Source organism: Lonchura striata, chromosome 4 (genome assembly GCF_046129695.1).
Source record: "Lonchura striata isolate bLonStr1 chromosome 4, bLonStr1.mat, whole genome shotgun sequence".
Lineage (NCBI taxonomy): Eukaryota > Metazoa > Chordata > Aves > Passeriformes > Estrildidae > Lonchura > Lonchura striata.
In genome coordinates this window covers 18,358,769-18,502,947 of record NC_134606.1, presented here as the reverse complement: position 1 = coordinate 18,502,947, position 144,179 = coordinate 18,358,769, and the positions used below count along the sequence as shown (strand labels likewise).

Below are 144,179 nucleotides of genomic sequence, written 5' to 3'. Positions count from 1 at the left end.
TAAGATCATTAATTACTACAAACAGTTTTCAACTTACTTTAGAAGGAATATGCAGGCCCTGTGCCAGAGCAGGCAATCACAATCTCAGCACTTTGGTGCTATCTTTTGAGGATGAGAACTCTACATCTCTAACAGCTAATGATTATACATCTAGAAACAGAGCCTGAACTTTGGTCTCCAGTGCTGTTAATCCGCTGCATTTCTCAATCAAGCTGTTCACTAATATATTTTTAAATTAAAGAAAAATAAATTGCTTGAGATAAAAAATGGTGGGCAGTGTGCATGATTTTCATTCAATAGTATTTTCTTTAAAATAGTCTATAATGTCTTCCAGAACAAAATACATCAATAAACATGCTTAGTGTCCTTGTCATTCTTAAAAACAATCCTCAGGAAAAGGAGATAGTTACCAGTGTTGATTGTCTTCTTGATAACACTTGCCACTTGTCCTTTAAGCACAGAGTTTAATAGCTTAACGATCATGATTAAACAGGAGCAGAGAACAAGCAGGGACAAAGCCAGAAGGATGAGCCCGATGGCAAGATCCGGCAGATCTGAGTTTACAAAGATGTGTTTGCCTGAAAAAGAAAGGGAAAATGAATTAGCCTACCCTAATTTTTGCCTGTGATCCTAAGACCAGCTCTGGTTTTCATTTGCCCCCCTAAGGAAATTGGACCAAAGCAAGCACAACTTGAGGGGTTGATGCGAAGAAGGAAAATGCCACCTTCCCTCTTCCACAAAAGCCATGTCTGAGGGAGGCAGGAGAGGTGCTTCTACAGACATGTTATAAAATCCACAGTGGGCACCCCTATGGGGCAGGCAGGAACTAGGCAATCATGTGCAAGAGAGAGAAGTACAAAGGCAGGAGAACATTTTGGGGTGCTCCAAGCTGCTTGGTGGGTCAGCTTTTCCCAGAGGTGGCTGCATGCCTGATAAGGGCTGTTGAAAGTCCTGCAGGGCATGCATAGGGATGGGATATCCTAGCAAGCATTACACAAAGTAACCGTAGCTCCAAGCCATCGGAACATCGAGGGTGACATGATACTGAGGACCTCAGCTGCTGGTATCAGGCAGCATGGAAAGAGATCCACCTGCAGCCAGATACCACCATGCTGCTGTAACTCCAGCTGTGCAGCTACAGCAGAGCACAGGCTCCTGAGGAGCACCTGCAGCAGTGCCATGTGTCTGTACACAGGCAAGGGCTTCTGGATACACCTCAGAAGTGGTCTGTTAGCACCATTGGAAAGCTATAGACTTTGGTAGAAAATCAGCAGAGGAGTAGTTCTTCTACTTACATTTACTGATATAGTCTGTTTCCGTTATATTCTTGAGGGTCCATGTCACATTTCCCTCAGTCCAGCAAAAGTCAGGAGATGTGCAGTTTTCGGAAGGTGGAATTGTGACATTCTGCAGTGTCTAAAGATTGCCAGACAAAGAAGATAGTTCAGTCATCTACAATCCTTTATTAAGAGCTCATGTAGAATTTCCAAATTTTACAACAACCAAGATTCATCAGCTAAAAAGTCAGAAATTGTAAGCTGGCATCATATTAATGACATGGTAATATCTGGCATTCTTAAAATAAAGGATTATGCTGTTACCCAACTCAATCAGTACAACATGTAAAGATTAAAATAGCCCCAAAATCTTCTACATTGTAATAACCAAAGCACCAATCCACTAATAGCTAAGGAAATTAACTACTGATGACAGTTTTTGTGGAGTGAGGTTCATGTTTGGGTGCAGCTGTAGGACAGTGGCATTCCTTTTCCAGCCAGTGCCACAGCTTCCTTGATGAAAGAAAAACCTCTTTCCTGTCATCTCAGTGCAGTTCATGGTCTGACAAGTACTGCATTGTAACATTCTGACTGAGTCAGAATGTTACAATGCTAGTGCAGCCTCTCTTGCTGGATGGGCACAAAGTGCTTGAGCTGATTTTCTGTGCCTCAGTTTCCATGTCCCTAGAAACAGAAGTGCTGCTACTACTTTAGTTTTCAAAGTTCAAATGCTGTCTAAGAGCTTATTACAAGCACTATGATTAGCATTACTAAATTACTGAGTTTCTGTGTATACCACAATAAACATTCCTTATAAGCCCTCCTAGGCCAAACATACTGCATTCTGACACCAGGTCCATAAGTCATTATGCAGACTAAGGAAGAGTTTGCTGACTGAGTTGTACTTCCACACAAGAGCAGCTAACAGCCAAATGGACTCTGAACCATGCTCCTGAACACGAGGTATCTTTCCAAAGTGTTTGAGTGTGAGTGATTTTCTTTTGCAGAAATGGGGAAAGGGTTGTTTTGTTTTGTTTTTTTTTTGCTGAGTACTGCTTACTAACACCTGCATTTGTACCTCTCTCTAGATGATGCAGGTGGGCAAAACTGGGAGTGGATCTAGTGCCCCACATCTCCAGGGAGCACGTGGGCTCCAGGCATTCCATCCTGTAAACCTTTACAACACAACAGTCTTGTTTAAACATAGGGGGTCTTCATGTATTTATCCTTGCCATGAGTCTGTTTAATAATTTTGCTAGAAATCAGTTTAACCTAGTTGGAATGCACGTAATTTAAATTATTTTTCCTTTTTCCCCACCAAGTCGAAGTCAAAATTCTGAGGGTTTCACAAGTTTTTGTAATTTGACTGTAAGCTTGAGCAGCAGGTACACAGCCAAAATACAGGCAACACAGAAAATGTGTGTGTCTAGAAATAACCATTTCCCTCAGGCTGCGCTTTCTGTGCAGTTTCTTGTCTCGTGTAGGGCTCGGGGCTCTCCAGCTGAGGTTCGGCTGTGCCAGCTGGGGCTCACAGCCGGGCTCACAGCCGGGCTCGGCTCACAGCCGGGCTCACAGCCGGGGCTCACAGCCGGGCTCACAGCCGGGCTCGGCTCACAGCCGGGGCTCACAGCCGGGCATACAGCCGGGCACACAGCCGGGCTCACAGCCGGGCTCACAGCCGGGGCTCACAGCCGGGCTCACAGCCGGGCACACAGCCGGGCTCACAGCCGGGGCTCACAGCCGGGCTCACAGCCGGGCTCACAGCCGGGGCTCACAGCCGGGGCTCACAGTCGGGCACACAGCCGGGCTCACAGCCGGGCTCACAGCCGGGCTCACAGCCGGGCACACAGCCGGGGCACACAGCCGGGGCACACAGCCGGGCACACAGCCGGGGCACACAGCCGGGCTCACAGCCGGGCTCGGCTCACAGCCGGGCTCACAGCCGGGCACACAGCCGGGCACACAGCCGGGGCACACAGCCGGGGCACACAGCCGGGGCTCACAGCCGGGCACACAGCCGGGGCACACAGCCGGGGCTCACAGCCGGGCTCACAGCCCGGCTCGGCTCACAGCCGGGCACACAGCCGGGCTCACAGCCGGGCTCACAGCCGGGCTCACAGCCGGGCACACAGCCGGGCTCACAGCCGGGCACACAGCCGGGGCTCACAGCCGGGCTCACAGCCGGGGCTCACAGCCGGGGCTCACAGCCGGGGCTCACAGTCGGGCACACAGCCGGGCTCGGCTCACAGCCGGGCTCACAGCCGGGCTCACAGCCGGGCACACAGCCGGGGCACACAGCCGGGGCACACAGCCGGGCACACAGCCGGGGCACACAGCCGGGGCTCACAGCCGGGCACACAGCTGGGGCACACAGCCGGGCTCACAGCCGGGCACACAGCCGGGCTCACAGCCGGGCACACAGCCGGGGCTCACAGCCGGGGCTCACAGCCGGGCACACAGCCGGGGCTCACAGCCGGGCACACAGCCGGGGCTCACAGCCGGGGCTCACAGCCGGGCACACAGCCAGGGCACACAGCCGGGGCTCACAGCCGGGCTCACAGCCCGGCTCGGCTCACAGCCGGGCACACAGCCGGGCTCACAGCCGGGCTCACAGCCGGGCACACAGCCGGGCATACAGCCGGGCTCACAGCCGGGCTCACAGCCGGGCTCACAGCCCGGCTCGGCTCACAGCCGGGCTCACAGCCGGGCACACAGCCGGGGCACACAGCCCGGCTCGGCTCACAGCCGGGCATACAGCCGGGGCTCACAGCCGGGCTGGGCTCACAGCCGGGCTCACAGCCGGGGCTCACAGCCGGGCACACAGCCGGGCTCACAGCCGGGGCTCACAGCCGGGCACACAGCCGGGGCTCACAGCCGGGCACACAGCCGGGGCTCACAGCCGGGCTCACAGCCGGGGCTCACAGCCGGGCTCACAGCCCGGCTCGGCTCACAGCCGGGCACACAGCCGGGCTCACAGCCGGGCTCACAGCCGGGGCACACAGCCGGGGCTCACAGCCGGGCACACAGCCGGGCACACAGCCGGGCTCACAGCCGGGCACACAGCCCGGCTCGGCTCACAGCCTGCGGGCAACCCGAGCAGGGCTCAGGAGAGCAGCTGTGCTCCCGCACCATCTCCAGAGGTAGCGTTTCTCTGGCCAGCCAGACTGTCATTCAATAGGAGCTGAGCACTTCATTTCAACCTCCACCACCTCGCCTTAAGTATCTTCTGCCTCAGGACTTTAGGAATTACTTTTCTGTACATGCCAACAGGTAGAACACTCTAATTAGAGAATCAAAGGATATTTAATGCTGTAATTGCTAGTTAGCTGAACAATGCAAACCGAACACTCAGCTCCATCGCTTACCAAAATACTCATTGGTGTTGGTCTGGGTAAAGGATTCCTCCAAGCTGCAGGGCTGCTTGGGTGAAGAGGAACAGGACACAGCCCTACAGAGGCTTTCTCCAAGGGCAGTTTTCCAAGAAAGCTGCAAATAGCCAGCTGCCACCAGATCACCCCAACAGGTAAAGCTAAAGCTGATTAGATCAGTAGATAAACAGTGGTTGGATCTCTGGCCTATGTTGCAGACTTTTTCCACTTTCAGGGAGTTGGTAGGACTATCAGAGTTTAAAAGCATTTGGGTTTGAAAGGAGTAAAACACTTGGTGCCAATCCACCAGTTCTGATAGGCAAGAGGGCCTGCACAATACTTAAAGCAGCCAGGTCAAGGCCACCACTGGTGACCATACTTGGTTTAAGAGGAGCAAATACTGCATTAATTTTTTTCATTCTTTTTCTGCTGATAAAAACCCCACCCTCATTAAAAAATCTAATTTCGCAATCCTATGATAAGGACTGTCAGCCACAGATCAGTAATATATTTCCTGAGGTACCTGACAATTAATTTAACATGATACTCACCACATTTGTTTCAGTGACACACCAGATCTTTACCAGGCTTTTGTTTTTTGCTGATTCATCATTAGTGGCAATTGCATTTATTACTGATTTATCAAGCTTAAAAAGAAGAATAAAAAGAATTTAAAAAATGCTTTATTTCCAGCTTGTATCACAGCTCTACTCAAATAACTGCCTTCAGAAGCTCAATCATATAAAATCTGCATGACTCTAATGCTGGAACTCCTGCCCAGCAGGTAGGAAGGGGGTTACTCCCAGAAAAAAAGGTACAACTTGAACAAATGCTTTGTCTCATTCTCCCCACATCATCCACTGCCTCATCTCACCCTTTCTGTTTAATCAGCTGCTCTGACACAATTCCCTGACTGTATTTACTGTCACTTCAGGAGCTGTGTGCATCCCCCTGGCTTCTAGATGCACATGACTATGTCCCATCATTTCAGTGTCATCATCAGGTCCTATGCTGATCCTCTGGCTGGGGTAGGTTATCTCAGCTAGTGCTATCTGCCAGTGTCCAGGCAACAGGCTGCCTTCCCATCCATCCCACATGGCTGTATTTGTCCTCACCTGCCTTCCCCGTCCTCCTAGCTAGGTCTGCCATTGATATGGTGAAATGTGGGGGAAATAGAAACTGGAAACATAGAGCTGGGGCTTTATGAAATGTGAATAAAGAGAAGAATTCATCTGCTAGTGAACTTTGCTCCAAGGACACAAAGATAGGAGTGGGAAGCCTTCTCATACTCAGAACATTTTGATTAGTTGTGACTGAACCAGGTAAGCAGCTTCCTTGAAGTGAGAAAGAGCTTACCTCAATGATGAGCTTTGTAAAGGGGTCTGTGATAACTTTTAGTAGCTCTGGAGCATCCTCACCACTTTCAAGATGAAAGGATTCAACTATAACATTGGTGAGATGGTAGAGATAGCCAGTAATGACTTCAATGGGTAACAATGCAAACACAGCTAGCCAGTTAAAGAAATCATGGATTGTTGCCCCAGCAAAGGCCCTGCAAGAAAAAATTAAAAAACAGAGCTGCTTTTAATTAAACAAAATGTGTATAACATCAATTAGATATGAAATCATAAAAGTAGAGATGAAGGGCATTTCAAGGTGGGAATCATTTAATTTCTGGGGTCAAATGCAATAGCTACTTTGTTATAGAGTGCTAGGTTGGCTCCACACTGTTGACAAATTAAAGAGCCAGACAGGTGAGTAAAACAAGAAAAACTAGAAAAGACAAAAGTGATACTTAACATGAGGCTGCCAAGAGTATTTTTTTTTAAGAAAGAAGTGGCTGTACAGCCTGTATTTGTTTTGCCTCCCACCTGTTTTTAGTACATTTTTAATCCTCAACCAGTCATTGCCTGTGGGACCTGTTCTCCCTGACTCCTGGGGCAAGAGGGCTCTGCAGGTCTCCCACATGTTTCTGCAAACTGCTGGTGTGTAGCTCCCTTCCGTCTTCTCCTCCAAAGCCTGAGGAGCCACAGCTCTTCCCTCAGAGGCTTTGGCCAAGAGTGTTTCAATATGCCCAGTGCACCATAAATGACACAAAGGTACCAAAGTCTCGGATCACTCCCAAGTTTACTGCCCATCTCCAGGAAGCCTCCAAGTGCTCCATGAGCTCTCTCAGTGTCTATGTCACGTCTCAGTCTAAAAGTTGTCTCTGTATGTATCTGACAGCCAGAACAATTAATTTCTCTACAGTTACCAGCTTTGGCTTTGTGCAGATTTAAGAAGTCTTCAACATTGAAATCTCTTTTAAGAAAACCAGGCCAAACTTATGTAATATTAATTTCTTGTACAGCCCACCCATAACCAGCACATAGTAACAGGTAGATGGTGCAGTGGGAGCGCTTGAAAATTTATCCTTGTGCAAGATTGTTAAAAATGGTGAATTATTACAATCCCAAAAACTTTTAAAGGAATGTGATATGTTTTTCTTCAAACATATAAAGCCATACATGTAGGCAGCATTATACCTTTGCCATGCTTGTGACTTTCCTACCTAGAAAGGTTGAATGGCTGTGGTAGGGAGTATAGAAGAAGATCTACAAAAATGAAAGAAACAATTTTCCAGATCTAGAAGTTAAGTACAATACCTTCTAAATTCATTCCTGTCCCCAGCTTGCATAAGTGCCACAATTGTGTTTGTAACTGAGGTGCCAATGTTTGCTCCCATGATGATAGGAATAGCTGCTCTAACAGTCAGCACTAGAAAACAGGAAAGGAAACACTGAATGAAAAAGTCAGATTATCAGCAAGCTCTATGCTTCAATGAAAATTTCTATTACTCTCAGTGAAACCCTGAATTCCCTTGATGTCAGTGTGATGAGGTGCTCCAATACAAACAGGTTGGCTTTAGTCAAGACCCCTGGGAACATGGCACACCCATAGTCCCATGATCCCCACTATGGCCCATGGTTAACCATTTTCATCAAATGTTAGAGGGCCAGATTAAAGTCTTTTCTTTCCCAGGTATTTGCCTACTTACTGCAGAATTTTGAAATGATGTTACAAAACTGTTAGGCAGTTAGAGAAACAATGAATTTCAGTAACTGCCTAACATGAGGAAATTATGCAGATAATTCCAAAATTAAGTCATTTGGTGCCAAGGCTTCCAATGATTTTCATTGCAGTTGTGATTTTATTATTATTACTAGTACTACTACTACTATTGCTACTACTAATATTAATACTGTTATGATTCCTTTTTAAAATTTGATTTTATATCAGGGAAATGGCTGTGGAAAATTTTCCTAGTCTCTATTCTTTTACCCAAAGCTTCTACAATTTGAACACAAGTGGAAATGTTTTCACCTGAGACAAGGTTTATGAGGGATCTCTAGGAAGATGCTGTAAGCAGACTTACATGTGGAGGATACCATGCTGACTATAATGGATGAAGAAGTGCTGGAACTCTGGACCATGACAGTCACCAGAACTCCAATCACCAGTCCCGCAACAGGATTTGAGAGCACTGAATCATCTTTAAATATGTCCCCTGCTGCTTTACCTATAAAACAACCATATTCTCAGAATCAGGGAAGTACAAGGTAAAGTCCATAGAAATTATCAGAGTGCTTAAGTCAGCCATTTAATTGATACATATATAACCATATTTGCTATCCCAAAAAAGTACAATGTAGCCCAGGGATCCAGATTCATATCCTGGACTCTCATCTTCTCAGTTTTTAAAAAATATTTTCTATTCTCTCATTTCAGTGACTATAAACCCTGCTGAACTCTCCAGAGAAGCATATAATGCCACAGCCATCAGCAGTAGGACAAAAAACCACACATATCTTGATTTAAATATTATTACTTGGTATTTTTGGATACTGAATTAAGGGAAATGTTTTTAATAATTCTATTAAAATGCTATTAATTCTGTTTCTGTACCTTTCTCTGTTTGCAAAATACTTCCACAGAAGTGCACATGTTTCTCTGAAAACCACTCCTGAGTCCATCACCTGAACTCAACATTTCAAGGTAAATGTTAAAAATACATTTCAATAGTTTTCATCTTTTAAGGATTTGGGGGACATTTCAGTGTTAGATGCTTTGGTCAAGAGCACAATTTTTGTATTTCACCGTGTTGAAATGTCTTTTACAAGGGACAGATTAATGCACTGCTGTATTTTTTTTAAACTGTCACTAAATTAATGGGAAGCTACTGGGAAATTGGGGCCAATAGCCCCTACATCAACAGCTCTTTGGAATTTGAGACAAAAAGACCCTTTCAAACAAAGGTCAGTGTTCAGTCAGAGCTACTTCTTTCTGAATCTATGTCTCATCATATACAAAGAATGTTCTTGAAGAGTGGTAGTTGTAATTAAGTGTCTCAGTCAAAATTTACTGCCTTATTAATTTATTCTTGATATTTTAGATGTTTTACCTCCTACCAGTTGAAAAGCAGAGCTCAGTACATCCAGAGAACACACGAACATGTAGAGTAATCCAAGTAGCATAATGAACTTCCCTATCCCATAGAGTACACGAATGATTTTTCCTTTTCTATCCAGTTCTGCAAAACAAATATATTATGTATAAAAGAATAATTTCAATTTTGTTCTGGAATCCTCTAGTGCACAAGCAGAGACAGTGGAGACAAAGATGGTGACATGGCTCCAGTGTATGATTAAACCTAAAAGAATGTCCTTAATCACATTTTAACTGCAGCAGCAGGTATTTTGTTTACCTACTTTTACCACAAAAAAAGCCTTTTGGTATGTGCCAAAAGCTTTATGAAATCTGACATTGACCCTTGGTTTTATAGTCATCCTACTGAGTAAAAAAAGACCAGCAGCTGCCTGGATATAAAACTGTATTAGTGCTGGACTGTTTTACATATATCTTCTTGTGTTTTAAGGAGGGTAAGAAACATAATTTCAGGATTTTTCTTAGCTGACTGAATATAATACACCCATTAACTCTTGAAGAATATGAGACAAGTGATAGGAAAACAATGTAGGTAACTTATTTACAGAGAAATGGCTACCTGACCACTTGACCCCAGTGTCCTGCAGTTCTGGCAAAGCCCATGGGTCTTCTTCTTCTGGCCTTGTCTCATCTATCAAAGCTACTGTGGAAAATGCAGGTTGAATTTCCCCTTTATTTCCAAGTGAGGCCACGTTGCCTGATGAAATAGAACATTTAAAATTTTGTTTCATTACTTTCCATCTTCTCCAAGGATCCCCAAATCCTATATATATTTTTATAACTCAGAATGAGCACATTACCTTTGTGATTTTCTCCTTCTTTCCCAGCCATGTTCTGGTTTTGCTTGGAAGAGTCCCCAATATAGTTATTGGTTTCAGGCTTTTCTACCTCTGGCCAGGGAGCCATGATCTGTGACTAACAAAGTAGTGTTGATTGAAATATAAGTGCAGTCAAAATATTCACCTTACAAGACTGTATGTGAGAAATATGATAAGGATAAAGAGCAAAGGAGATGAAAATTAAATATAAGCAATTTTCCCTTGAACACAAATTTTTACTAAACTTCATGAGTTATTCCTCTATTTGGAAAATTGATTTCTCAATTATTTTTTAAATCACAGTTTATTTATTTGTGCACATAATTAAAAAATTATTTCTGTCTCACATCTCTATTTTCATACACTTTTAACTGTCATGAAAGCAAAGATTCCTTTGATTTCCAAAAGGTAGGCATTTCTTGTCTTTAATTAATTTTAATTCCTTTCAACATGAAGTCAGAGATTTTTTTACTTTCTTCCACCTTCTGGATTTAAGCAACTGCCTGGTAATTCAATACACAGACCTTTATCTGGTAATTCAATATACAGAAAAGTTTTAGTAAAAAATTCTTCCCTAAATAACTGCTTAGTTTGGGTCATGACTGTTAAACACAATGCCTTGTCGCCTTTATCGGTTAATTCCCATGGAAACATGAAGAGGAGAATCCTGGACAAGGTGGAAGAAGAGCCCAGGGTTTGGAGCTTGCTGAGTGCCCAGAGAGGAGGGCAGTTAGAGAGCAGTGGCCATTTGCAGGTCTGTAACTCACAGCTGATGCTGCAAATGAAGCTGAGCTGGTAGCAGCAAGGACCAGCTCACCCATCTCACACAGGCTCTCTCTCTTCCTTCCTGACCCCTTTCTGGGCACATTTGATGTGCACTGTTTTATTAATGAATGATAACTTAAAAGGTAAGACATCACATGTCCAAATCCTGCCAGCATGGGCACAAGCACGCATGACAGACCCAGTTCAGGCACAAGAAGAAGCCAAGCCTGGAAGAGTCTTCCCTATTTACTTCACCAATATTGGAAGCCAGAGGGAGAGACATGAAAGGGGAGGGAAATGACTATGTACCACAATGCTTCTGCCTTTACAGACTTGATGACATCAGCCAACATATCCAAAAACTCCGTGGAAAGGATGGGAGAAGTGAACCCTGTCCAGGAAAGCCTCACCGTCAGGTCTGTCTCTTCCACCCTCTCTGCCACACAAGTCAGTCAGAGCTGCAGTCAGAGCTGCCCCATGACCAGCACATCTGGCACCCACATGGCTGAAACACTGATCAGAAAATTTGCCTCCAATGCTCCTCATACACAGAGCCCCTGTGCCCAGCCTCCAAAAGTCAGAGCTGGTTTCATGCTCCCGTAAACAAGGTTCACCGGCAGCTAGCAGTCACTCTAAGGGAGTATAATTAGTCATTCATTTAATCATAATCCTTTATGTAGCTGATGGTGAAAACGTTTTGTCTCTGCCCACATCAGTAAGCCACACATCCTCCTCCTGCTGCTGGGAAGGAAAAGTCACAGACAAAATCACTTGTGTCTTACTGCAACACAGGTGAGTATTGTTTTCTGGCACTCCACAAAGGAAAGAGTATCTCCTCTTCCACATTACCAGGAAAAGTTATTCTACAGTTCCATTAGCAAAAACAACACGCTTCACATTCTTTATCTGTGATGTAAGACCCAGAGCAGCTCCCAAGATACACAAAGATCATCAAACAGATGAAAGAAAGTCATTCTTGCTTGTTTCAACAAGGATTCCCATTTGCTTGGAGCAAATTCTTGCATTTCCATCCATGCCAAAACAACCTCCAGCCCCACCCAGGCAAAAACACCTCCATCTTGTTAAACAAGTTTCATTTATATATGTTCAGCATTTAAAGAGGTATTAAAAAAATAACTGCTCTGCACAAGAGAGTCTTAAGTGAAATGTAATCATGAAAATATATTGGAAAGTCAGATGTGAAGCTGCAACTTATTCCAACCATGGAGACACTGAATATGCTGAACACCACCGTCCTGAGAGATGCCATCAGCACTACAGCTCTTCTGTTACACTTAGTATGGAAATGAAGGATTCAGCCTGCATTATTACTGTATGGAAACTGAGCTGATGCATTCAGTGGAGAAACTGGAGCTTGAAAACTTCAGCAGACAAACAGCCTCTTCGTCTCCTAAATAAAGTCTCTCCAAACAAGAATTCAGCAGAGCATTTTTCCATAATAAGCATCTCCCATATTGCTGAGGTGCTCAGGATCCCACAGGTACGTCATGTATTATTATTGTTTTTGCTTTATGTGATGAAACATAATAGAATGAGAGTTAATCATCCCTGTAGAGGAAGTCTTTTATAGGTATGTATTTAAAGTCATTCATATGAGCCCTCGCCAACCTCTGATTTGAGAAGATAGACTTGAATACTGGAGACCTTTACAGCATTTGCCTTGAGCATTTGAGTTTGCAGAGACATTACTGTGAGTGGTATCAATGACTGATGCTAGCAGAACCACCTATACCCTTGAAGTCCTCCCACAGTTGTCAGCTTTCTCAGATCCCAGCTCTTGTTAAGAGAAACAGCTGAGAAGATAGTGGAGAGACACCTGATACTCTCTGCTGGAGTCCTAGCCACAGCTACTTACTGTTAATTAATCACTGTGCTACAAAGATAATCTACATTCTATAGTTTTCCCTTTAAAGAATTTTTCCTTGTCCCAGACACAGACATTAACACCTTGAGAAAATACTCAGAAGACAATCTGTGTGCTGTGGAGGAGCAGAGCAGCAGCGTGGCAAAGTGACTTCATCGCTCCCTGGCTGCTCACACTTGCCTTTGGAAGGGCTGACGTCAGGTGTGGTAGAAAAGACCAACATTGCTGACACAAGATGTCAGTGACAATGAAAACCCTAATAGTGGTTTACTTTTGAGCACAAAGACAACTACATGCAAAGGAACATATTAGAGAACAGGCCAATGACAACGCACACTGCAACAACCTGCTGTGCTCAGCTGGATGCACCGGTCCAGGTCCAAAGGCAGGAGAGCCACAATTGCTGGATGAGGTGCTGGAGCGATGAGCTCTGCCCACCCCCGTGCCAGCCCAGGTGTCTCAGTGCCGTGCATCTGGCTCCTGCCTTGGCTGGCAGGCCACCAGGCAGGGTGCCTGCACCCAGGCTGAAGTCATGGAGCTCACGTCAGGACACGCATTGGTGCTTTGGATATCCACCTGTTGGGAGCAGTACTGAAACGGGAGCTAATTTCCTCCTCAGAGTGGCAGGTCACAATATGCTATGCATATTGCAAAGGTCTGAAAACCAATGCCTGTGCAAGATGTAATCCAGTCTGTTTCAGTGAACCTCGTGGCAAATCCTCTCACACCATCGTGTGTGCCTCTTTCATTGTGAGTATAATCTTTCCTTGCCTTTGGAAAATGCTAACCATTTGTGACATCCTTTCTAACTTCAAAAGAAACTGAACCCTCCCCCTCCTAAGAGGAAGATAGATGGAAAAAATCAATTGCATTCGAATTCTGAAAATGTGAGAGAGAAAAACTCAGAGCCGAAGTGGGCTCCTGTTGTTTTTATGTCCATATTCTCTCACTACAGCATTTCAAAGAGTTAAAGTCTCTGGGGAATTATCTGAGCAACACTAGGTGTCATGCAGTTGCCCTATATTGCATTCCTCAGTGACTCACTGGGCTGTAACAGCTTTGCCTCTGTTGCAGAGCTGCACTCTCTGTGCTTTGCAGTCCTAAATCAGAAACAGCTGTCAACCTATTTGTTTTGAACTACCACCTGTGTGCACCCGGCCGGTATTGTTCCTACCTCTCCACCCATGACAGCTCACCAAAAGGCCACGGTGTGCCTGACAGGAGAACTGCAGAGCAGCAAGCCTTAAAGAAATCTCACTCCTGGGGAACAGACCCAGTCAAAGCAAGACAAAGTAAAAAGTACTGAGGAAAAGAGCAATATTTTCAAAACTAACTTATAATAACTACAACCACCAACATGCACCTACATGCACCTACAGCTCCATATCAGATTTTAGGTTCAGCCAGGCTTTCCCCGTTCTTTCTCCCTCTCAATCCATTCTTCTGTCTCAGCTTTTCTACAAAACTACATCACTTCCTTATCATTCACCACAGCACTAAAGTTTCTATCTTAAAAAAGGATTTATTAGCTAATCTGATATCCAAATATATTACTTAGTAAATATGAATATTTATCACACATACTTCATAGGAATAAATACCAACCTATGTATCAGGTCTTCTTACACAAAATTTGAAGAAATATTGTCTTTTTCCTCTCAAAATTTACAACTTGCAACATAGAAGCACACTATGTAGAGACAGGAAAAGAAAGCTTCTCAGCCAGCACAAATTCATTCAGTAGCTTTACATGAGCTGATAGTTTTGCCCCAGAACCAGTTCCATGGCAGCCACAAAGCCCCAGGTGCAACAGAAGCAGTAACAACTTAAATAAACACCAGCAATGATTCAGCCTTGCTAGGAGCAAGTCTTGTCTTTGCTCTGGCACCAGCCGCTTCCTTGGGGCTTTTCTTTGAATAAGTCAGCAGGCTTAGCCGGGATGTAAACTTTCAACTCATGCAGTAGTAAAGGCAAAAAGAGATATGCAAAAGCTACAAAAACAGAGCACTGTGCTCAGTTTTATTCCTATGGATCTCTAAGACTCATTGCTCACAAGCCTGAATCTAACACATAGCAAAACTAAAAATATACACAAAACAAACTAGTAAAGAGAACTTTTATCTATGTATGTGCAGAGAGAGAACAAATCCCAAAGATTAATTTTTGAATTGACAGCCAAGCAAAGCACTGGAGACTGCCCCCAAAGAGCCAGAGCCAGGAAATACCAGCAAACTACTTGAAATGCCTAGTAGGTATTCAAATAAAACAATTACTTTTTCAGAATAAAATGCCAAGAAAATTAATAACCCTACCAACAACAAAATAGTACAGATCTACCCCATCCCATAGACAAAATACATAGTAAAGAATAAAGAGAGGATAAAAAAATTATATTAAAAAGACTTACTGATCTAATAGAAGAGCTGATAATAAAAGTTACTGAGAAACCAGTTGATTTCTGCCTACTGCCACATTAGTTGAGCAAACTACATCAGACTCTAATGTATTCCTTTTACCTCCGTGTATCAAACCAAATTAGCATAAGAAAATGTTTCCATTGAGAACAGCCTGACACGGCCATCGTGAGGCACACAGGCTTTACAGAAGATCTATGCTAACACATGAACTGACTGTATTTCCTTCCAATGTTTCATTAATCATATCCTAGACATTTTCCATTATCCAATACCACTGATTACTATGACTTAAAATCTCACTTCTTTTCAAGTAATAGTTCAAAAAATACTTTCTTTTACTATAGGCAGTTTTTTTCAGGGGGGGGGGTGGTTTTTTGACAGCTGATATTTTATTTCTTTATCATATTTAATAAGAATAAATCTAGATAACTGCAGGGGAAAAAAGTAAAGTTTATTTTCAGAACTATGTTTTTTATAACTTCCTTAAAATATAGATGCAGTTAAAGGAAAACAAGGTGAAAATGTTAAGAAGAGGATGACATTTCACATGCCGCTCCAGTACCCCGCATTACCCTTCTCTTGCCATTTCTTGAACTGCAAAAGCAGAGCTTTAGATTTGCTAGCTAAAAAGGTTCAAAAGGGAAGAAAAGAAAACTCAGACTTAGTTGCTTTTACTTACCACGACTTAATTCCGAGACAATAGAGTGAACGGACCAACTGGGCAGCCACTGAAACCTGCAATATATATAGACAGGTGTTGAGCAAAGTTTGCTTTCATCACTGCACACTAACATTCCTATTTTACAGTCCAGAGGCACTGCCTACCTGCAACTTAATGATCACAATAAAACTTTTTTTTGCAGGAGTGGGCAGCAACCAACACTGATAAAACTATGGGTTATTTCACACTTATCACATTTTTTAAAATGTCCCATCAGCATTTAAGTACAAGTTACAAATGTGTTCATGGGAGTGCTGGAGAACTAATTGTTCCAGCCTGAAAAATTGCAGTCCACCTGATCATTCAGTAATCTTTTTTCCAATAATAATTTTCCAAAAATATTTTGCGGTCTCTAAAGTCTGTCAAAAGAGTGTGAAGGAGATGTAGTACTGTTATTTGTCTGTCCAGGTGCCTATTAATCTGCCTAAGAACCAAAGTGAAGGAGAATCAGATAAAAAACGGTGTAAGTAGGAAACACGTAAGAACTCCTTAGTACAGAGGATGGAGTTTCATTCTTATCAGTGCTCAATGTTTACAATTAAGGCAAGCTCATTAGCATTTTGGCTGTGGCCCTACTTCCAAAGTAGATTTAAAGGTGTAAGGACACCTTTGATAATTGCATTAGAACGCTAGAAATGAAGACAAATAGATGATAAAGAGATATGTTATTCAATGAAACAGTGTGGTACTATAGATTAGACAAAGCAGCCACCAGCATTGCTGTCTGTTCTAGTCCTGATCTTAACAGGGCTAAGGGATGGGGGGGCTGCACTAGGCACTGCAGCTTTATTATCTTTGATTTTTTTCTGTTTCAGTGGGCAACTTACACGGAGAAAATAAGCCATAAACCAGCCATCTAACCAGCAGATCTGCTTTGTCTGCTTGTATGCACATATCTCCCAGCAGCTTAGTGACTTAGTAACTCAGCAAAGTAAAACTCTTTCTTTTTGCACCTCTCAGTCCCCTGGAGATGCCCAGCCTTTGGAGTGGTGAGTCACAACTTCCCCTTCTCCTGAGTTGGCGTCAGAAATGTTTAATAAGCAGTAGCCATGAGAGCCTCTGCAGCCCCGTGTGCAGCATCACATCCTGGCAGCAGAACCACCAAGCACCTCCCCTGCCTGCAAGTGGCTCTGCTGGTGTCGACCCCACTGCCCACACTGTACTGGGCAGGGCTGATGGTCTAGCCCAAGGATGGAAGCACCAGCCCTGCCTCACCCTCCCCACTTGCAGTTTGCACAGAGATGGAAAGAATGAAAAGGAAACCAATTTCTCTTCTGTGTGAAGTGGAGAACTGTCCAAAAGTGGAAAGAAATAATGGGGAAAAGACCCAAAGTCATCCTTGGTGGTTCACAGGCTCGGTTTTCTTAACGGAAGTGTACTTTATATCTTAAAGTAATACATTTTAAGTCATGCCCAACATGCAGGAAATCAGGTGAATCTTTTAATGGGGAATACTTGTATTTCTTTCAGTTATGGCTTATTCTCTTCTGAGTCACTGCTTGTGAAACCCAGCTCTTCTGAGTGGGAAGTTATGAGGTATGCACATTTCAAGTACCCAAGTACCCTGCCATGGCTCACCCAGAACATGGTGGTGTCCTCTGCAGTGTTTTTATTCCAACATTGCTAGTTCAATTTGCTAAACACAATCCTAAGTGCTGACCAAGTTAACATTTTAGAAAAAGAAAGTTCTATATCAGACCTATTGTACTAAAAAAAACTTAAGGAAAGAAAAATCAGTCATTTACACAAAGGCAGACTATCTACAGTTTGTCTTTGGAAGTCCAGGGTGAATCTTCTGCAGAGTTATTCTGAAAGAGCCTTCATAAGAAGCTTGTCACAAGGGATGAAGGTGGGTGTCTTTTGTTCCAGAAGCCTTCCCTTCATTCAAAATCAGAGGAGAAGAAACTGGTGTTCTTCCCGGAACACCAGGGCAGTCAGAGAGATAATTCAGAGTGCTTGTCTGGCGCACACTCAAAAAATGCTGCTGCTGCTTGGGAAGTATAAGGCAATGCTCTATCTTTCCACTTTAGAGTTTATTTTGAAACAACTGACTTAATTAAAAAATATATATGGGATAGGAAACAATAAATAAAGAAAGCAAGCAAATTTCAAGGGTCCTGGTTTCCTCTAGCAAAGGTGCTGGATTACTCTTCAGCTATTTGGAATAATACCTCTGAAAGTCTAGCATTTAGCAGGAAGTGCAAACACCAAAAATGTCTTAAACACAGAATAAGAAAAAATTCCTAGCATGTGCAAATTCTGTGAGAGGTGAACTCTGTCCAGTCACTGTTATATGTTGCAAGAAGTTATGACACAGAAATGAAACATGTCTACATAATGTCTGTGCTACAAGCTCCTTTACAGATCTCCCCCACAAAAGGGGTACCTGCCGTGCAAGTGTCAACCACAACCATCTGTAACAGCAAGCCCTAGTACAGTAAACCAGTGACTAGTGCACCTAAGTCACAACTAAAACAAAAATAATTAAAAAGAAGTAATAGGAAGTAAAAGAAATGGCCATTTATCCTGCGAAGGTCAGTGCAGTCCAGGATACATATTCACTAACAGTAGTACTGACATGATGAGGTTTGCTCTTATAGTAGAGTCAGCTTCAAAAGACAGCAAGCATGAGCATGGCTCTCAGCTAACGCCAGCAGAAAAACTCTCTCTCTGTCTCTTACATTTTAATTTAATTTTTACTATTCCACAAATCCAAAGAATTCACACCTAAACAATGTACATTCAAAAGGGTGGGAATCTAGAAAACAGCTACATGGCTCTTTACTGAAGAGAACAGGTATTGTTTCCATCATTTGGAAACAAAAGTGTCTATTTTCTCTTGTTCAGAAACCTTGACCAAATCTAGTTGTCTATATTTGGGAACAACATGAGTGTAAATCTCTCTTTCAGATATGTAAAACACAAAGCCCTGATCATTAAAGAGAGAGGCCAGTGATGATTTCAATAGAAATTATAGCCAGGAGAGTTATTTGGTACAGACTTATACCCATTCAGCTGAAAAACATTTTCCTTCTTTGTGCAGTTACCTAGAAAAATCTAAGTGCTGGCTTTATCTATTGTCTGAAAGTATTTTTCCTATAAACATTTTAGCAGTGAAGCTTATTAATGAAAAGACCCAGCCAGATGTGTGTCTTTTGAATATGAACTTCCATAGTGGTACCCAGCTGGGTATTTATTTGCAAACAATACTTGCAGCAGACTTTGACCCTGACAATATATAGGATGCTTTGATTTTGTAACATAGGGTAAGTGCTACAACTCTGCTGTTCACTAATTAATTTACTTTCCATTAAAAAGTGTAAATTTGTCTTTGAAGGAAATTTTTGGCTTTTAGCTACCCTTCACTCTTCTGCCTATTACTGAAATACATACTCAGAACTTTTTTTCCCAATATTTCTGCTATAGTTGGGAATAGTAAAGAATAACTTCTAAGTCGACTTCGACAGGAATAAGAAAACCCCTAATTTAATGTATACAGAAACTGGATTCTATCATAGGGTTCTCTATTACAATACTGTGCATTTCATCTAAGATGGATGATAATGCAAAAAAAAATTAATGAAGTTACAGTAGTTAACATACTTCCAGAGCTGAGTAATGAATAAAGTCATAAAGAGACAGCATTCAGCAGAACCAATGCCAGGAATGGAAGGGGGAAATAAAATCTGAACCAAAGGAGTCACAAAGAGAAAAACTACAGGAAGGGCTTTCAGACATATAAAGGAAAATAAATGTTTCAACACAGAAGAGAGTTTTATGAAGCAATTATATGGCAAACAATTTTAGACAGATAGAAGTGTTTGAAAGGAAAAAGGAAATCTCTTTTGGTCTTATGACAACTGAACAGTTCCTTCAGTATAGAATGAGTTTATTCTCATTACCACCATGTCTCAAATTTTTTTGTCAGTACAAATGCATCCTTGGACATGAGTTAAGGAAGTTATTTTGTTCACATTTTCCATGATAGCTATGTTTTCCATTAAAGTAGCTTATTACAGTTGTTTTTATTGTTCCTGAAGTATCTTATTTTAACATCCTATTTAGTTGATGTTTTGCTACAAGATGCACAGTTCTCAATAATTACTGATGTGTAAGGGACTCCTCATCTGGAGCCTGCAGTCTGGGCACTAGGGGTGAGGATTCCAGCTCAGGGGCAGTTCTGCTTAGCACAGAAGCCCACAGCCTCTGACCCTCTCCCAGGGGAGGCATGGCCAGAGGCAACAAGGCACAGGCTAAAGTAGGGCATGTGAAAAAATAGTACCAGCAGTAGCCTGCATTTGATTTCAACAAGAATGCTAAAAATTTGGATCATGTAATTTGCTTTGACCACTAAATCCCAGATAAATTTTTAAACTTTGCTTACCATAGCTGTTTTAAACTTTCACTTCTTGTCTGGAGTGTATAACTAAAAGGTTTAACTAAAGGTTAAGATGATTCATTAAAAAATAATCTCCAAAACAAAGATCTGGTGATGCTTTGGCATCAGAAATTTTTAATCACAAAAGAAACCCAATATTATTCCCCTCCTGTTAACCTTTCCTTGCACTTTTTATAGTCTCTCCCCTAACCTTGCCCTGACACCACACTCCTCTTTCCCCACTCCTGTTCACTCTCTCAACCAATCTTACATTCCACACCTCTGGTTGCTTCCCAGTTTGGACACACATGAATGCAAGTAGCACCTTCCCAACAAATGAGTGGCAGGGAAGAGGAAAAGATGTGAAAGGAAGTGTGAGAGCTCTTAAATAAATAATAATATTCACACTCTTAGGCAAGCCTTAATTTACAGATTCAAGTGCTTTGGGAAAGTAAGCGATGTTGGCTCCTTTTATTATGCACAAACAGTTTAAATATATGTTTAATTTTAAGAAATCCATTGTTTTCTTCCTACATGATTTGTTAATTCTTGGCTGACACTGGACACAGTGTTGCTGGTAGCAGGACAAGAAAGTATAATTACTGTCAGCCAGCTGATCATGATTGCAGAGACAGAGGCTTCACCTCACCTTTCCCACCTGGGCACTGCTTCTGCGCCTGCGCTGTGCAGCCTGCTGGCCTCCAATGCTGCCTACGGAGCAGCTGCTCAGGTTCCACTCCCATGATCATTTATCTTCTCCCCAAATTAATTCCGCCAAAAAGGCAGATTTGAGGGTGACTTAAAATTAGGATTTTGGACAAAACCAATAGTCTCTCAAGAACACACTACTCATTCAAAGGCCATATGCACTAATTGTGTACAAAAATGTATATTCCAAATAAAGTATAAAACACCTCAAACTCCAGGTGAAAAATTACAAATTATTTCATCAATGACACTGTTCTGTACTTATTGTTGCAAAATGCTTGACAATATCCCCTTTCTGAGCCTTTGTTCATGAAGCAGCTTTTGGATAACTCTAGGTGACTTACCTAAAGGTGATCTGATGCCATGAGGTCAGGGAATAAATCTCTTTTCTTTGAAATTAGTTGCCATACAACTGATTGTCCAAGTCACTAATTCTGTACAGGTCATTAACTAGATCTGCAAAATTACCAGCAAAATCAAACCATCTGGTATTTAATAAATATCAAACTGTAACTTTCCTTAATGTATAGTTTATAAGCAATTACCTGTGATTATCATCTAACACAAAAGGTCTTTGAATGTATCTGGAGAGGGGCAACAAAGATGGTGAAAGCTGGAAGGAATGTCCTGTGAGGAGTTGCTGAGGGCTCTGGGTTTGTCTATGTAGGAGAAAATGAAGCTAAGGGGTGACTTTATTGCTCTCTGTAGCTTTTTGAGGAGGGGAAGTAAAGAGAGAGAGAGAGAGAGCTGATCCCTTCTCCTCCCTTCTGCAGGGTTAGGACTCAAGGGAATGGTGCAAAACTGCACCAGAAAAGGTCTAGACTGGACATTAGGAGGCATTTCTTTAGCAAAAGGGAGGTGAAACCCCAGATCAGACTTTCTAAAGAGGTGGTCAATGCCCATCATTTAAGAGGCATGTGGACAATGCCATAAACAACATGTTTTAACATTTGGTCAGCCCTGAATTGGTCAGGGAGTTGGACTAGATGATCGTTGTAGGTCTCTTCCAACTGAGTCTATTCTATTCTATTCTATTCTATTCCTGCCAGAATAATCAGGAAAGGAATCAAAGTCAAGTAATGAGTGAGGACAGCCCTTTCTGTGTGAGAACTGCAGTCATTTTCTTACTGCATTAGGCAAACTAGTCTTGCTGCATAGTTGAGAGATCCTGCAATTAGGAGTGTGCCAAACATCAGAAAAATTGTCTCCTTCTTTCACAGCAACATCTCCCAGTGATGCCTGTGCCTAAACTGTTTAAATCCAGTCCTGCTGTCAGCCATTGAAACTGTGGACTCTTTTGGAGGATTTTGTTCTTGAAAACATTACATTGTACATGGTGCAAGAACCATTCCCACTGTCCTTGCAGTATAAAATGGATATAAGTCCTCAGCCTTAAGTCACACATGAAGAAATGCAAGGATTTTTTCCTTTAAATACTATCCCCAGGACTTTCTATAGACTTCAGTTGCCCATCCTCAAGATACATGCAATGAGTGACTTCACTAGAATAAGAAGACATAGGTTCTTATAAACTTTTGAAAGATTAAATCTCCTATTCACACACAATTATAGTTCCTATTGACTCAGAAGTGTAAATGTGTGTGTGTAAGCCATTATATTGACCAAGGCATGCAGACAGTAGCTGCTTTTTAATTGTTTAGAGTTGATACACAAATATTTTTAGCTTTACACAAATATTTTTAGCTTTATAAGGGGTAATTAAGGGAGTAACAAGACCAATACTTGCTTTTACAAAGGAAGGCTGTAATAGACACTGGGCAATCCTGAGAAAGAACCCAAGACAGAAAGCATTTCCTCTTGTGCAGGGTTTTTGCTGTTTGCTTCCCTTGAAGGACAGAAAGTGATGTGCTTTTTATAGCAGTTGTCTCTCTTTATATGAAAAATCATAGAATCATAGAATGGCTTGAGTTGGAAGGGACCTTAAAGACTGCCTAGTTCCCACCTCTCTGCCATGGGAAGGACACATTTCATTAGACCAGGTTTCTCAAAGCCCTGTCCAACCTGACCTTGAACACCTCCAGGGATGAGGCATCCACAGCTTCTCTGGGCAACCTGTTCCAGTGCCTCACCACTCTCATGGGGAAGAATTTCTTCCTAACATCTAATGTAGACCTGCCCTGTTTCAGTTTGAAACCATTGCCCCTTGTCCTATCACTCTCTGCTTATGAAAAATCCCTTTCCTTCCTTTTTATAAGGCCTGGAATCTATAACAGCTTTTCCTACTGAGTACACAAAGCAGAACTCAAAGGTATTAAGTAAATATCCGAACCTTTGGGCTCAGTGATGGCAGAAAAATGCCAGCAAAAACTCACAACGAAACATTCTCTGTCCTGTTCTTAAGCTGAATTAATGAAAGAGGAATTTGAACATTTCTTGAAAATAGAGAGTGATACTTCAAGGATACCTGAACACATCATTAACCATCTTTCCTAAAGGAAAAATACCTCCGCTGTGGCTGGTTGTTCAAGTGCAAAGAGGAAATACTACAGCAAAGACTGTCTTCTTTCTTTAAAGAGTGGATCATGTTAACTTTAAAAAGCATCATAAACAACTCTGCTCAGGAAAATATAATTTTATCTCTCTAAAAAATTATTTGATAAACCACTGGCTATACAGCTTGGCTGTTCTTTAAAACCTCTTCAAACTTAGGCCTAAATATTATTCTCATTGATAAGCTGGGATTTTCTGGCATAATATGACCAAATTAAGCTCTTGCTTTTAGGTCTTGCAAAGTATCTCTATCAGTTAGCAAAAACACAGTCTTAATAATAATTTAAAGCATTTTTCATTGAAGTTTGTGCATTTTCAATAAATATTATACTATTGCAAAACTATAACTTCCATTACTTTCAAATTAAGTGTTTCTTTGTTTAAGTAACAAGCATAAAATAGTTCAGTGAGAAGACAAGAATTGCTTCTTAATAGTAGTTGGAAGAAATTTTTTTTAAACCTGAAGGTAACAAGTGTCATTTTGCATATATTAAGATTTAAAGAGGTGATTTTGTTACAGCTGATGTGTAATTCAAGACTTTCAGAGTTGTAAAACTGTAACTTTATGCTAATTTATATAAATTATGTATAGCCCATTTACAATACGTTATGTGCTGTCCTTGATCCTCACACCATGCTTGGATTGGTCTGCTATTTTTTAATCAGCTCTGTCTCCACAGGTCTTGTAAACTGTTACTGGTTCCAGGAAATAAGAATTGACCTACCAGCCTTCACCCCTGTCAGTCACAGCAAGGGCTGGCACATGTCATATGCCACAGACCACATTCTTTTATTATTAGGTGAGTTTGGTTCTTTATTTGAAAAATACTGTTGAATAAAATAAAAAAGGCTGAAGTATAGAACTAGTGATATTCAGAGATAGTCAAAGCAGACATTTCAGAATAATTATTATGTATGACCTTTCCACAGTCTGAAGCCCTTGATCAGCTGTAATTGTTCCATGCTTGCGGCTGTTCTTTTCACTGAAACAGCAGCAGGAATAACAACCAGGATCCTTTTTCAGCCCAGGTGCATTAAGGGCAACAGGGAACACCATGCATGGAATGAAAGCCTGTCCAAGGCACCCACTGTGAACCTCAGTCTGCCCAGAAAAGCAGTGATGGGTTTGCAGATGGGACAGAGCTGCCCACCTGCTCTCAGGGACAAGGACATGGCCATGCTCCCTCAAGGATGATAAACTCCCACTCCAGCAGCTACACAGCAGGGTCCTGGCAGCAGCTGAGCATCAGTTTCTAGATGTGATGCCATGGGAAACACTTGGCTGTTTCTCAGGAGTGAATAAATAGTGTCACAAAATACAAGCCCTGGAAAATTGGAAAATGGGAACACAGCAAACTGCCAAGGTTTCTGGTAGGGTTGACAGCATGATTGCACACACCAGACAAGAGCACAAGGCTCGATCCAACTCCCCTTTTAGACACAGAAGCAGTCCCCGTAAGTGTTGTTTCCAGCTGCAGTGTGTCTGTCACATGCATAATACATCATGCATTTGCCTGCAAAGCTGAAAGTGCTCTTCTATAGCTGGATATTACAGAGATTAAGACAGCAAACCATCACAACAAAGGGTAGCATGAAGAAGGAGAAATAGCTTGTACAATCCATGTATTTGTAATATCAAGTATGCTATTGTTTGCCTTTTACTGACTTACTGATATTTCCTCTGGAAAGTCACTGACTCTTTTTCTTAGTCCCATCATTTCTGAAAACTGTCATATTTACTATGTGGCCGATTCTACTACTGGTCTTGCATTTTGAAAGTTAAAGCAGACCACAAAATGGCATTAATGCAAAGCCAGCATGATATGTTCAGGAGGTATATAGAATAGTTTCCAGCACACTTTGTGTAATCTCTAAACAAAATACTTAAGGCTAATTATGCCTGAGAACAGTAAAATAATACCTGATTTTTGCATAGTGCATTTCACATTAAAGGGAATCAATCTGTTAAAGATGTAAGATGCATGTTAAGATACAAGACTAAGATAGTTATAAATGGTTAAGAGCAATTTCTGGTGAAGGACAAGATAATGCAGCCTGAGACAGGTGCCATACCCAGATACTGGCACACCTCTGCAATCTTTGCTTTAAAGTTTTCTGTTTCAGGTGAGCCTGAGCTTAAGATTGCTCTTTGAAAGTGAAGACAGGGAGACACCCATTTGAACAACCATTTCTGAGAATTTCCTGTCCTTGAAATACTTTCTTAAAAGGAGTGGTTCAGTGGCAGCTTTATCCAAACAGTAAGCAGAGGAACACTGGAGTGGCCAGTTTGAGATGACTGGCAAACTTCCTGCTGAATTATTCAAAACGTGCCACCTTTTAGTCATGCAACAGCATCATATCATCTCCACTAGTGGAGCAGCTTCCTCTGCCTCCCAGTGGCCCCTTGGTCTCCAGGTCAGGCTGCCTGCAGCACCCCAGCTCCTGCTGCCATGATTTGAAACAATATTTGGGTTTACATAAGCTTCAAGGTAATGGTGGAAACCTTCCTGTTCTAGCCACAGTCCTTGCTGGGATGCTTTCCTTGGAGCTGGACCCCTCAGAGCACCTTCAGTGCAGAGAACTCCACCATCAAACCCCTTCCTCCTCCTTCTGCCCATGCCTAATCCCCTCCCAGGGCAGCCTGAGTACAGCAGCCACAGCTCCCTGGCACTGCCAGGAGAAGGGAATTCACTGTGGGTAGGAGCAGCCATGGGACTCACAGTGCTCCCAGTGCAGGGGTGGCTGCTGCTCCAAAGCATGCAGGAGCAGCCCAGCACATCACTGCTGCTCACTCCATGCAGCTGTCCCAGCACAATGTGCCAGCACCCGCCAAGGGACACCATCCCTGGGGAACAAAGTGGGGTTCACAGCCTGGGGATATGGAGGAGCTGGCAGGGCCAGGGAATGATGCAGCAGGGACATTGCCTGCACATCTGACAGTGAGCTGTGCTCTGCAAGGACACACGTGCAAACTGCTCTGCAGGGACAGGCATGCAGAGGGATGGAGGGGAAGGAGGCTGAGGAGCCCTCTGCTCTTAGTGTAGGAGTTGGTCCTCACCCCCAGCCACCAGCAAACCCAGCTCTGCTGTGATATGCTGCCACACAGAAACATGCACCAGCTCTAATGAACAGGGTGAGATGTGCAGCTCTCATCCTCCTTAAAGAGATTACAACTTGCCAGTAAGAATGAAAGTTCACAGGCCTGGAGGTCCAGGGTGTAACTTGCACACGTTTGGTCTAGTCCACAGATCATGGTGATACAGTAAATTCTTCACAGATAAGAAAATGCACAGGGTTTTTTGTGGGCTTTGGTTTGCAGGAATTGCAAGATGTGTTTTGCGAGATAACTTCTATCTTATCTTTATTTTTTCTGTTCTAAAGCAGAACAGTCTGGATACTAAAGCCATTTCTGCCACAATATTAACCCCATCAGGTAGAACAAGCTTCACTAAAAGAATTTTAGCCTTGGCTTTGGATTCAAGGAGTTAAAATGTGGCTTTAGAGCTACACAGAGTTTCTAGCACTGGAAGATGTCTCCTTCCACACTACAGAAGGCAGATAGCCAAATATAGCTGGATAAACTACTCTCCCAGATACTCTCCCTACTACTTTCCTTCTAAACTGCTCTCCTTTCTCTGGCTAAACCAAACAATGGTTGACTGCTAATGCTCTTGCTCATTTTGTATGTATACATGACTGATTTCTAGTATTGCAGTCCTCATGTAGGTTTTTGGTATAATACTCAGAACCAATACCTAATACATACAAGTGATTGATAGATGTCCGCACCAGCATCACACTTCTCACACTAGTACTTCTCCTGGTTTAGGTCTTACTCTTTTTTTGAGGATATATTCAATTTCACAGGAACACAGATAAGGAATTCAGCAGAACTAGACAACAGATGTTTTTATTCAAAACATCAATTGGTTAACACATCCCACCTGCACCCAACTTTCTGTTTTGTCGGCCTCCGTATGTTCATAATTCTTGTCTCAATTTTTTTCTGAGGCCTTGTACACTACAACATACCTGCATTGTTTTGATCACCATTTTCTCCCTTCTTTCACAGATAACATGCTACACTTGCTATTTCCAGTCTTCTTATCTCCCTCCTGGGCTGGCAGCCATTTAAGCCATCTGACCCACATTCCCTCTGACCTTTATTACAGAATTTCTTCTCCCAGATGACCAGCCTCCCCAGTGCACTATAGCCATTTTGGGTATGGTCTATATATTCCCACACTCCTGGCCCTAATTGCTTTCCTGTGTTTTCCCCCTGGAAGAAAAATATTTTTTTCTTTTTCCCCTCAAAGATGCACCATTAACCTGGTATCATCAGGACACAGATACCCACATCCCTGCATTTCTTTTAGTGGTAAAGAAATGAAGGGACCATTTGAGGCATGTTTAACAAATCCAATTACCCAAAGCACATAATGGAGAGGATCTTCTCTGCCTAGGGGTACAAGCAAAGACAAACTATCTGCTATTTAAAGACAAAATACACACCTATCATTTTCACAGAGAGAAAAGTATTGTATGGAGGATTTGCTCTTTTAGGCTCATGAGCCTTTTGAGGTTCTAGGCTTTTGAACATAGTAATATTTCATAAAAAAGCCCATTCATCCATTCTTAAGTTCCCTTTAAGTAGGTCTCAAAGGTAAGAACTGCCTTACAGAGCATGTAATCACCTCAGCTGTCATTATATCACACAGTTGCATAAAAGAACACACTGTATTTGGGATTTCATGTCCAGCATGGAACTCACCATCATTCACCCAATGCAATTGCATAAAAAAAGTGTTTCCTGAGAAAAATGCCTGAGAAATAAAATGGGGCTCTCTTCTAGTCATTACAGTAAATAATACTTTCCTACCTGAGAGCAGAGAAATTTTACTGAAGTGTGTCACACAGAGCAGCTGGCGGAGCCTTCACCTGGTGCAGCCTTCACCTCGTGCCAAGTCACACAGTCACACCTCTGGAAGGTGCACGCTCAGGACACTGCTCACAGCCAAAGTCACAGCAATCAAAGCCAGCTCGGGATGGCTGCTAAACCTGCAGCCACAGGTCTTCTACACCCACCCTGAAATGAAAAGGCCAGGGCAGAGGCCTTTCCTCCTCCAAGGAGGAAGAAACCACTCCACAGACCTTGAATATAAGAATAAAAGGTGAAAAAGCTTATAGGAAAGTCCTCTTACCTTTTGTGGAAACTTGGTCAGGCTTGCCAGTACAATTTGATCATTGTCCCATACAGAAATCACTGGGTAGAAAAAGCAGTGTGTCAGCTCTCAGAAATTCAGAGAAGGAAACAACTCTATATCCCTCTACCTTTAAGCCCTGTCAATTGCCTTTAGGTTTTTAACATTTGATTCAAAACATCTTGTGTAATTTATTACTTATCTTTTGTAGAAGTCCAGCACAGTAAGCATGGACTTATATTCAGCAATAGTGTTCATAAGGATAATCAGGAAACTGGAATGGAAATTAAGTACATCATGATCATCACAGCTTAATGGAAAAACATAATAATTCAGTGTCTTATTGGCCGTGTATTCAGGGATTTGTCATTTGAGCACTTGAAGAGAAATGAGAGCAGATCACTCAAGCTGCCTTTCTGAATTATTCTGTAAAACTCAAGGAGTCAGGAAAGGAGGTTAGAGGTGGAGGTAGGTGTTTGGGACCTTCAACTTATTAGAGAATGCTGATTCATCAAAACTTTTTGTGATTCATATGTTTTATAGCAATAAAACTTCAGAAGGAAAGGTTCTTGGATAGAAAATTGCTGTGTTGTTCAAAAAAGAGGCAAGATTTGTGGGATGTGAGCCCAGAAAGTTCTGGGTAACTCCCAGTAAGGCTTCATTGTGCATCCTCTTCTAACCATGGCTGTCCATGCAAGCACCTATGGACAGGGTGGCTGGAAGAGCAACTACTGGGGTCAAGAGCTACTTGAGATAATTTTCACTTGAAAATGTTAGGAGCTGATAACCCAAGCAAATGTGCAACAGAAATTACTTTGGAGCAGAGACAGCCATCTGTCAGGGCCTGCAGATGCCCCTCATTTAGCTAACCCAGTTGCCCTTCATACAATGAGAAGTGACCAAAAATTTCAATAGTAATCAGCATATAGAATTTTTATGTTTCACACCAAATACCAATTGCCTGGTCAGTAAGACTACAAAATAAATATAATAAACTATAAATATATTGTTTATTGACCCTGTGGTCAGAAAATGGTTGCCTATATCAGATGTGTATCATTCTTTGAGGATACTGAGGACCCCTGTGTAGAATTCTGCATCCTAATAATAGCAGTTCACAGCAAATATTTTCATTTTTGTTTTTTAACCCAAGCATTTATAGGGAAACAAAATAAAGGTCATAATAAATGAAAGTTTAAAAGTTAGAAGTTCAAAGAAGGCAAGGAAGAAAGGAAAAAAAATATGGGTATAGCAAATAATTACAGTACCATTTGAAGAATGTTAAATGCAAAGCTTGCTGTGCTTTTAAATAGCCTAAAATAAACAGATGTACAAAGCCATTTCCAATGTTGATAATTTCCTTAAACATGTCTCTTCTACTGACTCATAGGAGTAATTTGAGGACAACACTTTTAAGAGATGCTCCTGAGGAAACACCTCCCTTATGCTGTTGCTTGCCATATATTTCAGATATAAAAGTAAAGCCACATGACAATTACTTCTTTGAGCATTAGTTTACATTAAAATCCCCTTTTCTCTAGACTACTGCTGTTACATTTTTATGATTCAGGTGTTTAAACTTGATTAGATCTAGCAGTGACTGCTTTCAACAATATCAAGCCAGCAATATCTTTTTGCCAAGAAAAGGCAAAAAGTACTTATAACTGTGATGAGTATTATTGAACAACTCAAAGATCTATAGGATTTAATGGCATCATTAAAATCTGGTATTTCTAGCAAGAATAGCAAGAAAGTACATTGCGTTTCTAGTGCTGATCTTAACTTTCCCTCTTTAGAAAAATGCAGCTTCTCTGTAAAACCTTTGTTTTTAGTTTCTAGTCCTTCATAATCAACAGAGAGAGACCGGCTTTTCCAGAAGGTGTTCAGAAGGTAGCAACATACCACAGTACTCCTACAAAAACAGCTTTTTTTTTTCCCTCTGCTAATTGAAGAGGCAGCTTACAAAAGTGCTTATTTGAATTCTTTCCCTAAACTCATTTTCTGAACTTAACCAGTACCCTGTGACCCCTGCTGACAGATGGGTTATGTCAGGACAAGAGCTCTGGTATCTTGAGCTCCCAGAAGGCAGTGATAGGTATCTTTCCTGTCCACTGGGCTAGGCTAAGGACTCAATGATTTTAGACATGGCAGTGGTGAGCCTTCTTGGCAAGACAGGGCTTCCTGAGCAAAGGCAGTGGGGTAAGACCAGAACACAGGAAAAGAAAAGCACTATGAATATTAGGAGATGATCCCTCAAAAAGAAGAAAAGTGAGGGGGGAGAGGGTGGAAATACCATGCTTTTAGTAAGGATGAGAGCTAGACCACAATCTGAACTCAGTTCCTACAAATGACCTTCACAGAGGTCTGAGATATATTTACATATTCAGTGGAATCAATATTCAGGTTTTTTAATCTACTGCCAAACCAGCTCCAGAACTGAAACAGTGCAACAGCATCTCCCAAGAATTGCTGCAGAGAGGACATTCTAATTAGTCTGGACATAATCCCATCCTACAGCAGCAGTGCTCTCCAGCTGCCCCTGCACTGTGGCCACATTAGGGCACACTGATTTCTCTTGGTGACTTCAGCCAGGCTGATGCAGAGTGCTTGGCAAACATTGGCAGTTTTCAGCAGGGTGAAGAAGTATTGGGTGTTGACTTCTCATTTACACAGTTCATGAAATAAATGTTGTGGGATATTTAAGTAGTCTAAATTCTCAGGAACTCTCATCTGTGTCTGACTGTTGATTGTTCACACTACAGAAACCTTAACTTTGCCTCTGGTGACAAATAGCATGCAAGGAATGGGGAGATTACAAGACAGCTTCCCATGACTGCAAGAAAAAAAAACAAGGGTGCATTAGATGTTACTTTTCAAAATAATGTTTCTTTCCCTTTTAATCAGGGAATTACAGTTCTATACAGTTAAGATACAAACCCAAGCCAAAACTAACCAAAATCTTCTCAGCTCAAGGAAGTGAGAGGAAGACTAGATTTAAAAGGAAGACACCCTAAAATATGAGTTTCTGTTCTAACTCCACCATGTTCATCTTTCTACAGTAGTGGAACTTTTTAGGTTAAAAAAATAAAAAGGCAGAACAGGCTCCTGATCAATGTTAAGGGTAGTCCAGTTTCTAGGCTGAATTTTCTGTAGTTCATTTCTGGTATTTCTAAAAGAATCTGAAAGAGGTTGCATCAGCTTTTAAGGAGATGTACCTGTTGTTGTGGATCTATGTGTATGTTGCAAAATTCTTTTATGTTGATTTTAACTACTCTCAAAATTCACCTTGCCTTCTAAAGCAGTTTTCTTTATTCCAGAAATAGCATTGGGGCTTTAAATAGATACTTTTACCAACTGCTGAACAGCAGGATGTCTCAGGCTCCTCGCTTGCTGACTTTGGTCTCCATGAACTGCTGGAACAGAGCACAGACACCTCTGAGGGAGGAGAAATTCAGAGTGGTTGGTGATGCCACCACGCCGGTGCTAAGCAGTGCCTGAACTACCAGGTCATACGTGATGGGGTGCAGCATTTCTGTGCTACAGCTGCCTTGATTTTGGCTCCAAACACACAGCTCTGTGTAAAGGCACTGGTTATGAACAGATGAGCTTGAGTTGGCACTACTGAAGCCTCTGCTGGGCCATCACTCAGTGTCTGGTGCAGGCCCATCCTCTGTGACTTAGAAGCCCAAATTCCACAGACATCTAATGAGGCTGTTTCTGACATTACTAAGGGCTTAATTTTACTATGACAAACACTCATCTTCTGCCCAGAACAGACAAGTTACAGGCACACATGAGGAACCACAAGAGCACATGCTTCAGGGTACTTTTTCAGTGTCCCTTATTCTCTTAGCTGTTCATGTGGTTGATCACCAACAGTCATCATGCCTCTGAATATAATTAAAATACATAATAAAGCAGCATAATAACAATAACATACATATACAATAATATGAAAAAGTTCCATTAAAAAATATAGCAATTAAAATAAAAATAAAAGCTAGCTTTGTAAGAGAATAGGCAGGGGTGGGATTGCAGGCTGTGAGAGACAGATCTCCAGCACAGGCAGCAGGGCTCCAGAGTTACACCTGGCAGCTGTGCAATTTCCAGAGCAACAGGGGATGCTCATAATTAGCTGACAAGAGGCTTAACCTCTGAGGCATTGATGGTGTTAAATACTGTAATGTGGGCTCCATACACTTGTACTTCAGCACAAAACTCCTGCAGAACCATCTCTCTCCTTTTCTGTGTCTCTGTGCTCTGCTATTCACTTGTTAAGATTTTCACCAAACACAGGTACTAAATTTTCACCATCACTAATTCATGCCTGGAAGGCTTTGCTAAGAGCAACTTGTTTTGTTCTTGTGTTTTGTCCTCTGTGCTAATAACCTCATACCAACAAAACAGATTGAGCTCAAATGCAGCTCCAGCAGAAGAGTGATGTTAATGGACTCCCCCCCATTTCACACAATGGGAAAAAACATGAAAAGGGAGTGCCAGAATACAATTTTTCACATCAGCTCTACTTCTACTTTGCAGTATCTGAATGACCAAATGCCTGCAGCTGAGATGGCACTGAACTACAGATAAAGACAAAAGCTGAGAACCCTCAGGTTTTTCTGGCCTCTGAAAATGTCAGATTCTGCAGACTAAGCCTTGAACGTCTAACCTTGCTTCATTCCTGAGAAGACAGCTTTATGATCTCATTAAAAGAATTGTTTTGTTTGGAAAGCTTGTTAGCCTTCCAGATAGAGTCAGCTTAGCTGAAACCCTATCTATCAAAGTTTTATTTGATTTCAAAAAAGATAGATATAAATAAATGATGCAAATAAAAAGGCTAAGCAAACACCAGCCAAATAAGAAGACTCAAGGTTCTCAGAAACTCTCTTTGTTTTCTTTGGCTTTAAAGTCATGATTGTTCATTACTATTTTTAGCACCAGCCACATATTTCTCTGAATATTAAAGAAACTGGCAGCATCACATTCCTACAGGGAAAGGAAAGTCATACAATACAGCACCTCAGCCTAGTTCCTAGTATGGAAACAGTGAGTCCCAGTAAATGAATAATACCCCCTGTGAAGTTTGCAGGTACTGTGCCTTGACCAGACATGTTCAGGTACAAGCTGGCATAGAATTGGCCCCAGGTATCTTGATTCCTGGGCCGTTGATCAAAAGGAATAGTTTTTGGTCAGCAGCACCGGCTCCCCACCCACTGATTTCTCAAGGAAGAGCTGGAGCTTCCTGTTGGGAAGGATCCCATCTGGGTCGCCAGTCTGTAGGGAATGCTGCGCTCCAGGATGGCTTTGATGAATGGAGACGAGAGATCTCTGAAGGCTGCTCCTGGGATATCAGGTTTATTAGGGATGGAGAAAGGTCCTGCCTCGAGCTGCCAGATGCAGCACGTGGCGAGGCTTGAGGGGATGGGGGAGGGGAGAGACAAGGGGTAGAGAGGATGGTCTAGGAGAGGGTGGGAGTTCTAAGACGGGGGAGGATCCAAGAGAGTGTCTGGCCCCTCAGAGACCCCTTATCAGGGGGCTTCAAGGTGGGCTGGCACAAGGCTCGGGCCAATGGGGTCACAGGCACTTGATGTTTCAGGGGAGGGTTACAGGTGTGGGATGAGCCATACATTTTGGGGGTTGAGATGGAACAGTCCATTTGACTTTTGGACTTATCTGTAGCTAAGGGTATTGTCCAGCCAGTAGGGGGGATTGTTTTCATCCTGGCTGTACTATTGTGAATCTTCTGCCAGGCAATTATATTTATCCATCCTTCCCAACATTGCCCAGCTCTCCCTACAGCTTCCTCCTTCATTAAAAGGAAATTTTAAGAGAGACAGCTCTGGATAAAACAGCCTTTGCAAGAAACAACTTTGAGAACAACAACAAAGAGCAGGTTTTAAATCTGTATAATACCCAACACTGCAGGTATTTGCAATTCTGGCCAATTAAGCACTACATGCTCAGGATGTCTAAATTATAGGTCTTATTTTGGAAAATTGAGACAGTTGAGGGAGTACAAACCAGCAAGCATTGGTTTGCATAGCAGACATTGCAGGAAAGAGGGTTATAATGTCACCAGAGATGCACTGAAACACTGCATATTCTTACCAGAAAGAGCAAATCAAAGAAATAATGCAATCCCTTTGCCTAACCATGAATTTCTGTACCACAGCAACCAATCACCTTTTTTTTTTGTTTGTTTTTGTATTTGCTTTTTAAACCTTTGTTCTTTCCAGAAAGTGTTTACAGACATAAATCAAAAGGGTGCTCAGTCATAAGGAGAGCCAGGTTGTGCACAGGTTCCCCAGAGGACACAAAGGGTGTGAAAGGTGCCCCTGCCCCACGTAGGAGAGGGCTGGGGCTGGAGCCCGTGGGTGCTGCAGTCCTGCACCCCCAGCACAGCCAGCAGCAGGCACCCAGCCTGCCCTGCACAGCACCTGCCAAGCCCCTCCAGAAACTGCAGGGGGAGAGAGCAAAAAGCCCCACCTCATGCAGCAGAGCAGCCATCCACATTAATCCATGGGATGGATGAGCAGGCAAAGGAGTTGTAAGGGTGGTCCCACACCAGTGGCAGTGCTGCAGCCCCAGGTCTGTGAAAGGTTGGCTACTCCAGAAACAGGATTTCTCAAACTTGTTTCTGCTATGTCTACACGTACTAAACAAAAGGTATTGGGCCACACCCTATCTCATGCTAGGTGACATTCAGATGTAATGCAACATCTAATTTCATGAAACCTGTCTTGCCAAAGTTTGCAATGACCTCAGCCAAGGTGCTGCATTCCCACCTTCCTTTGACACAGGCACCCGCTCTTCGGCTGAGTTATGTTGCCTTCAATTCCCTTCCCTGCTGGCTTTCTGCTTTTTCTTTAACTCTCCTACAGTTCTCATAAAAGGTGCTTGCTTTTTCAAGTCCTCTGCAACTCCCCTCCGCTTTCTTTTAGCATCCTACATATCTTTGTCCTTGACTTCTTTATTTTCAATAATTTCTCCCAGAATCCCAAGTGCAAACGATTTATAGCTACAATGTTCATGGCACTGAAGCGTTAGAGGTAGAGAAAGTCTTACATTTGTTTTTTTTTTTTTAAGTTAGACTCATTTACAAAATAATGATAGTATCTTGCATTAGAGCATCTCTCCTGTTTTGACAACTGGTTTTGTATATGACTTCCCTAAAATTTTATATACAGTGTAAAAAAAATCAACCAAGCCAGAGCTACTGCTGAGCTGAATTAATTTGTGTTCATAAAATATGCACTTCAATTTCCTAGAATTGAAGAATATCTGAAGCTGGGAGAGATCATAAGGATCATTGAGTCCAGCTTCAAAAAGCTGGGGAACAAAACATGATCTGGTAGCATATTATTTAAGAAATTATATGGTATATTACAAAGACTTACAAGTAAACAAGAAGCAGCATCACTTTTACACATGCAGCCTTAACATGGCTGTACTTTGTCTTATGAAGTTTTTATGTTTTCGCATAATTCCTTGAGAAGCACATCCACATGTTACCTACAGAGATAGCTGCCAAGTGCCCTGCTCTGGGCATTATGAGCATGGAAATAAGGAGCTACACCCATCGTGAGACAACTTTTGGCCCTTCTGAAACAAGTGTCAAAATCTCTACTGACAACTCCAGCTGGCCTTTTGTCATCATGTTTAAACCGACTGGAGCCTATTTTTGAAGCTTGATACCCTTTGTACAGTCTGCACTAGATGGGAGTATTTCTGTGCTTACAGTAACCACAAGCACTTTCAAAAAGAGCAGAACAACACAACAGCTCTTAAAAACACCAACAATAAAAAGCAGTAATTGATTTTACACATAAAGTCATCTGAGCTGGCTTTATCTCAGCACTGCTCTTAGACTTTGTGCTCCATCATTGCGAAGTCTGCATCAGCCCAAAGTGGCAGGAGCAGCAGCAGGTGGAAACAGCACAGGAGAGAGGAATGGGGAAGCCTGGTCTCCTGTATCTGTGATGGCCTCAGTGACACTGCCCACCAGCAGGAGTGCCATCTCACCCAAACAAATGTCTGGAGACACAAGAGACTGGGAGAGGAAACAGATCCAGAGTCTGGCATGAATTAATTATCTAAGAATGAGGAGTCACAGTCATAGCTCGTCATCAGGGATGGTTAGATAAGGAGATTAGGGTTTAGAAATTAATGAATTGTCTAGAATGACAAAGGAGGGAGAAAAACCTGAAGAGGAGTATTGGTAAGGTTGGTAAAGAGTGTGAGACAGAGGCAGAAAACAGGAAAACTTTGAATGGAAGGGTAGACTGGGGTAAGAAATTACAATTGAGAGGGAGGGAATGATTGGGGGAAAAGGCATTTTTTTCACAGTTGCTATCCAGACTGCAAAAGGTACCAGCTAAACAAACAAAATGGTAAAAGGATCTTGGGGCACTGATAGGAAACAGAACAAGGACACCTGTAGAGGCCCAGAAAGGAGAGTGGTATGTGAGGAACAGAGAGATTTACTGGTAGGAATCTCAAAGAGCTTGGGTCGTGATTTCCATAGTGAGCTCAGGGTGACATCTGGGCTTGCCTCAAGAGGACTGGTAAAAAATTCCTAAAGAGAGCAGAGGAGATGGCAAATCCATCAGGTGCACAAGGGACAAGGCTAAGTCCAGCTCAGATTGTAGAGCTGGAGAGAGAACAGCCTGGGGAGAGGGAGGAAGTGAAGCAATAATTGAGCCTGTTCTACCAAGTACACAATTTTCTTCATCCCCTGGGATACAATCCAGCACTCAGGACCCTTTACCCATGTCCAAACTACAGTGCTACTTTCTATTTCGAAGCAGCACACTTGCTTTGAAGGGGAGTGCCTGCAGGACTGAGAGTTACTATCACATTATTAACCAGCTCCTAGCCCAGAAGAAGCTACAGTCTGTTATAAGAAAGTTGTGTCTTTTGTACATCCCTTTCTGATCTTTGAGTTCCAGCAGTGGGTTTTAATCCAAGTGCAATGCTGCTTATTATACCAACACTCAATATAGGAAAGAACACAGAGTTTGAGAAACTGTAAACAAGGAACATCAATATTATCTAATGATTCACCTAACCTGGTTTAGGAAGCTGTAAAACTCATTAAGTATATTTCAGCAGTCGGTTGGCCATGACAGATAATTCCAGACAGCTGACTTCTACAAGGAAACTTTTTCACATGATTTCAAGCTTAGAAAAATACTGAATTACAGAAAAGTATAATTAATCAAATCTGATTACTAACTGCATTCCAATCACTCCTGTTTGTGCTTGAGAGGGTAAGTATTACATAGAATTATTTAATTTGCAGAAAAAAAAAACCCCAACATTTCATTTGCATTTAGGAAAGAAAAAATAGTAATTTTTAAGACTACAAAATTATAATTTGAGGACCCAGTTTTCCTATTATTCTTAGGATGCATAACTTCTATCTGCTAAGTAAATAGAAGCAATGCTCACAACAAAACAATTTAGTTTTTTTAATGTGAATAAGCATTTTTTAACTACAGATATGCTTACATACACATATGTAAGTATTCTTTGCATGTATGTCCAGACTGTTATATTTCAGGAAAGACAAAACCAAACTGTATGTCCAGATTGTTATATTTCAGGAAAGACAAAACCAAACTAAATAGCAGCCATAAAAAAATTATTTCCTCACTAAGCTGTACTGATATGCTGTTGCCAAAGCCAGATGAGGATCATGCAGTCCCCTCAAAGAAGAGTTGCTTTTGCCTCCCTTACCTGAGAGTTCTCAGACAGAGCCCATTAGCTGGAGCTGGGAACACAAGTTTTACAGCACCAATGTGTCAGCCAGGTGTGGGTCAAGTTCTGAAATTTTGTAAGGCAAGTTGGAGGAGAAGAGAAGATTGGGTCCTATCTTCTCCCTCCATCAATTTTACAGCATTAGAATTGCAATTTCCATTTAGTACCACTTTCTCAGTAAAGATTCTTGGCAATTATTTCTATGTCAGCTTTGGAGTTCCCTTACTGTGTTTGAAGTTAGCATCTTAAAAATAAGATGAAGTTGTTAGTTTTGCTTTGGGAGCAGGAAGAAACTCCTTGTCTCTCTCTGCCTTATGACTGTCAAATGGGGCTTACACCTTACTGTCATATTGAATCATCTGAAAACTGAACCCTGACCTCATATACAGATATTATTAGACTTCGCTTCTGAGGTCTTCATTTAATAGCAATAGTTCTGATATCCTAGGCTTATGCCTTCATCCTACATAATTTGTTCATTTCACAATACTTACAGCTTCAAAATATTAGTAAAATTATCTGTGATCTTTTTCCCATGTTTAACCATCTTTCCGTGATGAAGTTTTTGAGCGTTTATTTGTGGTAGGTAGGAGCTTGCCATCATCCCTCCTATACACTTGTAGCTCCTTCCCCTACTCTAGTATCAGAGCTAACATCACATCAGGTGTATGAAGCCCACCATGAAAGACTGGCACAGGGCTCCAGACTAAGTTTTGTGCTTGGGCTCTCTGTTTAACTGTTGCTAAAATAGTCTATTACAGAATATAGGGAACCAAAGCCGTGACTTTGTATTTTGGGTCTGCTCTATATTTAACAGCACTTCTTTTCAAAATGCACTGGCACTTGCACACAGGTAGATTGCAATCCAAAATCAGACTTGAATAACATTGTTAGTTTCAATCATGAATTCAACATTGGATCAACAGTGGTTAGCAGCTCTGGAAAATATCCTCCTGGAATAAATAATTCGTAAAGCTTGTGATGTTTGGGGCTCCATATACAAAAATACAAGATTACTTTTATCAGTCACAGGAGGGCCTGATAGTTTACACTCACTGTACAAAACAGGTGGAAGGGATGCAAGTGCTTCAGCAACTGGCCTACCAAAGATTTTGGTTTTCTCTCTATAGAATTAACTAATTTTGGACTAGTCACCATCAGAGGTAACATTATTTTCATGCACATGCTGTGTTTCTGCTCACACTGCTACATTTTACTTTACATCTGCATTTCAGGGATGTTGTAGAACTCAAGAACTTAAATATTAGCAGCTATATATTCTGAGGAAGCATCAAGAACTGAGGATGCATTAGGAACTGAGGATGCATTATGCATCTTACTCTCTTCAGCCTCCTTTGGAGAATGATTGTCCTCCACCTCTTCCTCTGGGACCACTTAAATAAGATGAATCAACTCATAACTTGACACACCTAATTATTACATGCTGGTAATATTCAAGGATGTTGCCAGATAAAGAAGAGGGTGTAGCCTTCATTCAAATATGCTTTCCTGATCTCAAATCAAAGGCCTTCCTTTAATTAGTCATCTAATTAATTTAGGTCCAAATGAGACTTCAGAGGAAAAACCAAATCCAGATGAGACCTCATAAATGTGCAATTAGAAGTTGTTCACTAATCTTATAATTATTAGCTATTTTCAAAGCAAGACTTATAACAAGGCTGAGATCCCCTATTGTTTATATCAAGAAAGAAAGAAAAAGATTCTCTAATTGTCTTAGTTTGAAATTAATTTATAATGAACTTAACTAAATTAATAAACACAGTAACCTAAAGGGTTTAGAAAGCAATTAAGAGATATTTTTAAATTATTTAAAACAGCCAAAGTTATTACAGTTATGGGTAGTCAAATTCTTTGCTTTGAAACAGTTCTAGAAACTGTCCTGTATTTCCTGGTTTCCTGATTTTTGAAAGGCTGCTCATATTTTTAATTTAGAAACTTCTAACAGAGGGAATCATTAATCATAATACTTCAGCAGAGATTTGTATTGCATGGGTTTCAGTATTAAGTTCAATATTCAGCTGCATTCTGGTACCAAGTGATATGTGTTTAACTAATATTTAGGTTTTTATGCAAAATTCTCCTTCTCTTTGATCCAAACTCTCTTTCAGTGCACACTGCCCACTAAATCTTGGCAGAAAGGATGGCAGAATGAGTACAGCACTATTTTCTCAATCTTTCTTTTTTGGAGGCAGCAAAGAGATGCAGCTGAGGGGTGCTTTTTTCTTCCAGCTACAGCAACAAAAGGTGAATGAGATGAGAAGAAAGCATGAGCTGTAGCATAGTAGGATTTCTGCAACAGGAAAACTGGCTTGTTTCTCTTCCTTTGCACCTGTTAGTGCTGATCTCCAAGGCAGCACTGCTTACACAGACTATAGAAATACAGCAAAGACTGAAAGAAAGATTGGCCTTCATGCCATGGCTTAGAAGGTAAATCCCTTTGCAAGTGAAAGAAAGGAAAGAAGTATGGTCTGTGTTCCCATCTCTGCTCTCATTTCTGGACCCCCACAGTCCACCATCTGGGCTAGCACACAGCACACTACTTCAAGTTCTTTCAGGCTTCTTCTGAAAAGCACCATGAGATAGAAACACAAATTTAGGAAACCTGATGCTAATGAAGCATTCACAACAATTCTGCTATTTCACCTGAATCCTTATAGCAGTAAACTCATTCTCCCCTCTTGATCCAGGTAATTCAGACAAGCCCCACTCTCAGTTAGAGTTACTATTTTGTGGAGTGACAGGTTATAATGTTCTCAGGTCATTAGACAGAAGCAGGTCACTAACCTTTTTCAAAGCAAAAGCTAAATGGGTTAAAAGAGAGAAGCAATATTTTGGGGCTTTTCAACCAACCTGTTGCTGCAACAAACTTTCAAAGACTGAAGAAGCACCTCTGCTTCATAATGCAAATCTGGGGTTTTTTCCAGCTAAATCTGTTGATCTGATAAAATATAATGATCTCTTCCTATAAATACTGCCTTTTGGACCACTAATATATCAAAACTATCTTCCACAACAAATTAACAAGTTTATACTAAGAAATCATTTTAGGTTGAACTCTGAGGGAGCATTAAACCTGTATTTCTGTAGTGCCAATAATATGCCATGCCATTTCAGACTGCACAAAGACAGTACAAACTTTAACAGGCCAGATTAAGTTCTTAGTGAGAAAAGTACATTTCCCCAGAGCACTTTGAGGGTGAACCCTAAATGGTCAAAGCAGGGGGCAAGATTCCTGACACTGGCTGACCTGCACAGCCCTGTATTACCCAGGGCGATGATAGGACAATAAAGAAAGTGTAACGGAGGCCTCCAGCGGGTCATTAAGCAGAAGATATTGGCATTTGAAGTGTGCACCTGATATAAAGAAAAAACATTACTTGAAGGCTCCAGGAATAAGTGTTTACTTAAGACAAACAGGAATTCAATAGCAGCTTTTACAGTTGGAGAACAATGAAACCTGTAAATATTTTCCACTCAATTTAAAAACAAATCCACTTAATCTGCGTTCTCATTTTCTGTATTTGCTCTCTGTTCTCACTATTGAAAACAATTTAAATAGGTGGAATATTCTTAGAAACTGATTTTGAAGCAATTACTATGAAGAGATCATATGTAGAGTAGGATATACGCAAACTGAAAGAAGGCTGAACAGGCATAATGTAAACAAACAGGGTAAAAGAAAAAGAAGGAAAAGCCATTCTGTGTAGTCAAAATGTATAAGTAATAAGACTAATGGGTAAAGCTGCCTTCTTAAAGGTCCATATTCACTTCAGTAACATCCTCCACCAGCTTCTAGTCTCCCCAGAAAGTACAGAAAACCCACAGAGAATTTCTGAAATCAGACTTCACAACATAATTCCTCTTCTCCCCACCTCTCCTGTTAAAAAATACATAGTGGATCTCTGGCTTCATCTTAAACAACTTAGTTACTCAAAGAGAAAAATGCTTCTGTCTTTCTTCTCCAGTTGGGCTCTATCACTCTTAACCATCTCAGATCTAACCACTCCTAGCTGGGTCTAATGGCTGGCGGACCAGTCAAGAAGGCATGGTAATAGTCCTGCAGTGACACATCACAAATATGGAAATGGGAAAGCATAGGTTTAATCAGAAATCTTAAGTCATAGATATTGTTTTAATCTGAAACAGAAAAAACACAAAGGAAAAAGAACAGCATCAAAAACCTTCCACAATTTCAGTCCCCTGGTACAGAGTTAAAGTTTGGCTTTGAGAAAGCAGTGACTAGGCCAGCCACCTGGACCTTTAAAATAAATACAATGCTTTATGTACCAAAATGTGCAAATTTTCCAGCAGTCAGGAAGTAGTCACCAAACTTCTGAGGCTTTCTGCCCACACACACCCTTTTTTCCCCCTTTAGGTACTTTGTCGATTTCTGCTTGTTTTCCAGACCTGAGGTAGCTGCTGCCCCAATGGGACTATCAAGTATCTAAGCACCCTTGACAAATGGCCACGCTGCATTTACAGGCCAACCTTACAGTGTGTGCACAGCCACTGCAAGCAAGTTGAGGGCTAGCAAATCTTTTATCCAGAATCAGTAAACATAAACATCAAGCCTCTCACCAATCTGCTGTGAGGATGCATAAGGTCCATAGTTCAGATTTGCCCATAACAGCAGCATACTCCAGATGCTTCAGTCCCATTCTCAGGAAATTTTCCGTGACTGAAGCCCAGGTTTTCTCAGAGGTACCTTCCTGGTGTGCAGAACCTCTCACAGTCACATGAACCATCCAGTTATTCCTGGATGTTTTTTTTTCTGCACATATTCCCACTGAATATAATTATTAATCACAATTATATTTAAAAGGAAGGTTCAGGTTGCTTTTTCACAAAAAAAACTTTTACTTGATAGAAAGATAGGAAGACATGGCACTAAATGAGTTGCTGTGAGCTGAGGCAGGGCGTGGATTTAGAGCACACAGCCAGCATTTCACAGAAGCTGCCTTTGAAGGTGCCCTCCTCACATGGTGCTGTGGTACTCTCAGTGCAGGGGGCTGCTGCACGTCCTGTGGGAAGGCACTCAGCAGCTTATTTTTATAAATCCAAACAACTTCCACCACTGTGCCATATCTTGTTTGTGGGTCCATGTTGTTTCCATCCATCCAAACTTTTAAAGGAACTTAGGCCCCTAGTTTAACTGATAGCCATTTAATAGATTGACACAAGGCCAGATTATGTCAAGTCACTGCTTATATCACAAGGATGACTGTCTAGATTTTCTTTTTTAATTAAGTGATACAGTACAGGACTTTTAAAGCACAGCTCCATCTGTCTATGTGAAACTTTCGAGCTATGCTAAGAACAGATAGCCTTATTAGCATGTAGAAATAGTATTAGGCAGGTACTGGAGTAACCAACAAGGTGTGTTTTATTTTAATTCACTTTTCAGACAGATAAAAAACTTCAGGTACATTTTTTTAAAAAAGGCATTACATACTTGGCACTGCATTAGTGATACCAGCATTTGCCTACAACAGTTTGAAAATAAGCCTTTCATTATGTCCAGACATGATTTACAGATAAAGTCCTTCAAATAGGAACCCTGTGCTAATTTTAAGACAAATAATTTCTTATGCCCATATCTGATTTACAGTTAGTTTTGTTCAAATAAAAATGTATGACGCAGATTTCCATTTGCATTCTCCCAGGTACTTCTATTTTTAGATGCAGGTCAGCTTTATACTCATTTAATGTGCCTACAGCTCCAGTACAGCAAATGATGCACCTTAGCAAGTTTATCTAACATTCTTTTAGATTAAAAAAACCTGCAAAATTGCTGATACAATTGTATCAACATTGATAAGAACAGCAAAGTGTTTGGACCGCCTACTTGATGGAAATCTGCTAAAAGAAATTACTAGGGTTTTTTTTCTTTTCTTTCTTTTTTTTTTTTTTTTCCTTTAATTTTAATTTTTTTAATGTGGAAAAAAAGACCAGAAAACAGAAGTAGGTCTCTGGCTACACTCCATACTGGAACAACATTGCTCTGACACAAAATGTCTTCTTGCATCTCTCAAGCTGGGGCTGCTCCAGAAGTCTTCACTGGCTTGCACTGCCAAGGCACAAGATCTCATCTCATCAGCTTCACCCAACATTGTCTCCACCTGTCTCTCCCATTTCCTCTCACACTCACCTCCCAATCTCCACACTCTGCCCAAATTACTGATGACTGGCCCTTCTGGATCTTTTATCCACTCCCAAATGTGAACTTTCTTACATCCCACCCACGCTAAGAGAAACAACCTCTTAGTCAAGTATTTCCCCTTCATCAAGGGCACTCAGAAAACGTCTGCTCTGAAAAACACTTCACTGTTAAAAATTATGGGAATATCTAGAAAACAGAAAGTGGTAGGTTATTTTGTGTCTGATCCTTTGTCTGACACATGTTTGGTTACATACAGACAATACAGATAAATACTTTGTTAGCTAAAGGAAAAGCAAAAACTATTTCAGTACATTCTTTTCCCCAAGTAACAAGACTGGGGTTTGTTTTTCAACAGAAGTGAAAACTTAGTACATATTTGATACATACACGTTTCTTTTTTCTTCCCTTCCCTATCAAAATATCAAGTCAAACAGAAATTCCTTGATCAGAAAAACAGGGTTTTTTCTATTTATCTTGTCTTTGTGATGGTCTGTAGTTTATACTTAATGAAAAAATGAGAACTTCAAATTAATGGATACATAATGAGAGAAATGTGCATTTACTACTCCTCTTGAAACTAAAAAAACTTATAATCCAAAGTTTGGAAACCCAGACAAAAAAGACTTAATTTACTCATTCCAGGCTCCATAAGGCCTCTGCAGCACAAGTGATGATCATGCAACTCAAATGTGTGTTTCAGGAATCTGTAACATTCCTTGCCGCAAGCTTCTGGGAAAGAATCAACCTTTTCTGGTAAGAAGTTCTTCTTCTATTAGCTAAATGATTCTGAGTTATTTGAAACTATAAATATTTGTCCAAATGTTTACATGACTGAGAAATTTTAGGTAAATTCCATCCAAACAATGAAGCAACTTCCAGCAATGTGTAACAAAAATAGTGCCTCCCTTACATTTTTACTTCAGTAAATGTCTAAAAGTGATCCCATAATCAGGAATCACAAGGAGAAATGAAAGACACTGGGAGGATGGCAACATTTGGAACAAAAACTCTTTTACTGTAATGTAGATAACATACGTGTAGGAAGATAGACTGTACCCAATTCCATTTCTCAGGGATGTTCTCACTTATCTATTCTTCTCAAAGCTTCCAAATTATTTCTTGCTTCAGAAAAACAAAACTATTTTTAGAGAACTTCTGAACACTGGAAAAATATTTTAAAATAATATTTGGAAAGCCTACTAGAATGAAAATGCCTTTTTGTCCCCCACTGCTTAGTCTGTCACTATCAAATATTTCCCATTTTATTGAAAACACTTCCATAAACTGAGAAAACATGATCCTGTAAATTATTACACCTAAAGTAAACCACAATTCTGATCTAATAGGATGTTCTTTGAAAATAAAAATGCAGTTTTGGTCACATAAACAACCAGCTCTTTCAAAATCATCTATTGTAAACTGCAAGGATTTAAAATTAAACATCAGATTAAGAGCTTTGTCAGTGATACAATTATATAAATATAGCCTTACTATTACATGGGTTAAAACTGGAGAACATGAATATGTAGTATGCAGGAAAAAAACAGAACTGAGTTTTGCCTGTAGCCAAAAGTTTAAGCTAACTAAGGAACCTATTACATTAAAAAAATACTGTATAGTTAGTTTTGTCATGATGTTTTCTCAATTTTCTAAAGCATTAGTGAACAAAGTTGAAAGAAGAGTGTTACCCATGCAGCTTACAAACCATCTGCATGAGTTTGTCACAAGTCACAGCCTGAAATTTTTGCTGGCTACCTACAAGTAATATATTCCCTCACATCTCAAAAGAGACCTCTGGCTACCATGAAGCTACAGCACCTTGAATCAGCCCCACATTTCCATGGGCTTTTAAATATAGGAGTCTGAGAATTTGAATGAAAAACAAACAAACAAAAAAAAAATCACAGTCCATCATGTAGCACATTAACAATTGTGATGTGTGGTACTTGGAAATATGACTAAGTTCTTTACTGTGAGGGTTGTGAGGCACTGGCACAGATTGCCCAGAAAAGCTGTAGATGCCCCATCCCTGGCAGAGTTCAAGGCCAGGTTGAATGGAGCTCTGAGCAGCCCGGTCTAGTGGAAGGTGTCCTTGCTTATGATTAGATGATCTTTAAGGTCCCTTCCAACCTAAACTGTCCTGTGATGCTATGACTGCTGTAAATAACTATGAAGTTTGACATAGGACTAAATAATATTAAGATCTATACAGTGGAAGCAGTCTCCAAAGATTTGATAGACAACAGCAATCCAGCACTCTGACTTCAGAAACCAGTAAAGGATTTACACCCCGGCTGTTTTCCTATGAGCAAGTTCCCAGGATGTTAGAGAAGGCAAATTCCCACCTCATATTAAAGGCTGGTTTGAGAAGCAGACTTTCACTGTAGAAAATCTGCTATATTACATCAGCACTTGGAAGAATAAAAGGCAAGGAGGGTAATGCGTGGCAGGAGCCATGTCCTGCCAGTTGTTTCTCATCCTGCAAAACTTACAATCATACTTTTTGACCTTATCCTGTTGCAGAGTGATGGGATTTTCCAATGTTGTTGAAGTGCTACACAAGGCTAGTAACTCAAAGAGATTGGTAAGAGAAAACACTCATTAAAGATAAGAGCTTCAGGAAACCACTTCAACAGGTATCACTTCCCAGTGCTGACATCTTAGTGACAGGATACTGCGTTGAAGCTTTACTGCCTAGTCTGGCACCTTCTTGAGACTCTAAATTGAGCAATTGCTTATTACTACTTTTAGAGAAAAGGAAACAGGTTTTGGTGAGCAAAGATACCTGGAGCAGCTTATGCTGGATAGAAAGTGATATAAGCAATACTGACTTTACAACAAATCAGCTAAATAACAGTAAGAAAATTCATTCCAGAAGAGATGGCAACAAAAAAAAAGAAGGAAATAATGAAGGGCTTGGAAAAATAATGTAGTTGCCAAACCAAAGTGAGGAGTTTTCAGTGAGGACCCAGGGAAAAATGCTATCCCCTTAAAACACCAGTTGTGTTCTGCATAGCACCTAGAAGTCTCTTGTTCCCTCAGTCCAGTCATACTAGATTTATGAGATCACAGCATTTTGCTGTGAAATTCCCCCCCTTAAAATATCTTTTAAGGGTTGTTAAAGCTATCAGCTCCCTTATAGTAAATTTGAAAATGAAGCCACAAAACTACCTGATAAAACACGTATGTTATAAATCGATAAAACTAGATCACAAATAAAACTATAATGGCCAATAAAAAGTCACTTGGATTTAAAATAAGAAACCAAACCAGTAAACAACAAATTACACACTAAAAATACCCCTCCCAGTCTTCTCCCTTCCAACCTTCACAGAAAAGCTCCATAAAATTAAGTTGCTCTGGTCTAGTGGGGATGTGTCCTTGCCCATGGCAGGGGGCTGGAACTAGATGATCTTTGAGGTCCAACCACTCCATGAGTCTGTCATTCTGTACTGCAAGAATCCTAAGATATTCAAAACAACATGACATCAAAATGTAAGAAAAAATATTTTCTTGACTGGTATCTTGCTGAACACCCATCAAGTGCTGATTTTGCAGAAGCCAAGCAGATTTGGTCTGCATTTACATACTTTTCTTGGAGTCCTTTGGAAGGGAAGCAAGAAAAAACCTTAAATGTTTCTCTGATGTGAACTCAATAGCTTGTTTCAAAATATTGTCACTTTAATACAAACTTTGGTTACCTCTCCAAGCCACAAATTGTGCACAGAGTCCACTCCAATCTCATGTTGTTGAAGGATCCCACTGAGAGAGAATTGGGAACACTGGAGACAGATTTCTGCTAAAAGTATTAGCAGATGTGAAGAGGTGGGCTACTTTTTTCACTAAGTCACCTGCAGCTTTTCACTTGAACAAAATACTACACTCAGAAATAGTCTGAGGATATAGGAGTTCCCTTGTGAGTTCAGCCTGTCACCAGCACAGCTTTGGAGCTGCAGGGCAGAGCACAGCTCCTCACCCCCAGACACAGCAAAGTCCCACCCATGAACCAGAACAGATGAACAGGAGAAACATTGAAGGATGCTGTTCAATTAAAACAGACGTCACCTTGCCCAACTTAAATATGACTTGGCAAGCCAGCAATGTCACTTGCAGCCAGATCTGTTTGCACTCAGAACCATTCTTCCCTTCTGCAATACTCCCTGTATATACTTTGCACAGCAGAAAGGGGAGGCAGCCACAACAAACTGAATTAGTGCCACTGGTGTTTTTCTGAAAGTGGCTCACCAAAGAATGGACAATCGCAGTCTAGGTAAAGATTCAGCTCAGACTACAAACTCAACACAGCAACAGCTGTCCTGCATGTACTGTTGCCATGAGTACACACACTAGCACATCTGAGAGACCATTATGGGAAAAAAAGTAATGCAATCTCTAATGCAAGCTGAGAAACTGAAAGTTTGGGTCTATTACAAGACCTTGAATCTAAAAGTCTCTAGTTGTGACATAGGAAAAGAAAAACATAGTCAACAAACACTGAGGGTAAATGGAAAGTGTAAATTTTACTTACTTTTTCTGGGACACCCTCTCCTCCCTGCACATATAATTAGCAGGGATACACTTGCTTTGAAGCTCTGCACTGGTTCTCTTTTAGGCAACTGAATTCCAACATGGCTATGAGATTTTGGCAAAGTTTCACTTTAAGAGACAGTCTTTCCAATTACAAGTTCCTGCTGGATTTGTTCTGCAAAGTATGTAATTGGCACTTGTGCTGGTACACTTAATTTCAACAAATTGTAAACATTTTCCTTTATTTTACCACTCGTCTTTGAGGGCAAAGACATGCATATTTCTCCTGTCAATGCTATGAAATGAATCAGATGAGCAGGTTTACTGACATCTTCCAAGCTGCTTTTACTAGTAGCTCAGTATTAAGCTGGGGGGAAGGAAAGGAGGAAAGCAGTCTCCCATCCTGAGGGAACTCCTTCAACCAGGACTTTAGAACCAAAGGCTAACCCCAATTGGTTTTGCTGGGTTAAGGGCAGGGTGGCACAGGACTTTGGCTAGAGCTGAGATTGTGCCAATCAAATGTCAATATCTCAACCATGACAGATAAGGCTGCTCCTTCATTCAGTACTGAGCAATCAAGGTTCAGGTCAAGGAAATACCAGTAATCTAAAAAGATAAAATACACTGGAGAGACAGGAAAGTGGGGACAGAATGTACTCTTCATTCTCTTCTGGCTGCAATTTCTGTCACGATTTCTTTCTGGTTTGCAATTTCAAGCCAAACCCACTCTCAGTGGGCTTGCTCTTAATCAAGTCATCAGACCCCTCAATTTATATTAAGCATAAAAATCCTTAATAGAGACCACAGATAAATCAGCATGACCCTAAAGCCTGGACTGGTATTTTAAAGTCTTCCAGAATCATAGAATCATCGAATGGTCTGGGTTGGAAAGGACTTTAAGGATCATCTAGCTCCGACACAAGGCCAAGTTTAAGCTGAGTGGGCTCTGTTGCAACAGCAATTTTTTAATAAGGGTCACCTGCTCTACACAGAAAATCACGGCACTTTTGGATGGGCATTTCTGCCCCTCCTGTCCTGCAGCTTCACTGTGCCTTGAAACATGACCACCTGTTGGATGAGAATGATGAACAGCAAGCGGCTTTCAAGGAGGTTGCTAGGAAATGGAAAAACTTTATCTCTTTCAAAATCGAAAGCTTGTTTTACCAGGGTCTCCCCCAAAGAGAACAAAACCTTCAGAAGTCCACTTAAAAAAAATAACATAAATATGGCATATTTCAAAATAGGAGCATAAGTTTAGTATTCAAATTTTGCAATGCCAAATAGCAATTTCAAAAGATTTATTTTTAAAGCACAGAATGGAAACTTAGTCCTCTTCCCAAATACAAGGTACACTCACTGCTTTGAAGGAAGATCATGCATTAAGCAGCGTTGTTCATTCAAAGAGCTGAGTTTTAAGTCAGTTAAGAATGACAGCTAGTAGGGAAGAAAATATTTTAGATTTCTAAATGCTTTTTCTAGTTTCTGCTGCTTAGCACTACATCATGCCTACAGATATATATAAATTGCAAGTAACATGATTATGCTGAGGGTTATGCACAACCTCCAATGCTAAATCAGAATTTAAAAATCCACTCTCTGCTGAAATTTTTCATTACAAAAAATTCCAGATTGAGAAGACAGGCATTCAGGAACAAATTCACAGAAACTAGGCAGGCTGAGACATGCAAACATTCAACAAATCATGCACTGCACACACACATTGCACTAAGGACTAAAGAACTGCATAGATTGAAATGCTAGGCTACCAAGGACAGATGTTATCCAAAGAGCTTTTAAAACTATGCATTTCATTAACAGTTGCTAAATTTTGTTGTGTAACTAGCCCTACACTGATTTGCATTATTATGGTGTGGTTCTACAGGAAACTTTCATATCCATTGCTGGAACACAAAGTCTGAGAAGCAAAGAATTAGGCCCCAAGTTTTGTTGGTTTTATATACGACTTTATTTTATCTTTATAACAGTATTCAGGACTGAACAGACTAGCTACAAAAACTTCAGCTGGTATTTCTTTTCCTCTTCACCTATTAAAAATGGTGAAGATGGCAAATAGAAAAGCTTTCAAGGCATTAGCTGGTACCAAACCATGTGCCAGACAGAAAAGAGTCAATGAAGGTACTCTAGAACACAATCTCAACTGGGACGCAATACAGAATTCCAACTTGATTCAGCTGCTTGAGGAGGCATGGGATCCATCACCTCAGCAGACTGAAGTCAGATTACTTTTTAACTAGTTAGATGACCTTTCAAATGTATTACTGCACATCACTCCCAGTCCCAGGGACTGTGCTGATAACATCCCTGCTTACTGTAGCAGCCTGGATGAGTTTGAACTTGCTTTTAGTATTTTCTGCTCATTTTTCAGTACACAATTTCTTTGTGCCATTAAAAACGTATTAGGGTCCTGTCCCTTTACTATTACCAAAGCCTATTTCAAGGATCCAGACTTGTCTCATGCTCTTCAGTTTCATCAGGCAGTTCTTCAGCAGATGCATCACACACATCGTCCTGGCCATCTGCAGGCTGATTTGGCTCATCAGGTTCCCCAGCTGCAATCTGAGTTGTTTCTTCTTCCTCTTCTTCCTCAACTTCCCCATCATCCTCTACATCCATCTCAAACACCCTGATGTGGCGGAGGTTTGAACTTAGCTGTATAGACAGTAAGAAGTCCCTGTTAATGACCAAATAAGTAAAAACACCAACAGCATTTTAATTGTCAGCCAATAGCTTTGAAAATAACCTTCATCTTGGAAATGGGCGTTTCAACTTTTTTATTGCTCTACAGGCTGAGAAGTAAAGCAAGCAGATTGATTACCTTCAATCAGAAGTTTTTCCATCCTGTGCTATTAGACAGGTATGACTGTATTTTGACACACTAACAGCAGATTATGAGAAAATAATTTGTTTAAAAAAAAAAGCTAACTTTTAGGTTACCACTTCAGACAGCACACTTCCTTTAACAGACAAGCTTTTTCAGAGATACTGCACTTACCACACAAGAAACTTTTCTAACGCCATTTACAGAAACATACTGAGCTTTCATGTTCTCCAGCACTCTCCACTGACTCTCCAAGAAGACAGTACGTGTGGGTATCTCACCGCTTCGCTCATCCAGCCTGCACACAGCAAGAAAAAAATCACAAAGCTGGTTCACAAGAAACAACTGCAGTTCTAAGAAAAAGCCTCCAATCTCACCATATGCAACAAGAAAATAAGCCTATGAAACCATCATAATGCTGCTATGATACTCTAGAGGAGGAGTTTCAACTGTAGAGACACAGCACATTCCAACCGAGTTAAAAACATTAGAGCAGGTGAGAAGGGACTTGCAAAGTCTGATCTTCCCACCAGAAACACCTATAGCAGGATGTGGGTGGCTTTTTTCAAACCTCTCCTCTGAACAGAGCAGTTTCCAAACACAGTCCTGGAGTACCCCCACTAACACAGAAGTTTGGCCTCCATGACCTTTCAAAGATGCATCACTACCCCACTCACAGGGATTGTATGAAGAAGACACTCCCTACCTATTACAGCAGCTAAGATTAGTTTGAATTTACTCTTAATATTTTCTGTTCATTCTTCAATGCACAATATCTTTGCGGCATAAAAAGTTAATTTACAGTTCAGTGTGGCTCTTTATCTTGAAATAAAAATGCATTACAAGCAAACCACTAGAGAAGAATGAGAGAAAAGTAAAAGGAAGGAACATACAGCAACTAAAGAATTGGATTCACTGATTGAACTACATTGGTCTTTGCGTGTGTGTTCATTTTCACCTAATGCTCTCCTCTACCAATGCTGATGGAAGCAGCAGTACCAGTTCTGATGTTTTAAGGTTAAGCTGACAATATTTGTAAGGGTGGCTACCAGGGAAAGATCAAGAAATACCTGTGTATTCTTATTACCAGGCAGAGGTATATGAGCACATATGCTGAAAACATCCTACACTGAAGTATTCTGACTAGCAAAGTTAGCACCTTCTAACGAAGATTTCTGATTCTACAAGATGTCTTCAACTGATCCTTCCATTTCACGGCAGACAAGTACAGAAGTAGTATTAGTATCAAAAAACCCAAAACCAACCCGCCAAAAACCACAAAACAAACTATTTAAGAAGCTTCCATCTCTCCCATCCTACTCTCCTGGCAGAAAAAGTTTGTTTTTAAAATATTTATACATGCGCAAAGCACGAGTAACCGTACGCAATTACAATATTTGCTTAATTTGCTTTTCAGTTCTACATTCTCAGATTTGCTCAAGGTTTTTCAATACCTTTCCACAGAATCCAAAATGAATTTCCTGTCTTGGTCCTCATCCACATATACTGAAGATAAAGGCAGCTGGGCCAAGACCCTCTCCTTCCCCTCTTGTTGCACACTCTCTTTCAGAACTACAGTTACAGTTTCATCATCGTAGAAGTGAGCATCCAAACAACTGTAGCATCTAAAGGAAAATAATTTAGAAAGCATCAAGTACCAGAAAATAATGCAGAACTATAATATTTTAAAGTTGACCAGCACTCATGTTTAAAAGTATTCAGTACTTAACAATGAGTTTCATAGTAAATAATAATAAAATAATAAAAGAGGTCAGTTGTGCAGCTATGACTGAACGATAGCTATAATCTGGCAGACTCCTGCATCATGCAGGAAAAATTATTATGAAGGGGAAAAAAAAGCAACTCACAAAAAGCCCTTATTAGCAACTTTCACATTTCAGATGAATAAATAATACCTAAGAAAATTTAGAAATTCAGCTGAAGGTACTAAGGGCAAATCATATCTGGCTTCTGTACATGAAAAGGATGAGTTTAGTCTATCATATAAGATGGCCACATTCAGGCATACCAAGTCTTATCTTACTTAAAGAACATCACAGAGGTAAACAATACCTGTTTCCAGCTAGATTTGTTTCTTGCACATGTGTTAAATCTTCAGTTTTCAACTGCAAAATTAAAATTTACTTGACCTTGAGATGAAGTGCAAAGTAAGATTTTTCTTCATGCACCTGTACTATTTCTTACATCCAGATTCACCCAGGTGAGTTAATTTCAAAGGTAACAATGCAAGAAAACCAGTAGGAAATATGATTTTTAATTCAGCAATCTGCAAAAAAATCATATATACTGACCTGGTGTCTGAACTCTCATTTATACTGTTGTTCAAGAAGTTCCCAAACTCTACTGCAAGAATCCCATTACTGACAGACCTAGAACAACAGAGTTAATTGTCTCAGTGACAAAAGCCTTTCTCTTCACTGAGAATCAAAAATCTCTAACGGCAACTGTGGTACAAGATGGTGAAAAAGCCTACGCTTAGCACGATACATGGCTACATGCCAAAATTATGCAATTGGTGGATGGGAATCTTATAAATTCTTCTGCTCCTCAAAAAAAACAAGACTAATGGAGTCAAAATGGAAAACTACATCTGGCTTATGTAGAGAAGAGAAAGCCATCATTAAATTACAGAAGGCAAGACATTAATCAAAGAATACTATTTACAGTAAGACAAAGCAACACTGGAAGGAGGATTCATTGAATTTTTTTGTAAGTTTGCACAATTAAGTAATTCTGTTAGCTGCAATCTAATGGAGTCTGATTTCTACCTTATCCCAGAACAATCCTGGGTCTTGAGATTAGATGTTCTGAGTCTAATACAACACAAACTGCTGCTGCACTTCATAATGAACTCCTCATTTTCTCTAGTATTCAAGAGAGATTGTATTCATGGTGCTCATTCCTTATTTTTATTAAACATATTTAAATTGTAACTGGCAAAGCTCACACACCACTTCCTCCCTCTTTTTGTCTTACCTGGAAGTATCAGTATGTCTCCTCAAAATGTGTATTTTAGAAATAGAATTTTCTAACATGGTGAAGAGAACATAATGTAAACTAGATGTTTTGTCATTCCACCTGCAATGTGGGGGAAAAATGAAAATTTAGATCAAGTTTTCGTAACTAGTAAACTACCTGGAACAAGAATAGCAGCATACTTACAGAAATGGCAATTTAAATAACTGAGGTGTAGAATCTTCACTGCAAAGGAAAGACAAAACAGTTTATAAAATGCTACTCATGCCTGAGTTTTAGTTGCACATTTCTTTAGCTGCTTTTAGTAAAGAAATACCTTCGAGAAACTTTGTAGAGAGACATGCAGACTGCTTGATGCACTGACTTTCCAATTACATCCTAACAAATATAAAAAATAGGCCATAAAATACAGGCAGTTATTCATAATTATACATGTCTTTAAGAAAAAAAAAACCCCAACCAACCTAACAACAACCTCTGAGTACATCTGAAAGAAAACTTCACCAGTATTTATCCTGGAATAAACATCTCTAATGCAAACACTACCATGACTTCATACATTTGTTTCATGTTTCTCCATATTAGACTAATGTACTGCCAACTAACACAGTTATCTGGTACACAGCGAATACAGACACAATCAACATTAAAACCAGAACCCAAAATCGTGTGAACAGAATATGTTAAACAAAAAAATCTTTCACTGTGCTTTCCCTGGCCAAAGGCTTGTGACATCCCAATAGTGAAATTGGACTCTACCCAAGTTATAGGCACTCAAAAGGAAAGATTAAAACTTCAGGCCCTGCTGAGCATGACTGCTACCTTCAGTTGGCCACTATCCCTAAAAGAAAGTTATCATTTGTAAAAACAGAACTTACAGCTGGCTTTTGTATACACTGATCAATGACCCCTTCCATTTGCCTTTTGACAAAATGCAGTGATTTCTCAGGATAGTAGGGAAACAGAAGTGGGCTTTCTGTAAACAGACAAAGTTAATTTTAAAAATGGTTTATAGAAACATATTACACCATTATTATCTACCAGATTTTATAAAGACTATTTTCCAAACAAAAATGCTACCATTTCCCCCCTTTTTATTGAATTAAATAGGCAGAAAAAGGCAACTGTGGCAAATTCTATTATATGCAGCTTATGCTGTCAAGATTTTATAGTCTTTGGTTTCTAAAGCTAAACTAAAATAATTGCTCATTATAGTCTCTGCTCATTATAGTCTCTTACTTCTTTTTCACCACTAATTAACAAAATAGTCTCAGACTCCACTGATAGAGAATAAGTTAGGACACTTCCATAGGTACAACCTAAGCATAACTATTGCTTTCTTGAACTGGAATTAAGATATCCTAAAATAGACCTCTTCTGAGATTCCTTGGCAAGCCAACACTTCTGAGACTGGTACAGAAAAGATGGGGAACTCCCAATATCCAGAAAATAGTAATTGACTGGGTAAGCAGCTACATAAACCCTGTGCAAAATAATAAGGCCCATTTCTTTTTTTCTATTTTTAGATGAAGACCAATGAGTAACACTACAGAAGTAACTCATAAGCATGAAAAAATACGACTCTTCTACATTAGTTAAATTCTGCATATATCTTGCATTCACTTCTTTTTCATGAAAGCACTTTACCTTTAAGATGAGTACTATCTTTAAGAAAGTTAAACCACTGGTTCCCCTCTGTATTAGGTGGTGATACAAGGTCATCATCTTCATCTTTCAAGTACTAGAAAAGAAACACATTTTTAAGACAGTAATTTAAGAATAGGGAACATTAGAATTCACCTTAACTATTGCCCCTAGCGAATATATTAAACATTTCTTGTTAAATTAACATGTCATAGTCTTAAAACTAAATATGCCATCCCATCTACAAACAATAAGAAAAATCAATTATTCTTTAAGATCACATGGTGATATTTCCCTAAGAAAGTGATTTTTAAATCAAGTCTGAACACAAATGTTTTGAAATGCAGTGATTAATTCCATAGTTTAACAAACATATCAGTTTTACTGAAACTGGCTTTTACAGTTTTACTAATGCTGCAAAATATTGTCTTTTCCTAAAAATGCAGCAGGTGTAAAGTGAAACGACAAGGTTTCAAATCCTCATTTTCCTAATAATAAGGGGAAACTATTTACTCTATTTTACCATCACTGGTATGTGCAACAGAGAGCAAAAAGGCCAGGCAAGGAAAATGGATACAGCTTTATGTCTCTAAGGATTTTCTCATTTATTCTTTTTGCATTTATTCCTTTGTTCTTTACCTGGCCAACTCTCTCCACATTGAAGTATTTTCCTTTACGATTGTAAAGTTCTGGTGCCTAAAAAATAATGCAAACAAACCTATTACTTAAACACAAAAATAACGAGAAGTAGTGAACAAAAATATGATTAATTATTTTACACTAATATTTTTCAGACTCAGCTATTGTCAGCAAAAGTACAGCCAGTTCATGTACTTGGAAAACCAGTATCACCAACCTCATTGAAGTGCTCAGTAAGAAAATCGGCAACAAATGTGATATCTTTTTGAGTCATCTAAAAGGAAAAAAAAAAAGCAACAAAAGCAAAGGGTAAGAAACACATTTCAGTGTGCACAGAACTGATGTTCTATAGGCTGTACAAGCACAGCTCCCTCAGCCTGTGCTCACAGGGCAAATGTTCCAGCCTCCAACCCACTTGGGAGCGCTCTACTGAACTCATCCCAGACTATTCTTGTCTTTTCCAGGATGGTCCTAAACTGGAGATGCAACCAAGTGCTAAATAAGGACAACTACTTCTCCTGACCTCGCTGTCATTACTACAGCCCTGGTCATCCCTGCCACTTTTGCCAGGGCCCACTGCTGGCTCATCCAGTGATTCCCACATCATCTCAGCAGAGCTGACATCTTCCCAGCCACATGGGCTCCAGCAGTGCACTCACAGGGGGTTAACCCACCCCACAACAGAACCTTGCATCTTGTCCTTCATGAACTGCAGGGGGTCCCCACCTGTTCCTCCAGACTGTCTACTTCTGGAAGGCACATCTGCTCTCAAGGGAGGGCAGTGTGTTGATGGCTGCAAATTTGATGCAGGTGTTACTGTATTATTATATATTCCCTCTCCTCTACGAGGGCATTGATAAAGATATTAAAATCTCACTCTGGTTAACTCCATCATTGAGAGCACATAACGAGCTGCTATACAGAGGCCTTGCATACCCAGCATACTAAATACAACTCTGTTAACAAAGAAAACAGAAAAAGTAATTCATGCATGACAGCATACTAGTGTGAATGTGCAGGCACCAACTTTCGCAAAAAATGACACAGACACTACCCTTCAAGTTCTGGAACAAAAATAAACCTTTAATTCTGTTTTAAAGATGAGCAGAATATAGAGGATATCACCATTTATCAGAAAATGTTATTATTACCTTGTTCAGCTCTGGAAGCACATGATCTTCTGACATCCTCAACATGGCTGAGAGAAAAGATATATTCTTATTGCATTTATACTGTTTTCCTAATATTCTTAATTTTTCACAGGTATGTAATAAGACACTGCTGTTAAAAAAGATTAATTCATTAGAAGCAAAAGAGCCTGGGATGAAGAATTACAAATCGAGACTGAAATTAAGTCTCTCTAGTCTCACTAGCTTACATTGCAAATCTTCAAGAATTTTTATCTTTAATCTTTCTCAACTGCATTCTACCCTGTATGAGACTGAAACAAAATTATTATGGAAAGGGCTCATAAGAATTTGTTCATGTCCATACTCAGAGTACTAAAATGGATACATAAAATACATGAAAACTGTCATGCTCAGAAAAATGTGTTTTAAGAGAATTGCACAGGATTAGTTTTAAATCTGCAAGGCTTGGATAAAGTTCTCTGTTTAGTATGAAATTAAACAAACAGTGAACATAACATCATGATAGAGAACTTTGATAGTTCTGTGTTCTGCAATTTTAAAATTAGAACTATTATATTCCGCTAGTAAGTAACACTGCATATCTAGTGCTTTTACAATATCTGGTAATAACACTTAGTTTTTGTAAAGTAGTTCTAAAAGTATCAAACAGAAGTTATAAATTTATTCATAAACACTTAATAAAAACAAGCAGACTAAAATAAATCATGCTTCACTTCCTTCTAACACTTTTTCTGCAGCTACACAGACACAACTGAAGGTGGCTATTAAGTGGATATTCAGTGGATATCTGAGCAGAACCTTAAAAGTAACTAGGCTCTCACAGGAGAAAACAGCAAGTAACAGAGTAAAAGAAAATCGGGCTATATTTCAAATCTGGTGTAGACTAAAAAATGCCCTTTATTTTTCTCCAAATCAAGACCAGCAAATTGCTCATGAAGCAAAAAAACAGACTGGAGCAATATTACAGGTCAAGTACATACAATACCCACTCTATATATACTAAATTTAATCAAGAACTACTGAATTTATTATCTGTGTTTAATATTATAATTACTCTTGCCTCATAAACTATATCACTTTACATGTCCAAAAATTTTCTATGATAGAAAAAGAAATAGATGATTAAAACTAAGGCTAGCCTAGTTACTTGCCTGCATTTCAATGCTTACAATATAAAACAGATACTGGATGATTACTGTGACCAATCTTACCAACATAGAGCCATCGAAAAAATGCCTTGAAGTTTTTCATACTACTGTCAATCACTCTAAACAAGAAACAAGAAAAGAAATTACAAAATCTGACTGTCACAAGCTGCTCCAGGCTTAAGTCTTTACCACAGAAAGGCCTGCAAGCACTGTCAGTTTTTTTCAAAATGCCCAATGCAACATTTCAAGTAGGAATATTCTACTGGTATGAGTCCAACTGCAGTGAGACAAGATGAAAGCTCAGCACCAACAGAGGAGTCTTGCTCTCCCAACCTCCTCTATTCCCAGCCCATAAATCTCCTCCAATACAAGACTGAATAGGAATGTTTTTTAAATTCTCCAGACTTTACACTTACTGAAGCAGCTCATTTGCCTTCAAGATAAAAGAACCAACAGCAGTAATAGCCTCTGTAAAAAAAAAAAAAAAGTTAACCATTATTATTAAGTTTTCAAAAGTGATATCAGAGCAGGTAGGTAGCACACACACTACTGTACCATCAATTCCAGATGCATCTAATCCCAGCGATTCATATTTTTGTTTCCATAAAGCCATTCCTTTCAATTCACTCAAGTGGTATAAAAGTGCCTCAGAGCCACTAGGAAGGCAGAGGAAAGAAGCATAATTTTTTATTCACACTCTGGAAATTCAGTGTTCTGCTGCATGCTACTTTTTTTTTACTTAATGTGCAAAGTGCAAAGCTTTATAAGGTAGTCTGACATGAACAAGAGGCAAGGTATCACTTCATAAAAAGGCAGATATTGTATCAATGACACAGTTAGTGAATATTTTACATAGATCCTATAAAACACACCAGGCAGCAATTTACAGGTGATATATAATGAACATTGTTCAAAATACTTCACTAGTTCTCTACTATGCAAAAGTAAAATGTTTTGCCGTGATCACAGTCTCCATACCAGCACAGCTACATAGAAAGCACCACCCAGACAGTGTATTTTCTTTAATCAAAGCCTATAATATGACATTTAATATAAAATTCATTAGAAATCCTGTGACTTACCTCTGCAAATGACTTATAACCAACTTTTGTATACTGGAATAGGAAGACTCTATGGACTGACCAAGTTTTTTTAAACCCTGTTGACAAAGAAATACGATCATATAATAATGATCTGTTAACATAAAAATGATTAACAGATATTGAAATGGATTAGTTTTGTATGTTTAAAAAATGTTAACATACCTTTACTGTCAGTTGGTTCATTAGTAATGCCTGAAGTTCCAGACTGAAGAAGGTGGGGAGAGAACCAAATAAGCATTTCATTTTGTGCTTCAACATCAAGTGCAAAGGCATACTCAGATAAAACAACAGTAACTACCTTGCTTTGCCCCATAATAACAGCTGCATAAACTCATCCTGAACAGAAGTGGTTGTATTCTTTTCCTGTTAGTCAAAATGATTAAAATAGATTGGTGAAGAGATTAAATCCATGCTACCAATTATCTCACAAACACTCCATATAAAGTACTTCAATTAACCCACCCATATCTTTGAATGCTGAAATCAGTGAAAATTTTCAAATCACTGAAATTTCCCTATTTTAACTGCATTACCCAATAAAAATTCTAAATAGTTTGCCACCAAGAATCTATTTAAAAAAATAAATTATAAGATTCATTAACTTCTGGCCACAGTCAATGAACATAAAATTTAAACAAATCCAATAGCATCTTAAGCACAGATAATTACACGTCCTCTATTGAACTAGGCTGTAATTGTTGTTACTGAACGTTTACAGTGATCAGTTTATCAATGACTTGAGTACAAAGAGCACAGCCTTAAACAGAAAGCAACTGATCAACAGCTGGGCAAGCTGAAAAGTATGATTTTTTTAAAAATTCAGAATACATAGAAGTATCACAATACAATTATGCTTGATTGTACACAGGTACCTTCAGCATCAGAGCACTTGACATACAATAGATTCCAGGCTGTCTTTGAACTTAGAGACTCTTATCTGGAGGCATCATGCTTAAACATTAATATATATGATAGACTAACAAGAACAACAGAGCTACTGCAAAATGTGTTTTTCCAAAAGGATGGTTAATCCTACAGTACCTGTACAAACTTTGTTAGTCGTGAGTCCATCTGCATCAGTATTTCTTCCCATGCTTCACACATGCATGTCAATGACAGCTTTATATACTGCAATACAGAAACTGGTATTAGTATTATTTCCTTTCTCCCTTTCAACAACACATTCAAAAAATGGATGTTAATATAATGGGAAGATACGCTGTAGATGTTATATAAAATTTACTATCAAATTCCAAGTTGGAGCTCTACATTTACTTAAAACCAACTCAAGCTTCCTACTAGGAAACATTTACTTCACTTGCATTAGAATGTCAAAGCCTACAGAACCACAAGACTAAAAGGATGTTGTAGCACAACTGTACCTGTAACAGAGTTGAAATGTGAGTAAACTTCCGGGCCATTCGAGTTACCTCAGGTAAGTAACTTGACAACAGACTAGTGTCCAACTATAACAAATTAAAAAAGCAACAGTTAACAGATGAATTGTCTTTTAACAATATATAGATTACAGAAATTAAAAGAGAGACTGAAAAAAGGCACAGAAAATCTCTTTGTTCTTAACTCCTTACTGTTGATTTTAAAAGGAAAATACATTTAATTCAAAGAAGCAATAAGTATTTTTAATACATCTATAAAAATCCTTGAAAAGGTTCCACATTTTGGAGCTCTAACAGCATTAGCTTTAAGGATGACTGTTCTGGAAAGATGGGATAATCAAAAGTATTATTGTTATGCCTTTATGTGCAGAATAGAGAAAATCTGAATAATTGTAACTGTAATTGAATAAATTCACATTATTCTAAAAGTAGTATTTTAAAAGAATGGCTTAGATTACCACTGTCAGTCTCATCAGTGAAAATGAAATGTTGACATCATAAATTCAAAAGTTAAACAGGGCATAATTTCAGAATGGTTGGAACTGGTAGTTTTTATTATAATGGGAAAGCAATAAAGCTACCAGAACGTAATTTTAAAAGCAGTTTTACTTTTAAAAAATGATTTTACATTAGTTTACTTACCTGAAAATATGTTATCTCTGCTTCACTGTCTGAAGAGCTTTGAATCTCTGTAATAACTGACAGTGATTTCAAATCACTAGACAAACATAGTCCACGACAAGAACCTGCCACCTGAAGGATTCCAGATTACAAATTAATAAGACGTTTCATTTCCTCTAAGACATATTTACTGCTCTAACACACTGACATACAAAGATGACTGTGTTCAATGCCATGTAAAAACAAAGTAATTCTCAGCTACTGCTCAGGAACAAACCTGCTGTTTTTATGGTGTAATAACAGTGAATTTTGAAACAAGAGTGAAATTTACCAGTTACAAGGTCTTTCCATCAATAACCAACAACTCTATCAATTAGTTTCTTTAAATTCAGCAGCCCAGTTTCACTTATGTGTAAACAAATGTATATTTTCACTCAATTCAGCTGCAGCTTGGTATATTATGAAGAAAAAATATGGAAAGAAACCAAACATACCCCATTTACTGTAGCAATCTTGAACATTCCATAAGCATATATCTCAATAAATCCTGAGCTGCCACCAAGGACAAGAGCATTAAGTCTATAAAAATAAAAGAATGTGTTGATAAGCACACTAAAAAAAATTTGAACACACACAGATATAATTCTTAGTACTTAAATTCCATCCCTTTAATAATGATCCTCCAAAGAATCACTGCACAAAAGGAAACATTGTGTTACCTTCCATGAGGCAAAAAATTTAAAAGCAAACTAATAAATTAGCTTGGATTTTACTGATAAAACCTGCCTCTTACATTTATAGTAAGAGTATCAATTACTACATAAACTGAGAGAATAGGGAAAAAATAGCACAGTTTAGTCACAGAGTCCTTTTCCACTAAAAGTAACAAGTTTCTAGCAATCTTCCCCTTACCAATGGCAGGCTGCAAAGCATTATTACAAAGCTACTTTGAATTACCCTGATTATATGCAGAATGAGTTTGGCACACTCACTCAGTGGCACTCCTCAGCACAATTGGCACCACAAAGGCAATGAACATTTGAAATGCTTGCAGCAGCAGTAACAGCCACAGAAGTAAGAAATACATCAGAAACAGAAACCCAGTTCAAAGAATGCAGTCTGAAACAGGACAGGCCTATGTTTTGCTCACTTATTAACACCAATGTGCTACACTGGCTTGGGAAAAAGCCTACAAATACAAGAAAATTAATTGCAACTTCTGCCTGCTACATGTCTAAATAAATATATGTTGAAGCAGAATATTTCTGTTAAAGCCAACACAGAACTTAGGAAAGCAGTATCTTAAAAACTTAAGGTTCAATTAATTGAGTGGATGAAGAGAGCAGAGAGAATTCCCAAAGCTACTACACCACAGACACTTCACTCTCTCTCAAGCAAGAAAATCCTACTGTAAGAAGAGCTATCAATTTTTAAAAAGGAGTAACTGGTGATAGAGAGAGATGCAGATTTGGATTAAGGAGGGTGGTTCTGCATAGTGAGACTGTAAGGAACAGTCAAATGGACAAAACAAAGCACAGACATTAAGTGCCCCCCTCAAAAAAAGCAGCACAAGGCACTGCATAAAGCCAGTCCCAGTCTGCTAAATTACATTTCCACCAGCTGCCCTTCATGTGTTTCCCAATAACGGATCTTTATTTTAAAGTAACATTGATACAGCCAGTTTCAGAGCTACTTTTAAGTTTAGATTTGTCACACTCATACAAATCCCCAGGAACTCTCCATATAGAACAAGCATTCACAAATGTCTCCAAGACCAGTTTACGTAATACATAAATCAGCCTTCAAATGTACCCCAAGATATCTGCTAAGAAGATAAGACACCAACAGCAGTTACTGATAAAGTGCCTTATAAACCCTCTAAAATAAGGGGAAAACCCTGCTGGAAACTTTAATATAGTCTTTGAACTTTATCTTTGTATATAAAAAAATATTCCATATTCATAATTGTTTTTAAAGTTTCAGAGAAATTATAACTTAACAGTAAACTCAATTATCCATTATTTTATACCTTTAAAAATGTAACTAAACAAAAAAACTCAACAAACAACCCACAGACAGAATTTACCTGACATCACCCAGAAGCTTCATAATCTCATCTGACTTTTCTTCACTGAAAATACAAACCACACGATTAGGACTTACGTAGTTTGTCTCAATATCAGAAAACAAAATAAAACAAAAAAATAGAGAGTTATAATATGACAGTTCCTTACCTGAAAATTTTTGCAGTGGTACTGTAACTGAAAACAAAATAATTACTTTCAGTAACAATGCTCAGACATCTGTAGAGCATTAAAGATGAATAACCAAAATAACAACAAATGACAAATGGTACTTCCTCAAGCTTACTAGTGTAATACTTACTTTTTTGGTAGTGCTGGTAATTTAGGCAAAAGGAGGTTTGATTCATCTTCAGCATTGTAAAAGGAAGTGAGAACACTGAAAAAGACATAATACCGTCTTTATTACCCAAGCTGTAAAAATGAGAAAATACTTTCTTTTCAGTTCCAGAGTTAAGAGTATATATTCAATGCATTATGTATATCAAAATTACAAATATCAGAGGATAATAATTTATGTGACCTTTAAAAATTTATCAAGTGATCAAATTAATAAAAGAACTGAAAATCTTTTTTTATTTCCAGTGAATAAAGTTTGTATTGGCTGGCTCAGAAGCTTGTCACCAAATTTTTCATTGCCTGTAAAGCAATTACTATCAGAGGTTTTCTGTTTAAACTCTCTCCAAACCTGCAGTACAACCTACCCACACCTCAAAACAGCTAAAGATACATTGCAGTAACAGGAAGATCAAAGCACAATACTTAATACCACATCTTGGATATATCAGAAGGTTGAGATTCCCCACAAAAAGCTAAGCCTATTCCCACCAGAAGAAGAATGTCAGTGTGGTTAAAGGCACAGCTATTTTCTTGCTATTTTAAATCTGATGCTTATGGCAGGTGAGGGGGGAAATCCTCAAATCAGGAGCTTACACCACCTGCCTCCTTTAAATAAGTGTTTTATTTAACATGTTCTTGCACTGCCATAAGGTGCACATCAGAGGCTTCCTTAAGACAACAGAAATAGGGACCATGATGTCCTCCAGGACACAAGTGCTGCTGAGACTTGTTCAATCACACAGAGTTCATGGTCACTAGAGATAATCTGACTTCCTGAACAGGATTGCCAATGAAATTGGATGTAACACCAAGGACAAAACACAAAAGACATAAACACCAAAATAAAAATCTTGAAAACACAGAATAAATATTTAAATATAATACCTATTCTGACTAACAAAAGAGATGAACATAACATTCTTATAATTAGTTTAATAAATTGATTGATATTGAAGCAAACTGGATCAGAAGACAGGCTGTACATGCTAACACTAGATTAAGCAGCTCTTAAGAAAGAGAAGCACAAAATCATGCACAAAATCACCCAAAGACCCACAAGACTAAGGTGTCAGCACTAAAAATAAGCATATGAAAAGTGTCTATTCTAAAAAGGAAAATTTAGTCAAGTTGTGAGAAAAACCCTCAGGTATGGAATACTGTATTATTTCATGTAACTGCTTGTAACATTAAGAATAAAAATTAACAGTAAGGTGGCATTACATAGCTCATGATTTACTTTTCAGACTCACCTGCTTTCCTCAGTTACTTCCATCCAATGCATGTATGTGATAGATAACTCCACAGAGAAGGAGTGCAAGCTTTCAGGCTTTTCTACATCACACAGAATAATCCGCTTGGTATCAGCAAGGCCAAAAGCCAAAACTAGAGAAAGACAAGTAAAATGTATAAATAACCAATGAGCAAAATGTCTATCTTACACTGACCTAGAACTGAACACGCTTCTAACACTTTTAACAATAGTTCTGATAAAGTAGAGGCTTCCAATTTTGCAAACTTGAGTCCAATATTATGTATAACATTGTCCACCAGAAAGATTTGGTGGACAAAAAACACAAATTAGAAGCTGAGCAACTTTTGTATCACTTTCTTCACTCATAATAGAGAATTGCAGGCAGAAGTTTCTCCATTTCCTTCCTTATAATCACAGGTAATCATCTTAAAAAGAAGTTTCTTAAACTCTTCAGATGCCTTCATAAAACAATATAGGTAGTTTTTATACATATGTCATGGAAGAATATTGTTCCCATCTCCCACCTCTAGTGAATCAAAAATTAACTGATTTCTAGCATAAGTTTATTAAGCTACTAATTTCAACATTATTTCTATTAATAAGGAAAAGGCTATGTTTTTCTTCTCTGGTCTATAATTAGAGTAATTTTAGCCTATGAAGTTTTGCCTATGTTAAGTAAGCTAAGCTTTTCAATCAATCCTGATCAAACAGCTTCTTTCCCTCCCAATAAACTTTGTAGTTCATACAAAATATCCTGCTTAATTAGGAGGTTGAAATTTTGCTATACCCTGAAAAGCAACATTTGGCATATAAATCTGAAATCTTTCTTGCAATTGCATTCAACAGTGTTAATATCTCTATTGCTGTGAATGAACCTACATAAAATTAAGCCACCCTTTTCTTCAAACACAGTTTACTTGAAAATTTCCTTCACAGATGAGAGGCATCATCATTCATGAGTTCCCATGGGGTTTTATTGCACCATATCATCTCATATACTTGACATTACTTTTGCCATCTGGTCTCCAAGCAAGAGCAGTCACTTCTTTTCCTGTATTTTCATTTGGAGGCAAACTCCAAACACGTTGAAAGTTTGCAAGCCGATGAAGTAAAACCTATAAAACGAATGCATGAAGACAAACTTAAACCATATTCTCCCATTAATAAAGTTAGTAAATCAGTTCAAGATGCACCTTTTTTACCCGTTTTTAACTCCTGTGTCTTAAACACCACCTGCTCCTCTAGCAGATGATTCACTCCTATATTCTTTTAGAGGGCAGCACATAGTTTATAGCAGAAGAGAGAAATAAGGTGCATAAGGATACAAGCTCCTAACCAACAGGGGTTACCCACCACCTCTCTAGCAGACAGCCCGAAAGCACAAGTCTTGTCTTCCTACATGATCATACACTGCAGTTCCACGGGAAAAAGTACTTAAAATTAGATTTAATTTAAATAGGCCCATCCATGCATTTAAAATCCTACAAACAACGAGCGCATCGTATATGAATTTGTTCGGAAATCAGAATGCAAAATATGAAGGAGCAGTAAGACGCTCGACTTAAAAAATTGCTGTCCTTAAATGCCTGTCGAGACTCACGAGAAACATGCTGCAAGTAACAGCAAAGGCATGCGGGCCTGCAGGGAGGGCAGCGCCGCTCCTCCCGAGCTCTCACCAGCAGCCGCACTCACCTCCCCCGCTCGGTTGGCCAGGGCGATCAGGTCCCTTTTGGGGGACCAGGCCATGAACACGACCTCCTGCGGCAGCTGCTTCTCGCCCACCTGCCTGAAGGCGGGCATGGCTGCGGGCTGCGCCGAGCCCGCCGGGCCTGCTCCGCTTCCGGGGCGGCGCTGCCCGCCGCGGCAAGGAGCGGGGCGGGGCTCGGAGCCGTGCGGGTTATCCCGGCAGCGGGGCGGGGCTCGGAGCCGTGCGGGTTATCCCGGCAGCGGGGCGGGGCTCGGAGCCGTGCGGGTTGTCCCGGCAGCGGGGCGGGGCTCGGAGCCGTGCGGGTTGTCCCGGCAGCGGGGCGGGATTTGGGAGCCGTGCGGGTTGTCCCGGCAGCGGGGCGGGATTTGGAGCCGTGCGGGAGATCCCGGCAGCGGGGCGGGATTTGGGAGCCGTGCGGGTTGTCCCGGCAGCGGGGCGGGATTTGGGAGCCGTGCGGGTTGTCCCGGCAGCGGGGCGGGGCTCGGAGCCGTGCGGGTTGTCCCGGCAGCGGGGCGGGGCTCGGAGCCGTGCGGGTTATCCCGGCAGCGGGGCGGGATTTGGAGCCGTGCGGGTTATCCCGGCAGCGGGGCGGGATTTGGAGCCGTGCGGGTTGTCCCGGCAGCGGGGCGGGATTTGGGAGCCGTGCGGTTTGTCCCGGCAGCGGGGCGGGGCTCGGAGCCGTGCGGGTTGTCCCGACAGCGGGGCGGGATTTGGGAGCCGTGCGGGTTGTCCCGGCAGCGGGGCGGGATTTGGAGCCGTGCGGGAGATCCCGGCAGCGGGGCGGGATTTGGGAGCCGTGCGGGAGATCCCGGCAGCGGGGCGGGATTTGGGAGCCGTGCGGGTTGTCCCGGCAGCGGGGCGGGGCTCGGAGCCGTGCGGGTTGTCCCGGCAGCGGGGCGGGGCTCGGAGCCGTGCGGGTTATCCCGGCAGCGGGGCGGGATTTGGAGCCGTGCGGGTTATCCCGGCAGCGGGGCGGGATTTGGAGCCGTGCGGGTTATCCCGGCAGCGGGGCGGGATTTGGGAGCCGTGCGGGTTGTCCCGGCAGCGGGGCGGGGCTCGGAGCCGTGCGGGTTGTCCCGGCAGCGGGGCGGGATTTGGGAGCCGTGCGGGTTATCCCGGCAGCGGGGCGGGGCTCGGAGCCGTGCGGGTTATCCCGGCAGCGGGGCGGGATTTGGAGCCGTGCGGGTTGTCCCGGCAGCGGGGCGGGATTTGGAGCCGTGCGGGTTGTCCCGGCAGCGGGGCGGGGCTCGGGAGCGGAGCCGCCGCAGCGCCGAGCCAGGGGAGGCTGGTCAGGCTCTTCCCGCTCTGCTTACTTACGACATACTGTTTAGTACTAAATATTTTTTTTTTGTAAACCCATTTTCCATTTGGAGAGAACGTTTTAAAAAATCACTGGCCATCCTGTGAGACGACTGTAATCAACAGAGACTGAATTCCTAGAACTCGTGCCTTCCCATCACCTACCCTCACTTTCTTCCTTGCCCCATGTCCTCCAACATAAAATCAGAGCAGTATCTCACCTCTCAGCAGTTAAGACCCTTAACGTCCAACACCCATCGAATTAGACAAATAGCTAATCCTAAATACAACATTATCACATTATACACACACATGACAAGGGCTGTGGTAGTTCACTTAGTTGTTTGTTGCTTTTTTTTTTTGTTTGGTATCAGTAATGATGATAAAGGAACTGTTAATTCCATCATGTTTTATTCTGGATGTTAGCACTTACATTTTTAGAAAATGGAACAAAAGGCTGTCAATAAAAAAAATAAATTAGCAACTATGTAGCAGCAAAAAGAGTCATGTCATTTTTTTCTTATTCTTTACTTTCCTCTTGGAGAATATGGCATATTTCATAGCTAATCTTTTAGAGATCCCCATTTTTACTCTCTTTCGAGTTTTCTGTCCTTTCTTTTTGTCAGGTCTGTAAAGGAAAAAAAGGAACACAGAGATTAGAATAAAATGAAGAACACACTTCTCTGTACAAATACATTTGCTGGTATTCTAAATAAGTATATTAATTATGTGGTAGTATGTGAAGTACATGGAACATTACCTGTCTCAAAATGTTATGGTCTTTCAAGTTCACAAAACTGTCCACTTTATTGCCATTATATATTCATTTTATGTATTTATTCAGCATTTAAATTTACACAGATACTGAAAACAAGAAACTCACTCATTGAGTACAAAAAAAGCACACACAGTTTCACGCTGAATATATACTGCATTAATATATAATAGAAAGACTTAGAAAAAAGTATGTGAAGTTTAACACCATTAGAAAGCATCCTGCAATTAGTACAAGACCTAAATACAACTAACAAGTGGATTGTTTTCTATCTCTGACAAAAGATGTCACAACACAAAATTCTGAGTAATTGTAACAAAACATACAACATTTTTATTCGAAAAAGAAATCTAAGCTATCTTCTGCAACGAGTCAGCAAAAGAACTAACTGATGGCCTAAAATATTAAAACCATTGCGGCACAACTGATAGAACAGTATCTTCCTTGACAGAAAAAACAGATGAGGTTTCATAAATTCTTTTAGCATCCTTTTTAATTTCTTTACCAAAGGAAAAAGAAACATTAAGAGACGCAATTTTTATGAGAGATATATAAAATGAAACATTGCTACGTTTTGTGTCTAATACTCCCTAAACAAAATCTGGTTTAGTGTCAGTAGGACATGAAGCAATACACCTGTACCCATCTGCTATCCAGCAGGCATCTGGTGAGTCCCTGGATACTGATTCAAGAGGGTAATGGTCTGAGTCTCACTGTGTAACACAGGTACAGCTTTTGGGAGGGAAAATTTGCCTTCCACTGCTACAGCCATTCAAGTCCAGAATCACAGAAAAACCCATTACTCTGGAAAGGAATTTATAGTAGTGCAATCAATTATCCTGAACTGGAAAGACTGAGCCATCTGCTGGATCATCTCTTAGCAAATCCGCTTTCCTCTTTTCAGTTAGTTCCATCTGAAGACAACCAAAAACCATTTACTTGGCTCTCTGATACATACAGGTATGCATACAGTGTTGTTCTGTATGTAACAAAAGGAAAATCATGGAAGACTAAAAGTACTCAATGTGACTCTTGGTGACTCTAATATATTGTGTCTGTTTTCTCTGCCATTGCATGAGGAACTCAAAGGGGATGAAAGTGTTCCATTACTTCAATTTTCAGTCACCTTGACAGAGTTCCATGCACCAGTCACCAAGTCTGAATCCATATAAATCAGTTTTGAAAGAAAACCCACAGACAGGGAATTGGAAGCCCCAGAAAGTGACCTGCCTTTTATCATACCCTCCCTTCAGTATATACTCCCCAACAGTCCAGCAAGTGAGCAATAGGGAAAGCTGACATCAGCACCTAAAGCAAAATATCATCTCCTTCTGAACTGATTCCGTGACATCTCATCTCATCTGAATGCTGTATGTTACTGTACTAATGCAATATGACACTTACTGACAAGCTGTTCTGGGGCGGGAGAGACTGGGACAGGCACTGCGCTTGTGACCTGCCTTGCCACAAACGAAACAGCCAATGTCAGTCTTCTCACAGCTGTGCTTTGGAAGAGCGCAGCACTTGCAATTGTTACAGTGAAACCAAGCTGCAAAATATATAACATTATTTATGATCTTGGAAAAGTTTAAATTGAACATTCTGAAACTAAGCTTTAAAGCCACATTACCAGGTTTTTAATTCTGGATTAGCTTTGCAGAGATAGCTGTAGTCACCTTCGGGACCCTTATCACATTACTGGACATATTGTGCAATTAAGTGTGAATTATTTTGCCATTAGAACTTTTATCCTATGTGTCATCTTCAAAAGAAAAACACTGCAGATGTTACAATGTATTTACAGATTTTGATTTTTGTAACAGTAACAAAGATAACTGCTTCAGCTATTTATACAGAGGCATAAATACAACTAAATTTGAGCATCAAACAATTTTACCATGATCTCTCAAACATTTTGTAATTCCCTACTTGTTTAGAAAATTCAAAGTTTAGAAAATTAGGAAACACTTATATGACAAATGGAAATATTTCTGTTTTGCCATGATAAATGTAAATGGGATTTAGTGTGCCTTGGCAAGAATTTCCTGCATTTCCACACAGTGCAAGTACATCTAAACTAAAGAATAGTAACTTGTGTGAAATTGAGACTTTTTGTTTATTCTATATCTTCTGAATTATATTTTACTTCTTTCACAGAATATTTTCTATTCTGGTTTGGAAATTCAGTTTCTTTGGACTAAATGCACTTTTATTTAGAAAATAGTTTTCTGTACTTACAGGGCTTTACACATTTTTTGCAAAGAACACAATGTTTCCATCGTCTGCCATCCTACAAAAGGCAAATAAATTATTTTATTAAACCCCGCACTGATTCTATCTTAAAACAAAACTACTTTTGTACAGTCCCACTGTTTACAGAAACAACTCCTCTGTAGGAAGGACTGTAACTCTGAAACAACAGTCCTGAGAATCTGTGAAAATCACAAATGAAATTTTGAAATTAGCAAGTTCTACAACTTCAAAGCATAAGCAAAAATGCATATGTCAACAGACCACAGCTGGGTAAGTTCTGGTCTAAGTGGCAAGCAGCAAACTTGTCCTGTCCTCTTTGCAATGCAAAGGAATTTGGGGAAGAGAAATTAATTCCCAGTGGGTTACGGAAGATATACTGTGCAGGTAATAATAAATCTATGAAACTGAACTGCTGTGGGTTTCCCATAGACTCAGTATCAGAACAGGTTTTTGCCAAAGCAAGAATAACAGAGGTCGCTATCTGACTACTGCTAAAGCTTCATTCAGAAAAAAGTGAGAATACTTACTTTTGATGTACATGAATTGCATATCTCACAGTGCTGGTTACCAGAACTAACATATCGCTGACATACAGTGCAAAATCTGGGGAAAAAAGATGTACTGGTCCACTATTTCCTCACAAAACAATGAAATTTATACAACCTTAACAACTAATATAAGGACTGCAAAATCACTTTGCTGAATTAAAAATTCTATCTTTGCTGCATAAATGACCATTTAGGCCATTTACACACAGTACATCCACACAGTAAAATTCAGGTCAAACGATCAACAGTATTAGCAGTAAATGAAACTAAATTCCTCTGTCTGTGATGCTTCTCTTACAAGTTCATTCAGCTGTATTAACAGCTGATTATCAAGCATAGCTGTAAAATTATCTTGTAGGTGTAGACAGTACTTCCTACAGACAAAATAAGGAATCTCATAATTCCACACTGAAAATTTTAGATGTCTTTTTAGACATTTCAGCTCTCTTACACATTATTTATATAATATGCAAATTTAGAATGGGACAGAAAAATGCGGTCTTAAGCCTGGCATCTAAATTGGGCAAGACACTATGGAACAGCACCATCCTGAACTCCTTTGGAGACTTTATGCCCTAATTAAGAACAAAGACACTCTTTCAAAGGACACCTGAGCATTAATACCTCTTACCTATATCCCTCTTCTTCAGGAAGCACAATCATACTTGGGGTAAGGTTCGTGAAAATACGGACAGGAGACTGTCTACGACCTGTCTTGCCATGTTTATACAGTGCATGATTATCATAGTCTACCTAGAAAAATAAAACCATAAAAAAGATTCTTAAACTGAATACCAAGCACAGGCAGAGCTATTTACAGATTTATTATATTTATAAGTGCCTTATGAAATGTTCATTTTTATATACAAGACTCCAACCCCAAATAAGCTAACAAATTATTAGGCTAGACTCACTACCCTTCAATAATCATATTGTATTTATTCATTTTTGCTAGTTTGCATGGGATACATAAGATAACATTGCAATTGTTTACAAGAGCAATGTACTATAAAAAAAGTACCTATATAGTTTAGTTTGTCAGTACAAGAGATGACATCTTAACCCATCTCAGAATAATTACAAAGTTGCAAATCCAATTAGCCTGCTTTTTCCAGCACTGCCTTCAGAGACTTGTCACAAAACCTCTCAGCTCTGAACACTGGCAGGAATGCAGTCTAGCCCAGCATAAGTTTTCTATTTTCTTCAAAAAATTTTCAGTCTACAAGATACAAATACATTGTTTAGAACATCAATGTCAAAGTTCATGAAGAGTTGTTACATGAAAAAATAAACCTCTAGCATCATGGATAGCCATGACTGAGCTCTCAAAACACAGTGAAGTACGTCTGCCTACACTATGCACAGAATGGATATAATATTGAAGAAGCTGAAGCCAGATTATTGCTTTATCACTGACAAGTTCACTTATTAAGTAATTCCAAACATTTCCATCACTGTAATTGTACTCTGATCCCAGCAGTTTTGGAGATGAAAGACCTTAATTTTTGATATATATAGATTTCTTTTTCTAGGGCTGGGCACTACCCACTGACATTTAACATCACCTCTGCAATAAGCACCTGTCAGAATTAGTGCAAATTTTGTTACATGAAAGCCATGGATCCAAGTTCATGGATAAATGACAGATGAGTTAGAGATACATAACAGGAACATGATCTAGTTATCACAGATATGACTAACAGAAATACAGAATCCAGCCTTCAAATGAACATGGCCCTACAGAGCTACAGAGAAGCACTGCCACAGCAACAGCTTTCACTCATACTCCTCCTAACATTGCACACAACTGGTATTCAGCAGATTCACTGGGTTCTGCCGTACCTGGTAATCCATCATACTGAAGCTTGGGAAAAAATCAAGAATGCGAGACTCAAAGAAGTATGGAAATATCCAGAACATAGGCATCTCTCTGTTGTCATGACCTAGTAATGAAAAGACTTCGTTTTACAGAGGAGAAAAATACAGCACATGTAGCATTTCCAGAGAAATTTACAGTGAGCATTCCAAGTACATAAACACGGATATGTACATCATGTTGGTCACAAGGACTAGTTCTCTTAGGTGACAGAAAGTTTTGGCATACTGTACATGTGGAGATATAAGGGCCATTTAACTAAACTCTTGACATCTGCTTACGTTGCTATGAAACGCTACTGGTTTGATAGCTTATTTTTCTCTACCTTTAAAGTCCACTTTAATTGCAAAGTAAATTTGAAAAAAAAAAGGGAAATATTTTTAAGGCAGACTGAGAATTGGGCATTACTGAACTAAAAATATCAAGAGAGTAAATTACATATATGGTAGTTCATCTTCAGAAATTATGGGTGTGCTCACATTCACTTCAGTAACAAGAATCACAGACTTCTAAATGGGTATTTTCCTTAAAGTGATGTTACAGCACAAGCCACCCACCTGGCTGTAATACCTACCTTCTTTTTCTGTCTCACTCCACATTGCCATCAGTTTTTTAAAACTAGAAGCCAGTGCTTCCACTAAACCTCCAAATGGGGGATCAGTTACCATAATGACTCTTTCACCATTCCCTTCATACAAGAATTTCCTGCAAGTTTCACGTGCAGCCTGCAAAAAACAGACATTAATTTCCAGAAATAATGATTCAAGAACTGCAAACATATTGTCTTAGGCAATAAACCAATCACTGTAAAAGTTTCAACTTTGAAAACAGAACTTTTCTCCCCTCTTGAGGAGGTAAATTTCCTCTTGGGCAGCATTAAAAAAAACCCACAAAAAATGCACCTAGATTTGGAGGACTGAAAACAAGTGCCTAACATATAAAAACATTACTGAAAATCAAAGAATGAAACTGCTGAAAAGGAGATCTCCTTTTCAGTAGAGTTCTTCATTCAATTAGAAGTTGACTATTAAATTTATGCTAACTAATGTTGCTTACACACCTTAATTGCTGCTTCTATTAAAATGATCTTATTAATTCATGGTTTACCATTATGTTTTCTACTAGACAAGTAATGAGTTTCTTACAAAATTCTGCATCAACAACATGCACTTTTTTACCAAAGCACTCAATAAATACTTGGCCTTACCTCTCCACCAAAAAAATGATGATTGAACATGTTGTAGTGGCAAAATTCATCCTCTGTGTAAAACTGTGAATATCTGTAAAATAAATTTCGATAGTGTAGAAAAATATAAATAACTTTTTGTCTATCCTAGGAGGTATTTAGAGTGAAAACAAGCCTCAAGAGAAACATCATCTTTGGATTCTGATTACTGACAGCACATACCAATACTGAGAAATTATTAAGTGTACTTACTTTTCTCATCAATTGGATGTCATTTGTGTATGCATACAGGAACAGAGATGCAGAGACAAGAAACGGAAAACAACCACCAATTTATCTCTTAAAGCAGAAGAATATACATGTTTGTATATGTTCTTCAGATACATAAACATTTGTTAAAACTTACCTGAAATCAATATCTAGCAGAAGGCTTCTAACATCGAATTCTTTTTCTTGTGATGCTTTTGACTGAATCATTTCATGAAGCCTGAAGTATAATTGGAACAAAGAAACTTAACACATAATCACCAACTTCAGAAATTATCCTGGAAGACAAGAATGCCTGATACTTTACTAAATGTAAACCAAAGAGATAAAGAAAACTGAGTAGCCTAAACTTGGTGATTTCATTTGGCCTGTACTTAAAGTTAGAAAAATAGGTTCATCCTGAAAGATAAGAAGTCAGTGGAGCCTACTGGATCACCACAAAAAAAAGCATAAGGTAAAAAACTCAGTGTCACTTCCATAACTACCAAAGAGGTTTGAAGTGTGTATGTGTGTTATTGGCAGTGTTGCCATAGTCTTCTCTGGTATCTTATAAGCTCAAACCTAGACCCCACTAGATGCTTGGATAATCCCAACCAATTAAAGCATAGTAAACCTCTTATCATGGGAGAATCACTGACTATAAGCATTAGTAAGCTGTACAGTTTTAAGAGACAAAAATTATTTGAAAGTTTTACAATTCTCATTGGTGTACCTGGGTGTTCCAACAGAGAGCACTCGTCTGAATCCTAAATCTATAAGGAGATTCAGTAGGAACTGGCAACTTCTGTCTGCAAATAAATACTGTGCATTTGTTTTTTTATTCTCCAGTGGATATAGAAGTTGACTTGGACTTTTCAGCTGGGCGTTGGTGATATCACACAGGAACTGGTGATCTGAGTGTTTCTCCCATTCTGCTGGCAATAGCAATTGCTGACATTCCTGACAAAACCTCCTCTTTGATAACGGCAACAGAACAAAATTCTTGTACCTTTAAGTACAAAAGACATTAGGGAACAATTGAAAAAAGCCTCTATCAAAGATTAAAGGGGATCTATGGAGGAGCTTTTTTATATTTTAGTTCAGACATTTAAACAGACAATGCAGTTTACATTGCTCTCACAAAACTCTAAAAGAATTAAGTATTATATATAAAAAAAAAATTCAAAGGACACTTTGAAACGTATAAAATATTGTCACCAAATAGGCTGGGAATCTCCATAAAATAACTGGATTAAAGAGTGAAGACTCCATCAACTATCAGCAAAGTCCTGTATGTTTACACATCAGATTCAGACATCACTTGTTATGATGTTACCTTTGCTTCTTTTCACAATGTTAAGTCTGTTATTTTTATAGGCTAAAGTCAGGAGGTTTTTTTTTTAACTGAAATTTCTACTAACATCTTGTAAGCACACTATGAGCACTGACATAAGAATGACTATACATACCCAAAAAAACCCCAACCCTCCCCTAGTTCCTCAGTTGAAAACACCATGCTCTAGTTCAGTGTTTCATCCTTTCCATTGCTGTACAATAATTCTTATTTGCTCAAATTAATCTTTTCATATTTTAAAGAATCCTGAAATATTATCTCTACATTCAGAGTACCTAAACCTGTATTACTATATCTTTACTGCAGAAAATATACATTAACAATACCTGTCCACGTTCTGTCTGTGTGTAAAAAAAGGCTGATGATTTCTATTATATTCTTCACGTGCTGCAAGCCTAGTTTCTGACACCTGTAAAATGTGCATACATGAGAAGTTACAAAACTAACAGCTACTGCTGTGTGTGGTACATCAAATCTCATAATGGAAAAAAGGTTGCATCAAAGGTCTCATACTTTAGCTGCTTTGCAAGCAAAAATAATCACATTTGTTGTTTCAGAAGAACCAGTATATCTGCAGCACAGGGGCATGCTGCAAAACAACACAAGCCTCTTGTGAATTTAACTGTGCACTTCATTCTCCTATCACATGTAATACTCAAGAGAAAAACCCAAAAGGTGATTATGAGGAAGACATAAAGAGCCATCCTTTCTATTAATGCATGCCAGCAGTTGTGCTCCCTCTGAAGAACTATGATCTGATCCTGAAAAACTGATGGCAATAGAAACAGTTCCTTGTTACGATCTGCACCCGAGTCTTTAACATTTCAGGTTCTCACACTCTTCTCTGAGTCTTCTACTTTATCCCCACAAAACATACCATCTCAGCATTTTGTATACCCCACTGCTGTTTGTATCCAATAGGTTTTCTTCATCTTAATTAGAGGAAACAAGGGAGTCTTGGGATCACAGAAGTACCCAATTCTGTTCAACATTGCAAAGCATTGGCAAACTTCCTATATGTTTTGGCAATAGAATAAGAAATGCCAGGTTTGCTCAAAATGCACACAGCCTTTCTTGAAAGCTATATTTGCAACATATTCTCCTGACAGAAAGAAGTCTCAGCTAAATATCAACTATTACACAAAGTTTAGAAAATAACACTTGTCAGAGATTTCCACAATAAAATATACTTTTCAAATTGCTAAACAGAGAAAAAAAAATTGCCAATGTTTCATAAAACCATAGAATGATTTGGTTTGGAAGGGACTTAAATATCATATAGGTCCAACCCTCCTGCCATGTGCACCTCCTACCACACCAAGTTGCTCAGAACCCCACCCAGCTTGGCCTGGAACACTTCCTGGGATGGGGCATCCACGGCCTCTCCTGGTAACCTTTCCAGTACCTCGCCACCCTCACGCTAAAGAATTTCTTCCTAATAGCTCGTCTACACCTATCCTCTTAGTGCTTAAGTCCATCACCCCGTGTATTTCCACTACACGCCCTTGCAAAAAAAGTGCCTTTCCAGATTTCTCGGAGGCCCCATTCAGGTACTGGGAGGCTGCTGTAAGGGCTCCCGCCTCTTCTCCAGGCTGAATAACCCAAACTCTCTCAGCCTTTCCCCACAGGAGAGGTGCTCCAGACCTCTGCTCACCTTTGTGGACCTGAGCCTTTGCCATAGCCTTACGCAGTGCTCTCTTACCTTCTCATCTTCCCACTGAAAAAAGTTACAATCCTTTCTGTCCCTACAAGCCGAACAAGCATAGAATCTTCTTCCTTCCTCTTTTCCTTGGCTGGTCTTCACAAACAGAAGGGCAGGACCTAGGGACAAACGCGAGGACAGGCTAACACAGGGAACACCTGCAGATCTGTTTCACTGCTCCGCCGCCAGAGCCGAGCTGCCAGAACGCGGCCTTGGCAGGGACCGCTGCACAACAGCCCGCGCGGGGAGCGGAGCACGGGGACGCCCGGGAGGTGCCCCGGGCCCGCCTCACCGTGAGGGCGGCCGGGCGCCTCACCGTGAGGGCAGCTGGGCGCGCCGGGCGCCGGCCCGAGCAGGGCGAGCGCCGCGGGCCGCGAGCGCCCCGGGCCCGCCGCCGCCATGGCACCGCCTCCTTCCCGGCGGGCCCCGCGCGGGCGGGCGGCGCCCCCCAGCGGCGCCGGAGACACGAGGGCGGCGGTGCAAGGACGGGCTCGCGCAGCAACAACGCGAGCGGCTCCTACAGCATCTCCCTTTCCAACTGCACTGCACCGTGTTGTACAGCTAAGGTTTAAACACTTCGGGTAGCTGAAGTTGCTGACACGCTACATTAATACTCACATCCACTCAAAATTATATAAAATACAAGCATTTTATTATTTCTGAGTTCAATAATATTGCTTAGAATTACAAAATACAGCAATGTCTGAAATACTGAAAGTTTCATAAAAGCAGCAATCTTTCTCCCCTTCCCAGTCTTAAATGTCCAGAAAATTATTAAAATAAAAATATTTACCACATTACGTAAGTCACAGACCTATAAACATGACTGTCAAGTCTTAAACCAGATAACTTAAACATAAATGCAAATGGCAATCGGCAGGCAAGCACAACATCATTCAGGGCACAAAAGTAATTTTCTGTGCTGTAGGTATTCCAGTTTTTTAAATTTTTTTATTCCAGACAAAAAAAAACAAACCACAAACAAACTGTGTTTAGCTAGAAATTTAGAAGGCAGACTGGCTTTGTGATGAACACATTAGTGCCTCTGTCATTAGCAGAAGAACCACTCCGGTGACAAGAGATGAACACATTTTTACACAAATGGCAAAACAAACCTGTAGCAACATGGTGCAATTCAATTCCTTCATCGTGATGCATCTCCAAAGAAATATCACAGATTTCCATATATGTGCTTAAATATACAAGTGCCAGACACTACAGTGAAATTTCAACCTCTGAAACATACACTTAGTGTATTTTGTCACAGTAGAAACTGTGTCTTTACTTGGGTTGAATTTTGCTGTAATTCAACTATTTAACTATTTTTGGTCCCTGTGTGCAAAAAAAGCCTACTTGGAGCATTTTTCTCCCTTATTCCTTTCTTTTAACTTGTATTTCAAGGAAAGATTGATTTTTTTTTTTTTTAAGTGCATGACTTTTCAAGTAACTAGTCTACAAAAATCTATAACCAGTTTAAAATACCCAGAAGAAATTCCAAGGAAAAGCATTTTCACAATCAAAGATAACATTCTAAACCATTTTTTTTAAGGCCATATAAAAAGAAATTTATAGTGTATGGATTCTCACATTTATATTAAACAAAAAATTCCTATTGTACTCAAAATTAGTTCCTCAGCATATGCAAATTGTCTTCCCTTATTTAGAATACATTAATTTAGCCTATAAAAATACAGTATGGACAAATTCTTTTCATTCCCTGACATAAGAATTCACAATTTTGACACAAAAATTGTAAACTTTTATTACACTCAAAATACATTTCTTAAGTCTTTAGAATTTAAGTTCTGAGGTGTTGGCAGTCAGAGCTCTTGGTATACAGCAGAAGTACATTATTGCAGAGCCTTTACACAAAAGTAGCTTTCTAAAGTTAAGAGAAACTTACTCTTCCCATGTATTTTTGTTGCTACCAGGAGGAAAAGAAAGGCTTCCTGCTATGAAAGGTCTGTGTGAATGCATTACCCAGATGAACAATTCGGCCCTGACTTCCAGTGCTACTTCGCTCTACAATCACACGTGGCATCTGAACAAGCTGAATGGGACTCTTTTCATCCTTTAATGCCTGAGTAAGGTTCAGTATCTAAAAAGAGTAAAAGCAGGTGAGGTTAGGGTGCACAAATTAAACTGTGGCTAACAGGTTTTTCATTTTAGATGCCACTCTTCAATCAATTCTTTAGAGGACTGTACTACTGAATAAATTCATTTCAAAGTATATCTATTGCAAGTAGGAATATTTTATTTTTTTGGTAACATGAATACATCCTACTGCTGTCTACCCTTCCATTCTTTTCCTGACTATTTCATGCAGTCCTCTTCAAATTTTCAGAAAATTCGAAGACCATTTTAAATTTAGCATATCTCTTGAAAGCATTGCATCTTTAGTGAAAAAAATACCTGTAAGAAAGCCATCAACATGATTTAATATAGGATGCACCAGCAGTTTAGCTACAAATCATTTTCATCTCAGAAGATATGAAGCCATATAATTAGCTCATACTAAACCCAGTGCTAAGACCCAAATTCAGCCCTCAGCTCCCAGGAATCTGTTATCTTTCTTCCAAAACTTCTGTGCTCACAGACTGCTCTCATTACTCCATGTTCAATGTCATCCTGCTGAAAACTGTTTGGCTCTAGTGACACATTTGCACTACCCTTCATATCAAGCTTTCTCTCCCATGCACAATGCTCCTTTCTTCCTTGTAAGACTGATCCTCTGCTTCTTCTGCTCTTTATGGCCAAAAAACCCCTGACAAAGTCTTTTGCATTATTTGGTTCTGCCAGCAACTCCACTTGACATTTACATTCTCAAAATTCTAAGGCAACCCTTTGTAGATGTGTTACCCATTGCTTAGACTCTACACTCTTGAGAGAACTGTTTCTTTTGGGTTTGAAAAACTTATCATTTTTTCCCTACACTTCACAGAAATAGGCTTCCAACTATGTTTGCTATCTTAGATTTAAAGACCTTGACTCTTCCATGCAAGTTATGTTTCCCTATAGCTTTCTTTATCTAGACTCTTCATTTTCTAATTCTTAAATTCTCATTTTGAAGGATGTATTTGGATGTTTTGGATATACTGCACATTCATCCCAACTGAATGAATCCCTTAGCATGTGATCTAGATAGTCCAATCTTCTATAATGTCCTTGTAACATACTTTGGTTTTACACCAAAAACAAGTTTTAAATCAGTGCTAAAAGACATTGTTTGCCCATGTATTTCCAACTGCATCCAAGGATTATTTGTTATCTGCATTTCTTCCATGCCTGAGAACCTGACATTTCCCACAGTGAAACACACTCATATAGTTAGAGAGAGGTAAACAAAACCCCAAAACAAAAACAAATATCTGCTAAAATCCACCTGAGGGACAGTGTGTGAAGAAAGGGTCCAGATGCAGCCTTTACAGCTGAAAACTACTTTTGACAAGCTATATCACTCTCAATTATATCAATCATGTTTTTCTCAAGTGTTTTGTTAAATAACAGATTCCTTGAAGCCAATCGTCAAATCAGAAAAAAGCTACTTAATACAGGTTAGGATGCATGAGTACTTCAAGAACCCACCTTCCAGTGACTACACAAACTTCTCAGAAGACTTATTTCAGAAACAACTCCTATAATTCAATTTAGTAAGTAAGGTTTGCTGTCTTTTAGCTACCACACAAAAGATGTTAACTGGGATTATGTTTGACTAAGCAGAGCTGCAGTCTTGTGCAAGGTTTCTTGATACAGGAAATTCTACAGAGAAAACATTGAATTAAGACACTCTACGAATTGTCTCTTAAAACTATCCATGTTGAATTTATGAACACAAGGACAAAGTTTCAATAAATTCAGGGCAAATAGGACTATTAATTTGCCTAGTTCAATTGCCTTACACTTGCAGAAATCACTATTTTGTACCTACAATGAACTAAATTTGTTCTTAGCTAAAACTTTTTCTCTAGTATTTCACACCAGTCAAATTGTAAAATAGGAGGAAATAGAGAAACATCCTCCTCTATTAATGTTTAAAAGAAACCACAAAAAACCCAGAATATAAAACAAAACAAAACAAGCCCAGCATTTAAATATGATCAAATCTCTAACCTGAAAATGGCTGGGCTGTTTTGAGGTATGGTTTCAACATTGGATAGAATGAAGAAATTTTATTATCTAATATTGCTTTCAATAATCATGTCAACCCTCTAAAATAAAGTCACAATTATCTTAATAGCATAATGAAATGGACATAAAATTTTCCACCCAGACTTATGATTCTTTTTCATTTTTAAAATACCTGCTAAGAATATACAGTTAAGCCCTTTCCATTCCCCACAAAAACAATAAAACAGAATTAGAATAAAAGCATTTTCTATAAAAATTAAAAAAAACCAACATAGGTATTCTGCTGTTTTATCTATCCACAAATAAGAACAAACTCTAGAAATTTAGTCATCTTAGATGAAAATACCCTCAAATGTCATTCAGTGTAATAGGAGTTATTTTTTATAGCTCTAAAGAAAGCAGCTGAGGAGTGATGACAAATTAAATACATAAATAAAAATGCAAAAAAGCAGTCTTACCTGCCCCCTCATAACAGACATCTGGTTTTCAAAAGTAGCCTTGTCAAATCCTTTGTCAGTCTTTATTTAGAAAACAGTTTATAGTAAATAACCAATTTATTTTTAGCTATATAGTTAGCATGCAAACTCATCAATATCATAATATGCATATTCATATTTACCCACACTATAATAATTTTTGAAAGCTTCAAATTGAATACTAGTATGATTCGCAAAAAGGTCAATTTATGGCATCAAGTTTACATATGTGAAAATTAATACTGTTCCACATCATAAAATAAAATACATCAGTGGATACCATTTTTGGGCATTGGTAAACACCAACAGGTATTATACCAGGCTTAATATGATCAGAGGTTACAGTGCTCTTTCTCTCATGATGACTCCAGCAGAAAAATACTTCCTCCTTCAGATATAACAATACTTAGCTAACAAACCCAGAGGCATTTTGAACACGTACGAGTTGAAGATGCAAATAAAGCAAAAATGTATTTCAGGATCTAGTTTTGACATTACAGCTGCATTTGCATTAAAAGTTAAAAATTTCCAATTCTTTCAATCCTTAGTTGGATTATTTCACTTGAACATCTGACACAAATGTTAACAAAATGTTTTAGAGAAGGACACTCTTTACATGTCTGTAGACAGTTTCAGTATCTTTAAAGTGAGTTTGACTTTCAATATGATCAGGATTTCAGCAGCATCTTAGCACAATATATGCATATAAAATTAAGTATATGAAAGGTATGGAGGTACTTTAAATTATGTTAAATACATTATTTCCTCACTGCTAGTTTAAGTCTATACACACCACATAGGTATGTTAAATGCTGTTTTTACTGAGATCTGTGATGTAAGAGTAAACTAGCTTTAATTGATTTTGTGAAACTTAGATATAATAATAAATTAAATTAGATATAATAATTAATTTATGTTTTCAAATGAGCTAATTACTATCAATTAACCACATTGGTGACAGTTTCTTTATAATTACATAGACCCTTTCTAACATGCCAGTGTTAAAGGTAAAATAGTATAGTATCCTGAATTTCAGCATGGTTTCATTCAGATGGTTGCTCCTTTTATGAATAAAACTGTCTACAAGCATCAGCTACTTCAGTAATAGTCAATTCAAAGAAGCACTTGATTCACCTTAAATAGCTCATAAAGGTCTTCACAAAGGTCCTGTACAAAGTTCATATCAGAAAGGTGAGGAAGGACTAGGTCTCTGGTCTCCTGAGAGAAAGGAACTTTTGCTTGAGGAAGCCAAGCCCAGTGAAAGGGATCTAATGCAGAAAAACAGTGCACTTAATGATAAGCAAGCAAAAACGAAATTCTGAGTCAAGTCTTCTACTGCCTACTACAACTTCTCAGTAACACCCCTTTTTTCCCTGCATTGTTATCTCACACATCCCTTTTGTCTACAGTTACCAGAGCAGCTTTACAAATGCTAAGCCATTTTTTGAAAGAGTAAAATATATTAAGCAATAAATATTTAGTTAAAGCAATAAGTAAAAAAAGGTTTATAAAATTAAACATGGTAAGCAACAGTCAAGGTCTCCCCTTAGTTTAGAAAGGCAATTTCCTTTGGAGTAAAATAATAGCTGCAATGAAATAGAAATCTTTAAGGTATTTGACTCATATGAAAGAATTAACAAAGTTACTATTTTTAATATATTTAAAAATTTTTAAATGCCTTTTTCTAAGCATGTTGAAAGAAAAGCATTCATAACTTTTCATGCAATTGCTATTAGACAGCTTTTATCAAATTATATATATTATATATTATATAAATTATATATCTAATATCCAATATCCAATATAACATTAATTGCTTTATTAATGTTACCAGATGTTAAACAAGACACCAAACTATTAATTGCAGGAGCTGAGAAAAGTCACTAGCAGCAGGCCACCCCCTAAACTTCCTCACAATTGCCCACAGCCCTTTGAGGCTGACAGTCCAGCCAGTTTTCCCCATAGTTCACATTCACAGTCTGTTCAGTTCGTATCTCACATTTCCCTACAAGATACTGTGACAGTATGTAGAAGTCCCTGCCAAAGTCAAGAAAAAAAACCAAACCAGTATTCATTCTCTCCCCTCAGCCACTGAAGCAGTCATCATTAAAAGATACCTAGTTATCAAGCACAGTTTGTCCTTGGTAAACCATGCTGGCTTCCCCATCAGCACCTTGTTGTTCATGTCCCTGAACACAGCTTCCAGGATGATTCATTCCACAGTCTTCATGGAGACTGAAGCAATCTCTCACATTACTAGAGTCTTTTAAGAGTGATGAGGAAACTGCATTACAAACAGCATCAGCCACCTGCCACTGTTTCCACTGCATCCCATCTACTCCTATGAACTTCTCTATGACCACCTTCCTTAAGTGCTCCCTTCCTTCTGCCTGGGGCATTCATTCCCAGGGGCTCTACTTATGAGTTTTGAGATCCAAGAGACAGAGAGCAAATCTTACAAGTGAAGACTGAGGCTAAGTCAGCATTGAGTAACTTGTTCTTTCTTATGCCTTTATGTCTTTGCTAAACTTTTCTTCAGTCCCACTGTCACTTCTAGTTTACCCAACCCTTTCTTGTTGCTCTTTATGTCCTCTGTACTCCAGCCAAGCTTCAACATTCCTAACTCCATTCTTCTTCCACTTTTGGAAAAATTCTCTATTTTTTCAGGGATGACTCCACATCTTTCCCTTTTTTACAAAATCTGCTTAAATTTTGCATCTCAATTCAGTCAGGATTTCCCTGTTCATCCATGCTGGACCAACTTCCTGCCTTTTGCAAATGCTGCTCTCTGGCTTTGAGCAGTTTATCCTCAGTGACCCACTAGCTCTAGTTATCAAAACCATGCCCAGGGGGTGAGAGACTGAAATTTGTAAAAATAATGTTACAAGTTTACTTTGACAAAACTATCACACACCTGTCCATCTGCAAAAGAATTCTAAAGGATCATGCAAGTTTATTCTTTTTGATGCTGAAGTAAAGATGGTACAAAATAACCAATAATTGCTGTGTCTTTAGAACAGCTATAGAAGTGACTAACCAAGAGATATATAGGACAACATCTATTTAGTATCAAGATAGAGACTGCACAGAGCCCTGGGTGGAGTACTTAACCAGCTTTTTGACAGCATAACTAGCCCACACTTAACTACCAGAATTACCTGACTGGATAATAGCCCACAGAAATCACTGCAAGCCCTGTTTGGCACTTCCCTCCTAATGATAAGTAATCAGAGATGTGGTCATAATCAACCTCATTTTAACAGTAATAGCATTTTCAAGCAGATGGAAAATCGACTAACTAAAGATTAACTTCTACAAAGTAAGCTAAAGCTGAAAACAAGAAAAAAACAACCTGCCTACTTGTCCACCTACACAGTACCTTTCATTTTGAAACAGAAATTTGGCCAACAGAGGGACAACTTGCAAATCTTTGCAATCAAGTTATTTCCACTATGTTTTTCGAGAAAAACTGTGTGAGAAACATGCTGCTAAATTCTTCCAATTCCACCAGTACATGCAGTACTATGTTTATGAGTGTCCATAATATTATCTAAAGGTAAAAAATATGAACAAGAACCAAATCACATATGCCATTGCAAAAATGGCATTTGTTGCTCACTTTCTGAAGAAGAGTACATTATTTAAAAATTTAATATATAGCTACAGTGATGATTTCTTAACTCCTTACTACACCACCACAAATAAAAATTACTTCTTTCGAATTTACACTCCCAAAAGGAAAATTATTGAAGAATGCAGTACTTACATGCCCTCCACTCATCAGGATGCTTAAAAGGAAATGCTAAACCGTTGTCAATTGCAGCAATTTTAATAGACTCTTTAGTTATAGTCCATTGGCTATCCTACAGAAGGAACATTCAAAAAGTAAGTGATACTCACGTGCTTGCACAAACAGCAAAACATATTAAAAACACTTTAAAACACTAAATAATATACTTTGTGGCTTCACTGGTTAAGTTCAACTTAAACAATACAAAGCAGCATCCAAAAAATTCCACCACACATAATTTCTTACTCTACTACCATTAAAGAGAAGCCCTTCCCCAAACACAAGATAAGCAGAGCACAAAGGGATGAAGAAATGGACCTGAGCAACAGTGGACATAGTTACTGTTATTATAGCCTAAGCTAGTAGAGCAAAAATACAGAACAATAAAAATAATTCCTAGCACCTAGTCTAATCAAAATAGTTTTTCCACTCATTTGGCCTACAATAATTTGTAGTTATCAGATTTCTTGAGACCATGTACCAGATTAAGGATATGCCCTTAATCTCTAGCAAGACCAAGTTACAAAGCCAAACAATTTAAAGAATATAAGTTTCAGAGTACAATTCTCTTACCTTATCTGACAGATCAAGTCCATCATCTTGTTTTTCGTACCTGACTAACCAGTTGTCGTTACCTCTGTCTTTAAACAGGAAAATGCATGTCACAACATGTCATTGATTAAAAAAATCATCTAGAGTGACATACAGCAACATTGTAAACTAGCACTGCACCCACGGAGTTAGGCAAAACTGCTGAAAAAGGGTTTTTCCCATCACACAAGGTTTAGTTTTAGTGAAATGTACAGGCAACCAATTCAGTGGAAATACCAAATTTGCTGCGTGTTCCTAGGTATGTATTACTTCCTTTAGGTTCCCCAACTGGCTGAATATGCAGCAAAATATCAAAAAGGCCAAAGGAAACTATCTTCATACATTTTATGCAGAAAGATTGGTTGTGGTGTGCATTTTTCCTGAGGAAACTCTATCAGACCCAAATGACTTAATTTTTAAGCTTGTTTTAATGCTGATGAGGAAATGGAGAAGGCCTCCAAAATTGTAGATAATGTAACCTTTGACTACATGGAGAAAACAGACTCTCCGAAGATGAAGAAGGGGCAAAACTGGACAGAAGGGCAAGAAACTGAAATGCCTGCACTATTCAGACAAAATGGTAAGATTAAATACTCTGAGAAGGTCCTTCAGACAGAGGATGACTGTATGGATTTGTAGGACCTTCTCCTACAAACAGTGCTCCCTTCAGTTTAATCATCATCAGATTTTTGTGTTCTATTATGATTAGATATATTAAATGAAGGTAAAATCATCCATGTAATGAGGTTTTGCATTTTGAGTATTTGCTTCACAACTTTAAGAATGTCAAAAAACAGCTAGCAAGTATTATGTTCTTATGAAACTTTCTTTTAGTTTGCTTCTAAAAAGAGAATTTGAGAAAAGGAAAATTACTTAGACCTGCTATGTCTGAAGAAAAGCAAAGATGCCCACTTCTGCCAAAACAGAAAAGTAAGTATTTTAAACATAACGCTGCCTTTGAAATCCTCAAGAAGTAATTCACCTACATAGGCAACAGAAGAATCCCAGCTCTTAAGTGGTAAAAACAAGAGTGCAGGAGATCTGACAGGTACACATTGCAGTGGTACCTCAGTGCCTACACAATGAATATGAACTATTGTAAGCTGGTGTGAAACTGTGCGCTATTATCAGCTCCAGGAATAAAAGGAATTGTAGTCATGCTTTTCTTATGGGTCCTGAAACATCACCATCTTTTATCCTAATCTGGGGAACAGAAAATGGACTATGCACAGAATTAAAGCCAAATGAAAGCATTTGTTCTTGACTCCTCACATTGCTCAAAAATAGTGAGCAACAATAAGAGTTGTTTACACTGTTTCCATAAAGCAATATTCAATGTATTAATCCAAAGTAATTTTTTTTTTGATTTAAATTTTATCTTTATGGCCTTTAATCATGAGAAAAGCATCTGAAATGCATTAAAAGCCGTAAGCTCCAGCTTTCAGGAAGCATTGCTTTCTGCCTCACAAAAATAGATAAATACCAAGAGATACTAACAAATACCTGTATTTCTGATAACATAATCCAAGATAACCAGTCTTTCAAACTGTGACTGAAATTCTTTTCTTGTGTTCTCAGGTAAAGGGTCAGCTTCAAACTTCCTGAGCCAGTAGTCAGCTTCCTTATATCCTTCAACAAATAGCTGGAAGGAGCCAACCTAAAATATTAAGAAACTGCATTTGGAAAATGCACACAGGTAGATCACATAAGTAATCTCAACATTAACAGAAAAATTCATTATATACTTTGAAAGTTCAGAGCACAGGAAGTATGACGCTAAAAAAAAATTAAATTAAATAATAAATAAATTTGTCTTTCATTCTTATAGTCTTAAAAAAAAGTAAGAGTCAAATCATGTGAGGATGGGTTTCTGGGGATTGTGGTGGTGGTTTTTTTTAAATATTTGTTTAAATACTCAGTGAGTTTACCAGGAATAGAACACAGCCAGGCAGCTCAGTGTAAATAGACAGTTAGTATTGCAAGATGAATATGAAACAGAGAGAAATACGTAACACCTGTTTTCTTTTTCATTGGAAACACTTGTTTCAATAGATCAGCAAACACTCACTAAAAATTACAAGAGAAAAATCTTCCTCTCTGAAAAGCCTTAAATCTTCACCATAAGAACAGCAGCATTAACCGCTTTCTTCAAGACAGATGTTTTTTTGCAAAAAATGAGTGAAATACATTTCCCAAAAGAGTCCAAGGAAGAGCATGAGAGCTGGCATAGGCTCCATATGTGAAAGGCACTCAAGATTGAAATTCAAGAAGTTATATCTGAGAACTAAAATACAGATATATAAACACACAGCATGTGGAATAACCATGCTCATAAAAGCTTGCACAACTCCATGTCACATGGATCTAAACAGCTGGGAACTGCCACAAGTGGATTACCCACACTGTACGTAACCTGTGATTTAAAAGCTTAGGATTAGAATACCGTAATGATATTCTAGAGATACAAGGAGGCTCATTAGGCAAGAAAGATGTAAGGTCTTTAGTCAGTGCAGTCTTCACATAAGACAAAAGGGAGGGAGGAAGAACACAACAGCAGGGTACTCAAAAAGATAAAAAACAATAGAAAGTAAAAAAATAATTTAAAAAAATAAAAAATTATAGATAAACTGCAGGGAAAAAACAGACTGACAACATCAAATCATGACACTGAAAGGAGATGTAGTAAGCAATCAATAGAGCAAGAGTGAGATATATAACAATTAATATGTTACTACTCCAGCAGAAAACTGGACTGTTAATTGAAAAAAAAAGGGAAAAGATTATCAAAATAGCTCAAAGGAAAGAATGACGTAATAGTGGCTACATGTTGCATGGGAACAGTCATATAAAAATTCAGACAGTTTTCAACAAGCAGCAAGTTTTTTTCTTCTACCATTGGAGTTACTTATAAATGCCCTTTTTAAAAAAAAAAAAAGTTTTATGTAAGAATCAGGAAGTGTATGAATTACTTATTTTTGATCTTACCTTAGGAGGTAGTCCAATTCTATTAAATTTTTTAGCAACTTTTGGCACTTTCTCTAAAGCATATTTTTTTCCTCTTGACTTTGCACGATCTATTGCACTGTAATTAAAGGTCTCGCTGACAAGCCAGACAACCTTAAAATATGAAAGTTAAACACAGCTCAGAACTCCTCATTATTTCAATTGTAAATTTACAATTATGCTCAGTTATAAAAAAATAAATTTAAAAATAAGAAACAAGTATCAGGCATTTTCAACAGATAAATTTTATATAAAAAGGTGAATATTCTCTATTTTAGATATCTCAAACAAAAATGGGAATTTTATATGCTGATTTTTGTAATTTGAATCTCATCAAAACATGAAGCACAAAAGGTATTGGAAAATGCTAAAAAGTGGCTCCAAAAAAAAGATTCAATTCAGATCTCAAAATTATCTATTAAATCAAAAATCACAGTCAGTTTTTCTACATCAAACCACTGTGCCTTTGTACTTGCAATAGTTTATAAATGACTTAAAAATAATGCATGATATACAAGGCTATCTAAACACCCCAGTTCAGAGACTGACAAATATGTTGGCTTTTTTTTTTAATTCAGTAATTTATGTGTTTTAACTTTTACCTTAGTTTTAGGTACAACTCCAAGCCCCAGCTTCTCATCCACAAGATAGGCACCAGCTTCAGAGAGATATCCCTGATTTGGAACGAGGCAGCCTCTGCCAAAGCAGCAAGGACAACAAATTTTGTGAAAATATTTGGTCCACTTTGGATTTAGATGTCCATAAGGCTCTTCAGATTTCGGTTTGAACACTCCAATAATTTTCTAAGGTAAATAATATAAAATTAAATTATGAGCACTTCTAGTTGCAATATATTAAAATTAGTTTTAAAATTAGTTATTTTAAAATATTGGTTAAATCCTATCCAGTGCATTTTACAGTTGCTCTTTTTAGATGGTGAAATAATACAACTAACAAAATTAAATTCCAAATAAATTTATCATGAACTGCTTCTTTAGGATTAGTGCAAATTCAAAAAAAAAATGACCCTCCTTTTTATTTTATAAGCTCTTTGTAAGAGAAAATCCAAACATTTACTTTTTCAAAACATTTTGTCAAATTTCAAAAGGATTGCATTTAAAAATATATCTATATTTATCTTAAGTTCTTAATAGAACACTAAAAATCAACAGATTTATTTTCTTAAATCTATTTTTCCTATTACCCTGAATTTGACTGAATCAAAATGACCATCAGCCATTATTTACATTAGAGACACAGAGTAAATCTGAAAATTAGTCAGAGCCCTGTGTCCAATTTTCAACACTATGCTTCAAGAAGTCTGTTCATAAAACTGGAGAAAGCTGAAAAAAATGAGAATAAGCACAAAATATGTGAATAATGAAAAGACAGTAGGAACAGTGAATGCTTAAGCTAAGAGCAAACTGAGGCACGATGACCAATGGAATAGGTTGCTATAGAAAAAAAAGGAACAACACATTTACTGTTAAAGAGCCAAAAAATTACAGAGTAAAAACCCAGCAGATAAGCTGCAAAAAAAGAAATCCTTTAGAAACTTAAGAGCAGCTCAAGACTGGAACAAACAGCCAAATTCTGCAGTCTCCAAAACAGGGTGCAATTAACAAAAGGTTAGTTAGACATTCCTCAAGAGTTATGTTGAAACAATGCTGCTCCACAGCACAAGCATTAGATTGGCAATTTCTCAAGGTGCCTTCTACATAGGGTTCTATATTTGTTAACATCAATCCACAGGGTTATTACCACATTAAAATATAAACCTTTCAATTGTCTGTGATAAACTTTGGCCTAGTACATTAAGTTCTTATAATGACTCTTCAGTAGCTCAAGTGGAATGCCATAGAAATTCTGCATCTTCATCCCTTCTCACTGGATAATGGCAAGTAAATAAAATTCTTTCTGAGAAATACTTAAGGACAGCTGTTTTGAGAAGCATTTTCACATATTAGTACTTTACTAAATCCATGTGAAAAAAGTGAGTATCTCAATAAACTAAACACTACCTGTTGTTGCACCAGCACTCAAAGCTGATTCACACTCAGGTCATGAACATGTTGGCAGTCAGAAACCAGCAGTATTCTTCAGTAGCTGCTGATTCAGCTGCATTTGGGAGAGGATCTGACCAGCTGGTTTTGCTTCTAGAGATTTTTTAACCAATGTTTCTAAGACAATCCTGCTTTGTCCAAGATTGCCCAAGACTAAGTAACTACAGAAAGCTTAATTCATTCCGTTTGTAAACAAATACACAAGACACCAGACATTAGTAGCATCATATGTCTCGTCCATCCATTTTGATTAATTCTCATTAACTACAAGGAAAACTAAGTTATAAAATACTATTATTTGCATTCATACTATAAAATCAGTGTCCTAGCAACAGTCAGGCAACAAATTGGTAAGAATTCCCTTGGGTTTGGTATGCTATTATCTGCAACTCTAAGGTTGCATTCAAAACCTTGAACACAACTGCACTGACAAAATTTGACTTAGACTACACAAATGCAATAAATATTCTATACAATGTGAGAGGCCAGAATGCTTTTTGAATACTTTACTATTTATTTTTTATTTTTATATCACAGCATTTGTGATACTACTTCAGTCCTAATGTTAGGTTTAGAATTGTTAAAAAGTTATTTTAATTTTTTTCCTATTGAATCACATGTATCTACCTGCTTAAAACAAAGCTAGCAGTTTTGCTCTTCTTGGAATCATTGTGGTGTATTTAGAAGTACATGCCAAACCTTTAATTATCTCTTCTGAATCACTCTCTGGCTAATACTTCCTACTAAGTGCCCATTTTAAAGAGGAGCTTAGCTCATTCTGTTACCAGCCTGGACTGTACTGCGCTATACAGTCAAATCTAGATATGGCTTCCAAGGTTTTGCTCAAGTTAGAATTTTTGCTAAACTTTGCAGAGCCACTGCTGTTGAGGACTAGAGTAGAACAAAAAGGTTCTATAGAACTTTTCTATAGAACAAACTACCAAGGCCAGTCTTAATTTTGCCAGTCAAAATGCATTTACAGACTGACTCTATTAACGTTAGCAATTAGTTGAAACTGTCAGGAACATATTGCAGAACAATTTGTAAAAGACACTATGTCTTTTATTTATTGTTTACACAATGAACAACAAATGCAGACATATTCAAGCCTTCTGTAATAGTGCTGCTTAAGTACTGAACTCCATTTCAGTATGCAACCATATAACTTTGGCCAATAAATGCAAAAAGCTAATTTTAATTATGCAATTTGAAGTTTATCCTTCCCACAGAACCAAATCATAACATAAGGTGACCTAATGGAAACAACTTATTTTATCTGTAATTTGGTATTCAATTTGGGCACTTCAGAAGGTGACCATTAAAAAAGGCTTAGCACATCTTTAATGAGCTCCTTCCCAGAATAAGAAAGAGATTACTCAAGAGGAATAGGAGAAAGCAAGTGACAGAACCGGTCTGAAGTGGAATGATGCAATACTCAAACAGGATCTGAAATCCATTCTACATATGAAAGTTTCACTATAGACAAAATGAAGTTTTTTCAGACCTTTAATATGGATAGTAAACATAGATAAGCTGTAGAACAAAAGCAAAGAATAAAAGCAAAATTTAAAGTCTGCTAAGCACTCATTATCATAATTCTCAGAGTCCCATATCCCAAATACTTTCATATTTTGCAATGATTTTTTTTCTGAATCATACAAAATAAACAGTCTTCTTTTCTCAGTCTGTGTTTCTCCTAAATGCTTATATTCAAATCAATGACCTGCATAAGGGAGGAGGGCACATCTCTGCTAGAAACTTAACTAGGAACAAAAACAACACAGCAAAAGAAAAGTAAAACCAATAAGAAAATCACCACATAAGAAACAAGGAATAATACGGCCCATCCAAAATACTATGGTTATATTTATACTAAAATAATGCACAAATACTCTCTCACCATTGCCATGGCTCAGTGAGTACCTCAGGCATTTGCTAGTGACCAAAAACAAGCAAAATCAATCTAGATAAGCTTCAGACAAAACAGATCTGCACATATGGTATGATTTATTTTCCCTAATGATTTCTCTAACTTCCTAAGAATAAAAACATCTCAATTCCATAGCATTAAGAAAAATTCAACATGATCAGCTGTAAAGCATTTCTAGCTTGACACTCTAGAATATTGTATTAGATACATCATGCACAGAAATTTTGAAAAACTATTGATTCAAACCAGTATTTGACTCCTAACTTTTCTTCCTATTGCATATTAAATAAGATATAAACCTACTTTAAAAAGAACATGAAGTTTGAATATGTGTATATAAGCACACAACCAGAAAATCTACAAAGATCTAAGCTACTAAAAAAGAGAGTGACCTGAAGCTGGAACTCTGAATAAGCTTTTATATTTACAGCATTGCATGTGATAGCAATAATCCCAAAATGTAAGGGACTACTACAGCAAGATTTTTTTTTTTCCTTCAGGTTTCAAAAAGAGAGAGACCCCCCCACCCCTTTTTATTTTCTCCACCAGAATGAAGGGGATCATTACTAACAAATGTTCCTGGAACACAGGCATATGAACTGCAGTTTTCAGAAGATTTTAAAGGGGTGGTTCTGCCACTTTCCATAAAAATAAAATCATAAATTGACATATTTATTTATATTAATGTCAGGTAACTCAGCTAAAAAAAAAACCCAAAACCACTTATTCAATAAAGTGTAAAAACTATCACCAGAAAATTGCCATTAAAACAAACTAAACAACTATGAAAATTAACTGGCAAAACAGGAATATATTTTCTAATTACCAAGAATATGACTAAAAGTGAAACAAAAACCATACTACCTTCTAAATGAAAGGGAATGACAAAAATCTGGAACATGCCCTGAAAACCTAGGCATTCAATGTTCCAACTTCCATTTCCAGCATAACTGGGATCTTCAGGATTTATGAACACCTACATCTATCTAAGAGCTAAAAGCTGTTGATTCTGCTTAAAATAAAATCATATGTGAAAAATTAACAAAAGTTGAGCAGTTGGAGGTCTTATTTTGTGAAATGGGTCAGTAGCAGAGTATTTCTAATTTAAAGAAACAATGTGAATGTGTGTCTGAGACATCATTTCCTCTTACTAAATAATGCTAACCACATGTTACTTTTCAGGAGAGAGATTCAGGTAACTATTACTTCTGTCTCAAAGTAACCTTAGGACACCTCACTGATGATCACTATTCAAGGTACTATTTACCAAGTACAGAAGGGAAAACCAAATCTTGCAGAGGGGAAACCAAATCTTCCAGCTAAGATTCAGCAGACAAGTACAAGTTAAAAGGCGGATTTGATGATATCACTCTTCTTGCCCATCTACCAATCATATATAAGAAAGGAGACAACCTAAATAAAGGGCTATCTAACAAGAAAAGAGAGAAAAATATAGGAGGCTTAGCTAAAGAAACTTAAACCATACTGAAATCAGGAGCTCAGTTGGGCAAAAATCAGTTAAAATACACAGAGAACAAGATTCTGCACAAGAGAATTCCTGAACTGTTTTGAGATGTTAGAGGCCCTTTTATTCTCAGTTTTTCTTTGGTGCAGATCATTAAAAACATGATAAAGATGCAGTAGAAATAATATTATTATACTTTGGTTTATGCAGCAAGACATAATTAGAAATCTAAGTATTACTTGCCTTGATTTTTCCAAAATAAATTTTGACATACAATAAATTATTAAATAACTTATTTAAATTAATTTGTATCTAGATAGAATTTTTGAATTTCCATTTTCAATTTGCTGCTGTTGACTTTGCAGTAACATGCTCACCCCTTTTGGATCCTTAGCAAAGTAACTCCCACTGGATCCTTGAGAGATTCTTTCTGGAAGAACTCCGCACTCTATTGCTTGTTCTGTTCTCAGAATAATTTCTGCAAATTCTGGATCATCTAAAAATATATTCATATCTGCAGTATGTCCTGTATGCCCTGAAAAACAAGAAAACAACCAGTCTTAAATGCAACTTCTACTACAAATTAAGCATAACCAAACACATTGATAAGCCAACAGCCTTCCCTGCTGACACCCATCCAACACCAGGCGGAAAAATCTCATCCATTTAATCAGTGCAAGTTTTTCCACTGATTTATCCACGTCTAATCAACTTCTTGATTCAAGTAAATCAGCCAAATCTGCAAAAAACAAATTTGAGACTGCCACTGCTAAGTGTTTAAAATTTTCAAGGATTTCACTTTTTAGTATTTATTTATGAAACAAATCTAAGGAAAAAAAGTTCAAAGTCAAAACAGTAAAAAAAACATTAAAGATATGTATTATTTTTGTGTCATGCCCATTACCCACTATTAGAATAGTATTGTAGCATTCATTTAGGAGCTTGGCTAATATGTTTATTATCTGCTAAAATGCAAGGAAGTTAATCCGCTGAATAATCTGCTACAAGTAGCACTCACAAGCAGCACCAACACAGCAGTGACTACTGCATGCCAGCACCATTCCAGCCTTAAAACACTGTAAGCAACTTGTAGCATTTCTTTACCTACAACCCAGAAATCAGACATTTGTGCAAACTCTACGACTCTATGCAAAGATTTAGAAAGACATCAGAAAGGAAGGTGCCAGAATACTACTGACTTTTCAATTTTTAAAATATATCTTCACAAGTTTTGATGCTGTAGATTATTATACCTTTTTTTAATGCTAGGATTGTTTCACATGTTCACCGAGTGCATTCTAATGGGCCTGTGCATTAGGACTCATTTCTGCAGTAACAAACAGTACATTATTCTAAATTCAACATTTACAGATAAAGTTGCTTTGTTCCCATTTCAGCAATTAAAGAAATGTAATATACATCCTCCTGGAATGACAACCAACACAGAAACTATCCAAAAAAGATACTCAACAGTTTGTGAAGAGCCAAATAAAAATAATTTTTAAAAAACACTATTTTTTTTGTAGCTCAGGACAGTTTTTGAAGCTTTTTAGAACATTAGCACTTACTTGCATGTACCACTTAAAATAGTAACATGGACTCCAAACAAAAACAGTCAAAAAGCATTAAAGAAATAGGAAAATCTTAGTATAAGTTGGTAACAAGGAAGAGAAACCTTAAAGCTAATAGCAGATCATTCTTAAGAATTAACAGCCACAGCCCATTAGATCAGAATCTGTTTTAACTATTTGGCCAATACTGCTGTGATAAACTACACTTTAAGACTTTAGAGTAGACAACAAGAGGGAGGGAAGAGGTTCAAAGGTTTTCCTGCCACAATGAACTTAAATGAGTTAGGGAAATAAACCAAATTTATTTTTAAGGAAGAAGTAATTTAAAATCAGTTCTTATTTCACAAGTTCTTACTTCACAGTCAAGCCTCAGCTATCTCTACACATCTACATTACTCACACAGCTGTGCTCCAACCAGTACATATTTTTGTCAATGAAAGCAAAATCAGAGTTGTGCATTATACTGTTACCAAATGAAGCGCAACATCCATGCTAAGTCATTCTGCACAATATATTCTAGATGAAGAAAACCTACAGATGAACTTTGTATCACATGGATTGCAGTTGACTGTGTGGAAGACTCAGAGGTCAGTTTTTCACTTCTGTGCATTTATTCTATAATCTAGAACTACTACGTAGTCTCACTGTCTGAGGAAATTATTCAACTATGTCTTTCTAAAAGATAACTTCATAAAAAATAAATTAAAACAAAAAAATCTCATTACACTGCATGCTGAAATAAGAAAAGATAGATGACATTTGAAATTCATTATTTGCTCAGTATTGCTACTGTGCTGCTAGGAAGCATGTTACCAGTGATGTGGCTGTACAAAAACATTTAGGCTGACAAGGAAACTAGCAGTTTTAAGGAGTTTATTGACCCTCTCCATATGAAAATAAGCCATATTAATTGAAGATAGTATTCACTGAATGTGGCAGTTTGAGTTAGTTTCTCTTTTAAAAATTATTTTAATCAACTTTTCTACTGAGCAAGCATGTTATGTCACAACTTATTCCCAGTACAGTCTCTAGACTTATAATTATAACTAATTAAGGTTTCTCTTGCAATTACTCTTGAAAATTACTCTTCTCATTAAACTCCCACTAAGGAGACAGGGCTCACACACACACAATTGAACTACCAAGCTTGAGAACTTTTTTCACATCAATTTGGACAAGGCCCAAGTTTGTGAAGCCACTGTATTGGAATGATAAAGACCTGCCAAAGAAGATACAAATGCTATCATCCATGTATGCACCTCAACCTATTCTTCCATCAAGTTAGCATGACATGACCTAAACTAAACTAGCACACTTTGCAAGAGTAACATGTATGAACTCCTTCAGCACTAAGCTAGATTTATACTTTTTAAATATTGACATGATTAAAGGTAGTCCCTTTAACCTATTCAGTCTCCATTAAGGAAACTCTGTGTGTTGTAATAATATATATGAGTAACATCTGGTGTATGTTGGTTCCACCTGACATATGAAACAATCCTGCACCTTTGAGGGTTACACACACAGAAAAGGTAAGGACAAGGGAAAAAAGGATGAGATGCTGTAATCAATATCAGTTCTGAGATTTTCCTACACACTTCTGGGGAAGATTCCAAGGAGTACTCTGTATTCACTATCCTAATTGCTTCAGTGGTGCAAGACCTGTGGCTCTAGCCTCCACTCTGAAGCATCAACTTCTTTTTAAAGTTTCTAGAAATACTTTGCTAGAAGCACTATCTCTTTAGCAGATCTTAAGTCTTGTAGGAAAAAACAGGAAAACTCTAACATTTAATGGCATGTTCATATTACAGGTATGGACTATACCTGAGACCAGTGCTTAGAAGACAAGATTTTTCTGTCTTTATAGCCAAACAAGTAAAAGTTTTCTGTAGTTAGTAAAATAGAATTATTAGCACAACTTATTTTGTTAAACTTGATGAGGGGGTTGTTTCAATTTTTTTCAAGTCCTCCATGTTGCAAAAGAAACAGCATTACCAGTCTCTGGCAAGAAATCCTACAGTGTAATTACAACAGCAGAAACAAAGAAGTGAAGGAACTCCACATATTTCTGTCAGGAAACTCATCCTAGATGTATACTTTTATAGAAACTTGCACAAAATCAGAAAGCTTGAAAGTCTAAAGAAAAGAATGTAAGCAATAAATAGCATGTGATTTATCACTTTGCCAGTATATTTAGAATCAGATAATGGGCACACGCTTGTATCTGTTTTCAAATTAATAACTAAGTTCTTGCATTTCTACACTTTCACATTGTATTTCTCTCTTCAAGAACTGATTTGAAAATACAAAAGAAGATACATTTGCATGAAAGCCAAAAATATGACAGCAGAGCCCACATCTAAAACTCCTAAAACAAGTGATGGTACAAAGTGAGTATATGAGTACAACAAAGAACAAACACAAAGACTGACTTGTTTTTCAAGATTAAACGATGTGGGTCACAAAAAAACTAGTTAGCGGGATATGCAAGTCAAACTGAAAATTTGACACGTCCTCAAAGTGTTCAGGAAGCAGCAGCCAGTCCCCCGACAAAACAGTCTTTAAAACATGCAAAGCCACAAGTTTCAAACAACATGACAGAAATAAAGCAAGGCTCAACAAAACAGCAGACAGAGAGCGGGGAGAAGGGACAGTGGAGACGCTGATGAAGATGTAAAGGAGTCCGTGCAGCCCTGCACGCAGGGACAAAGCAGTGGGATTTCTACCCGTTTGCAGCATGTCCCCTTCATTATCAGTCAGCGAGCCCGTACGTCTAGAGAGGTCAGCACCGCTGCTGTGCCAGCGGACACGGCACACGGAGCGCCCTTCAGCGCCGGCAGGTGTTTTTGCAGCCTCGCTGGAAGCACGGAGCAGGCAGGGGCTGCCGTGCCCCCAGACGCGCGGCCGCCCCCAGGCACAGCGGCGCTGCCGCTCCCCGCGGCGCCCCGGCCGTACCTGCGGCGGCGCGGCGCTCCCTGTCCCAGGCGCCGCCCGCTCGCCGCCCGCGGCCGCTGCCCGCCGCCCGCAGGAGCGGCTCGTCCTCTCCATCCCCTTCGGGCCCCGAGTCCTCCGAGTCCTCCGACTCCGCCACCTCCTCGAGCCCCGGCTCCCCCCACTGCCGCACGGCCCCGCCGGGGGCGGCTCTCGCACTCTGCGGCCCCCGCCGGGGCAGCTCTGCCTGCGGCGGCGGCTCCTCGAGGAGCAGCAGCCGCTCGTCGGGCTCCTCCGCGCCCGGCTCCGCCATGGGCGGCCGGGGCCGGGGCCGGGGCCGGCGCGGCGGGAGGCGGCGGCGCGGCCGGGCGGGCTCGGGCGGGCTCGGGCGCTCCCGCCGCGCCGGCCCGCGCCCCGCGCCTGCGCGCGGCCCCGGCCCGCCCCGCCGCCTGCCTTAAAGGGGCCGCGGCGGCGGCTCGGCAGGCCGCGGCAGGCAGGGCCGCACGGCGCGGGGCGTCCAACGAAAGCTGCCCTGACACTCGCCTTAGTTCCACACCTGCCACACGCTTGCCATAGCCAGCTGCGCTCCCTCCCCAAACTTTGCACAACATTGTTCTACACCATCACGGTAACTACCAAAACGAAGCCTAAAAACAGCGTAAGAGAAAACAGTATGAATACATTGCCATTATTTCCATGTTCCCCCACTATCCATGCGTTATTAACTGAAGAAAGCAAAAACAACTATAACCCCAACATACTGCATCAGATTTCAGCCTGGATGTATTTTCCCAATCCTGTCTGTTGAAGAGGGGTTTTCCTCAAATTTCGGTGAAATATGGGAGAAAGATACATGCATTAAATACTTGCACAGAACTGAGATTACAGATTATACTGGGAGCAAATCAGTTCTCAGCTAAAAATAATAATGGTATATATTTATTACCCATTAGTCTCATAGTTAAGAGCATGGTATAAGAATTTAACGTGTATAATCTGGATTACAGAGGAAAAAATCTTTTTTTTTTTGGTTACTGACAAAATATAACCTTACTGAAATACTGGACTTGTGTTTGTTTTGTCTAGGGTTGCCTGTCAGCCAGTGGACTTTGGAATTAAGCTGAGTGTTATTTACCTATGTAAATACTAATATCTTTAATATTTGATAAAATCTGTTCACACTTGCATTTCTGTTCCTATTCCTTTCTACTAAAAGTGCACTCAACTGTGACTCCAGATGAATACCCATTTGTTGCCTAGTAAACACATATAGGAAGGTTACAGCAACTAGATGTAATTTTCTGTACAGAAAATCAAATGGACATTAATTTCTTTGAGAAGCAAACAAAAAGATCAAACTAAAAGGGAGAAGTCTGATATTTTTCCCAGCATACTGTAAAGTAATACTGCACTTCCCTTTAGCTACAAGTGTGTTGTGGCTGTTTCAATAAGGTTCCATTGTAGAGTCGATTCACTAGTTTCTAAAAGATTGAGAGTTAGTGCTTTTGAAAAAAATAAGAAATATCTCTTTAGTTATTTCATAAAAAGGCCTGGGTTAGAAGGGATCTTAAAGATTTACCTTAAAGATATTTCTAACTCCCCTGCTATGGACAAAGCTACCTTCCACTAAACCAAGTGGCTTAGACTTCTATTGAACCTGGCCTTACACCCTTAGAGAGACGGGACACTCACAACTTCTGTGAGCACTCTGTTCCAGTGTCTCACCAGCCTCACAGCAAAAAAAAAAGTTTTAAAACCCTTCTTTTTTTCTGTTTTATGCGTTCATCTACACATACTACTGTATTTTTAAATGCAATTAACTGATAGTTTTCATCTTCTGCTTCAATAAGAATTCTGTAACTTGCTCATAGGTCTTGATCTAACAAAGCCTTTACATTGCCTCACTCTTCAGTACTACAGAGTTCAGACACCACGAGAACTCATAATTAAAAAAAAATACACACTACCATCATAGTAAACAAACCACTAACTTTAATTCCAAATAGCTAATACTTTTCAATTAGCCACCAGGATTAAAATTCCTAAGAATTACATCACGTAAATAAACTGGGTCATTTTCCTCATGCTAAAGCTTTTGTCCCTATCCTTCTAACCAACAGAGCAAACTTTGTTATCTGCTTATAGGTATTTGAGCACTATGCCGAGACACTGGAGCGGGATAAAAAGGAAAAGAGAGGGACAGCCGCGCAATCGTGCGCTTACCGCTTGAGGCGAGCGCCCTCTCGTGACACAGACCAGGAGGAGCCGCTGCTCCGCGACACACAGCAACGCCGCTGACTGCGGGCACCGCCAAGGGGAGAGTCTAACTTGTACAGCTCTCTTCTACTCAAAGGGCTAAGAAACTGTAATTAATACAGTACGAGCAAACAGTTCAAACAGGTGTGTAAGATTACTCTGTCAAAACGCTCAAAAGAGCCTAATCAGGCCAACTAAACTTACAGAAGCGGGATGGTCGGTCCGTACGCTTCACACGCTAATTAGATGTCTGAGCTTAAAACTGTAAAACAGAAGAATCAGATAAGATTTCATAAACAGATTCAGTTGACCAGATACAGGTTGGTAATAATTAAACATTGGAACAAACACACCGCGTACTTAAGGCGCCTCTTCAATTTCTTTATACTCCCTACCAATTATTTCAAGGAGGCAAATGGGAACCTGCCGGTCCCGTGGCCGCCGGGGGGCAAAGGACAGCGACGGCAGCCGCTGCCCGTGCTCCTGGGAAGCTTCCACCTGCTGAGTTTTTACTGGCAGTTCCTAGCTAAGGTGCAAAACCTGGCCCAGGTCTCCTGCTGGTGTAATTGTTTTTCCCCATGCTGTATTAAAAAAAAAAAAAATAGGAAAAAAAAAAAAAGAAAAAAAGAAAAGATATTTTGTTGGGTAATATGTCTTTGTCACTATGATGCAGTTTTGGGCTACGCCTGCAGCCCTAGCAGGCTGCTCCTATCCCCTGAGGATCGTCCTACAAGCACCTGCTGTGCCCCCGGGCACGTCCCGAGGAGCAGAGAACGCCCTCACCCTGGCGGAACAGCGGGGAGGTAGGTGGCTGCTCCCGACAGCCTAATGCTAGACTCTGCGGGGCACGGAAAACCAGCCCTCGAACAAGCTCTCGCCAGCCCAGCAGTCTGGGCTCTGCCGAGCTGCCCCTCACAGCGGGACGCCGCCCGTGACACGCTCCACGCTCGGCCCCACACCCGCACCGGGAACGGCCCGGCCCGGCCCCGCGGCCGGGAAGGGCCGGGCGGGGCGGCCGCGCGGAGCGCTGCGCGGAGCGGCGGCGGGGCGGGGCCCCGGAGCCGCACGGCGGCGTGCGCCGCTCCGCCCCGCCCGCCCCTTCCCGGCGGGACGTGCCTGGCTCGCACGGGCCCGGCCGGCGCGGCGGGGAGCGGCGGCGGGAGCGCCGCGGCCATGAACGCGGAGAACCAGAGCCGCAGCGAGCGGCTGGTGACGGCGGCCTACGTGCGCCAGGGGGCGCAGGGCCGCCGCGCGCACGAGCTGCGGCTGCGGGCGCTGCTGGAGCAGGTAATGGCGCCCTGCGCGCCGGCGGGCGGCGCCCCGAGCGGCGCCGGGCGGCCCGGGCCCTGCGCACCGCCCGCACCGGGGCACGGCTGAGCCCCCCGCCCTCCGCGCACCGCGGTTCGAGAGGCCCTCCGAGCAGCCGGTTGGGCGGAGGAGGCTCCCCCGGGCCGGGCGGGCCGGCCCCGCGCAGCGCCGCGAGCGCGCCGGCCGGCCGGACTCTGCCCCTGGCAGCGCGCCGCCGGCAGCGCCGGCCGGCCGCGGCTCGGGACAGCGCTGCCGCGCCGCAGGGACTGACCGCCCCAGGGTGAGAGGCTGCGTCTGGGAGGAAGAGAGAATTACTGCCCTGGGGTGCGCATTCGCCGAAAAAGGCCCAGCGAACAGTTAAATAAATATTTAAAAGCAGTAAGATATTAGTACATTGTTGCATTGAGTAAAAAGCGATACTTGTAAGGTGCCAAAACAGTGTATTTCATTGTCTTCAGCGTATAAAAATCATTCTCGATGAATTAGCAAATATTTCAGTACGTGAGCATCCTCAGTCATGTCATCTACTGTTTCCAACTTTGGTACCACGCTTCAGAAAGTAATTTGATGTACTGAATTGGCTGTTTTGTTACTGGGGCATGTGAAAAAGCCTCTGGACTTACAAAAAATCTTCATGGTTTTATGGGTCCCTTCTTTGAGAATCTTGTCTGTAATTTGCAAAGAGGGGTGCAGTTGTTGATTCAGTAAAGAGTACAAGAAAGAGCATGTTTCTGGTTGCAGGTTTTGACATATTTTGTTTCCGTCCCTATTAGATAATAACTGGAAAGGAAAATGAGTGGATAGGAAGATGTATCACATTAAAACTGTCTTTCCCTTCTCCTCATGCTTTTGGTTCTCTAATATCTGAATATCTTCCCTTTTGTGCAGTTTTTGCTGTTGAGTTCTTGTAGTCATACATCATGTCTAGAGAATACATCAAATAATCTGTAGTCTTTTAGGGAGTAATTAACATGTATGCCCTGCAGTGGTTTTGTGTGCACCATAAAGAACACTTGAAGGTAAAAAATATCCTGATTGTTTTAATGTCGGGATGTGCTAATATAATTGTATTTAACACATGGAAAAGTTATCATTTCACTTTTCTCTGAATACGGTTTCATAACATTAGATACTATAAAAGAGAATAATGAAAATACAAACTGCTGCTTAGCATGAGAAAGAAGGGTAACAATAATCAAACAAGTTGCATAAAGTTTTGTTCATTTTTCATTTCCAAATTTTGTATTTATATTATTATTATTAAGGGGAAATGTCCTGAAGATGGATGGGATGAAAGCACCATTGAATTGTTTCTTCATGAACTTGCTATAATGGATAGCAATAACTTCCTGGGCAACTGTGGCGTTGGTGAGAGGGAAGGAAGAGTGGCTTCAGGTCTTGTTGCCCGAAGGCATTACAGGTACAAATTATTGATTATTTTTAATTATTCAGGTTTTTTATTAATGCTTTCCAATGGCATATTTTATTGTGGTTTTGTTTATCTAAGACCTTGATAGCATTTGATAAAAATAATATAATGTGATAATTGAATTGATACAGCTTTCTATATTAAATTTTCATTAATAACTCTATAGAAAGTCTTGAATGAAGCAAAAATGTTTTGTCAGGATTATATCCTGTACGCTGAATTTGCAGAACCTGAAGTTGTTGAGTTGTTCTCTTCAAGGGAAGCAGAGATCTTACTGTTTTAAAATAATATATGCATTACATGCTTTTTATAACAAGGCACAGCTTTTCATCTGTATATTATTAAAAACTACTGTACATTGTCATTGTATGATGTTGAACACTGAACACCTATTTGTATTTTTTATATTTTTTAATAGCTTTATAATGTCATTAGTTGATGAGCAGATGAAACCCCAGTCCATCTATAATAGATTTTATATGAAGTAAGGAGATCTCTAAAGACAAAAAGAGCTTTTATTAGCTTGTAGTCCTTCTGACACTTACTTAATGGTTATGTTGGATTCTATAATTTTAGAGGCTCTGCATTAATTTCCTTATTAATTTCCTTCCTTTTTTGTATGTGTGTGTTGAGTTCTGTGCTGAGTATCTTGCTGTGATGTTTTACCCAACAGGAGTGAAACAAAGTGGAAGTTCCAGGATGTTTCTCCTTGAAAGTTAAACACAAAAATGTATTAGAGGCCAAAAATTTAGTAAGTTTTATTATGCAGAGGTTCACTTACTTAGGCTTGATGACTTTCATAAGCTCTACAGTACTATGATAGTCATGTCGAAGTCCAGTGATACATCAGTTTGGCTTTTTTAGTTTTATTTGCAGCTCTCTAGGCTAGGATATGCATGGTAGGGGAGGGGTGGATATCTGATGAAGTTCTGCTTTTGGACAGTGCTGGAGAAAGCATGCCTGGCTTCTGGCCAGAGGGAGCCTGTACTGGTGTTCACTACTGTTGTTCCAGTGCAGCTGTGTCACCTGGCATCTCGCTTCTCCTGTCACTGCCAGCAATAGCAAGGTGTCCTCCCCTCCACATATTTCTGCAATAAGTTTTACAGGTGACTTTGGGAGTGATGGAGGTAGTGGGAGATGGTTTTCAAGCTGTCTCTTCTTTTAGCTAAATAACGGGGCAGTCTTAAGGAGGTTTACTTCTTAGGAAGCAGTACATAAGTGCACCAAGAAAAAAAAAAAAAAGTGCTGTTATGAGACAGCTATTAAGAACATAGCAGGAATGAGGGAAGAAAATAGTTTAGGTAGAGTATTATATGCAAGTTTCAATTAATTATCAAGTGTTTGTTGATATCAACTTAGAACTTGAAACAGGAAAATAAATTTAAGCTGTAAAACCATGCTCCAAGAAGTTCTGAATATCATATACTCATTGGACTGCATTTTATTCTGTTGCCAAGACAAAAAAGGAATTAAAGACATAAGTGGGTGTATACTACTACTAGCTTACTTGAGCAGCTGCTGCATTTCAGCCATGGGTAATTTTGTTCTGTAAGCTTGTATTTTACAGATTACTTCAGGATTCTCCATTCCTGAACTAAATAATGTTCAATATTTAAAAACACAGTATATAACAATAATTTATAAACAGAATGCAGAGAGACATAGTATTCCATGATAGATAACATTGAACAGCAAAATGATAGATGAAGTGAAGATGTATGAGATGGGCAAAGCAATACACATATCCACGTATATCACTTTGTATATATTATTCCCTTGTGTTATGGAGATCAAGTGTTTGTTAAGGGAGTATCTATAATACCGCTATGCCTATGCTACACTATAGACAGCTCATTTTTGTTTTCCTTGGTTGTATGTCTGAACATGTCAGCATTTATAATGCTATTTTGACAAACAGCAAGAAGTGCTGAGGTGCACTTATAAGAAAACCTGCCAGATGCTAAAGGTGTTGCTTCTGTGGATCTTCTCAAAGTTTTTACTTTGCACGCAGAAACATTATTAATCTACTGTTAAAAAAATAACAAAATTTCATACAAATATGTGTAGTTAGTTAAAATGGAATTGATTGTGGCAGATATTGATGTTGCATTGCAACAACTGTCTATGAAGTTAAATTTTCTTCTGTCAGCAAGCTTTGCAACATGAAAATCTTGATGTGTGTTTTCAACTTCTTTTGTTTAGGTTGATCCATGGAATTGGAAGGTCAGGTGATATTTCTGCAGTACAGCCTAAAGCTGCAGGTTCAAGCCTTTTGAACAAACTTACTAATTCAGTAATACTGGATATTATAAAACTGGCTGGTAGGTGTAAATTTGAAAAATCTCACTTGTTTGTGAAGTTACATTATGTATTCTTCATGTTAATTTCTGACTTGCTTTTTACTGCAGGTGTCCAGACAGTGACCAGTTGCTTTGTGGTTCCTATGGCAACAGGCATGAGTCTAACTTTGTGTTTTTTAACATTGAGGCACAAGAGACCAAAGGCAAAATACATTATCTGGCCACGTATAGACCAGAAATCTTGCTTTAAATCAATGATAACTGCAGGTAAGAAGGTAACTGATTGATGACACAGTGTGTGTTCTTCCAACAGATATGAAACTTCCATCTATCAGAGTGATCAATTCATACCCTTGTAGTAAGATACAAAAAAAGCCTAATGCATAGTAGTTCTGCTTTATTTGTGCACTCCTGATTTCTAACATGCAGTTAAAACATGCCTGCTGTCTTCCTAATGCCTTGCAAAATGCAGGTGTGTGTAGTGGTACAGAGGTGTATAAAGCAGTCAAGTGAGAACACAATACTAAGGAAGTTACAGTTCACCCTCAGAGTAAGATGCCTAATTTGCTGTCCTTAGTTATGGAAAACCAAATCTCACAGTTCAAATCTCGCTTTCAAATTTATGCAAAAACTTGTGTCATAGGAATTGTGATCAGATGGTGACAATCTCTGTGGTTTGCACAGTCTTTACTGTTAGAATCTGTTAAAACAGTAGTAACATGATGTGTTTTTCAAATATATACTGGAACTAAACCCCCACAATTAGTCAGGGATTTGTTGAGTTACATTCAGTTCTTGCTTTTTTTGGTCAGGTTTTGAGCCTGTGGTGATAGAAAATGCATTAGAAGGTGATGAGCTACGGACAGACCTCAAAGAAGTGGAGGCCAAAATCAAGGCTCTTGGTGCTGAAAATATTCTTTGTGTGCATTCTACAACATCTTGCTTTGCTCCAAGGGTACCTGATAGGTAAGCAGTCTTTGTAAGAATTGTGTTATTTGTTACTGTTAAAACAAATAAACATCCTCCCCACCCCTAACAAAAACAACAAAACCCAACCAACGCCTCCATGTTTTGACCATCCATCTTCCTAAAATTGCTTCTGCCAAACTAAAGGTTCTTTAATTCCCTTCCAGAAAAGTATATTAAAAAAAAGTGAGAATTACATAGAAGATTTTTCTTCTGTTATGTAAGTGAGGTTAATTTTGCTGTCTTGTGGTGAAATTAATGTCATTTTCCTAGTGGTTTTTGTAAAATTTCATGGAAGTAGTAAAAGTAGATTCTCATGGAAACATAATCCAGGAAATGTAGCTCCATAGCTAATGACATTTTTTTGATGCTACTGTTGCCTTTTCTACTCTTCTCCACAAGCATAGAAAAGAAATGTTATTGACTCTAAAATGTGGCAAGTAAAAATATATTTTACTCTCCTCTCCTACCTTAAAAAAAACCCTGGTATTTATCATAGGTTAACCTAGTTGCTAGAGGGAAAGATGGGAGTTAAAACCATATAATTCTGTCAGAATACTATGAACATTGCTTGAAGTTGACTTGCAGATTTATTGGCTAACTTAAATCACAGCTATCAAAACTGAATGGTTGTTTTATAGCTTGGGTAAATGAATCTTCTCCTTATCTGCTTCCTCTTTTTGACATGCTGCTATTGTTTTGTCCTCTACAACTAAGAGAGGAATTATTAGGTAGTGGCACTATGTTATAATATACCACAGATATAGGAAGATTTGAATGTAAAAGAAACTGTCAACTGTTGAAGGCCATAACCTTCATCTTCCTATGGGAAGGAAAACCCTGACAGCGTTTCTGGAGGGTGCAGTTTTAAATGTCTGTTTTTAAATATCTGTATTTGTAAGGCTTTATTTAGTTGGGGTGGTCATGTTTTAAAATTTTTATTAGTTTTATGGCTGCCTTACCAATGGCTTTCCTTTGAAGTACTGTTTAACTCTATGGGAGTAATTCTCTAGTGTATAAATCCTCTTTCTCAGAATTCTACCTGCTGTTACTGTAACATTTTTGTAAAACCTACTGTATTTAAGGAAACCAAAGAGTAAGTGTTCCTTTTCAGTTGGTCTGTGTACTTAGCAGAAATCTTTACATTTTACTTTCAGTAGTAGAAAAAAAGAACAAACATTTCTTTTCATGAACTTTAACAAATAGGAGACAAAGAAAGCAAGATTAAATGGGGAAATACTTCTGTATTTGTGATTATTAAGAACTTCAGTAGCCAACTTAGATTAATGCTTTGTGATATGATTAGTAGCACTTTCAATGCTGCTTTCTAGGCTTTGGAAGCAGGTGCAGGTACATACAGGCACTGTGCATCATTTGCTTCCCTTGCATACTAACACATTCTCTTCAAACTGTAGCATTCTCATTCTGTATCGCAAAATGGATCTAATTGCTCAATAGAATATTTTTAGGGAAAAAAGACTTTTCTGTTCTCAGTACTTGCAGAAGATAGGTTATTGTTCCTTTAATTTTCAGAAGGTGAGAAAGGTGAACATACGTAGCTGTACACCCTCTGTGTTTCTAGTTTGGTGAAATTCTCTGCCAGCACTTGACAAGAAGCATGTAACAGGGAAATTATGTTCCTTTAGGTCTCTCTGGAGGGTGAGAAATGTGTCTGATTAAGAACCAGCAGATTGAAAGGCAAAAGCTTTGTCCTGTATAATATGTTTCGTCAAGTATTCTATTAATGAGGGGAAGCCACATGAGGAGAGCTGAGGTCCCTTGGTCTGTTCACTCTGGAGGAGACTGAGTGGAGGCCTCATTGCAGTTACAACTTCCTTGTGAGGGGAAGAGGAGGGAAGGCACTGATCTCTTCTCTGTGGTGACAGTGACAGGATCCGAGGAAATGGGCAGAAGCTGATCTGGGGGAGGTTTAGGTTGGATGTTAAGAAAAGGTTCCTCACCCAGAGGTTGGCTGGGCCCTGCAACAGGCTCCCCAGGGAAGTGCTCATGGTACCAGCCTGACAGAGCTCAAGAAGCATTTGGACAATGCTCTTGGGCACATGGTGTGATTCCTGGGGATTGTGCTGTGCAGGGCCAGGAGCTGGCCTCGATAATCCTTGTGGGTCCCTTCCAACTCAGAATATTATATATTTCTGTGTTGATAAATGTGAAAAATTATTGGAAATGCAGCTCCTCACAAATATCTTGACTGTAGAAGATAAATATATACATTATATTACTGGTGTTTTCTAATTATAAAGTAGTTTTGATTTTTTAAAGGATAATATGGTGATGATGATTTCTTAAGAATTTATGTTTGGAAGAATTAATATGATACTTGCATCAGAATTTTGCATTGCAGAATAACACTAGACAATGTAATAGGAATAGAATGCAAAGGAATGCTACCTCTTGAAAAATATTTTCATACTCTGTCATATTTTATATATATGTCAGTAAATTACTGTGAGAGGCTGTACAGGAGGAGAGTAAAAATGCATTGGAAATAGTTTCCTGCGGTTTTTTTAAAAGATAATATTGCCTTTTTCATCACTTTAAATTATTTTATGTTGCCTAATTTTTTCAAATAGGTTATATTTCTAAAATAGATTCAAAATTTGGGGGAAATCATGAGTAATTTTTTTTAAACATGCCATGATTGGAGTGCTTCAGAAAAAAGCACTGCATATAAGTATGTTTAAAATGCCAAAGGGTCTTACTTAAAATGATCAGTGTGCTCAGATAAATCTTAATTTGACTGATTAATCAGTCCAGGTTGAGCTCACTGTGATTTCAGGGGGTTCTAAAAGCAAGTGAAGAGTAAACAGCTGAACAAATTTTCAATTTGTTGATGTCCATATTCAGACATTTTAGGGCTCTCCATTCCTTTAAAGAATTTATTTTCTCATAATCAGTTTACCTGAAGTACTCAAGTGAGATTCCAGCCAAAGGATGAAAATACTGGTTCTCTGAGATAAACAGAAACATGTAAAAACTTCCTGTTACAGGATGCTTTTGATTCCAAAGACACTCTTGAAACTACTATAGACTGTTTTCACATTTAATATTAAAGAAAATTTAAAAATTACTAGCTAAAGCTATGTTAGTTAATAGTAAAGCAACAACAACAAAAAGCTTGTATCTAAAGCTTAATAGTTTGGGCTATATTAACTGGTGTCCAGATAAAACTTAAAGTGAAGCAAGAAAAATGTCAGACTAGTTCAGCAATTTGCAATATATGTATAAGCCAATAGAATTTTCATCTTAACTTTATAGCTTAAGATGACAAATACTGCTATGAGGTACTAATCAAAAAAGCTACTTTTCTCATTCTGACTTTCTTGTAGACCTTTTAATGGTCTGACTTGTAAGATGAGCTACAGCAATCAATGCTTCTCTAAATTACAATTTTATGCTCACAGGCTGGAGGAGCTGGCTGTAATTTGTGCTAATTATGACATTCCACATATTGTCAACAATGCATATGGAGTTCAGTCTTCAAAATGTATGCATCTTATCCAGCAGGTAGGAGCTGTGTATTTCCAATAATATTTTTAGCAAGTATAAGTAAATCTGTGATTGTAGACAACCTAGCAAATTTTATCAGATGCTTCATAGGTTTGAGAGTAATCCCATGCATGTCTGATATTCGAATAATTTTCTAGGAAAGCACAACAGACAGAAATAGAATTTAATAATAATAATTATTTCTATTATGTGCTTTTTATGTAACCCTAAGTTTATTTGGTTTTTGTGTATGTTCATTTTTTTTATAATAAAAAAAATCCTTAATAAGCTTTCTTAAAATATTTCCTAAAGTTGTTGACTAAATGTGACATAATTGATCATACTTGAATGGAAATTAAGCCTTCAACACAATGAGTTACAGATTTTTAATTGAAGGTACAGAATTCTACAGCAGCACTTGATAGACATTGCTGCTGTTAAAATACTGTTGGCACAGAAAATGGCTGAGGAAACTGGTTTAAGTTCAATGTTATGATCAAAAAAGTTTAATTTCTGTTGCTGTTTCTTTTGAAGAGGATATTGCTTGATATCTAAGATCAGTCATTAAACAAAATTTTTGAATTTTTCTTCATTGTATTGTATGTGCATCGTTCTTCAATAGTCTCTTTTCTGTTACCTATTCAAAAGAATAGGGGATTATATTTTAATAGGATCCAGATGATTGTGAACTATTAGTAATGTAAAATGTGCTGGGTTTATTTTTTTTTTCTGATTGCTAAGATATTACTAACAGGACACAGACCAGCTTAATGTACAATTGTGAAAGAGCATCATGTTGGCATTTCTAAATCTTGAAAGACTGAGGGAATTAATGAAATAGAAAATGTTATATGCTTTATTTGTAATGTACTTAATACATGTTTATTGTATTTAACTTGCTCAAGTTTAGTGAGAAACTAATATGAATGAGGCTGTGGAAGTGCTGGGTTTTGCTGCATTAAATGTTCTAATGATAAACATTTCAGACTATAATGCTACAAATAAAATTTTTATTGTGTTTGTTTCTGTGTTTTTCTAGACTCAGTATGTTGTTTGTTCATTGCTTATGCAAATGTATATATTTGAGCTCTGAATTGTTTTACATTTTTTTACAAAATTTATTATTTGTGCTAGAAAATTTTCTGTTTATAAGAAAGTAGTTATTAATGAATACTTAGGAATATGTACATGCCGAGTGCTGTGTGAATACAATTTGCAAGAGTACCACAGGAAAAACCTTTTGAGACCATTTAATATTGTGCTTTTCCTCTGGTGTTCTCCTGTCAATTAAATCAGATGGTAGCTGCTGGCATTCATGTTCCCAACAAAAAGCTGACAAACTTGGAGCGTTCTTCCTGTCTCCTGTGCATTAAGCTATCAAAACATAGAACTAATAAATGAGGTTTAGTTGGCTCTGCTTTTTTTCAGTCTGTTTGCCATAGGTATTAACTCTGTTTCTACTCTTACATTTAGTGTAGAGTTTTAAAAATATGTGTATGTGCATGTACTTTGATATCTATGGGTTTTTAACCTAATTTTCAAGTTCTCTTATGCTGCATACTTTTTAATTGTACAGTTCACAGTTACATGCCACTCAAATTGAAGGTGTACTGCAGAATCTACATTTTTTTCCTTGGAAAATATGAGTGTTTTGGTATAAGGATGTGGGAGATATCTACTATAAGAAATTAGTTGAATCTTGATTTTGAAAGCAGCCTTTGAAGAAGGAGTGCTGTAATAAGCCAGTTTGTTTAATGCAAATTTATATATGTATTGAAAAAAGCTTTGTTAATGAAGCATTAACTCGTAGCCTTTTATTGTGGGAGCTGTAAAAAGTGTTCAGGATTGAACAGTTTTAACTGTTTAATTCCCATTAAATTTTGATGGGTTTCTTTTTGATTGTTGCCAAAATGGAGCCACACCTAGACTTGCAGGAACTAAAATTGATATTTTTAATCACAGCAAAGTGGGAATTTGTAAGGTACTATGTTATGCAGACAATGCTTACTAATAGTAAGCAGCACTAAAAGAGGTAATACCATTATTTCTGTGTTTTGGTCACAAATGTAGTATCTGAGAGTTTCAGGAATTATATTTATTTTAGCTACACTTTTATATAATTATGATGCTATCACATTTCCTTTTTTTTTTCTAATGTATGCTGTGGATTTTATTTTTTTTGTCCTTTTTGATAAAGGGTGCTCGAGTTGGCAGAATAGATGCTTTTGTTCAGAGCTTGGACAAAAATTTCATGGTGCCAGTAGGTGGTGCTATCATTGCTGGCTTCAACGAGTCCTTCATTCAGGAGATCAGCAAAATGTATCCAGGTAACTAGTTCATGGGCTGATTTCAGCCATACAGAATAGCTGTAGAAAACTTGATTATCAGCTTTCTTTCACATAAAATTTATTCTTGCCACTTTAATCTGTATATTCGGGTTTTTTTCAGGAAGAGCATCTGCGTCCCCTTCTTTAGATGTCCTCATTACACTTCTGTCTCTGGGAACCAGTGGCTACAAAAAGTTACTGAAAGAGAGAAAGGTAAGCTTTTTGGCAAGCAGTATTTTCTTGAAGTCAGCTGTTAAAAAAGTCTTGTTGCAAAACTGCTTTGTGTGGTGAATTCAGTTTCTGTCTGGAAAGCCATTGATCTTTCAGAGCTCTGAGCTCTGAATCTGGGTACTCAGTATGACAGAATTACTTATTGTCTAAATGGTGCTCATGAGTAAACATGTTTTCCATGTTGTTGTTTGTTCAAACCGGGAGGCTAAACAGAGGGCCTGTACTGTCTTATACAGCATTCATATTTGTCCTTCCTAAATGTGACTAATATAGTAGAATTTTGTGTACAAAAACTTAAATGGATAAGTACTTTACTGTTCTATCTTGGTCACACTGCTTCCAGGACAGGAGATTGGACACCCAGAGTAACCCAGGGTGTGTGCTCTTCCTCTTTTGTCCCTATTGTGCCTTTGTGCTATGATAGTGCTTAATTAAATGTTTGTGTGCCACATTCTCTGGAGTATCACAGCTTCTGGTTGGTTATAAATACTGTGCATTGCCACAAAAAGAGAAGAATATTGTTATTTTAGTTATTCATCTAGGCACACAGCTAAGTTTCTTCTCTGCTTTTCACAGACTATGGGTTTTAAGTTGGGTGTAATTGCACTGCACAAAAATTCAGTGCATGTCAGGTTGGAAATTGTGTATCTTGAGTTATCCTTAATTCTGGAATTAATACATGTGTGATTTTTCTCTCTTTATATAGTAATGCAGAAGATTCTTTTTATAGAGGCTTCGTACAAGGAAATGCTGTGAATTAAGTACTATTAAATTAATAATTTTTAAGCTGTGCATTATCTGTTTCATTATTTTATTTGAAAACTATGTTCCAATTGTTTTCTGCTGACAGTTCACTGCTGTCTCTGATTATGTGGCAGAGAAGTAGTTCTGGATGCTGTGACTTATTTCTAGCTGCTTATAGAGGCATCCATAAACTCTGTACTGGAACTGAGGTTCCATAGGATTAGATAGACTATAGAAAACCAAACCAACTTAGTGGCCTTACAATGAAGCAAATAAAGTGAACACTGAAAGCAGTTCCTTTTGCCTGTACTGCAACATTTTATTCTGGACTGTTGTATGTATTGCAATTTGTTTTGTGTCTTCATTAAAAGCAAATTGTATTTTTTCCCCTTTACTCTTATGTCCAGAAGAATCTCAAGTGAATGTATTGTTTTCTACAAAGCTGATTTTATTGTTAGATTTCTACCAGTAGCTCGTGTTTAAAGGACATGAGAAATATTGTCCAAGTCATAAATAATAATTCTTTAATAAATGTCTTAATGAATAGCTGTATACTTTGAGTCATCTAATTTTCTTGAAAGTAGAATTCTAAAGTGAATACAGTATTGTATTTTTACAACTTCAGGTCTTTTTATTTCAAATGTGAATATATTCTATAAACAGAGCCTTATATATGGGGTAAATATGTTTCTTTTATTGGATTTTCTATAGAAAGAGAAACATTTTTGCTTAAATCTGTTTGTTCCTGAATTGTAAAAGTGCAATAATGGTAGTTTATTGCCTGTGCTCTGAGGAAGCAGAGGCAGAGCTATTAAGCTTCCAGCAGGAACTATTTATAGCTTGACATTGAGTACTCCTTTCTATATTGGCGCAGCTGCACCTACTCACACAAAAAAAATCAGCTATAAAAAACTTCAGGTATATTTTTTCTTTCTCTTTTCACCTGATCGTCATTCTCATGGGTTTGCTTCAGGTTACTTGTGCTTAGGCCAGAAAGACCAGAGTATTACTGAGAAGAGATTAGTCCTGCACAAACAAGGAACAAAATAATCTTTACAGCTTTTCTTTTACACAGATCAGCTATTTAATTCAGGAAGGGAAGATACTATCTGAGGGAGAGGAGCATGTACATGAAGTGAGTTTTTTTTGACGAGCTGGGAGTTGTGGAGTGTGCAATTGTCCAAGAGTATGAGATTAGATGTAGTGCTATGAAGTAGTACTGACTTCTCAGAATTCCTTTTTATAGGTTTTTGTGATGGCTATAACAGTGGTTTTCTGATCTTAGTAGGCAATTCCAGGTCCTTTTTTCCTTTTTGCAGGTAACAGTTGGTCCATAGTCAAATTTGTTAATATCTTTGCTTTTAAACAACTTTACGTAAAGGTTGTGTTTTTATAGCAACTTTTCATGCCTCAGTACAGGTTATGTTATGTCCTGTATTTTACATTTCTAGGTCATAAAAGTTGCTATTTTCATATGTGTATGTGTATGTCTAAACCAGCCCACATGAGGTAGATACAGTTGCACTGTGTAATGGCATAAACAGGCTTAGTTATCATCTCAAATTTCACGGAGAGCAAGAACCCTGCGTTCAGGGTTTACATTCAGAACCCTGTAGGCCAGGTTTAATACCTGCTATTATCCAATATGGTCCTTCTAATCCACTTAACTAATTATTATACTGGCATTATTGAAGAGGTGATGGTTTTGTTTACAGCAGTTATGGATTTCCTCATTAGACTTAACAATCAAGATAATTCTCATTTTCTCAAATGCATTTCTGTGTTACTGTGGGATGTGATAGAGATTTTTATATTGGTATTCATCTGTCTGCATACTTTGAGAGTAAAACTGGAGTTATTTTTATGTCCTTATGGAGTATGTATCTAAAATATTTTAAGTCATACAGAGTGGGAGGAAATTGTTTGGGTTTTACAATTCAGTATAATACTGGGCTTAGGTTTCATGAGTTATTATTGATGTAGTTACCTGATTGGAATAAATTATTTGTACAGTTCAGTGTGGGTTTATATTGCTACTCTCCTTACGATGGAAGAAGAGGAAAACCATTTAATGGGGGATATTAAAAATGTAAAAATCATCTATTCTTAAAGTGAGATAGATGTTTGTTACTCCTGTTTTTTTTTCCTAGTCAGCTTGTTACACTGTAGCATGTCAAATTTGAGAATATTGGAAGATTTTCCTCATGCAAAGTATATGTAGCCATATTCAAACTTTAGAGTAGCTGGAGGCAAATTAGTTGAAATCAACTGTTGTAAATTATTTGTAATTAAACAAGTGCCGAGCATATATGGAAATTTCAGAGAGGCCTCCATACTTGCAACCTGTGTTGAAGCGTGGGTCACAGAGGTCTCACAATGCAAGGTCTCACAAGTGCTGAAGAGAAAATGTGTTGATTGCTGTTGTTAAGAAAGACCTTTAAAAAAATGTGAATGTTAGTGTTACCAAATCAGACTGTCAAGGCTTACTGGGCACTTTCTGTTAGATACTGATGATATAAAGATTTCAAGGTTCTGTAATTAATTTCATGTTTTTAAAACTTTCTAGTGTAAATCCATAACAGAATTTTTGCAGTGGAAGAGAATCTGCCCAGGAAGGTGTGTAGTATATGCAGGTGTCACACACATACACATATAGTTTGTCATGTGTTTGGCTGCATTTCAAGAAACTGAACCTCCTTCTGGGCTCTCATCTGCTGGCAGGTCTCCATGCTCAGCCCTGCTGCTCCTCTGCTGGGTGCATGGTGCACCAAGTGATGTGGTCAGATCACAGCTCAGAAGCAGCTGGTCCTCCTGAGGCACGAAGCAGGAGAGGCTCTGATGGTTGCATTATAAAACAGCTGCTGCTGCTGCAGAGTAAGGTGGGAGCAGATCAGTCTCAGGCAAGCATAGGAGATCTGGCAGCCTGTGTGGAGGGTGAAGAGGCTGTAAAATGACTCCTGCACAGTGTCCTCTTCACACCATACACAGCTCTGTGACTGTTCCTGGGGACAGCTCATCTTTTCAGATGGGAGTGACACAGGGAGAAAGGCAGTGTTACAGACTCAGAGTGTAAGCAAGCTGGGTGATCCGAGCCAGCTAAGATAGTTTCAACTCTGCACAAAAACTTTTCTGGCCTTCATCAGTTGTCTCTTTGTCAGTTGGTATGGGACTGATGGCTTATTCAGTACCGTCATCTTCTTTTTCTCTCTAGTTTCTGGTTTTTTCCTTACTTGTTTCCCTCTTGTTATTTTTGTTTGCAAGAACAGTGCCTATCACAATGGAGCAACAAATGAAAACTCTCCCGTATTAGTAGAGGTTCTATTAAAAATAGTTTTATAGTATAAATATAGTATGATTCCAATATTTTTAATGATTGTTACAGTGCTTCTTGAAATAATGTTTGTACATGTATGTGAAAGTAGACTGTTTCATGCAAACAATTGAGTTATTCGGCCTATTTGATGCAGACAATGTTGTTGACTTGTTGTTTTTTAAGGTGTTTTGTTGGCTTAGGTGCTCAAAGAACCAGAAGTGAAAGACACTGCCACATAGTTTAGAATTCATTTGTCCAGCCTAATGAGGTTTTGTGATAAGTTTCTAAAGTAAAGGAGTAAATTAAATAAGGAAACTTATCTGACATTTAGTGCTTGAGTTGTTCAGTGTAACTTCAGCATAATATTTGACTTCTTTGGAGAAAACTTGAATGCCTGCTACAGAAAATCTGTTATGTAAGAGCTCAATTATATATAATTGCTTAGGGTGCTTATAAACTTTCCATGTAAGAGAAATATTTTATAATGGAGGTTGGTTATAGATTTGACCTCATAAAAATATTGCTTTAATCTTTTTTTTTTTTTTTTGTGGAAAGGCAGTTAATCTATTTTGCAACAAACTTCTGAAACTTTAAAATATCTAGAGGGCTTCCAATGGAAAGATACAAAATAGTGTTGTTCATAAAACAGGAAACTTTGAATTTGTGTTCATGTAGCTTTAGTCAAACTGATGAAAATATATACTTGGAATTTTTTTTGCCATCTTTCCATTCTCCTTTGTTTTAATGAATTTCTATATATGTAAAGGCTCATCTAGTAACCTAATTTCATTGAATAGATTTAATTAAATTTAATATATTTATGCAGTGGGTAACTTTTTATATCAACTTTCAGTAATACTTCCAGTATTCCTTTCAGCAGTTCTTTCAGTAATACTATAAGAGATATATCAGAGAATTTCCTAGATACAATGCACAACAATTATTTGGAAATTGGTCTTGTTCCAGTATATTTTTTCTCAGTACTAATTTCGCCAAAAATATCTCCAGAGTAGGCACAGTTTATATTTCTACAATATTTTGCTTCAGTTTTAGAAGTAAATAGCCAGCAGAGGGAGCACAAATTAATTTATGATTTGTATTCCAAAATAAATACTAATAAAAAGGCTAGTATATTAATGATGTTTATTATGGAAAGTAACAAATTAATAATGTGCTTATATACCATGAGGGACCAGAGGAAGGGCAGAAGTGTATGAACTTTTGAAACATAGATACTTTTTAGCTTCTGTGGATGAACTGTAGGTAAACTCTGAACTAAAACCATAAAATCACTTGATTTTCAAGAAATAAGGGTGATTTTTCACAGATTTCAAGTTCTGATAATTAAACATAGATACCTCCCAAACTTCTAGGTTTTTTTTCAAGCTTTGTGTTTTTGTGGATAGTTGTATCAACAGCCTAATTCATTTAGACCATAAGAGGATACTTTTCTCTCTCCATCTGTATTTGTTCTGTGATATTAGGAAGTACAGGTGGGGAACTGGGTTCATTTTGTTGCTCATGAAGGGAGGTGAGATTTCCTGCAGTGGTTCAAGAAAAGCAGCTGTAACATTCTTCTAACTTAGGTACCACAAACCTCATTTGATTTCATAAGACCTTGGGGAGGTTCTGTTCAAAAGCATAATTTGGATCACAAGCTATAATTTATATCTGTCAGAATCCATAGGGCGAAGCAGGATACTGGCCTACAAACAGAAGAGGTAATTCTATTTAAAGAATGAAAAATCACTTGTCAGGTCCAGAAATTGATGAGGATGCTTAAACAGGCAGTCACACTGAAGCAGATAAGCAGGACAATTTTTATGGCCTGAAAGAGGAGAAACCTGGTGTTTAATATCTTTTAAAAAGGCTACCCAGTGTCTGTATGGTATTGCTAGTTTTTATGAGAGATTAAAGCATTAAAAAGGATGGAAAAAATGCTAAGGCTTACAATAAGAATGGTGTTTATTCTCACTCTGCCCATAAGTGTTTTGAGCTGATATCTGAAGAGGAATATATTAAACTGAGGAAGAGCACGAACAATTATCACAGCTTACTACAGGGGAAGAGAGAGGATATAAAATACAGATGAAGTAAGAGAAACAGCCTTTTATATGCAGTGTGGCTTGTATCTGTGCCAAAGTATTTATGAATCTCAGTCTTATGGCACTTTCACAGTAAAGGTGCAATCCAATTAAGTGATAGCAGAAATCCAGATATTTCCATTCTTATAGTCAATTTGAACAGGAGTGGGGTCCTAGGGAGAGGAGAGACTGCTCAACAGAGCTGAGTATTCAAGAGAGTGTATATTGTGTGAAACAAAATACAGTCAAATGTGTACGTATAGCCTCTTTAAGAGACTGGATTTTTATTCTCATACAGAAAAAGAGAACTCTGCACTAGGGGGAAATGTGATTGTGTGATACATGGTAGCAAAATATACTGCTTTTAGTCTGGAATGTATTAAAGGAGAGAAGATAAAGTAAGGAGCAATTTGCCAAAACGTGACCATCTGTGATGGTAACAGTTCACTCTCAGTGGTTTAGGGGGCTAGGGCATGGGAAGGCTCTTGAAAAGTAGTCTGGGGATTAGACCTGCGGTGCAGTGCGAATCTCTTCAAGATTTTCTACCTCCCTAGGCTTCAGGGCCACAGAGAGAATGAATGCCATCCCAAGCACATATCTTAGACCAGATAGAGACTTTTGTATCAGCTTGAGAGATAAGAACAGTGCTCAGGAAATGGAATTGTTCCCTTATAGAATTATTTCAGAGAATTGTCCGATTCACTTACTTGGTACACATGAAAAGAGAATCAGCTGAGCACCTGTAGGATGTAAAGGAGACATAACAGTTTTGTGAAATAGGTGCTCTTTTCTCTGTTTAATAGCTCATAACAAAAATATTGCATCTTTTTTTCAGGAGATGTTTTCGTATCTTTCAAGTGAGCTGAAGAAGCTGGCAGATAACCACAATGAGAGACTGTTAGATACACCACATAACCCCATTTCCTTAGGTAATTGTTGGGGGTTTAACTTTTAAAAAAATCTAATATACTGTGGATTCATAATGCACTTCCACATACCATTCCTATATATTAAACACTCAGTTGAATAATAATTCAATAAGGTTACCAAAAAGGGTAATCTACCATAAAAGTAGTGTAGCAACTTGGACCCATTATTTTGCTCCTGTCCAACACATTCCTTTGACAGAAATGAAATCGAGACATGCTGAAGATGTTAGCATGTAGTAATACTTCATAAGAATTAGATTTAAAAATAAATTAGGATATAATTACTCGTCAACTTAGTGTTGTGAAAGAAATTATGGAATTCCTACTCCAGGTATTTGTTTCAGCCAAAAATTGTGCTGAACACCAAAATAATACTGCCCACCTGTGCAGAATCTGCGTACATTCTAACCCAGGAAGTAATCCAGTGACAGCTTGTGGAAAAATTAAAAATTATATGTAGTGTTTCTTTTTTTTCTCTGTATGTGAACACAAATATATGACTAGATTCTTGCTGTTGGAAAGCAACTTGTCATTTGTGGTGTTTCTTTGGAGAAAAAGTAGCTTTGTAGCAGTTTTAACCTGACCTTATGTTACTTTAGCCATGTCACTGAAGACTCTAGATGAAACTAGTGATGTTGCTGTTACCCAGCTTGGATCTATGCTTTTCACAAGACAAGTTTCTGGAGCAAGGTAAGGATATTATGAATTTTTAAAATTGGGGGAGTGGGGGAGCATGTATTAGCATATATTGTACAAAATCCTCCGAAGTGTTTTATGCCAGTTATGTCGTGATTATGGAAGGCAGTCTAACAATAATGAGTTGAAGAGTAATCACCCTTCCTAATCACTGTTATAGAGTAGTAATGTATCCCTGCCTGAGTTAGCAGTGAGGCTTTCTATGTCTACTTTGGTATCCTAAAGAGATAATCTATGCCCATTTAATGTCATTACTCCCTAGTATCCCTTGATTTCATGTAGTTTCCAGATGTTTTCCAATCTTACAGTATAGGTATAAGCTACAAGGGAAGATCTTTGTTTTGTTTATTGCAGCACAAATATGGTTATACTGGATGTCAAGGGAATAAGCTTTTAATATCCTACACAGCTTTTTGTCAAATGGAAAAAAAAAATCTGCTTTCTGGAAGTAATTGTGTTAAAAAAATTTAAAAATTAAAAAACCTGAGCCAGTCTGAGCTGAATTTATTCTTAGAGACACTATTACAATGAAGTGCAAGCCAAATAATCTTTAATGATTTTGGTTTAAACCTTTTAGCAGAAGAGAATGATTTAAAATTTGTTTTGGCAGCATTCCTTAATCTGAATATTACTGCTGCCATGCTAACTTCTGCCATAGACTTAATGTTATTTTTTTGTAGCAGAGCTGAATGTTTCCACATCAGAAGGTATGCTTCATTAGCTTGGATTATTCCACTTCCTGCACAGATGAATGACAGTAAATCTATATGTACTGTGGTTAGATGCTCTTTTTAATTTGCCTGTACTAACCTTGGCTGGTCCTGTAATTTTAACCATAGTTTTCTGAAATTGTTCAAGAGTTTCAGTTTTTTAAGTTAAAATTTTCCAAATCCTTCCCTGATGTGAAGGTTTCAGGTTTTCTCTTTTGTTACATAAGTAATTCTTTAGTATATACTGTTTGACCTGTTATTTCAACAGATTTTAAGTTATACTGGTGTTGTGAATCAGTGGTAGGAATAGCAACTCCCTACTTAATAGGAACTTATGTAATTTTGTTCAACCTAGGGTACCACATAAAATGTCAAGGCATCTTTAACTGAATTGTAATTTTGTTTGTTTCAGGGTTGTTCCCTGTGGGTCTGTACAAACTGTGAATAACTACACTTTTAAAGGCTTTATGTCACATGCAAATGACTATCCTTGTGCTTACCTCAATGCTGCCTCAGCAATTGGAATTAAAAAGCAAGATGTAGATGTATTCCTAAAAAGACTTGACAAGTGTTTGAAGACTTTTAGAAAAGAAGCAAAGCAAGAAAAAAGTATAAATGAAATAAGTGATGCTAACACAGCCACAGAACAACTTGAAGACTAGAAGATACAGATTTAGTAACACAGGAAGATAAGGTTTTGTCTGAAGTATGTCAGGTTTGTATTGGGTTAGGACTATGCATCTGCTGTGCAGAAATTTATTCTTGATTTTATATTCTTGTTATTGAAAAAAATAATAAAAATTTGGATGGAATTCAGCTTTAAGAAAGTAGGTGATTCTCTCTTCAAGAACAAAGGATCAGACACAAGTTTTTGCAATGTATGAAATGCACATAATATTTGCCAAAGTAAAGCTTTATGTTCACAAAGACTTACAGTTTGCCTTTCAATCTGTGTGTGGCTATTTGGACAGTGTTTACTAAATCACAGTATGTTTATTCACATGGGATTTTTTTAACAATATTGTCTGTGACAGTGACTGAATTCCTTTCTAGGTATAGACAGACCATCCAAGCAACAGATTTCTCTGCTCTCAAAGTACTTTGTTTTTCATCAATGAATGTGTCACTTCTAATTTCTTTTCGAAGATTTATGCAAATGTTGGGATAGCACTTACTAAATACAGTGTTCAGACTGCATGGGTAAATGACAGAGTTGGAATAGTAATGTTTTTCTGGTGTCCTTACCTGTCATGAACTACCTAGAACTAGTTAGCCTTCAGTGGCAAAGAGGAGCCTAGACTACCTGATATCCTGTCAGTGCTCAGCTCTTGAAAGCATTTGTATAGTTCAGCAGCCCAGAGGAGCTTTAATACTGAACATCAGGGGTTGTGAAGAGGTACAGTCATTGGAGGTTTTGGCTTTGTTTTTTTTATTTTTATTCTTCTGATTTGATAGGGTGATTAAAAACTCACTGGAAAGGAGGAATGCCACGTAGGACTGATGCATCGGTTTTAAGAGCCAGTGAGACCTGAGAGTATTTTGGCATTTTTAGTCCACTGTTTTGAAATATATATACTTTTTTTTTAACACTATTTTTGTAGTGTCTCTTGCCAGTGGCACTGTTGCTTCTGTGGATCTGTGCAGATGCTGATTTGAATTCATTAAGAAAACAATAGATTCAGAGTCTGTTCCTCAAACAAAGGTTCCATATCACTGGAGTGACAGTGCTGAAGGTTGCAAAATGTGTAGTTATTCTTAAATGTGGTTACTACATTGTACATACCTTCTATGTAATTCACTGTTCAAAATAAGCTTGATGTTCAAAGACATTTTCTTTCCCTGTCTGTAATGTAGTGTTGTTCAGGATACCACCGTTAATGAGTTCTGAGTATCAGGAAATGTTTTGGTTACTTTGTTGGGTGGGATCTGAGACATGTATCCTTCAGAGCCCTTTGTAAATCACTTAATCAAAATAGTGGTGCTTGTGAGAGATTATCCAGCACATTCAAATGAATTAATGCAAGAGGTCATGCTAGTATGTGGGAGTTAATGATGTGCTAATCATCACCAAGATGATCTCACTTAATGAGGTCCATTGTATCTTCAGCTTAAGTTGAACTGCTGCTTCCACATTGTTATTGCTGGATTTACACAATAGATTGATTAAAGCTTGTGCAGGTACAGCTCCTCAGACTGCAGTCACCATTCTTATTTGCTGTACAAACGTATCCTAGAAGACACGTCAGGTAAGTTGGCCACTGAGCCCTTGTGGCTGTAAGGAGATGTAAATAGCTTGTCATTTCTCACTCTCTCCCTCTCTCTCCTCTCCCTGCTTCCCACCCCCCCCCCCCCCCCGCCATTTTTGTTGGTTTTTTTTTTAATGAGACCATGCAGTACCTCAGCTTTTCCAGTCAATAAGACTTCCACAAACGTTGGATACACATCTCTGCAGCTTACTGCCTCAGTATTCTGTATATTGGAGCAGCCAGTGAAAACCACCAAGCCTTAGTGATACCTTTCTTCCTGGTTTTTGATATTGCCTGAATGAGTATAAATTGTTGATTTAGATGACCAGTCACAGAATGTGAATGTTAGCACTATTACTGCAAGAGTTTAGGGAGATGTGTGATAGCAGATAAAATAAGCTTTGATGAGTAGTATCCTGATTCTGAATAAAGAAAACAGCAGTTGCCTTCTCTGAGAGGAAGACATTCCTGCCTTTTTAGTCTGATAATTTATTGTCTACTGAAAGTAATTCAGTCACTTCTAACACAGATTGAACTGCTTCCTTGATAAATATTTTTTTCTATCTTTGAAGTGCTTCCCATTTGCAATCAAAGCTGAAAATTTCAACAAAGCTCTAAACAAGAGTTCATAGACCTAATTAGTTTTTGGTTTTTACTTCTTAAACCTTTTTTATTAAAAAAAAATAAGGTGATGGCTTTAATTGAAAACAAATACAAAATGTAATTTGTGTCATTTGAGTTCTTCACAGATCTTAGGGAAGCCACCTGAAGTGAGAAAATGTAAAATATTTTGAGAAATGTGTCCCACCACAATGTATGAACTCTTGAACTAAGTATTTGTGTTATATTGCTTTGGTAAGCTTTTGTACCAGTTTTCAGATTTGTTTGCTTGCTTTATCCCCATAAATGTCTTCAGTTTTAATTAACATTAATATTATTTTTTTAGAAACAGAACCATTCTATAATGTCACATGAATGTAAGGAAATGTTAAGCAATTCAAATGGCAATAACCTACCAAGTAAGTGAAGAAGACGTGGTTCTTTACGGCATATTTGAAACAGGAGATTCAGTAGAGGATAAAAAGTATTTTTCAAGTAAGGGTATAAATTTCTTATTCTCTATTCAGTAATATCTATAATAAAGTAGTGAAATAACACTGGAGCCTATACACATGAGCAGAGGTTTCATTTCCTTTGTGTAACAGTTAACAGGGAGATTTCATGGCTGTGACAGCTCTTGCCCACTAAAAGAATTACAGTGAAAGATGGCAGTGGCCAAACTGCACAGTGTAAAACAAATACCAAATACATTAGCAGTATTTGCCTTCTATGAAGATATTTCCAAAATTGTACAGTGAAGTCAAAAAGCTTCTTAATTAAGTTGCAGCCCTTTTTCTAATCTCTACATACACACATCACTAAAGGCTTTCACATGGCTCAAAAATCTGTAATAGCCACGTTGCTGCCTCCAGCTTCTACATTATGAGGGAGACATCTGGGGAGGCTGCCTGGGCTCCAGAACATACTCAGGGTTCATAGAGCAGGAATCCTTAATAGAAACACCAAGAAGAGTTGCCCATTTAGGCTGTCTCACAGATACTGTTTATGTATCTACCTCTCTCCATCATCTTCTAGGTCACAGCATGTAGTTGGGGTGCAAGAGTAGGCAAGGGCTCCTCAGATTGCTGCAGTCTGAATCACCAAAGTGACTTTCCCCCCCTTACAGGATTGTTGTGTGAGATGCTTTTCTTTCCGTCTGATGTTGCATCTTAGGCTATCTGGATCTATACAGGTGGAAGAAATGAGGGAGCAGATGGCTCTGCCTTATAAAAATAGCACTGGGATAATAGAGTGCAAGTGAATTGACACTGAATGACCCATCTCACAGGCCCACTCTTAGTTTACTTTTTTTTTTTTTTTTTTTTTTGGTAGTATCTGAGATAATCAACAAAACAAAGGATTTGGAGCAATAATATTGCCTATTTGTGCTTTGCTCGTAACAATTGCCTAAGATACAAAGCAAATAAAATCTACCAGATGCAGCAAATTCTCTTGAGCCTAAGAAAGCAAAATTGTAATGTTGGAAATGTAAATGCTGGCATTGCAGCTTAATACACATATAAACTGAGCAATCTATATTGTGTGATCATCATTTTTTAAGAAAGGCTGGAGCCCAGAGACTAGCAAATGTTCTCATCTGCAGTGTATCAGCAGTTCTCAGTCTTCAGCTGCTGTACAGATAATAATTCTAATTGAAGAATCATTACATGGATCCATATGTGAATGATAGATGGGCTACAGCCTTTTGTTCATGATACTTTAAAAACTGAGTTGCTGCTTTTACTTTTATAAGGGGATATTAGATTGCCTTCTCTCCTTTTTTTTTATGCAACATTTTAATCATCCTAGTCTGACAGGATTTGGAATCTGAAGGGAAAATAATTTTTATAGCTGACAATTTTATTAAACAATAGCTATTTAAAGCTTTGAATTGGTTGCAAAGTGACACTCCACAGAGAACCTTTGTTCAAATGTTTTTAATTCTGAAACTAGTGCTTGAAAAATTGTGTTCCATGTGCTCTGTAATAATTGTTTTTCAGATATACTTTTTATCCCTTGAAGATAACAGCATACACTTTAGTGCAGTTTAATAATCCTTTTAAAAAACCATAGTTAAAAAGGCATTTGCTCCATTACTCATCAAGCATCTGTTGTATCAAAGAACTGGTAATACATTTATCTTGATGAATAAGCTTCAGTGTTCTGGACCAAGTTCAGTGTAACTGGACCAAGCATTCAATTCTCCTTTGGGGATCCTAAAGTCAAGTTCATGATCTAATTAAGATGGGTATGATAATGATATCTGCTGCTGAACAGGAGTCTTTCATCAAACTGCATTTCAACTAAATTCAAAGCTGATCCAGTTCAGAAGCTGAATTGATTTCTTAATGTGGATGGTGAAATTTAATTTGACTTTAGATCCTGTATTCTAATCCAGTCTGAGTCGGTTATAGCAGAGCTATAACTGTTTGATTTTTAATGTAATGTGAATAGAAAGAATACAGGGGTTTTATCTGGTACTGCCTTTCCTATTACTTGTTCTCAAAGGGCTGCCAATGTTGGGCTGCTGTCTTACACCTGTGCTGTTTGGAGGGTGGCGTTGGTCATGTACACGTACGATGACAGCAGCAGAGGTCTGTGTGTTATCAATCTTTCTCTAGGCACCCCAAGCAGGAACACACCACTTGGGAATTCAAGATGAACACGTAGCATTACTACTGATATGTTTTCTCCAAAAACTTTCTGAGGCAAATTCCTTAGGATTGACATGTATCAGAGGAGCATATGGCTAAAATACAGGGAAAAGGAGCAAGGTCTCCAACATTTTTGAAGCTTTCTACATTGGTTATATGTGTTTGGCTCTTGGGACATATAAAGCTCATATTGCTATGGAAACTCATGTAAAGAATGTTTGCAGCCATTCTTGTCCCTTACCTAAACTATTTCTGAGCTACCTCTGTAGGCACTGAGGCAGGGTGCGGTGCTGCAGCACTGCAGCTGGTGTGCAGCCCTGTTCTCTGGCTGCAGAATTCTGTGCCCAGTAGGGAAAAGCATTCCTGCTTTGCTTTGATATTGGGCTGCCAAGCACATGTGAAATAGAACTGGTTCGCAGACACAGATACTGTTGAGGAGTTAAATCTGCAATTTTCTGGAGTCTGAGGAACTGCAGAAGGGAAAAGACCTTAGTTTGGTCTACAATATGTCAGATTGAGAAATGTAGCTGTTGAGGGAAAAAAATATGTCTGTTATTTTCTACAGAAACATATTTTTAAAAATTGCAATATACTGTATAAACTCTTGATTAAATACAGGTCTGCTTACTACTCTCATTGTCTTCTTGTGGCTTCTGATTCTATACAGCATCTATTTCAACAGTGGTAGAGGAATTGCAAGTAGCTTAGTGGGTGGAGATCCTTGAGATACAGTAAAGACACACTTAAATGGGAGATGAGGAAAGTGTCTAAAAAGTTCATAAAAATAGAAATAGCCTGAAATGCTTGCTGTGCAGTTGAAGAGGTGTTGAGTCTCCAGGAGGATCAGAGTATGCATAGTAAAGTCTTGACTTCCTGCACAGTGCAAGCAGCACAGAATACAGTCAAAATGTAGCTCTCATTTCATCACAGTGGTAGCCTACTCACTAATACTATGCATTTCCAGTACTCTGTTCAGCCCTCACCCCACTGAGTAATTTTGGGTGTGTTTTTTTTTTAGACTCTGCTTTACTAATGCACCAGAAAGAGGATGGGAAGGGACGAAGGATGTCTACCAGTAAATTGCCATCCTCACTGATGCAGAACCTCCTGTGTGAGAAGTTCAACTGGGGCACACAACAGCAGCAGGTGCAAGTGCACATGCCACTAGATTGTTTTTGTTAGAGGGTTTATAATCAGTAAATGGATTTGAATATAATTTTTAAAAATAATATTTTAACTAGTGTCATTAAAACTCATGCTCATATCCCCTGCAGATGGCACAAACTGTCACGCTCTGGTTTTCTCTTTGGTTCGGTTTCTAAAAATTTCTGCTGAATGTTAAATCTGTGTCTAAATCTGCTAAAGAATAGCGCTTCAAGTTTCAGAAAAGATGCACCTCATGCTGACCTAGCAGTGCATGTTTTCCTTGGGTCCCACAGAGTTGACTTTCCATCTCTGGAGACATGCTTAGGAATTTCAGCCTCATTAATTCAAAGCCTCTTGAAGGGAGATAGTTCTGAGTGTTGCTGTGTGTCACTGAGAAAGTGAAGGTCTTTGTGGGCTCTCCAGAGTGCCTTGTGCTGGCTTCACCCATTGGCTTCTGGATCCATATGCTCATTTACAAGTAAATAGCTTTCCATCTCTTTTTTGCTCTGCAACAGGATATGCTTCTTTATAGCTTCTACACCCTTATCAGAATTTAAGGTTATGGCGAGTGAAGCACTGCTGCTGCCTCAAGCAAGGCTGTAAGGCATGCGTGCATCTGCTAGTGGGGTATGGGGCAGGATCCAAGGGTGTTTGAGCTCAGATGGTGGCTTCTCATCCTGAAATGTTATTTCTCTGCAAAGTGATGCAGGACCACCTCCTGCAGGTGCCAGCTAGGCAGAAATGAAGTGTGCAGCTGGCCTTGGGTTGTCCAGTGTGCTGATGGGAAGGGAGTGGTGTTTTCTGTTTGCTAGATGTGATGGCCCTGCAGGGGGCTCAGAAAGCAGAGGCAGTTACAATGTGTTTTTGTCGTGGAAGGTAGCAGCAGTGACTCAGGACTCCTGGGGCACCGCTTAGCAGAGTTTAAAGATGCCACTTTTCATTTAGTTGCTATATATCTGCATTTCTGAGTCTCCCTGTTTGCTTTGTTCTTGCATAAACCCCTCTCCCTGCATTTGCACGCCCTAGTTTTCCTCTACCTTGCAGTTTTTGTAGATTTTTACATCCATGCAAGTGGTGGCAAAGCTCAGCTCTTTTGCTGTGAGAGCATTTAGTATATATGCCGCATTTACTTGGCATAAGCATAGAAGGCCATAGTAGGGGCAAGGCAGTGGGGAATCGAGCCAGTTGTTTACATCTTCCTCCAAAGGACTGGTAGGTCAAACATCATTCTCCTGTCCACAATTCTTTGCCATTAACAGCTGTTAGTGAGTGTTAGCGCATCATATTTTTTCCCCTGGAGGCTGAGTACATTATCTCTACAACACTCCAGCACCTTGCTGGGAACGTGCCACAGCTCTGTTTTCAAAGTGTTTTGTTAATGCTAGTGACCTTGATGGTGTGACCACAACACCTGCTTTACCTGATAAGATCATTAATTTTTTTCTCTTCAGCCTTTGTGTTGAGCATAAGCAAATCTTCATTTGTACCTGGGAAACATTGCCCGAAGATCAGCTTACTGGAGCACTGACCTGTATCTCCCAGTATTTTTTAATGTGTTAAATAGACAATTAGAAGAAATCACTTCAATAAAGGCAGTGAACACAAGCCTCTCGTTAGCTGCAATCGAGCAAGACGGTGTTGGAATCAATCACATGGCTTTTCAGCTGTCACTCTGCCACAGCAACAGCTGTCTGTCAGTCGAGGTGACAGCAGAGAGCTGATCTATTCTCTTCTCTGAGCTATAAGATAAGCTGCATGTGCACAATGACTGTGTTCTCAAAATAAACACATTGGGAAGAGCAGAGGGGCTTTTTAAATTATATATATTTTCACTCTTGTAACAGTTCATCCTTCCTGATGGATTGAGAGCTGGCTGAACAGCAGATCCCAGAGGGTCATAATCAGTGGCATGGGCTCTAGTTGGAGGCCTGTCACAAGTGGTGTCCCCCAATACTGGGCCCATCACTGTTTAATTTATTCATCAGTGACTTGGATGAATGTCCAGATGCCTCCTCAGCAAGTTCAGTGATGACACAAAGTGGGTAGAAGCTTTGGGCTGATCCCCCTGAGTGCTGGCCAATCCTTCAGGAGGGCCTGGGCAGGTTGGAGAGAAGGGCAGGAAGGGACTATTTGAAATTCAACAAAGGCAAATGCAGGATTCTGCACCTGGGGAACAATAATTCCAGGGACTAACACATGCTTGGGGCCAAACTGCTGGAGAGCAGCTCTGCAAAGAAGGACCTGGTGGACACCAAGTGTCCATGAGCCAGCAGTGCCCTTGTGGTCGAGAGGGCCAGTGGTACCCTGGGGTGCGTTAGGAGAGCTTTGACCGCAGGATGAGGGAGGTGATCCTGCCCCTCTACTCAGCCCTGGTGAGAGGCAGGAGTGCAGTGTCCAGTTCTGGGCTCCTCAGTACAAGAGAGACGTGGAGCTCCTAGAACAGGTCCAGCAGAAGCTGTGAGCATGACTAAGGGACAGGAACACCTCTGTTACGAGGAAAGGCTGAGGGAGCTGGGCCTGTTCAACCCTAAGACGAGACCACTGAGAGGGGACCAGGTGAGTGTGTGAGCAACTAGGTGCTGGAACAGGTTGCCCAAGGAGGTTGTGGAGACTCCTTCCATGGAGATACTCAACCATCTGGACACAATCCTGTGCCATGTGTTCTAGGATGGCCCTGGTTGAGCTGCGAGTTTGGACCAAATGACCCATTGTGATCCTTTCCAGTGTTATCCATTCTGGAATTCTGTGATTCCTCCTCCTTTTTCAGTTTACCAGATTGCTGTCACCCCCTGCCTTTTTTCTTACAGTGGCTATGTGTTGTTGTTGTTCTGCTTTTTTACCTTACAAATTTGGTTTTCTGCATGCTGCTGCTTTGAATTTCTGCTACTCCATCCCACCTTCTGCTGTTTTCCACCTTCAATCAAGGTGGAGTCTGTCAGAGGACACACAGGTGGTGTTGCCTCCAGGGCTAATGTGACCGTAGCTGTCAGTGCCATGGCTACAGCTGATGACCATAAAGTGCTGACTGGAATTGTTTGGATAAACTTTAAATTGGTCTTAAACTCAGCGAGGAGTAGAAGAACTGTAAGGGTGTGTGAAAGGATTAGCCTTATTTTAGGCTTTTCCCCAGTCCTTTGTGTAGGCAGGCCTGCAAGGTTCTTGCATTTGCACCTTTATTAATCAGCCATGAGTTTATTAAATTGTAAGATACCTTCAACTTTCCCCTCCCCACCATTTGCCCCAGTTTTGTTGTTCCTACGTTGCAGGGCTAATATTTTCATGTACAGGGCAGTGCTATAGCTCTTTTCTTTCTTCCTCACCCCTGTGCTGGCTGGAGAGAAACAGATTTCCTTAGCAGAAATCCTGTGTTTGGGGTCTTGCTACATGGCCCCACACTCAAATATATCCTGGTGATGTGTCCTTTGTGGCAGAGCTGTGCAGGGATTGGAATTGCTCCTGTTTTTCTGTCTAACTCTACAGTAACAGTTTGTATTATATACATTATAGTTTTGTATAATAAGTTTGTATAATAATTTTATAATACAATTTGTATTTAGGAATCTGCGAGTCTCAGTAAAACAGTATTGCAAGCACTGTGTCATGAAAGCATAGGGATAACTCAGAAGGCTGATCATGTCACTGGTCCAGACTAAGAACACCTATGTCATGAGGGACTTGGTTCAAGTCCTTCCAAAAAGACCAACAGAAACTCACAGTGGCACAAAAAGGAGAGAGCTAATCTCAGAGAAGCCTTTGCAGGTACAAAAAAATCTCATATATGTTTTAATTTTAAAATTCTGTTTCACTCTTTATTTTACCATTTTGGTTTTACAACACTTGCATGTATCTTTTATTTTTGCCTGAGGTCTACAAAGCCTGAAATGGAAAGCATGGATTTTTCCATCAGTCTGTGAGATGGAGCTGAGTATGTGTCTTTCCCATTCATAGGTAACAAGAAGAAGACAACAGGATCTCCTCACAAGGCCAATTGCTTTCCATGCAGCTGTGGCATTATGCACTTTGACTCTGTCTCAGAAGCCCAAAGCAGCAGGTCAAAGTGTGAGGTACAGGACAGGTGGCTCAGGACACACTATCCCTGTCCTTGTCTCTCTCACATGCAGACTGCTTCAAATCTTCCATTTTTAATTACTTTCTACTTAAACAAGGATAAATACATTTTTGCCTGAATAATGTTTGGTATAGGATCCACAAGACTAAAACACCACATTATGGCAATATACAGGTATAAAACCAGCAGCTCCCAAGTTGCAAGCGACTGGGTTTGACTAGGTGGCATCTTCAATAATTTCAAATGGCCTAAGGTGAAAGGAGCTTAGAAAAGATTTCTGGTTTCCTACCAGAGGGCTGGAGGAGCAGTGAAGAGAGCCATCACCATTTCTGCTGCTCTCAGCTTATTAAATATGCACTGTCAGAAAACAAATGTCAGTTTTCAGGACTATCAACAGATATTTCAAATAATTAAAAAGAATATCTCAGCAATTATAGTTACATAGCCTCTTGCATGCTACCAATCCTACCTTTGAAGTCTATGGTTTTAGGAAAATTTAATACAAGTTGCTGAAAATTAAGCAAATAATTATTGACATTATAAAATGCTATTGTTTTGTAAGCTGTTAGTTGTAGCTTTCCAGAAAACAAGGTGTCTAAAATAAGATTTTGTCAGGAGAAATTTCAGTGCTATCTATCAGTTGGTTTAAAATGTTCATTCTCTTTCTGGCTCTATCTCAGGATAGATATTTTATTTTTAACAGACAAAGTGCAGAAAAGAAGCATCATATGCTGCATCCTATATGCAGAGATTTGGGTTGTTTTCCAAAGAGTTTATAATTTTTGTCCAAACTTATGTTGTTGCTGAGGTCTGATTTCAACTTTACTGCAAAGTCTCAACAAAGGCAAACATTATCCAAACAGGTAATTTCTAAGACATATTATTTTTTTAAATCCTACTAACAGAGTAGTTTGAATCATTAAAATATAGGTGCCATAAGTCCTGGTCATCTAAGCCACAATTCATCCATAGTACATAAAATTTCCCTTGAGATTTCACATTTTCCAAGAACACTTTCAGTATATAAGTCCCTTTCCGCGTTTTTTTCCAAAATCCAGCTAATAATTTAGCTACGTTACTTTATATTATAGCTATATTATTGCTTTATACTTAACCATGATGTAGTTATATAATAGTTGATAGAATTAACCAGTGCATTCAGAAATGTCGAACAGGACGAAGTGAAGCTGCTTTTCCTCCAAAGCCATGCAGATGCAGCGACAGAGACGGGCTGTGGCCTGTGTGTCTCAGGCCAGCTCGTGTCGCTGCGCGGGCGGCACCGGCGGGACGCTGATCGCTGCCGCGCAGCTGGGCCAGCGCAGGCGGGCCCCAGCAGAATTGCTCCCTCGTGCCTGTGTCTGTCGTTTAACCAGTTGTTCAATGAGTGAAAGGTAACTAAGGCAAGAGATAAAACAATACTCTTTGGGAACGCCATTGAACATGTCCAATTATATGCTGATAGAGCTTGCAGGAACGTGGCCTGATCCTACCAGCTGCTGACAAACAGCAAATGAACTTCAGGGAAAGCTGAGGCTCTTGCTGGTACTTGGCATCACCCTGGGCATCAACTGCAGCTCTTGACAGACCTTAATCAACTCTCCACACATAAGCCTTTCCCACTAGTATTTAACCTGCCTGGACTGCACACAAGCCTGCTTCCCGTGAGTGGAGGTTTCTAGCAGGCTAGCCATAAAAGAAAAAAAAAAAAAGAACACCAAAACAACAAATTCAAACACCAAAAGAAAAAAGCAACTAAAGGAAGATGGGCACAGGGAATAGACAAGTTAATTGCACTGTATCCAAGCTACATGTGCTGGGATAGAAACCCCTTTACTGAGGGTAACCATCCAGTAGCCATTCCTATAGCAATGATAAATGATAACTGAGGGCCCCTAGAACAACCCAAGCAGTCCTAGTTTATTTCTAAACAGCTCCTAAGAGCGCCGATGCTATGATGGATGGCTCCTTACTTGAAACCTTCTTTCCCAAAAAGCACAAGACTGTCAATATTTATAAGCTTTACTCACACAAGTCAGCAAATAGAATAGGCAAATATGCAAAGCAAAATACATTTTGATTGATTAGACTCTCTGGAGAGAAGGCACCAAGTTCTTTATTACTGATATTTATCTTGTAGTCTTTTCCACTCTGGTGCTTGTTAGTGCATATGGAGAGTTTTGCTTGTATTTTTAAATATTGGTAAGTGTGAGACACAGTTTGGGAAAGGTTTTTCTGTGGATTTTCTCTTAATTTAAATTAGGTCAGATATAATGCTGGCTAAATCATGTCTTGTTAAGCTCAAGCCTATGTATTTTTTGAGTACTTAGGGCATTATTGAGAATTGATATCAACTATGCCACAAGAAGAGCAAATAAAATTCCCATTTATATAAATATTTCAGGTGCCATTATAAAAACAGACGTCATAGTAGCAGCAGTTTTTCTCCTTTTGGCATAAGCGTAACTGGGAGTACGCCAGCATTTTGCCACCCCAAATGGTCACCAATAGGTGGTGCTGCTCTTTCCGAATTCAATGCAAGATTGTTCCTGTTTGTCTCAAGCAAATTCTCCTGCATGCTCATCTTCCTAACAGATCTTTCTCAAAGCCTTTCGTTGATAAATACACAATTCCCAACAGAATGATCTCATATTTTCATATTCCTTCTTTGCTGCTCTGACCTTTAGTTGCTCTTGCACACTAGTCTTTGGTTTTTCCCCATGCTCCAGTCTTTTGCAGCCAGCTGTCAAGCAGGAACTTCTGGGAACGTGATTCCCACGCCCAGAGCTTTGGCTGCACTCCCAAAGAGCTTACCTTTGTCTCCATTCAAAGTTCTTTTATCATGACTGTATTTTTCCATTCTTTCTGAAAATGGGTCTTAACAGTGGTCCAAAACAAATGAATCATTTTCACTCAAAGTCATCTTTACTAGAACTTGTATAAAATTCTGCTTTTCAATGCAGAAGCAAAAACTTAAAGAAAGGAAAAGGTCGTATAAACATAAAGCAAAATCTGTCAAATGGTGTAGAGCAGATCTGGTGATACCAGTCTTTTATCTTAAGCAAGGATATTGGTTTTGCTTGTTGATTCAGAATTCAAACTGATAGGTGTATTCTGTTTTCAGTGACTGGTTCAGGGCAATATCCTGTAAGTCCAGCTTTCAGTTATCATAGTGATGATTCTCCTGATGGAAGCCATACCATTAGATTTGCACTGATGGGGAGAGCCCGGCTCATCACTATCCAGCTGTCAGCATTGCACTTTATGTTGTCCTGAGACCTGTGCAGGAGCCAGAAAGTGCCAGTGACAACTGGACCAGTGAGACCACATGAGCCAAGCCTCCACATCGGAGACCAACACACCTCCTCTCATAGCTGTGATATTCAGGGTGCATGTTTGCATTTGGAACAGCTTTGGTAAGACCCTTTTTCCAGTGCTGCCTATAAAAAGCAATAGACTTAACTCTAAGCAAATTCTAACCAGGGTACTTCTGCCAGCCTGGGTCTGGAGCAGAGGAGGAAAGCTGCCAATTCCAGCACCTCTGCAGTATAGTATTGTCTGTCCATGTCCAAAATGTTAAAGGGTTAGAATGGGCCTTAAAGATCCTCTAGTCCCAAGCCCCCTCTGCAAGGGGCAGAAATATCTCCCACTAGACCAAGTTGCTCAAGGTCTTACCCAACCTGGCCTTGTACACTGACAAGGTTGGGTCATCCACAACCTCCCTGGGCAACCTGTTCCAGTGTCTCAACACCCAGACTTTACTGTCTCGACAGTAAAGAATGTCTTCCTACTATCTAACCTAAATTTCCCCTCTTCCAATTTGTGCCCATCACTCCCTGTCCTATCACTATGGCTCCTGGTGAAAAGTCCCTCTTTGGCTTCCCTGCAGGCCCATTCAGACACTGGAAAGTTGTTATGAGGTCTCCACACAGTCTTCTCCAAGATGAACAGCCCAAACCTTCGCAGCCTGTCACCACAGGTGAGGTGCTCCAGTCCTCTTACCAACTCCATGGTCCTCCTCTGGACTTGCTCCAGCAGTTCCATGTTGTTGTTATGATGCCAGCACCAGAACTGTACACAGTACTTCAGGCGGGGTCTCACAAGGGCAGAATGGAGGGGGAGAATCACCTCCTTTGACCTGCTGCCACTTTCCTTCTGATACAGCCCAGGATTCTCTTGGATTTCTGGCCTGCAAGTGCAGATTGCTGGCTCATGTTAAGATTTTCATCAGCTATCACCCCCAAGTCTTTCATGCAGTCCTGTGCTCTCTGACGGTTTTGAACGCCAACCATAGCCCCTAGAGTATATATAAGGTAGCTGCCAGAAGTCCTTCTGACCTTAAGGGTATAGATACTCTGAGCCCTCTGACATGTCCAAAGGGCTGGAGTGCTTCACTTGGAGGTGCAGGCAACCATGGAACGCCCTTGGCTGGGCCTCAGCTGGGGAGCCTGTGCCATACACTTGGAGAGCAGCAGCATCCTTGGAACACTGCTCTTTACCTCCCAAGTTATGATGCCAAAGGTTGTCAAGCTATTTTTTTCCTTCTGCTCAACTTAATGAATGTTGAGGGGATTTTTTTTTTTCTTTGTCACACTTGGAAAGATGAAGTACATCTCTCCTCCTTCCAGGGAGGAGGAGACTTTGCCTCAGGGTAAGACTCTTTCCCCAAGGCTTAGAGAATCTTTTGGGGCAAATCTGGGAATAGATTTGTCATTTCCTCATTGAATGATGATCAGAAAAACATTGTGTGAGGGAGGAATGTGGCGGTTATCATAATATTTTAAAAATAATGCCTGGAACTGCATTTTGTGAAGGTCTTGATCCCTTGTTATTTTTTAAGGAAATTGAGTGGATCAAGGCTTTCATGGGGGCAGAGGCCAATAAACACCCCATTTCTGCATCACCTTTGAGTTTAATCATGCCTGATCTGGAACCCTTAGTTTTGGGCCATTTGGGACATGGGCACCTTTTGACCTTAGGACCCACCAGAGCTGGGAAACAATGAAGTTGTTTGTCAGGTAGCCACCTCATTATTGAACACCATAGTCTGTAGATGATGCTCCAATTCCCAAGCTATGCAGCCTGTTTGACTTCAGACAACGCACAAGAAGGGATGCCCCTAACATCATTCTTGCATCTCTAAGTCAGGTTTTCTTTTTTTTTCCCTCCAGCCTGCCCTGAGTTAGTTGTTGTTACTGATCCATCCTCCAGCCTGTGGGAAGGAAGTGTCTTGTGCCCTCCAAGGTCCATCTGATACATTACTGAAGTTTCAGTGCTCTCCACCTACACCCTGTACAGAGAGGTGTAATCTTACTTTCCCAGCCTGTCTTTTTGAGTTTAACTGAAAAGTACAACTCCTAAACTGCAGCTTCTAACATGTGTGCATTGCTTTAGATAAGATCTTGCTGACCCCGTAGGAGATTCCACAATAAAAGGAATTGTTTTGTTGCATGAATATGATTTATGAGTATTGAAAAATAAAAAGGATCCTAGCATGGGAAACAGAAATCTGATATGAGGAAAAGAGATATTGTTTAGGTACACACTGAGAAACATTGACATCCCTCTAACAATGCTGGAGAAACTGGATCAGTTTAGCCACATGATCCAAAACATAATGAGCCTACACATAAATTTTAAAGATGTCAGTAAATCAGTAAGCATCTTGAAGGGTGAAATAAATGTCCTGAGCATGAATATTCATCCATGTGTCTGGTAGGTTTCATGCAAACCTATCTGTTTTATGGAACTTGGTGAAGCAAACATCTTTCACTTAGTATCAGCACCAGATACAATGTATGACATATTCACTGAAGAAAATGAATGATCTGTGAAGAGAATTTTTTCTGATCCTTGACTGTAGGTGTAAGAGAAGAGCAAAACACAGAACTGAGCAGAAAGCCAGACCTACTCAAAATAAGTATGATCCCAAGACCAGAAAGGCAGTATTGGAAATAGGCTGCCTGGATGAAGCTTGTTAGAAGCACAGAAACTATCTTTGTTTTCTTAATCCCTCCAGTGCCCAAAGGAACAGGGCTCAGAAATTTTGTTAGAAACAACATAGGATCAATTTCTCCTAATCAGAATAACTTGCAAAGCCTCCACATTTTTAGCCAGGAAGAGTTTTATATTTGTTTCTTTGCAGCTGCTTCAGGATTGGCTTTTGATACATTTTGTAATTGCATCCTTTTTTCCCTCAGTTTATTCCATTTTTTCAGGCTTGTCTAGAACTGGTACACATTGTCCATCCTCTGTCAGGTATGAACAGATTTGAAGCTTTGCAGGCTAGTGTAGAGCATTCCTGTTCTGCAGGAATACATTTTGTAAATGTCTTTGTTTTACCTGCAGACATTGTGAGTGTAGGTATAAATTCAAGAAAATACTTTGTTGAACTATGAGCAAAACAGCACCTTGTGGCTCCTGCTGCACAGCCTCGAGTGCTGTCCAAACCTTGTTTTTCTATTTATAAATCACTGTACTGTACTGACCACTTCGTGTTTAGTTGCTCATTCAATGTTGGTAACAATTGAATAGAACAGAAGCTAAAATAGAGATGTGCAAATGATTACTTAGTATTCTTAAATTTAGTGTATTTTCTGTTAATAGATAAGACAATTTCTGTCTAAAATATTTTTTACTCAGTTGTACGCTATGGCAACAAAAAGACATTTTTAGGTCTTTCTGCTCTTTCCAAGTTCAGATGCTTTTTTCCACTGTTTTATTTCTTTGCTTTGTACTAGACAGTTTCAGCATTTTCTCTTGTTTTTCCTGTTTCTTGGTGTTCCTAATGAAAATTCCAACAATAAAATATCAGTAAAAGCTAAATTTACACTTCAGATGGGATTTTTTCATATATTTTCCATGAATTTCCAAAGCCTTACCCCCAAAATCCACAAATGAGAAATCATTAAAGCCAAGGGATTTTAAGAGAAGGTACAACAGGTGGTGTCTACCAACCTTCACTCACATGTTAGCCAAATGGAAATAATACTTGAAACTAGTTGCACAGTGTTTATTCTCTAAGCTTAATGTAAAAAATGTTACCTATTCTATTCTATTACTTTACTGTGTAATTACTAAATAACTCTATTTTTGCTCCAGTCCATAAGAGCTATTGCATAGGCTTAATGGTACTCCTAAGGCTATATGAGAGACAGAAGGGCTGATGACACATAACAATCAGAGTCTCAAAACATCACTGAAAGGCTGAAGAATCAATTACACTTTAAAAACTATTCTCTATTCCTACCTATTCACTTAAAGACAGAGGACAAGTGACTGTCAGCTGGGTGCCAGAGGCAGTGGCACGGTGCTGTGCTCAGTGGCTTGGGGATTTGTGTCACAACACCAGGCACTGGGGGACAATGGGGGCCTGGCCTGACCTGCCTCTCCCTTGCCAGTGTAGCCAGCCTGACACGAGTGGGGTGAGTCCTGCCCTGGCTTCCCTTGAGCACACCTGAAGCGTGTGGCACAGGGGGCTTCTCTCAAGGGCTGCGGTGGGCATCGCACCTGGGCACAGCAAGGCTTCCCCACCCCAAGCAGAGCCTGTGGCTGAGGAGTGCACACAAAGGGAGATGTGGGCAGCTGCTTTTCCAATGGGCAGCCTCTGTCTTGCACTTAATGGGCTTCAGTGAATCAATTCAGAGGTCCCAAGGAGTTAAACATAGATATAATTCCTTCTCTCATAACAGGCTGGGGTTCTGCGGACAGGGTTCAGCCACAATGCTAAAATCCCATTCAAGCAGAAATGTCACGTTATTTACTTGCTAAAACAATGCTCTTATTGCAAAGACATGTTAGGAGTGAAAATATGACAGCATCTATTTTAGGTTGTCATTGATCTTTAATTTGCTATGACCTGAAGGTTTTCCATGTAGTCAGTGCTTTTTGGCCAAAATATATGACTGCAGGGAAATGAGTAAATGAGTGCCAGAGATGTTCTTTTTTTCCTATGAAAAGACTGAAATTGCTTTGTGTAAATGTGTGGAAAATGCTGATATTTTGTTTCTATAAATACTTTGCCTCCTGCGTGCTGTATTTCATTTGTGCTGTTTCCTAGGAGTATTTGGCTTCTTATCACTTTTACACAGCGTGCTGAATACAAATGAGCTACAGTTTACCCAGCAACCAAGCTGTGGAGCATTTGTGGCTGTTGTGCATTTCCTGAGCAAGAGTAACTACTGAATGAAGCAGATTACCCTGTAGCCTTGCAAAACACTGAGGATTATAAAACATGCATTTAGTGGATAAATACACAGAGGAAAATGCACAGACAATCTCTGTTTCTATATATATGGATGTGCATATACATGAATATATCTGGGTGATGCAAAAAAACCTGCTGAAATAATCCATCATTTTTAATGACAATTTAAATTTAGGGGTAGCAAAAAACCTCAAAACTGCATCTCTTATTCTCAGTGATACCATCTACAACCAGGATCCTTGTTTATGGAGTCTATAAACAAGGCTCCCTTACCACAGACTCCTGTGATCACAGGATGATTCACGTTGAAAGAATCCTCAGGAGATCCCTGGTCCAACCTTGGCTTAGAGCAGGGCCAATTCTGAGGTTAGACCAGGTTTCTCTAGGCTTGATACAGTTGTTTCTTGAAACCCCTGAGGATGGAGACTGAACAGCCTCTCAGGGCAGCTGCATTGTCTGATTGTCCTTGTGGGGAAAATCTTTCTCCACACATTCAGTCTGAACCTCTCTTGTTTCATCATCTGTTGTGTCTCATTGTCCTACCATTAAAATCCTGGCCCTGCCTCCCTGTTGTTCTCCCCATAGATGCTGGGTGGCTGCTGTTAGGTGCCTCCAAAGCCATCTTTTCTCCAGGCTGGACAGGTCCAGTTTCCTCAGCCTGTCCTCAAAGGGAAGCACTCCAGTCTCCAACCAGAGACTGTAGTCTCTTGCCAAACTCACCCCAGCTCATCATCTTCTTCCTTTTATTTGAAAGGATCAAAACTGGGCACAAGACTGCAGACATAGTCCCACTGCTGGTGAGCAAAGGGGCTACTCCCTTGACCTCCTGGCCACACCCTCATTAATACAGCCCTGGCAACACCTGGCCAACTTTGCTGCCAGGGCACACTGCCAGATCATGCCCAGCTTGTACCCACTGATATCCCCAGGCCCATCTTGGCAGAGCTGCTTCCCAGCCAGTTGGACACCACTTGTGTCCCTACAAGGGATTGCTCTTTCCAAAGTGCAGAATGTGGCATTCATCCATGCTGAATTTCAGGACATTCCTGGTGGCCAATTCCTTCAGTGTGTCCAGGTCCCTCTGGAGGGCAGACCTGCCATCCCATTTACTGAATGGTGCAGCCATTTGGTGTAAACTTGATGAGAATGCACTCATGGTGTCATTGATGAGGATGTGAACCCTGACAGGTCCCAGGACATATGCCTGCTGCACTCCACTTGTTACTGGCCACCAGGTACAGGATGGTTCATTCACTCTACCCTTGGAGCCCAGCCATCCAAGCAGCTTTCAGACACCAGTTGCCCACCCATCCAGACTCATCTGGACGCAAGAATATCACAGGAGACAGTTTC

General features: G+C 39.2%; 5 protein-coding genes and 2 long non-coding RNA genes across 9 annotated transcripts in view; 2 read left to right on the top strand and 5 right to left on the bottom strand.

The window, feature by feature from the left end:
* Nucleotides 1-10,039, bottom strand: part of SLC34A2 (solute carrier family 34 member 2) — a 13,293-nt gene extending 3,254 nt beyond the window's left edge. Inside the window, exons 1-9 of the mRNA XM_021554331.2 lie at nucleotides 9,931-10,039; nucleotides 9,690-9,827; nucleotides 9,087-9,215; nucleotides 8,061-8,204; nucleotides 7,291-7,402; nucleotides 6,002-6,197; nucleotides 5,197-5,292; nucleotides 1,296-1,416; nucleotides 411-578 (exon numbers count right to left, since the gene is read on the bottom strand). Coding sequence (XP_021410006.1) covers nucleotides 411-578; nucleotides 1,296-1,416; nucleotides 5,197-5,292; nucleotides 6,002-6,197; nucleotides 7,291-7,402; nucleotides 8,061-8,204; nucleotides 9,087-9,215; nucleotides 9,690-9,827; nucleotides 9,931-10,036 — 1,210 coding nt within the window. The 5' untranslated portion in view covers nucleotides 10,037-10,039. The remainder of the gene's footprint in view (nucleotides 1-410; nucleotides 579-1,295; nucleotides 1,417-5,196; nucleotides 5,293-6,001; nucleotides 6,198-7,290; nucleotides 7,403-8,060; nucleotides 8,205-9,086; nucleotides 9,216-9,689; nucleotides 9,828-9,930) is intronic.
* A 40,904-nt stretch (nucleotides 10,040-50,943) lies between these two features.
* Nucleotides 50,944-68,092, bottom strand: ANAPC4 (anaphase promoting complex subunit 4). 2 transcript variants are annotated; one of them, XM_021554341.3, is made up of 28 exons: nucleotides 67,905-68,092; nucleotides 67,222-67,327; nucleotides 66,211-66,343; nucleotides 64,926-65,000; nucleotides 64,775-64,801; nucleotides 64,627-64,671; nucleotides 63,035-63,119; nucleotides 62,562-62,672; nucleotides 61,905-61,988; nucleotides 61,564-61,650; nucleotides 60,821-60,885; nucleotides 60,685-60,727; nucleotides 60,502-60,578; nucleotides 59,975-60,075; nucleotides 59,836-59,887; nucleotides 59,483-59,538; nucleotides 58,272-58,318; nucleotides 57,338-57,394; nucleotides 57,121-57,177; nucleotides 56,485-56,578; nucleotides 55,716-55,813; nucleotides 55,154-55,215; nucleotides 55,024-55,062; nucleotides 54,838-54,939; nucleotides 54,153-54,230; nucleotides 53,295-53,465; nucleotides 52,015-52,138; nucleotides 50,944-51,671 (listed from the first exon to the last, which is right to left on the bottom strand). In XM_021554341.3, exons 1-28 carry the CDS (start codon nucleotides 68,010-68,012, stop codon nucleotides 51,456-51,458), a joined length of 2,400 nt encoding a protein of 799 aa, XP_021410016.1. In that variant the 5' UTR covers nucleotides 68,013-68,092; the 3' UTR covers nucleotides 50,944-51,455. The 2 variants fall into 2 exon arrangements, with proteins under 2 accessions (XP_021410016.1, XP_021410017.1); XM_021554342.3 differs by lacking the exons at nucleotides 67,222-67,327; nucleotides 67,905-68,092 and adding an exon at nucleotides 67,092-67,213.
* Nucleotides 68,093-69,611: 1,519 nt separating this feature from the next.
* Nucleotides 69,612-79,560, bottom strand: ZCCHC4 (zinc finger CCHC-type containing 4). The gene is given in 15 exon segments (XM_077782793.1): nucleotides 69,612-69,847; nucleotides 71,399-71,543; nucleotides 72,233-72,284; nucleotides 72,775-72,850; nucleotides 73,427-73,548; nucleotides 74,638-74,738; nucleotides 75,246-75,396; nucleotides 75,879-75,951; nucleotides 76,264-76,344; nucleotides 76,837-77,112; nucleotides 77,784-77,866; nucleotides 79,160-79,293; nucleotides 79,296-79,326; nucleotides 79,329-79,460; nucleotides 79,462-79,560. Coding segments are annotated over 15 exon segments (1,680 nt in total). The 3' UTR covers nucleotides 69,612-69,723.
* Nucleotides 79,561-79,789: 229 nt separating this feature from the next.
* PI4K2B (phosphatidylinositol 4-kinase type 2 beta) lies at nucleotides 79,790-101,421 on the bottom strand. The gene is made up of 10 exons (XM_021554330.2): nucleotides 101,133-101,421; nucleotides 96,983-97,140; nucleotides 91,750-91,950; nucleotides 91,130-91,261; nucleotides 89,648-89,801; nucleotides 88,127-88,194; nucleotides 87,530-87,626; nucleotides 84,898-85,031; nucleotides 83,746-83,805; nucleotides 79,790-81,257 (listed from the first exon to the last, which is right to left on the bottom strand). Exons 1-10 carry the CDS (start codon nucleotides 101,419-101,421, stop codon nucleotides 81,084-81,086), a joined length of 1,467 nt encoding a protein of 488 aa, XP_021410005.1. The 3' UTR covers nucleotides 79,790-81,083.
* On the top strand, nucleotides 100,472-103,723 carry LOC110484023 (uncharacterized). Its single transcript, XR_013339878.1, has 2 exons — nucleotides 100,472-100,567; nucleotides 103,254-103,723. It is a non-coding gene; the product is annotated as an uncharacterized LOC110484023 (long non-coding RNA).
* Nucleotides 103,724-104,120: 397 nt separating this feature from the next.
* On the top strand, nucleotides 104,121-124,837 carry SEPSECS (Sep (O-phosphoserine) tRNA:Sec (selenocysteine) tRNA synthase). 2 transcript variants are annotated; one of them, XM_077782792.1, is made up of 11 exons: nucleotides 104,121-104,167; nucleotides 105,938-106,092; nucleotides 108,304-108,422; nucleotides 108,510-108,668; nucleotides 109,214-109,367; nucleotides 112,790-112,892; nucleotides 115,072-115,201; nucleotides 115,323-115,414; nucleotides 122,409-122,502; nucleotides 123,102-123,192; nucleotides 124,321-124,837. In XM_077782792.1, the coding sequence occupies exons 2-11, from the start codon at nucleotides 106,004-106,006 to the stop codon at nucleotides 124,568-124,570; spliced, it is 1,281 nt and encodes a 426-aa protein (XP_077638918.1). In that variant the 5' UTR covers nucleotides 104,121-104,167; nucleotides 105,938-106,003; the 3' UTR covers nucleotides 124,571-124,837. The 2 variants fall into 2 exon arrangements, with proteins under 2 accessions (XP_077638918.1, XP_021409989.1); XM_021554314.3 differs by lacking the exon at nucleotides 104,121-104,167 and adding an exon at nucleotides 104,480-104,651.
* LOC144246215 (uncharacterized) lies at nucleotides 120,616-122,314 on the bottom strand. Its single transcript, XR_013339877.1, has 2 exons — nucleotides 122,281-122,314; nucleotides 120,616-121,317 (listed from the first exon to the last, which is right to left on the bottom strand). It is a non-coding gene; the product is annotated as an uncharacterized LOC144246215 (long non-coding RNA).
* Nucleotides 124,838-144,179: the final 19,342 nt, after the last annotated feature.

What these genes read in the sequence shown, in the direction of transcription:
- ANAPC4 (XM_021554341.3), bottom strand. Translation starts at nt 68,012, where the DNA reads ATGCCCGCCTTCAGGCAGGTGGGCGAGAAGCAGCTGCCGCAGGAGGTC. An exon ending in AAGGCAAATGAGCTGCTTCA is followed by an intron (nt 59,539 to 59,835) that starts GTAAGTGTAAAG and finishes TTTCTTGTTTAG; the next exon opens with AGTGATTGACAGTAGTATGA. An exon ending in TTTTCGATGGCTCTATGTTG is followed by an intron (nt 58,319 to 59,482) that starts GTAAGATTGGTC and finishes CTTTTCTCTCAG; the next exon opens with CCATGTTGAGGATGTCAGAA.
- PI4K2B (XM_021554330.2), bottom strand. Translation starts at nt 101,421, where the DNA reads ATGGCGGAGCCGGGCGCGGAGGAGCCCGACGAGCGGCTGCTGCTCCTC. An exon ending in GAATTGGACTACCTCCTAAG is followed by an intron (nt 89,802 to 91,129) that starts GTAAGATCAAAA and finishes TTAATATTTTAG; the next exon opens with GTTGGCTCCTTCCAGCTATT. An exon ending in ACCTTTATGAGCTATTTAAG is followed by an intron (nt 83,806 to 84,897) that starts GTGAATCAAGTG and finishes TTCTAAATAAAG; the next exon opens with ACTGACAAAGGATTTGACAA.
- SEPSECS (XM_021554314.3), top strand. Translation starts at nt 104,538, where the DNA reads ATGAACGCGGAGAACCAGAGCCGCAGCGAGCGGCTGGTGACGGCGGCC. An exon ending in GCTCCAAGGGTACCTGATAG is followed by an intron (nt 109,368 to 112,789) that starts GTAAGCAGTCTT and finishes TTATGCTCACAG; the next exon opens with GCTGGAGGAGCTGGCTGTAA. An exon ending in GTATGCATCTTATCCAGCAG is followed by an intron (nt 112,893 to 115,071) that starts GTAGGAGCTGTG and finishes TTTTTGATAAAG; the next exon opens with GGTGCTCGAGTTGGCAGAAT.